The sequence below is a fragment of the Pleurodeles waltl genome, chromosome 1_2, assembly GCF_031143425.1.
Source record: "Pleurodeles waltl isolate 20211129_DDA chromosome 1_2, aPleWal1.hap1.20221129, whole genome shotgun sequence".
Classification (NCBI taxonomy): domain Eukaryota; kingdom Metazoa; phylum Chordata; class Amphibia; order Caudata; family Salamandridae; genus Pleurodeles; species Pleurodeles waltl.
In genome coordinates this window covers 1028575538-1028719716 of record NC_090437.1, presented here as the reverse complement: position 1 = coordinate 1028719716, position 144179 = coordinate 1028575538, and positions in this window count along the sequence as shown.

Below are 144179 nucleotides of genomic sequence, written 5' to 3'. Positions count from 1 at the left end.
TGTACCAATATGCATATTTAAGAAAAGAAAGGTTAGAGAAGATAGCTTTTCTTCTTGCAGCAGAGAAATAGCTGTTCCTTATTTAATTTTTTTGTCATCTGAAAAGCTCCTTGTATTTCATGTGAGAATGCTGGAAAAATGCTAAAGATTTCTTTACACAAGTTAATTATAGCATTTCCAGAGACTTACACAAAAGGATAATGATGGGGAGAATGGCTTTCAGTTTAGCAGCTGCTGTGAAACGTACATTCTGAGCGCTGTATGCCTCAGTTGGTCAGTTTTATTTCCTTATCTGTCCTCCTATTTCCACAGACCTTGTTCAACTACTTTTACATAATGTTTATATTGTTTTGTTTAGCACAACAACATGTACCATAAAACAGCATTTATAACGTCCATGGCTGGACTGAGAACCCAAAGCAGCTCTAGCAATTTTGTCAGACAGCCCCAGGGTCGGGGTGTGTGCGGGGTGGGGCGAGAAGCACTGCTGCTTTTGTTCTTTTGTTACTGGGGGCTGATATTGCAGCACTGCTGCAAAACCGACCCCCAGTAACAAAACTGCCCCCTTCTAGTCTCACGGGGAAACGCCCGATACCCGATCCGGCCAGTCCGGCCCTGATAACATCATGAGAAATAATTTCAAAATCATTTTTTAAATGCGTAACATGCAATAGTAAACCAGTAGTGCGGCCTATGTTCTGCATTATAGAAGAGCCTGTGTGAAGGTTACTTCACAAACGTTTTACCTTTATGGATTTATGCTGCGCTAACATCAGAGCTATAACTTGACTGATACATGTTTCCATGTCTTTGACAAGCTCAGTGGTATTATGGTCAATGTATACTTATAGAAACGGCGTATTGTGCCCTGGAAGGTGGTAAGTTATAGATGACACAGCCCCTTAATGATTTTATGAACGATGCTTTCATAACTACTAACAATCATTCAAATGGGGATTACACTTGTACTGTCAGTGGTATCTTTTATCCTATGTGCAGGAATGATTGTATATGTGGACTATGGGAATACCACCCCTGTTCTCAACAACATTATCTATTGTCATTTCGACACCTTCAGCGGTGCTGTTTTTAACATTATGGCCGAGACACTTGAAAGTTTCACCCTTTTGAATAGTTTCAGCACCTTTTTCAGGCCTAAAGCTTGTGCTACCCAACATTTAAACTGACTTTGCACCTTATGTTGGCCTCCATTGCTAGTTGAATTGGCTACCCACAGTCATTACAAGTGTAGAAGATTTGTACCCGAAAAGAAAGCATGAATCCAGTCAAGGAAAAAACATGTACCATTTTTAACATAGTGAATTTGGTGTGGTCATGACTGCACAAGAAATCAGTTTCCCAAATAACGCATTTGTTTTAAGTCAGAGAAATTCCGATTTTTCACTGGTGGTTTTTGGTTCATTGTGCACATAGCATTCAAGGTTATGGATACACATACCCGTAGTTTTAGAGGGACGGAATAAGCTGTTTTACTGTTATTGTTCACCTTTATTTTTTCCAACATAATGTTTCATAATATATTGCTTTATAGTTGAGTAACAATGAATAACACATGTTTTTCACTGAGGTGTTCTGAGCTACATCAAGGGGGTCATTACAACATTGGCGGTAAAAGGTGCTTACCGCCGTGCAGAAGACTGCCAATACACCGCCGCGGCCGCGGATTTCCACCACAGCTATTATGACACACATCTCGGAAACCGGCGAAATTCAGACACCCACACAAGTCTGCCACACCAAAGGTCAGTGATAAACTGGCGAAAACAAAACCTCCACCTCCACGCCAACAGAAACACGACCATGCTATTACGACCCACGAATCCACGCGGCGGTCTTTCAACCGCTGTATTCCATTGGCGGTACACACCGCCGCGCTCAAAATACACACACATCTCCAAAACACCGCCACATTGGACAATTCGAAATACACACACCTGACACACATACAAACAACACTCCCACACACCCAACGCAATATAAAATACACACCCACATCACCCACAAACCCCTATGACAAAAAAGCTATCACGAAGGCCAGAGACACAGCACAGATCAGACAATCCCACCACGCATTACTCTACGCCACTGCAATTTATGCTGTACCACTCCACTCTACACCACGCACTGCAATCTATGCTGTACCACTCCACTCTACACCACTCTACTCTTCAGCACTCTACACTACGCCACTGCAATCTCTGCTATTCTACTCTAACAATTGCACACTACACCCCTGCACTCTGCCAGCGCACTCTTCACCACTTTACTCAAAACCAATGCACTCTATGCCACTGCACTCTATGCCACTATACCCTCTAATCTGCAACTTTGCACTCTCTGCCACTGAACTCCACGCCACTCTACTCTGCACCACTGCACTCAATGCCACTGCACTCTTTTCTGCACCACTGCACTCTAATCTACTCTACACCACTCCACTGTAGGGCACTTCACTCTACTTTGAAATCATCTCCTCTATGCCACTGCAATCTACGCAACTCCACTCTATGTTATGCCAGTCCAATCTACCCTTTACCACTCCAATGTACCCTACACCACTCCAATCTGCTCTGCACCGCTCTATGCTACTGCACTCTACATCACTATGCTCCACTCTGCAACAATCTACTCTTCACCACTACACTGTACTCTGCAGCAATCTACTCTATGCCACGGCACTCTATGCAACTCTAATCTACTCTGCACCACTCTACTCTAAGCCACTCTTCTCTGCTCTGCATCACTCTACATCACTGCACTCTACACCAGTGTATTCTATGCCACCCTACTCTACACCACTGCCCTTTATGACACTCTACTCTGCAACACTGCACTCTGCCACTGAACTATACTCCTCTCTACTCTGCACCAAGGCACTCTACTCTGCACCGCTCAACTATTTGCCACTCTACTGCACTCTATACTAATGTACTATATGCCACTACACTCTATGCCACTCTACTCTGCATCACTGCACTCCACCACTGCACTCTACACCAGTCTACTCTACCATGCACCACTCCACTCTACCATGCACCGCATCACTCTGACACAGCACTCTGAACTACTGCAATCCATGCTGTGCCACTCCACTCTGCGCCCCTCGACTCTTCACCACTCTCTGCTACTGCACTGTACGCTAAACCAGTGCAGTCTTCGCCAATGCACTCTACACCACTTTACTCAAAACCAATGCACTCTATACCACTACACTCTACACCAATCTACTTTGCACCACTGTACTCTATGCCACTTCACTCTAGACCACCCAACGCCACTCCATTCCACTTTTCTCCACTCTGTGCAACTCCACACCACTCTATGCCACTTCAATCTATGATACTCTACTCAACGCCACTGAACAACCCTCTGTGCCACTCCACTATACAACAATGTACTATGCTCACTGTAACACTCTACCCAACTTTCTCTATGCCACTTCACATTACTTTACTTCACTCTACTCCAGTTCACTCTTCTTTTTGCCTTTCCACTCTACGACACTCTGCCACTCCACTCTGTGACACTCTATTACACTCTGACACTACTCCACTCTACTTTATGTCATTGGCGCTTGATTAGAGATTCAGATCTCTGTTGATTGCCTTCTCACTCATATGAGACGTGAGTCAGATTTATCTTCGCCATTGTGGTTACTAGCACTCTGTAACCCTTTTAGCTCAAGCTTAACGAAGGCTTAGGATGATCCTGATACTTGTCTAGGGGATTGAAATATTGTCGGCCAAAGTACCTTGACTTGAATTTGTGATATTGTACATAAGTTGGCATAAGCATAGGCACTATGAGCTAATTACTTTGAGATTCACTATTAGAGTCATTCTTGTAAAAGTCGGTGTATAAAAGCTTGTAAATCATTATTGTGGATGCTAACCTTGTAGGAAAGTACCCTCTTTCTAGCTTGGTTACCCCCACTTTTGGCCTGTTTTCCAGTGTGTTTGAGTGTGTCTACTGAGATCCTGCTAATCAGGACCCCGATAGTTATGCTCTCTCCCTGAAATTATTGTTGTTGCATACTGGTAACCCAGTATTTCACCCAAAATCGGCATACTGGTGCCCCCTTATAAGTCCCTAGTATATGCTACTTAGGTACCCAGGGCATTGGGGTTCCAGGAGATCCCTATGGGCTGCAGCATTTCTTTTGCCACCCATAGGGAGCCCATGCAAAGGCTTCTGCAGGACTGCCATTGCAGCCCGCGTGAAAAGGTGCATGCACCCTTTCACTGCCAGTTACACTGCACCAGGTCACTTATAAGTCACCCCTATAGCAGGCCCTCCAGCCCTGAGGGCAGGGGGCAGAGCACCTGTGTGTGAGGGCACCCCTGCACTACCAGATGTGCCCCCATGACCTCCAGGACCATTGTCCCAGACTTTGTGAGTGTGGGGATGCCATTTTACACGTGTACTGGAAATAGGTCACTACCTATGTCCAGCTACAATAATGGTAACTCCGAACATAGGTATGTTTGGTATCAAACATGTTGGAATCATACCCCAAGGGTTTTGCAAGCATTGGTTGTATGATTTCATGCACTCTGGGGGCTCCTTAGAGGACCCCTAGTATTGCCATTCCAGCCTTCTGAGGTTTTCCAGGCAGCCCCAGCTGCTGCCACCTCTCAGACAGGTTTCTGCCCTCCTGTTGCTTGAGAAGCTCAAGCCCAGGAAGGCAGAACAAAGGATTTCCTTTGGGAGAGGTGTGTTACACCTTCTCTCTTTGGAAATAAGTGTTATAGGCTTGGGAGGGGTAGCTTCCTTCCCCAGGCCACTGGAAATGCTTTGAAGGGCACATTTGGTGCCCTCCTCGCATAATCCAGTCTACACCGGTTCAGGTACCCCCAAGTCCCTGCTCTGGCACAAAACTGGACAAAGGAAAGGGGACTGGCCACTCCCCTGTCCATCACCACCCCAGGTGTGGTGCTCCGAGCTCCTCCAGAGGGTCTCTGGGTTTTGGCAGCGAACTCTGGGAGCATCTGAGTGGCCAGTGCCAGCAGGTGGTGTCAGAGCCGTCCCCTGATAGGTGTTTACCTGTTTAGCTGACCAATCCCCCTTTCATGGCTATTTAGGGTCTCTCCTTTGGGAGGTTATTCAGATTCGGATTGCAAGACTCCAGCAGGAATTCTCTGCATCCTTTACTTCACCTTCTCACCGAAGAAATTGCATCTGGACCCTCCAGGAACTCCACAAACTGCAACAAAGAAGCAAAGATGACTTCTGCAACATTGTATCTTCAGCTCTTGCCAGCAAATGCAACTGTTTCCCAGTTGTGCATCCTCAGAGGACAACCTGTCTTCAGCCTGCACCAGAAGAATGAAGGAATCTCCCTTGGAGTGAAGGAGGCACTCCCCTGCTTCAGCAGGCACCTCTCTGCAATGACGACCATCTGCGTGGGTCCCCTCTCCTGACGAGTTGCATGGATCCTGCATCACGGGTGGTGGACTGACATGGTCCCGATGGTCCTGACGTCCTACTGTCCAACTTTGGTGGAGGTAAGAGCTTGCCTTCCCACCCAAGACAGTACCCCTGTGCACCACGTGTTTTTCAGTTGCCAAGGCTTGTTGGCATCCTTCTACGAAATTCTTTGTGCACAATGTAGCTCCGGTCCCCAGCACTCCTTCCTGTGATGCACAGCTTCCTGAGTGGTTCTCTGGCGGCGTGGGATCCTTTGTTTTTGTGCTGCGTGGGCCTCCTTTTGCAACTCCTTTGTCCCCGTGCTGGGGGACTTCTGTGTGGGCTCTGTGAGTTGTTGAGAGCCCCCTCTGACTTCCCCTCCTGGGTAGAGTCCACCAGGTTCCTCCTGGTCCCGGGCAGTGCCATTTTCTGCTAACCGTGAGTTTTGCGTGTGCCAAGGCCTGTTATCGGAATCCAGTGACACAAACCACACTGCAATCATCCATCCAGTGTGGGATATCATCTGCACCAACCAGTAACCGGCATTCATCTTCTTGGGTGCAGTACAGACTGTTCTTCTTCACCAGTGGTTCTTCTTTTGCACCTTGATTCGGGTTAGCAGGGGCTCCTGTCCTCCCTGGACTCTTCTGGGCTTCTTGGACTTAGTCCCATTCTTCAACAGGTCTTTAGGTCCAGGAATCCACCCTTTGTGTCTTGAAGTCTCTTTCGGTTCTTGCATTATCTTCTTTCTCGTGTTCTTGTGTGTTCTAGGAACGTTACTGTGATATACTGCTGCTTTCCTAGGCTCTGAGGTGGGTTCTATTACTTACCTTTGGTGTTTTCTAACACTCCCAGCGCCCCTCTACACATCACACTTTCCTAGGTGGGAAACCGGCATTCACATTCCATTTTCTTAGTATATGGTTTGTGTTCCCCCAGGCCCATTTCTAACCATTGTGATTTTCACTAATTGCACTGTTTTCTAACTGTACAGCTATTTCTGCTTACTGGTGTATATAATTGATATTACCTCCTAAGGGAGTATAGTCTCTATGGTATTTTTGGCATTTGTATCACTAAAATAAAGTACCTTTATTTTTGTAACACTGAGTATTTTCTTTCATGTGTGTGAGTACTGTGTGACTACACTGGTACTGCATGAGCTTTGCATGTCTCCTAGATGAGCCTTGGCTACAGCTACCCCTAGAGAGCCTGGCTTCTAGAAACTGCCTACATTTCACTAATAAGGGATAACTGGACGTGGTATAAGGTGTAAGTACCATAGGTACCCACTACAAACCAGGCCAGCCTCCTCCAAACCACTGTACTATATAGGTTACTTTTTACATTGTTCTTGTAATTGGTGACTTTGGGTCATCCAGATAACTTGTGTAGTGCCCGAATACTAGTCTTTCTCGATTTTCCCTGTTGATGTTTTCCCACTACATTTGATCTTTTATATTTTGATTGAATAAAAGCATGAAACATTCCATTTGCATATTACTTTAATATCATTGTTTATGGGAGTGGTGTTGCATTTTATTCAAGGGACCCCTGTTCCTTTAAAGTTAGTTTACTGCTCCATTGTAGAACACTCTACTTACTCCATGACACTACGCCACACCAGTCGACAACACATCATTCTCCTTTATGCCATTAACTTCGAGACATGCTGAATAGTAGTCTTACTAGTGTACAGCATGGCTAAAACACATTGGCAAAGGCAATAGAACTTGCATAGGCGAGACCTATTGGCTTTGCCAATGCTTGTTTATAAGGTATGAACTTCAAGGTAACTTGCAATATCCTTATGTACGCAGGGGGCATTTTACCCCATATAATACATGGTCACACCACCAACTTTCCCACAAACCTCTTAAAACCTTAGAGCATAGCTTCTGTCATTCCAAGCTATTAAAGTAGAGCAGAAGAAAGAAAAGCAACATTCCATTTTTTGCTTTAAACAGCTGCATTAATTATGCTCTGTGACCTGACTTGCCATTCACCTTGGCTGCTAGCTCTGGCAGAAGGCACTGTAATGTCAGAACTCGACTGTAATAAGCCTATCATAGTCATTTTCTGATGTCTTTTCTTTATAATCAGTGAATGCCTTTTTCTTTATACGCAGTGACTTGGTGCATCACAAACAGCCGATTCTAAAGAAATTAGTGACTGCAGTTTATACAGAGATGAAAGAATCCATGTTTATATAGCCTGTAACTCCAAGAGCTTCTTCAGTTGAAATGCTTCTAGTTATGACTGATGTGGAGCTGAGCTTCCCAAGATCGCACACAGGAGTAGACGTGTTATTAGAACTTTGGTTTCTGAGCACAGTTTACAACTGTTGCACCTAATCGCTTTTGATATCTAAAGTGCGGTTCCAATTGGCATGAGGCGAAGGGCATGATGGGTGTGGGGCACAAAGGGTATGTTCTTCCTTTTTAACCTCCTACCTTTATTAGCTTGGTGCATGAAGATGCAAGGTTAATCAACATGTTATTTTCACATTTGAGCTAATTACTTTGTGAATGAAAATAACAATAAAAGATACTTTCAGACTGTGAAAACATGCCTTCCTTTCTCCCTATTTCACTTCCAATATATATGATTGTGTATATTTATCGGAGCCCGCAGTTCGCAAACAAGCAATTTGTATAGGGTTGATTGAACGTCCCCAAGGCTGTCCCTGTCCCCCCCAGAAATGTATTGTCTCCTACGCCCCTGTATTGGTGGGCCCAAAGGGGTTACTGTAGAACATAAGCAAGAATGATAGAGACATGTTTACTTTCAGTTCCTGCTACTACTTTCATGATCGTTAAGGAACAGCAGCTGCATTGTCACTGAAGATCAAGCCTGGGGGTGATCCCTAAATAATCTATGTACTTCGTGTTCATATAGTGGGAACCTAGGCAGAGGAATACTGTACGGGGTCAAAGGCAAAGACATATGCAGAGTGATTGCAGTGGTAGCTGGGTTGTGAGAGCATGAGTGGGCTTTTCTGTGTCAAGATGTAGTGCTCTTTAAAGATGTGTGTCCTCAGCTGGTTCCTAGCGTGAAGTAGGGTAGGGATGTTCTGAGGAATACTGGAATGTCATTCCACATATTCTGAGCTTAAATAGAAATGGCTGATGCCTTTTTTTCCGGACTTTTTCGTCTAAAGTCTGCTGGTCTCCTCTCTGTGGATGTACAGAGAGCCACCAGAAGTATTTAATTTGTTGGCCAGATAGGCAGGGGTTCTGGTTGTGAATGCTTTGTGAAAGATACAGCAGGTTTTACAAATGGTGCTGGCTAATAAAGGGAGCCAATGCAGTCACATCAGAGTGATATGCCCATTTTCCTTTCAAGACCTTCATAAAGTGGAATGCATGGCTTTGATTAGTGTAGCATGTGTAGTGACACTGAGGCTAAAGGATATGGAAGTCTCACTGCACTCCAATTACTTCTGCCTTTCATACCCAAACAGGTGTTAGAGGGCCCATTTTCCTATCTTGCATTATAGCTCACAGTACATTTACTACGCCCTCAATGAGGCTGGCTACCTCATGCAGGATGCAGGATACCCTTTAGGGGAACTAAGAGGATGGATTCATAAAGGATATGGTGCAAGTTATTGCCTCCATCCAACTGTAATAGGGCCTGACAGCAGTTTTCACTTCTCTTTCTCTAAGAAATAGTTTCACTTTCTTTAGCAATGCGAACTAGTACCTGGTCACCTTGGTTTTCATGGTGATGTGTTCCTTGATGTCAATGTTGGTGTCTGGGATGAATGTGGGTGACATTGGGTAGAAATTGGGGTTCAAATCCATGCTGCTAGCTACCCTACGTGAATGACTGTCCCATGTTATACCAGGGTAATGTCTATTTTGACTGCTGTCCTACTTGAATGATGGGATAAAAGGGATGAAACACAGGAATGTTTCCACCTTTGCCTTGTGAGAAATTTCTAATCCCATTTACTTTTCAATTACAATCAGTAGGATTGTCTCTGAAATTAATAGGGAATTAGAACTCTGGGAAAAGAGTATGCGAGGTTTTATGTAAAATGATAAAGGAGAAGGTGCATGATGATGTGATAGGCCTTTTTTTTTACAACATTGAGGTATTATGGAGACCACAGAGGTCTGTAGAGTAGATAATAAATCTTTAGTGAAAACGAAATTATTGTCTGTCGTGTTTGTTTTATTCCTTTGAGATCTTGGTCTCACTGCAACACTGAATCAGCATCGATGTGGAGACAATGAAGGAAACTGGAGTGGCACCTTAGAAAGGGCGTATCGAGAAGAAATAGAGGGCAAAGTCTAAGGGAAGCCCCATCAACTGGCATTGTTATGGGGAGGCGATCCTAAAAGGGAAGTTCACTTATTGTGGAATGATTGACTGGTGTTCCTTAATGAAAGTTCTCTTGTATCTTGTGTCTGCTTCCACACATCTAGCAGTCAATACTTAAAGACGGCAACGTTATAGTTTGTCAGTGTGCTATTTTAGGAAGTTCATGGAGGAGAGACCAGTTTCATTGAAGTGGGGACTTGTACCATTATTTCTGTGAGAAGCTGTAAGGTTCTCTGAGTTAGGAGACTTTTGACGTTTTCTGATCTGGATATGAATTGACTGGACTTTCAGTGGCAAAGCAGAGGTTCTTCCAATGCATGGGACTGCATGGCAGATGGCTCTTCCTCTATACTCTTTCCTTTTAAACTCATCTTGCAAAGATACTTTGGTGTGAATACATCTGGGATTTACAACTGGAATATATCTGAGAGGCATGTTTAGAGCATGTTTTCATGTCTATAACACAACTAATACATGCTGTATATTTTATACTTTTAGGGCAGTTGCTTCGCCACTTGACAAATTAAATTACTAAATAAGGAACAAGTATCCCAAAATGGATGCATTTGGCTGAAAAAAAAAACTGGTTTCCAAATTTTGGCAAGGGATTATTTCTCCATACCAGTCACTGAATGATTCTAGAGTCATAATCCTTAATGTGGTTGTATCTATCTGTCATCTGACTACCTGCAAGAGTGTATATAGGGTTCATCATGAGCCCAGTACTTTAGGCATTCTTCACAGCATGACTACTGTGAGAAAATTGCCCTTCTTGCATGGTCACATCCTTTTGTTTGCTGAATTTTATTGCTGGTTTTTAGACTCTGTACACTGTTCCCAATGTATGTGCTCTGACCCCTAAAAAATGTAGAAATTGGATAATCTATGATTGGTGCATTTAACTTTTTTAAAAGACCACAGTGTAGCGAGTAGAAACTGCACCTGTGGCATAGAAAGTGAAATGCCACCTGTAGACTGTAGCACTTACTGTGCAACCCGCTAGTGTGACAAGGAAAACATGGCTTCAGGCCTACCACTGTAGCCTAACTGTTGCAGTTCAAACCTGCAGGGCAACCTGTAAAAATAAATCTTTTTCACAGATAAAACCTCCCTTTCAAATCTTAGTAAGTCACACCGATATAGGCCTTGTAGCCCACAAGGTAGGGTACATGACATTTAAAAGAGGAACATGTAGAAAATGTATGTTGACATTTCCCCACAGTGACAAGGTCCACAAATCTATTTTCACTGTTGCAGGCCTAGCTGTCCTATGTAGAAAACCAGAGTGTAGATTAAAATATTAATACTGTTTATTCTGGAAGGAACCAGATAGAAAAATAGCTTAAAAACAAATTCAATGGTAAAGTCTGATTTTTAAAAAAATATTAAGGAAAAGTCACTTTGATAGATATACCCATTACCTACCTGAGCTTTCAGGAAATTAGCCTACATTAGCTCTCCAGCTACGCCCAGACAGTGCTCAGCATTTTACGAGAAATTAAATTCCTCTCAGCAGCACATAATAAGCTGACCTGAATGGGCATGGATGACTCCTCTGAGCTCAATAGAATATGCAGGGTTGTAGCTGTGGCCCCCCTTTACCCGCCTAGTGTTAAATCCTGCATGACAGGTCTGTCTGAATCACATTTGAGAGATATGTGCCCTTTAAAGGGAACAAAAAAGATGGTAGGACAATTCCTGTGTATCACCTGTCTGGTTGCTGATGGACCCTGCTTTTGTCCTTCCAGATGTCTGTCTCTGTGTTTCTTGTGGATTCAGTGCTTGATTTAAACTGGATTTTAGTTTTAAATGTTGGAAGACCGTAGGGTTAATGTAAGTAATTGGGTTACGGTTGAGATGGGTGAAACCACAGACCTGGTCAGGGTGAAGTCACAATCAAACCCCAAATTAATCTGTGCTCAACGCTCCCTGGTAGCATGGCACAGAGTAATCAGGCTTAACTTAGAGGCAATGTGTAAAGTATTTATGCAGCACTTCAAACAGTAATAATGTGAAACACGACACAAGAAAAATCACACACCAATTTAGAGAAAAAGAGTCAAATTTAATTAAGAGTTTAAGACCAAAACCACAAAAATGCAATCAGTAGAAACGGAGATATGCAGTTTCAAAGATTTACGTGAAAATAGTGGCGAAAAGCACAAAGCATCAACTGTGGATAGTTGATCAATGTCACAAGTTTAGGCTGACCGAGATTGAGCGAGGGACAGTTACAGGGACCCAAATAGGCCCACTGAACAAGAGTACCCTAAATCCTGGTTGCTTGTGTCAAGGATGCGTCACACATCAGTGGTTCCTGGGAACTACAAAGCTATAATGCAAGATCCTGTGTCATTGTCGAAGGTGCAGTTGATGAGGGGCTTGCAGCGGACCTGATGCAGAGTTTGATGATGCGATGCTTCACGCACCGGCTCCAATGCTGAGTTTTTGGTCAGAAATGAGTAGCAATGTCAACCCAATGCGTTGATTCTGCTGGGCCAATAGTTGGGATTGGTAAAGCACCTTCCAGAGGTTGGGACTGGTAGATCACCTTCAGGCCTATTTCCCAAGGTTCAAGACTCGGGTGGCACCACTTGGGGGGCTAAGACTCAGAGCTGGCAGAGTCCAGGCACAGTCCAGGTGCTGGGTGGAAGACAAAAGATGTCTGCTCTGTCCCTGAGACTTCTGATCAGGAGGCCAGCCAGCTAGCCCTCTGAGTCATTCTGGTAGTCCTGGGTTCGATAGGCAAGTCCAGTCCTTAACTCATGCAGGAGAGCAACAGGACAGCACAGTAGGGCAGCAAAGTGGCAGTCCATCCTGCAGCAGAGCAGCACAGCATTCCTTCTGAGTCCTCCAAAGGTCCAGATGTACTGAAGATTTGGGGTCTGAGGTCCAATATTTATACCTGGTAATCCCTTTGAAGTGGGAGAAGCGACTAGATGTTTCCATCCCTCAGAGGTGCTTGGAATTTCCTGCCTTCCTTCCCTGGCCCCAGGTTGTCTGAGGTCACAATAGACTAGTGTCAAACCCTTTGTGAGAGTGCATAGGCAGGGCATTTGTGATGTGCAAGTTGGGTAGGTTACAGCTCCTCCCCCTCATTAACTCAGAGTGGCCCATCCTGCCAACAGCTAGCTTCCCTTTGTCTCACTGTATGGGAGCAATACACAAAGACCAACTGCCAATCACACCTAGTCATGTGACCCAGGCAGCAAACACCAAATGGTTGGAACAACGAAACGCCAACTTTCTAAATGTGGCATTGTCACACCTGTGACTAAAACTTAGATTTTACCATTAAAGAGGGCATATAATTACAGTTCTTTAAACACCAAACTGAAGCTGTCTACCTGCTCCCAATTGAAAGATATTTCCTATTAAATGTAATAAGGTAACCCAATGTTATCCTATAGGAAAGCTAGACCTTGCAGTAATGAAAAACAAATGTAGGTGTTTTTCACTACCAGGAGATGTAAAACTTAAAGGTATGTGTCTCGCCATTTAAATACATTGCACCCTACTCTTTGGGAAGTGTAGGGACTATCTTAGGGTTGTCTTTATTGTATTAAAAAGGAAGCTTTGGGCCTGACAATAGGTTTATCATGCTAGGTCTAAATGGCAGTTTACAACTGCATACACAGGCTATATTGGCAGGACTTGCAAAAGGTTACCGGGCAGACTGAACCTACGCACTTTTTATCTGTGACCTGTGAGAAAGATTTGAGAAGGTTGGACCCACTTTCACTTGAAATCAAAGGACATAAAGATCTCCAAGGGTCATAAGGCAGAGCCACTGGGTGGCTCCAGATGCATAACAAAGCAGAACAAGACATTCATGTGAAGACTCTCCGCCGACCAGTGGCAACTGGACCTGGACTGGACTTCACTGTTGCTCTTTACCTGACAACCTGGGAGTCGCTAAATACTTCCCATGAGGTCCTGGGGCCTTGGAGGTGTACCCCAATGTTTCTTTGGGCACCAAAAGGAATTTGGGAATTGTTTTCAAACGCTTTGCTCAAGGACCGACCGCAAAAAGTAGTAAACCAGCAGTTCCATGGCATCAGATTGAAGTGTAGGTTTGTCCCACGAGCAGAATAGTATTTCCTCAGAAAAACTACAAAGTAAATTTCCAGATTGGGACTCCAAAAACTTTTTCGAGCTGCTCTACTTCCACACTGTAGCTTGCCCAATGTACTTGATGGGTTTGACTCATGCTCCATTGCAGTCAGCCTCAAATCGCACCTAGGTCCTGGTCTACCGTGATTCTTGACCACAATTGGTCCTTTGTACTTCTTGGCACTATTTTCTCTTAAATCTTGTAAAAAATCATATCTCTGGTTCCTCTCATTGGGTTTTTATAGTTTTCTTTTTATTTTGTCTAATTTTATAAATAAGAGTGGGATTTTATTGTGCTGTGTTTTCTACTTTTTAACTGTTTTGGTACTACTAAGTGCTTTGCACATTTTCTCTAAGTTAAGCGTGTCTGCTCTGTGCCATAGCTACCAGGGGCTGGGCTTACGTTGAAATTACTGAAACCTTGTACGGGACCTAAAAAGACAGTGACTTTATTATTTGTGGTGGACACCAATTCACACCAACTATTAAACTACTTTCTCAAAGGTACGTTGTGGGAATTGAGGTTCCTATAATCAGATACAACTCATCTGGCTTGGCAAAAGAGAAAAGTTGTGTGGTCATTGTAGAATGACAGCAACAAATGTATAGAAATAATAATGAAAGTTCTTCGTTCTGTGCCTCCGCTGTGTCAATGCTTCTAGGAACTATACATATGGGCAACAGACAGAGATATTTATCCATATAGGATAATTGCCTTCCGCAAAAACAATATAAATATTATCAATGGTCGTTACTGCACATTTATACTCATAGCGCTAAATAATGTATACATAAATAAGTGTCTGTTAAAACAAAACACTTTAAAAGAATTGCTTAGCGTTTCTCATTGTACTGAAACTAAATGGGCTTGTAGGTGGTCATTACGACTTGGGCGGTGTTTTTCCAAGACACCAAAGCTGCTGCCGTCAAAAGACCGCCACTGCTGGCGGTCCGAAGATGGCCATATTTTGACTTAGGAAGGATTTCCATAAGTTTACTGGCAGAAATCCGACCCATCAGCCTGGCCGATGGAGGAAGAGAGGTGGGTCCACAACCAGCGCTGCCACACCAACAAGACTTTGCCCGCCGTATTACGATACGTAATACTGCATGGTGGAGTCCTGTCTGCGGTGTGGTGCTGCCGGTGGAAAACACCAGGACCCATCCCCTTCCGGACAACCACCTCGCTGGAAAAGGTAAGTTGATCATCCAAAAAGAGGGTGTTGGGTGCATGGGGGTGTGTGTATGTGTGAGAATGGGTGTGACTGGGGCGTGTATGTGTGTGGATGGAGGTGTCTGGGTGTGTGTATGTGTGCAGATGTGGGTGTTTGGGTGCATGTATGTGAGCGAATGGGGTGTCTGGGTGCGTGAATGGATGCGGTGTCTGGGCGTGTACATAAATGTGGAGCGGGAGTGCGTGTGCATGAATGTGGAAGGGGAGTGCGTGTTCATGAATGCGGAGAGGGAGAGTGCGTGAATGGATGCGGTGGGGGAGTGCATGAATGGATGCAGTGGGGGAGTGCGTGATTGCGAAGGGGGGTGCGTATGTGTGAGTGCGAGTGGGGGTGTGTGTATGGTTGTATGCAGTTGAGTTGGGAGGGTGTGTGCATCTGCATGGAAGTGTACCAATATGCATTTTTAAGAAAAGAAAAGTTTAGAGAAGATAGCTTTTCTTCTTGCAGCAGAGAAATAGCTGTTCCTTATTTAATTTTTTTGTCATCTGAAAAGCTCCTTGTATTTCATGTGAGAATGCTGGAAAAATGCTAAAGATTTCTTTACACAAGTTAATTATAGCATTTCCAGAGACTTACACAAAAGGATAATGATGGGGAGAATGGCTTTCAGTTTAGCAGCTGCTGTGAAACGTACATTCTGAGCGCTGTATGCCTCAGTTGGTCAGTTTTCTTTCCTTATCTGTCCTCCTATTTCCACAGACCTTGTTCAACTACTTTTACATAATGTTTATATTGTTTTGTTTAGCACAACAACATGTTCCATAAAACAGCATTTATAACGTCCATGGCTGGACTGAGAACCCAAAGCAGCTCTAGCAATTTTGTCAGACAGCCCCAGGGTCGGGGTGTGTGCGGGGTGGGGCGAGAAGCACTGCTGCCTTTGTTCTTTTGTTACTGGGGGCTGATATTGCAGCACTGCTGCAAAACCGACCCCCAGTAACAAAACTGCCCCCTTCTAGTCTCCCGGGGAAACGCCCGATACCCGATCCGGCCAGTCCGGCCCTGATAACATCATGAGAAATAATTTCAAAATCATTTTTTAAATGCGTAACATGCAATAGTAAACCAGTAGTGCGGCCTATGTTCTGCATTATAGAAGAGCCTGTGTGAAGGTTACTTCACAAACGTTTTACCTTTATCGATTTATGCTGCGCTAACATCAGAGCTATAACTTGACTGATACATGTTTCCATGTCTTTGACAAGCTCAGTGGTATTATGGTCAATGTATACTTATAGAAACGGCGTATTGTGCCCTGGAAGGTGGTAAGTTATAGATGACACAGCCCCTTAATGATTTTATGAACGATGCTTTCATAACTACTAACAATCATTCAAATGGGGATTACACTTGTACTGTCAGTGGTATCTTTTATCCTATGTGCAGGAATGATTGTATATGTGGACTATGGGAATACCACCCCTGTTCTCAACAACATTATCTATTGTCATTTCGACACCTTCAGCGGTGCTGTTTTTAACATTATGGCCGAGACACTTGAAAGTTTCACCCTTTTGAATAGTTTCAGCACCTTTTTCAGGCCTAAAGCTTGTGCTACCCAACATTTAAACTGACTTTGCACCTTATGTTGGCCTCCATTGCTAGTTGAATTGGCTACCCACAGTCATTACAAGTGTAGAAAATTTGTACCTGAAAAGAAGCATGAATCCAGTCACGGAAAAAACATGTACCATTTTTAACACAGTGAATTTGGTGTGGTCATGACTGCACAAGAAATCAGTTTCCCAAATAACGCATTTGTTTTAAGTCAGAGAAATTCCGATTTTTCACTGGTGGTTTTTGGTTCATTGTGCACATAGCATTCTAGGTTATGGATACACATACCAGTAGTGTTAGAGGGACTGAATAAGCTGTTTTACTGTTATTGTTCACCTTTATTTTTTCCAGCATAATATTTCATAATATATTGCTTTATAGTTGAGTAACAATGAATAACACATGTTTTTCACTGAGGTGTTCTGAGCGACATCAAATGTCTATTCATACATAACCAGAGCACTCCTCTGCCTTGTGCCATATCTGTTGCCCACTCATCCTTGTTGTTGACCCTCTGGCCATTATGCCCATCCCCTAAAAAAGAATAGCTGGCATCCTGCCACCCCCACAGCATTATTTTTACAGATATGGGCACAGAGTCAAACAGGCCCTGTGCCTCCTGAGAGCAGCCCTCGAATGCCGGTGCAGCTCTGCAAAATAAGCTCATCATAGTCATCAACTTTACTTCCCTCACCCAGGCATTCAGTGCCTTATCGGAATAATCCACAAAATTTACCCAAAACAGGTTTGGAAGTCTGTGGTTGTCCCTGAAACTCTGACAGTACTTCTCAGGTATCAGCCCAAATTGGGCAGGAGGATGCATTTCATGGGAACATACTTGGTCTGGTAATCTACCACTAGTGTGAGTAGTGTGACTCTCCCCACTGCAGGCATTTGCTTCTACAAGCTACCCCCTTACTTCTCATGGATCTTTTGTCCCACCACATAGTTGGGCACCAGATCTTTAGGTATGCAGACCCTTTTCTCAACTTCCAACACTGCAACTAAGCTGCTACGATTGCTGCTGGACTCTGGGGTTTGACTAGTTTAATCCCCAGACCTTCCAGGATCCTCTCATCCTCCTGCAGCAGTTTATTTTCTGCCAAGGCTCTCTCAGCCTTCTTTTCGTCTGTTTTAAGCTTGGGCATTTAAAGTCTAGACTTATTTTCTGCTTTCTTGTATGCCACCTCCTCTGGAGATACGTTCTGTTAGGATACACTGTACCCTGCCCTCACATTGGGCCCTCTCTCAGTGGGCAGATGGTATCTCTCCTCTGGGAGCTCCACTACCAGGGTATCCTCCACTCCTAAATCAAGCTCCCCTCATCAGGATCATCCTCATTAAGATCCTCATCTGATTCTCCAGACTGAGACTGAACCTTTGTGACATCCTCATAGGCCTGGAGGGCTATCTGAAGGTCCAGTTTTGTGGCCTTCTTTCCTGCACGCAGCCCCTCCTTGCAGACCTCCTGCAGCTCAGCTCTGCTGAGGGTGTCCACATTGACCATCTCCATGAGAAAAGGAGTTAGGAAACTTACATTTAGGACAAGGAAAATAGTCAATCAGAAAAATAGAGAGAATTTAAAAAAAGGCTTAAATTGGTCTCAGAATACTGATCTGGAATTTCAGTGAAACACAAAATCCCGTTATCACACTGCCCAAACACAAGTCCAAATCCTCACAACTGAACACCAATGTAAGAAATTGGGTTGCTGGTTGAGGGGGGTGAAACCTCAAGTAGCAATGCCAAACCTTGCGAGGAGGAAGTCACAAGCAACTCCAAATTAACCTGTTCTCAAGCCTTTCGTAGCTTGGCACAGAGCAGTCAGGCTTAACTTAGAGGCAACATTTGGTGACAGAAGCTTGACACAATCTTGCTCTCCTTCAGAGCAGAGAGCTAGCACCCGGCTGACAAACTCTCAGAGCTCTGTCAAAGCAACCTTTAATTCCAACAGTAGGAAATAACTTCTGTTTCCCCTGATGCTACACTCTGGCCCCAACCCGCGCTCATTTCCAACTAACTTTAAACACCAAACAGACACTAAACCCACAACTCTTAAAATTAACGTTTTCTTCGAGCTTTAAGCATTAAAGCCCCAACAGTCAACCTTCAATATTCCAAATCCATGCAATTTGACCCTTCAGGCCCTTTTAAGGGTCTTGCATGCCTCAGACTCTCTTCCAACAAACATCCAGCTCAAATATATATCGATAATTAGGCCACACTCATACTCACTCAGTAAGACAGAACTCTATGGAGTGTACTTATCTGTGTATGAGCAGCAACAAAGAAGGAATATTGTTGTGGGTACCAGGGTTATATGCATTTTCTAGGAAGTGCCAGAATGTGTAATGTTCTAATTCTGATTCGGAGTTCATTTGTTGCTGCTGTGTATGAGGGCAATGAAGGGATCTGCATAATATTGGCCTCCTGCCTTGACATAAAACCAGATTTAGAATCAACTACTCACACTTATGGTTGTCAATGAAAATTAAACATAATGAATCGAAATTGTAAGTGAGAATTAAACTGGGCATGTAGTGCAATATGCACTGTCATGCAGCTGTGCTTTTGTATACCAAAGTGTACTGTGTAATTGTCAATAGGGTGTGTGCAGGTAGATTATGTTGTAACTGGCACAAAAGATGATCACCATTTTGGACCCTCCTGGAACAGCAACTACTGCCGAGGCAGGGCAAGGGCCCCAGGTGCTGTTTGCTAGGGAGGAATAGGGGTTCTCTTTTAACAATCTGGCCCCTGGCCTTTTCCTTTCTTCCGTCCTTGGTGAAAACCATATATGTATGGTACAATTTATATTGGGAGAAGAGAGCAATTGTAGTTTACTATCTGCTGCCAGGACTGGAATTGCGTATGTAAACATGAGCAAACAGCGATTGTCTGTGGTTGTACCCCACTTATCAAGGGACTGTGAGTTAAAAAGCCTTGAATGGACCATCAAATGCTTTCTCACATCTGGATTACATAGGAAGATAAACGTTTTAGTGCCTGGTCACAAGTGGGTCATAAATCCTGTTTTCATTTAAAATCAAGCGAAATAGCCTTATAAAATGGTCTCCGAGGAGTAAAGAGAGAGTTGAGGTTGCCAAGTCACGTTAAGTCATGATGATTTTAAATACGTCCAGACCCATAGGTATACGGGGCCCAGCATGAACCAGCGATTCCCAGTGGCTGAGCTTTATTCAAGCATTTCATCCATCAGTTTGTTTTGTGATGCTGGCACAAACATGGAGAAATAAAAAAGTAGGAAAAACACACAGGGCTGTGGCAAGTTCTTGCACTTTTATACACGATCACGGTTAAAGGGATAAAAGATGAGTTACTACCTGGAGTGTGCGATGGTAGAGCACTGATTTAACACAAAAACTGAAAGTAAATATTAGATGTGAAATCTCTAGTACACGTGGTGACTGACCCGATTTTGGCGGGATGCTCCCGACTTGTGAAGCCAAAAACTTTATTTTGGTTGTCTCCCGCCTGAAATTAACTCTGATTAAGTAGAAGCCAATGGGGAAAATACGGTCTCCCGATTTTTTAAGAATCTGCTACTTTGCTGTTCAAAAATGTTGCCATGTGTGTTCCTAGGGCCTGCCAAGGCACTGGCATGATTCATACAGGACGCCGAGAACAGGGCAAGGAAAGAGGCTAGTGTACCAATGATCCTATGTGCATACCGGAAGTTCATTTTTAGGTTTCGCCAGCACAGCGCTTGCGCTGTGCTTGTGAAATCTTTTGTATTCAATATAAATCTTAAAAGGGGCTTACATCCCGGACTTTCTTTTCCTTTGCTTTTCATTGATTCCTGCGCTTGCCACTTACTTTTCCTCCGTTTTCATTGGCTGGAGCATATTTTCTGCCTTTTCCTGCCTTTACCAATGCTTGTTCCTCGTGTGGTCGCGCTTTTCAGTTCCCAAGGCCCAAATACTGTTTTGTTCTGCTTCGTGGGACATTTTCTAATTAACCTGTTGCCTGCACTCTTGCGCTCAGCTTCTTTAATATGCTGTACCCCGCACAGCACTTGCGCTGTGCTTTTTACTTAATCTCCCTATGGCTCCATGCATACCCTGCACAACACAAGCACTGTGCTTGTTTACAGGCCGAGTTCAGCTATTTAAATACTCATTCTAACAAGGTAAAACCTGATCTCTGTGGTGATTGAGATACTTGGCACCAGCTCATTCAGTGGAAGTATCACAGACCTCTTTCCAAGGTTAGTCATTAACATGAAAATAACAATAAAGTATTATTTTGCAAAATCAATTAGCCAGGCATCCAATTTAGAGGCCTGGAATGTTTCTGATCACCAGGCCCTTTAGTTCGTAGAAGCAAGTGTCTTCACTCGCCCCTAGGTGGCATGCTTCATCATCAGACGTGTTCCTCGTTGGGCTGGCGCTGCAATGCCCAGCAGGCCCCTCAAGTTGACTCTTTGTCGGAGCTCTTCTCAATTTTCCAAAGTAATACTGGGGATATTTCGTATATATCCAAGTATAATGGTGGGAAGATTGGAGAAAGGTGTTATCTAAAATTGACGATCGATATGTTTAAAAAGATTTTTTTAATACAAATATAAAAGGCAATATCTATATCAAGGTTAGAAAGGTTAATGAAGCTTGGGGAAATAAGGATCCTGGCTTCTCCTGAACAGAAATTATGTAATCCAATTAATAGTTATTAGTGTGAGGTCAACATGTTTCAAGCCTATATCATCAAGATAAATCAAGTAGCTTTTCTTCAGGACCAAAAACTATATAGGTTTACCTAATCTTCACTCCGGTAGAGTAATGGTACTCTGCAATGAGTGTTACCCCATTGCAGTGTTTGGCATGTAGTGTAATTTACACTGAGATGTGTATGCTCTTGCAATTGGTGACCCTCCTTTAGTAACGTATAGTCCCTTTGGTGATCATGGTTTTTGTAGTTTCAGTGATTCTGCTGAGGTAGAAGTGGTGGTCCCTTCACCTTCTCTATGTCCACGATCCTGACATGGCCTGTCTCTGATAGGAAGTGACAAGAAGGTGGGAAGGAGGATGAAAGTGAGAGAGAAGAGATTGTTTGGAGAAATTGTAGAACAAGATAGAGAGAAGAGATATAGAACAGTGAAAAAGAAGGAAGCGAAAGTGTGAGGGAATATGGAGGGAAAAGAAGAGAAAGGAATGAGAGAAGAATGTGACTGAAACAGCAAAGGAGAGGAGCAGGAAATGGCAGATGGCAGAGTGAGTGATGTGTGAGCAAGCAGCACAACAATGATGCTAAGACAAATTAAACAGCCCATTTCACCAATTCCCTTTGCTCCCTTCTTCACCAGAAATCTGGATTTCACCTTGTCAGTGTGTGATGCCAGTGCTGGCAGTGGATGTAAAAGGAACCAATTTCCAATGTAACATTTTGAACACCAGCAACTTGACACCTGGAAATCTCAGTTTGATCCAGATTGGCGCTTGACTGTAAATTGTGCAGTTCTGGGCAATTCACTTAATTTCACTGTGCCTAAACATTATATGTGTGAGATGCTAGTGCAAATACATGTAATTCAAACTTTTAAACCCCCACTTGAGATCACTTCCCTTAATGTCTAGTGCTCCAGTGCTAATCAGCTAGGTCCGTGCAACATAAATGTCAACACATACATGTTTTTACATTTGTGAATGGGTATTCCACTTACTCTGCTTTGTGAATCCCCCTGCCGTTTGAGCTCTTGGTGACCCATCCTCGTTTTGTGACAGCCAGATATGAGCCCACCCATCATTTTATTAATCCCAGTACATGCTCCACATCATTAATGGGATTCACACAAGTCTACCACTGTGTCTATGGTAGCATATTCATGTGCTCATTGGAAGACACTCCCACAAACATCTTCTTGTTCCATGGAAGCATTTGTTTATTCTGTGGTTTATGTTGTTTTTAATAAGAAAATACACCTTTCCAATAAAGCTTCAGTGTTTTCACTGCCATGTGTCAGACATGAAGACTAGTTACAAGACTCTCTTGGTGCCATCTTGCAGATGTCTGTTGCTTGCAGGTCTAGTGGGCACTCCCGAAGCTCCAGCGGTGCTAAATGCCTCAGAAGAAAGCATGGGCAAAGCCAACAGATCTGGCTTTAAATTTAAAAACGGGCATGTATAAATTATGTTTACATGCTTTAGCACATGAAAGGCAAACCTCGTGGATTTGCTAATGTGTGTTCTCATACTAGCCCTAATATACCTCCACCCCATTGCCTGAAGTCGTAGCCCCACCACTGTGCCTTGAACTACTACCCCCCCACCCACGAAGCTAAAATCTAGTTGCTTCCCTGTGTGAACGTGTACGTACTTTCCACAGGGACCATCAACCAGCCTGTTGCAACATGCTTTGAGTTTACTGTTGTTGCAATGCCTTATACAGAATACGGACACCCACCGTGAGGGAGCTGAGATCTTATCTTCTTGTTTCCACTAGTTGTGACTGTCAGTACTAGTAGCACGTCTGTTAGGAGCAGAGCTTGTTCAGATTCCTAGAAATCACATGAACCTGCTCCATTGCATTCCATAGCTGCTGGGATTGCACTTGGTGCATTGAATACAAAGCCATTCTGGTGAATGCTCTGAACTTTTGAAATGTACCACAGTCATACAACATTTGTATCTCTCTTCCTTTTCATGGTTTTCAAGTTCAGTACTGGGTTTTATCATCCTGACTACTGTTTATAAATGAAATGGAGTGCATAGATCCTGTTCTAGGGAAATCTTGATTAATTATAGACTGCTTATATCTAGCCTTTGTCGCCAATGCCCAGATCCTTTTGTTGCTAATGATTTGTTCCAACGGGATGCAATCAGGCTTCTATTTTTAGAAGTAAGTTACATTGGAGGGAAGGCTGGCAGAAAATGTATGGGGTTCAGAGAGATCTCACAAGCCAGGCAATACTTTTACACAATTCCTCCCAAAATCCATAGATTTGCCCTCAGTTGGGTATGTGGTTTGTAACGACATTAATAGTCACCAAAATTGTGAAACTAAGGGCCAGATGTAGGAAGACTTTTGCATGTCGCAACCTGCGAAAAACACAGTTTGCGGCATACAAAAGGCCGAACGCGAGGCACATCCTCAAATTGCGAGTCGGTACCGACTCGCAATTTGGGGATGCGACTCGCAAATAGGAAGGGGTGTACCTTCCTATCTGCGACCGCATCGCCATGCTGAGTTGCTTTGTGACCGCGAATGCGGTCGCAAACCAACTCGCAGTTACCACCAGTGTCACAATGGTGGTAACTCATTTGCAAAAGGGGAGGGGTCCCCATTGGACCCCTTCCCCTTTGTGAATGCCGAAAAAAATATTTTTTCAGAGCACCACTGCCTACTCTGAAAAAAATGAAACCAAATGGTTTCGGAAGTTTTTTCATTTTGCAAATCGTTTTCCTTTAAGGAAAACGGGCTGCAAAATGAAAAAAAAAACTGCTTTATTGATAAAGCAGTCACAGACATGGAGGTCTGCTGACTACAGCAGGCCACCATTCCTGTGAGTGCAGGGACTCGCTATGGGGTCGCAAACTGCGACCCACCTCATGAATATTGATGAGGTGGGTCTTTGCGACCCCATAGCGAGTCGCAGAAGGTGTCTGAGACATCTTTTTGCATCCCATTTTACGAATTGCAGATTGCGAGTCGGTCAGACTCGCAATTTGCAAGTTGCAAAATTTTAGTTTACTACATCTGGCCCTAAGGCCCATATTTATACTTTCTTAGCGCCGCATTTGCGTATTTTTTTTACGCAAAATCAGCGCAAACTTACAATATCCAATTGTATTTTGGAAGTTTGCGCCGATTTTGCGTAAAAAAACGACGCAAATGCGGCGCTAAGAAAGTATAAATATGGGCCTAAGGCTCTGGAAAACAACACAAGTGGCAACAGCCAGAGACTGAATGTGAGAAATGTATCAGGTAGCCTCATATGAGCAGGCAAGATACAGGCTCACTGACTGACTGACTGAATGGGGGGGGGCGGCATTTCTGAACAATTAAAACCTGATACATATTACCCATTCCCTAGTAATATCTGGTGGATTTCGGAATATTGGGAGCCAGTTTACTTGACCCCACCAGCATCAGCTGCACACCTGGAGCAAGGTGAGAGATGTATATTTTAATTTTATTTTTACTGTACACGTATACACCAGAGGGAGCACAGAGATTGTGTTATGCTGTGACAGGTAGGCAATATGCTGATTTCACAGGTGATCCTTCATAGAGCTAGGTTGTTAGACCTGACAGCCTAAGAGTGTTCTTTCCCCTAGACTTTTGCCTACTTCATCCATTATTCTACTGGTATTAATACTCCGTGCACTTTCCAATGCTAACCAGTGCTTCAGTGCTTGTGCTCTCTTTCCTAAACATGGTAATATTGGTTTATCCCCAACTGGCACATTTAATTCACTTATAAGTCCATAGTAAAGTGCACAACATGTGGCCATGGCCTGTAAATTAACTGCTACCTGTGGGCCTGCAGCCCTGATTGTGCCACCCACTGAAGTAACTCTTTAACCATGTCTCAGGCCTGATTTTTACTACAGTGCGGCCTATCTCTCCAATAGGAAAACATTGGAATTCACTTATTACCTCTTATAAACCTCTTTTAAGTGTAATTCACAATCTGGAAGAGATAAACTTTTTGAGTTTAGAGCCTCTGGCATCACAAGTTAAAATCACAATTTATAATTAATTCAGATTTAAAATTGCAGTTCTGAAAAAGCCACTGTTTGAAGTTAGCATTTGCTTACTTTAGTCATTTGGTGCCTGCTATCTGTCTCTGATCTCTTGTCTGGGGTGGGTGACAGCTGGGCTTTATGTACTCCCCTACAATGGGAGCTAAGGTGTGACTTGAAAGGATGAAAGAGCTGGGCAGATCTTCACTTAAATTTGAATAGGCTGCATCATGTCCCCACACAAAGGGCTACATAAACCCGTGTAGTGAGTCTGGAGCTAGGCAAGGTAGGGCAGGCCATCTGCATATTTCAAAGGCCTGTGTTTGAGGTCTCCCTTATTTCAAAGGCCCAACTGGGTATGAGTACTGGACCGCTGACGCCACCGACTCAGTACACTTCTGGACCTGTGAATACTCTACGAGAAAAAAGGACTGTTATGTTGCTGAAGGACTGCCACTCTGCTGGGAAGCTGCTTTGTTGAACTCCTGCCTTGCTGCCCTGTTGCCTGCTGTTCCCCTGCCTGAGTAAGAAGGACTGAACCTGCATCACTTGATCACAAATTCACTCCAAGGGCTAGCTGGCTGGCCTCCTGATCTGAAGTCACATAGACAGTAAAGACTTCCAAACACCCAGGTTCTGCACGTGGACTCCGCCATCTGTGAGTCTGTCCTGCTGCCAAGTGGTGCCACCCCAGTCCTGGACCTTGGAAGTGGGCCTTAAGTGTTGTGCCAGCGGAACCGATGCATCCTCTGCTTCAGGAGCAGAACTGACGCATTGTTGCTGCTGCATGGAGCAGAACTGATGCATCACCGTTATTGCGTGGATCAGAACCGATGCAACGGATTCACAATGCTTCATCTTGAAACTGGTACATTGCACTTGGAACTGGCACATTTCAACGTTTTTCACAGCACCAGCTCCTTGCACCCCTCATTGACGGCAGCCTCGATGATGACATTACAGCTCCGCATCGCAGGTTCAACGGTCATCGGAACAAATGAATTGCTTTGGCTGTGCAAGACATCCCCGACACCAGCATTCTCATCACAAGCTCCGTCGACGGGATCCTCTATGACAATGCAACAGGACCTTGCACTGCAGCCTTGCCGCTTCTTGAAACCATCACATTGCCTTGACTGCATGACGGATCTGTGTTTCAGACTCATGCAATGCTCCGCATCCAGGATGTAAGGTCCTTTTTTCAGTGGGCTTAACTGGGTCCCTGTTGCCGCCCCACACTCCATCGCAGTCGGCCTGAACTTTTGGCTTTGTCCCAGTCTGCGGCAGTAAGATATCCCCAGTTGGCGTTTCTAAAAGCTATTTGTACATTTTACTCTCACAAAAGATACCAGAATATGTTAATAAACATTTTTCTTTGTAGTCTTTGGGGCTAGCCGAGTTTTAGTCCTCTCCATTATGCCTTTCTGGGTAGGGAAGTTACCTCCTTTACAGCTGGAACCATAGAATACATAGGTGGATACCATAACCTCTTATGACTGGACTTTCTTTATTCACTGCTGAATTTGGCAATGTTCATACACAATGTAAGTGACTATTTCATGGTGTTATACTGATACAGTGTTTCTTTAATGGTGGCAAGAATATAATTGTACAATAGGACATGGAGTAGAGAGGGCATGAAATAATATTGGTTATACATCTGTCCAAACAGTAAATGGCTATTCTCATCAGATTTTTAGTTGTCCAGAGGCCTACTTTGAATGTATAACTCTGCTTACTAGTGTTATAGTGAATATGTAAAAAACACTACTACATAATATGTAAAGGAAAAGTTAGTGTAGTACAGTGTTATTTTAATTTTGTACATATTTATTTATTTTTTACTTTTACACTTTTTCTGTGTTCTGGGGTTTAAGGTGAAATATAGTGTGGAGACTATACTTAAAAACATTAAAAAGAAATTAAATATATAAAAAATTGAAAAAACACTGAACTACCATGTATTTCCCCTTAACCCCCAGAATGCAGCCAAGGGGCCAGGATTTAGATCTTGACAATATTCCTGCTGTGCCACCAGTGGCAGCGGACCCAAGCACTTCGTCAAGTCGACGGAGTTCCGACCGCCGTAGTTAGATGTATTGTGACTAAACCGCTGACCACCTCAACAGAGGGCTCTTCCTAGCTGTCTCCCGCTGACCATAGTTTGATGTTACAGTCCTGCAGGTGTTGTTCTGGCAAATGATTGCTGACAGAGGGAGACCGCAGTGGAAGCAATTCCACGGCATGTACATTGTACAATGCAGTGGCCAGGGAAGCAAGACAAGTAACACTCACCCCATGGAAATTAACCATATACATCCACCTGCATTAAACAACACACTACATACACACTATGATCCATTGCTATTCCACCAAAACACAACACATTAATGCAGAAAACACACAATGCAATACATGCTAAAACACAACATATACACACTATTGAGACGACACCCACATAGAATGCAACAACACCTACCAACACAATGACACACTCATCTACACAAACTCTCACAAAACCACATCTACAAACATCACAACAACCACAACACAACAACACTCTCCTGAATGTTGCACACACCAACACTACACACAACCAAACATACACAACAAATGTCAGACCCATATGCAAGTGGCACACATACAGACCCAACCACATCACCCAATCCTGCTCCCTCTGCCTCAACAAGCTAATCCTCTCACACATAAACGCACTGACTCACATACACAACTGGAAGCACAATATGATGCTTACAGGTTCCACTGCAAAGTGCACACATAGACATAATTTACAATTGTGATGTTAATTTATCTTGGTGCATGAATTCATTTGGTAATGAATTCTTACACCAAAATAAAAATTGTGTATGCCGTTGATTTGTGACCTATAAAGGTGTGTCCCCATTAATGTCTGACATAGATGTTTTTACAGACATATGCACCTCACAAGTGTTTTTAAAAAAAAAATATTGCTCTGACATGTATATTTCTGCAGTGTCCCAAGCTAATGTGAAGTGACCAATCAACGTACAGAAGTAATGCGGAATGCTTACTTTCAAGTCCGTCAACAATGGGGTCTTGTGTCCTCCATGGTCCAGTGGCAGCAGCAGGGGCAGGACACATCCAGTCTTGTCCAGTCAAAAACGGAAGTTGAAATAGAAAAAGGTACATTTTTATCTCATTGCCCTTCCAATCCGCCAACCCAGGTGTGGAGGTAACACTGCCACAGTTGCCTTGGAGGGAAGGCACATCATGATTGGCTCGTTGGGAACAGTGGCTGGAGTCCTGCTGTAAATCACTATTGGCGACGCCGACGCGGGTGGAGATTCCTAGAGGAGTTGGCTGGTCGCATGGGGGTCCGCCAACATCTAAATAGGGCAGGTGGACTGCCAAAGCAGGGGACAAGTTTTCTGATGGAAAACCAACAGCAGGGCCATTACCGACAATTTCTAAATCAGACCCTAAGTGTGGTTTCAACTATAGTTTGCTCTTTCAATTTTGAAAGGGGCAAATATTGTTTAGACCAAACTTAGGGCTTGATTTAGAGTTTGGCGGATGGAGTCACTCCATCAAAAACGTGACGGACAGCCTGTCCACCTTATGATGATTTCATTATGTCCTGTGCACATCAGAATACGTCAGATGGATATCCATCACGTTTGTGATGGAGTAACCCATCCACTAAATTCTAAATCAGGCTCTTAGTCTGCATTCTGGATTTAAATGGGAAATATAGTGTAGTACAGTGCACTTTAAAAAGATTTACACAGACTAAGTACGGTGTAAACAATATGGTAGTACTGCTGTTCTCCGTAAACATTTTTTTGAAATATATAAAGTAATAAAACAACTTTTACTTACTTTTACACATTGAGATAAACTGACTTATCCCTTCCTAAACACTTATAAAACAGTAGTACACTATATTTACATTTGAAATCCAGAACGCAGGCTAAGGCCCTCATTATGAACTTGGCGGTAATCACCGCCGACCGCCGTGGCGACGGTGAACAAAACACCGCCAGTGGTGGTGAACTGCACACCGCCGGATAATGATGGCAAAAAGTAAAAGCTCCAAAAATCCTGCAACCTCCACCCACTGCCAGGGCCTACGATGGCGGAAAGTCAGTACATCCCACCCCTCCACCGCCATGCAGACAAATCCTCCACCCACAAAATAATGATGCACAAATCAGCGTGGTGGATAGTGAATGCCGAACGACTATTTGCGGTACAGACCGCCATGGCCAGTAATGGGACCCACCAACAACAAATGCACACATTGGCAAGTCTGAAACCCACACACCTGACACACATCCACAACAATATAAAACACTCACATACACACCCCACAATCCTTTGCATCGCCAATAGCACGACTGAGATTGACAACATAACACGCATACACTGAACCCAACAATACACAAGTCACACACACAAATACACAACCAAAATACATACCTACCCCAAACACCATCACAAGCCACACACACAACCACACAACAGCACCCTCACCAATACACCCACAACACACCACACACACCATGGCCCCCCTAATCACCCCTGCTTCACAGACAGGGGGCTGAGGACCATGGTGGATGAAATAATTAGGGTCGAGCCACAACTATTTGGGGCATAGGTGCATCAGACACCTGTGGCAGCGGATAGTCAACAAGGTCAACGCAGTGGGAAACCATCCATGCAGAAGGGAAGACATCTGGAAAAAATTGAATTCCTTGCGCAGGAAGGTTCGGTCAATGGCATCCAGACACAACATTGCTGTACAGAAGACTGATGGTGGTTCCCCTCCTACTCCCCCTGAATACACCGACTGGGAGGAGAAGATTCTGGCTATCCTGCACCCGGAGGGCCTCACCGGACTCACTGGAGGACTGGACTCGGGTAAGTCAACTACAACACCTTAACAGTCACCCCACCTATAATGCATGTATCACCCCACCCCTCTCACTACCACCAGGACCCCATCCCCTACCCAGTCCACAACACCCACATCCAAGTTCCCTGCATGCCCACAATCCCACAAACAGACCTCCATCCAGCCCCCTGTGCACAGTCACCTACCACTGTATGGAATCCCAGTAGCACTACAGCACCCACAATGCACCTCCACCCACCACATAAAATGCAACTAAATGTACACAAATGGACCCGGCATGCCATGACAGGGGAACATAACCATCAAATGGTGCAGAGCAGTGCAGCAATTGCCAATAAAGTACCTGACACCCACCTGTCTATTCTCCCACACATAGGCACCATCACCCATGCCACCCGGACGAGACGTCAAGGAGTGCCAGCCCGCCACCTGAAGACAGAGGCCCCACTCAGGAGAGTGCAGGGGGATGTAGAGGAACTCCCTGGCCCATCACACAGTCCTGGACTGTCACCCTCCAGAAGCCCCACCCAGGATACCACTGCCATCCCTACCACCCAGCCACCATCATCAGCTCTGGCCAAACACCCCACACTAGTGTCTCCCGGCCACGGACTGGCGGCCCACGTGTACAGAGGCCAGAGTCTCCACCCACCAACAGGCAGGATGATGAAGGACCAACTGCAAGTCGAACTGCCAGACCTGTGCAGGGGACACAGGCACAACGGGCTAGGGCCAGTGGGAGGGCATCAGTGGCCCAGGGGGTGGCCAAAGGATGGATGCAGCAGCCCAGGAGGTGATATTTGAGGTCCTGGGAGCATACCACCATACACAGGACAGGATGGGCCAGATCCTGGCCACCCTGGAGCCGAATCAAAGGCTGCAGATAGCACACCACCAGGAGGCCATAGAGCAATAGAAACAGCTCAATGCCACCATGGCCTCCATTGCAGGGGTGCTGCAGCACCAGTACCAGTCAGTCTGAGCCCTCCACCCACCTGCAAGCCCTGACCACTAGCCAGGACACTGCCCTGCCATCTACATCTGCAGCAGCTACTGGACTGGTGGCACTGCCAGAGGACACACAGGAAACCAGCACCTCTAACACTACAGCCCAGCTGCACCTTCGCAAATGTGCCTCAGACTCAGATATGCCACTTAAACACTAGCCAAGACCAAGCCCAGTGCCAGGAAGTGACTCTGCTCTGAACTGTCTCCCTTGTGTGTTACAGAGCTACCTTGTTGACATGCCACTGCCATTACACAATCTTCCCATGGTCACATGGACCAAACCCCAGTGCTACCAACAGCTGAGCATATGTACCTGAGTATGTATTTGCACCATGTGCCCACTCCCTTTCACTGCCCCGACACTTATGTATATTTTGCCATTCAATACATACACCTATGCACTCAAATCATATGTCCCTCATCAATATGAGATATGAATTGTGAGTGTGTATGCATTAGCCAGTTAATATCATAATCACACCTTTATTGCAGGAGAGCATCCAACGAACTGTAGTGTCTAAAGTATGTTACACTGTACATAATATTGGTTTCCCTGGCACATGCCACTTCTGTAATCATTTTGCATTGTCACTGACAATAGACACCACAGTACTTATTACAGGAGTCGAACTGTAAGTATCCTGTGAATACATCAGCATCACTGAACAGTACCTTAGAGTCACTGGAAGTAGAGGTGGATTAGCTGAGTCCTAGAATTGAGATCTTTCCCCTCTTCTTCATCACCATCACTCTCATCCCCTCTCTGAGGTTGCAGGGCTGCTTGGACAGCACCCTCCTCTTCCAGAAGTGGGATAGCTTTTCTCACAGCCAAGTTGTGCAGCATGCAGCAGGCCACCACTATCTTACACACCTTGTCAGGGACATAGCATATCTCTCCCCCAGAGAGATGGAGGCAACGAAATCTAGCCTTCATGAGACCTATAGTGCGCTCAATCACCCTCCTAGTATGTCCATGGGCCTCATTATAATTCCTCTCTGCATCTGTCCTGGGATTCATCACAGGTGTCAGGAGCCATTGCAAGTTTGGGTTGCCAGAATCACCTGCAAAAGTGGGCAAAAGAGGACTTGAACAAACTGGCTTTATTTGCATACAGCCTGGCTGTCACCTATGTACTGATCCAGTGTCATACACACTCACCTATGAACCAACCTCTGTCCCCTTGTAGTTGTTCCATCATGTGTGCCACACTGCTGTTTCTCAGGACAAATAAATCATGGACTGATCCTGGGAACCTTGCATTGACATGTGATATGTACTGATCAGCAGTATACACCAATTATACATTCATAGAGTGATAGTTCTTATGATTCCTATACAACTTTTCATTCACTCTTTGGGGTATGAGAGCTATATGGGTTCCATCAATGACACCTATCACATGGGGGATATTAGCAAAGGCATAAAATCCAGATTTGATGGCGGGAAGTTCAGCCATTTGGGGAAACCGGACATATGTTTGCAAGTGTTGAACATAGGCATCCAGGAATTTGGACAGGATTTGGCTGAACATTGGTTAGGAGACCCCTGAACCCATGCCCACTGTCACCTGAAACGAGCCCATAGCCAAAAAACTGGAGCACAGATAGCACGTGCACAGTTGTAGGGATGGCATGCTGATTGCTGATTTCGATTTGCCGGTTTCAGAACAGGATCCATTCATGCACAGAGGCCATGGATTGTAGCTCTATTGAGTCTGTAGGTGATAATGATGTGACGTTCCTCCATAGTTTCCAGATCTACCAGGGGTCTATTTATAGATGGGGCCCTCCCTTGCCACATTGGTCTGTACCTATGGGGGAAGAAAGAACACATTCTGAGTGTCAACATACACTTGCATCCCATGATGGCACTGTATTTTTCAAAATGCGACACGTAGGTAACACACACAAACGGAAAGTATGAGGTACACCGTCAGGCCAATGTGTGCTGAGTTAACTCTGTCATAATGGCATCACAGTGTGGACACACTTCCAAAGATGAGTACATGTGAGGATTATAGAATAATATCAGCAAGCGACAAGGGGAGAGAGATTGGGGCCCTTGATGAAGCCCCTGGCCAGGCTATGAAGACGTGGTGGTAGCAAAATGGCAGCCTCCTGCCGTCCTTGTATGATAGAGTGGAAGTGACTTCATACCGCTGGCGTTAGTCGTCATGGCAGAAGGCGGTGTTCACCGCCGTCCACCTGATCATTGGATTACATGGTTGTCAATAGGGAACCTGCAGCAATCATGATTGCTGCCGGCGGTGACGTAGCACACCGCCGCGGTACCTGCGCCATTTTGTCAGACACTTGACTCCTGATTCCCCTGAAGGGTAGTACTCCACTGGGTGTGCTGCTGTGTCCTGACTCTGGTACCCGAGATGGTGTGTGTGTTAAAGGGGAATGGGCCCCGGCCTTCACTGCGGAGGAGCTGGAGAAGCTGGCGGACGGGGTCCTACCCCTGTATGTGAAGTTGTATGGGCGACCAAAGGAGCAGGTGAGTTGGCATTTATCATCCTTTGATGTGTGTGATTGTGGCAGATGCCTGTAAGCATGTGGGTTCGATGTGTGACTGCCTAGCCGTAGATTGTCTAGCACGTTCTGCCTGTGAGTTAAAAACATGGATGTCAACAATGGCCGTTCCATATGGAATGACATGGCATTTGTATTCGGTGCACACATACTGATGTCTGTTTATTTGCTCTGCGTGTCCAATGCAGGTCAGTGCACATCAAAAGAAAGGCCTGTGGCAAGCCATCACCAAGGAGGTGTGAACCCTGGGGGTCTACAACCGGCGGAGCACCCACTGCAGGAAGCGGTGGGAGGACCTGAGGCCCTGGGCCAGGAAGACCAGAGAGGCCCAGGTGGGGAAGGCCTCCCAACGAGGAAGGGGTGCCTGTCAGACCCTGACCCAGTTAATGTCCTGCATTCTGACGGTGGCATACCCGCATCTGGATGGGTGCTTGCAGGCAACACAGCAGCCACAAGAGGGTTACTAGAAACACTGTTGTGATACCACTTTGATAGATGTATTTCAGTGCTGTGGTATGTATGCATTGTAGAGTCAAGCACTTAGACAGGTGTGTTCCTGCAGTCTGCCTCCTCCAAGTCCTTTGAATGGTGTAAGGGCTAGTTTTGGCAGGCTTTATAGGCCTATGAGGGTTCCCATTTATATCATCTGGTATTCATTGTGGCCTTATGGACTTGTAAGTGCGTTGGCTCGGCATGGTCTCTTATGGGTGTACTCCACACAGTGTATCAGGATCGTGTTTCATGAGGGTTATGTGGTGTATTCTGGGGTCATGCCCACTAGTCAGGGGCACATTCATTATGTATGTTGTCTAGGCTGAGGGTAAGTGCGTGACCTGGATAGTAGTGTGTGTGAGCCAAAATGTACATATATATTCAGGATTTGACATAGTTATCCCTTGTTTTGTTTCTCCACCCCTGTGCTCTTGAGTCCTTTCTGTACATTAGCATCATCTGGCGAGGGAGCTGAGGCACCAGCGAGTGGGGATACAGCAGCCCACGGTTCTAAGGAGGCAGAGTCGAGCAACGCCAAGGGGACCAGTGGGTTGGAGACCAAGGGGAGTACCATGGGGGAGGCAGCTACCACTGGAGGTAGTGACTCTGATACCTCCTCTGATGCCAGCTCCCTGGTGGTGGCGGACCCTACTGGGCCCACCCATTCTTTGCCATCTTCTGCCACCCCTCATACCATCACCGCCCTCCCAGTTGCTCCCCATCAAGTTGCCCGTGCCTGCTTACTCAGGAGGGTGGGCGTTTCCTTCGCCCCATGCACCTCATCCCCTGCCCCAGTCAGCCCTGCTGCCCTCACAGAGGAAGCTATTGACCTCCTGAGAACCATCTCTGTAGGGCAGACAACCATTGTGAATGCCATCCAGGGGCTACCATCCCAGATGCAGCGATGCAATGCATACCTGGAAGGCATTCACGGTGCCATGTCTGGCCTACAGAGATCTTTTCAGGCTCTGGCCTCCTCTTTGACGGCAGCTAGTGTCCCTGGTCTTCACGTCTCACCTCCCACCACCTCTACCCATTCCAGGACCCCACTCCCTTCACCCATCCCAAGCACACATACAGACAGCCATGCACACAGATCAACACACAAGAAGCACACTGACAAACAAACTCACCACAGGCATGCACACACCCAACATACAAAAGCACACACAACAGCATCCACTTCCCCCAGTGTGTCGACCTCCCCCGCCACCCTGTCTGTCACCTCACCATGCACACCCATATGCACTGCACCCTCCGTCACTGCTGCTGCCCCCATTCATGCAGTCACCACAACATCTGACATCCAGACATGCACCCCAGACACCACACCTGCACTCACCATGACTACATTGACAGACCCTTGCAGCACACTCACCAGACCTGCAGACACACAGACAACATCCATGTACACTGGCAGCCTCTCTTGTCCCACTGTGTCCACCCCCTCCTTCCAAAACACTCAAACATTTGCACACATCCACACCACACACATAAGCATACTTTACAGGCACCTGAATCCACGTCCAGCACACCTACACCTGATATGAGCACTCCCTCAACCTCCACTCCCAGACCTGCCTCAAATCCCCTCCAACTGCACCTAAGAAGCTTTTCCTATCACGTGTTGACCTGTTTGAACCCACTGGTGCACCCTGTCTTGTCCCTAAATGTGCCCATGTCCATGCCCAGTCCACTCCTTCCGCGTCCAAGTCCGCCCCAGTCTGCCCTTTCCATTCCCATGCCCCTTTACCAGGGAGGAAGAGGTCTGGTGTTGCCTCAGGTCCCTCTGCCAATCCCCGGTCCAAGCCCACTCCCCCTCCTTCACCTCCCAAAACTAAGCCCAAGCCCCCCCTTCCAGACGTAAGTCCCCAACCCCGTCACCCCTGCCCCTGTTCCCTGAGGTGCCTGGCTGCCCCATTGATCCCCCTTTCGAGTGGAGTACCCTTTGCACCTGTGGGAGTCAAGTTCGGCCTATATTGGCCCTTCAGGGATTTTCAAATGGACTGGCCAATGGCCTTATTTGCACATTACTTTTTTCATGTAAATAAAATTTTAGTGCCCATTAGTGGTGTTTGCATAATATAGTGCTGTTGTTCAGCGATTCACTGTGGGGGTGTGGAGTGCACATGTGTGTACTTTGGTGCAGGTCTTTGTTGGCTTGTGTCTGGTAAGTACATCTTGTTTTGGTATGTATGGCTTGGGATGTGGGAGGGATTGGGAGTGCGTTGCAGGCTGGGTGGGGTGGGTGTGTAACTGTGCCCTTTCTTCCCATGTGTGCTAGGCTGCAGTACCGTTGTCGTCTTTGTCGTCAGTCACAGTCCTCAAGGAAATATGGCAAGGAGCAGCACTGGCATTATTTACAACTCTCGCTCCATTTCTGAGTTGTCGTTTTCTGTGTGCCTCCGGTGAGTGTTTCCTTTTCTATTGTTCGTTTCCATCATGCTTTGCCTGGTGGTGGTTCCTGCCCCAGAACTGCTGGTGGTCTGGTGTTTCATTATTTGGTGGGCGGTAGGTCCTTTTCGCCGGCCTCCTACGTCCTCGTCGGGACTACAAAAATGGCAGTGTGTGGATGAACCACTACTTGTTTTTCTAATGCTTCATTATTTGGCAGGCCGGACCGCCAGCCTTTTGGCGGTAGTTACTGCTGGTGGAGCGGTGTTTACCTCCATGTTCATAATGACCATGTAAGTGTGTTCTCTACAATAAGGCTGCTTTGTAATTTTGTAAGGGCCTGCATTACCCAATCATATTCTGTTTTGGCATTGTGATCTACCAGGGTATACAGCTAAATTACAGCAGTATACTGTGGCACAATATATCACTAAGGCCCTCATTATGACCCTGGTGGTGAGTGATAAAGTGGCAGTACTACCGCCAACAGGCCGGTGGTAATTACCGTCAAATTATGACCATGGTGACAGCCAATGTGCCACACCAACCGCCAGGGTGTTCACAACACTCACCACGGCGGCAGCCAACCACAGCCAGGTGGAAGACAAAGTACCGCCCACCATATTTTGACCTTTCAATCCACCACAATTTCCAGGGTGGTACCAACGCCATCAAAAGCCTGGCAGAAACACATCACAGACGAGCAAAGACTCACCATCGGAGACACAGGGAAGAACAACGCTGCCATGGAACCGGAACTGCAATCCTTCCCGATGCTCATCTACGTCATGCTCCACCTGGAACGCCGACGAAGACGATGACAGTGAGTACAGCTGTCTAGCACAGAAGGGAGGGAGGGAGGGAAACAAGAGTGACACACACACACACACACAACACACACACACACCATACACACAACCAGCTGCAGACGAAAAACAATGGCACACGATACATGGCAGAATAATGCAAGGACACCAAGAATGCAGTAATGAGTAATGTATTGATATAAACACCTACCAAATTAACCAATTGTACGGATATGTACAAATGTACACAAAGGGCTAATGCCCAGTCCATTGTACTATGGGCCCACATTGCCACAGGGCACAGTCCAAGGCCCAACTTGAATCCTGACTTCATCCGGATGGAACTCTGCAGGGGCATCAGATTGCAAGTGGGCAGGCATCTCAGAGGGATGGGGTGGGGGACACCTCAGCCGAATACGGGAACAAGCCCCCTGGTTCTGGAGGGGGCTCCATGCCCTTTACTCTGTCCTGGGTAGTGCAAGGCCACAGTCTCTCTGGCCAGTGACTTTCCCACTGGTTCTGGAGGGGGCTCCATGCCTATTATTCTGCCCTGGGGAGTACAAGGCCACAGTCTCTCAGGTGGGTGACTTTGCCACTGGCTCTGGAGGAGGCTCCATGCCCATTACTCTGTCCTGGGGAGTGCAAGGCCACAGTCTCTCAGATGGGTGACTTCCCCACTGGTTCTTGAGGGGCTCCATGCCCATTACTCTGTCCTGGGGAGTGCAAAGTTGCAATCTCTCAGGTGTGGAACATGTCCACTGCTCCTGGAGGGGGCCCCTTGTACAGCAGTCCCTCGAGGGTGGCCTACATGGCTTCTGCTGGTGATGATGGCTGCACTGTGTCATCTGGAAGTGAGGGCTGCACAGTGTCAGCAGGCGAAGGTGCCTTCTGGTCAGCCTCTGCTGGAGGTGAGGGCTGTACTGTCTTGGCAGGTGGAGGTACCTCCTGGGCATCCTCTGCTAGAGGTGAGGGATGCATTTCCTCAGGTGGCGGTGAGGGCCCGTGACCACTGATGGTGGCGGTGGTGGTGTCTCATTGACAGCCTCCACTGGAGGTGAGGGCTGAAGTGTGTTTGCAGGTGGAGATGCCTCCTGGGAAGCCTCTACTGGAGGTGAGGGAAGCATCGTGTTGGCAGGTGGAGATGTCTCCTGGGCAGCCTCTGCTGGAGGTGAGGGATGCACTTCTTCAGCTGGCGGTGGGGGTCCTATGACCACTGGTGGTGGTGGTGTCACCCTGACAGCCTCTGCTGGAGTCGAGGGCTTCTTCCCCTTCATGGCAGGAGGTGTTGGATCTTTACCCTTCCTGGCAGGGGTTGAGGGCTTCTTCCTCTTCAGATTCAAGCTAGCCTGGCTGATGAAGGGTGATACCCTGAAACCGGTTCCAGGATGCTTGTTTATGGTCCAGAGAGGACCTGGCCTGGCAGTTCGGGATGGACTGTTCCCATAAGGAACAGGGTCAAGACTGATTTGCATATAGCTGGGTCCAAACTGGAATGACATGGCAAGCAAAAAACTGATGGATTAAACCCAGATCTGTGACTGGGAGTGAATGTTTGATTTGTTCTGCATTCCGTCCATCATCTGTTGTTTTTGCATTTCTTCCTCTTCATGGCAGGATGTGCGGGTTCCTTAGCCTTCTGGGCTGGAATCGAGGGCTTTTTCCCCTTCATGGCAGGAGGTGTGGGATCCTTAACCTTCCTAGCTGGTGGAGTGGGATCCTTCACTGACTTGCCACCACGACTAGGTGGTGCCACCACTGTTCACATGGACTGTTTGGCTGAGGTGCTGGGCTGGGTCGTTGGGACCCTGCTCTTATGGACAGGAAGGGGTCAAGTTGGGCAAGGAAAAGCTTCTCAGGGACGGTGGGGCGGGATGAGGGAGGAGGGAGGAGGGATGGGAGTGGAGGTTGAGGGAGTGGTTGTAGGAGGTGTATGTCTGCTGGATGTGGGTGCAGGTGCATGGTCAGTGTGCTGATGTGAGGTGGATGACTGTTGGCTGCATGAGTGCTTGTGATTGTGTACTTTAGGAGGGGGGCAGACAGGGTGAGCGAGGACACAGTGGACGCGCACATGGATGTTGTGGAGGTGTCTGCTAGTGAGGTGTGTGTGCTGCTTGGTGTGGTGATGCTGTTTGTGGATGTTGATGCAGTGCATGCAGTTGTGAGTGTGGCCGAGATTGTGAGGGAGGCGCAGGAGGAGGAGGGGGAGACATTGGAGGCAGTGGATGTGGTTGTATCTGCAACTGTCTGGTGTTTGCATGAGTGCTTGTGGGATGAATTGTGGTGCCTGTGTTTGACTGTGCCACTCTTGTGTGTTGTCTTGTGTGCATGCTCGTCTCTATGTGTGCATGGGATGGGTTAGGTGAGCGGGCATGGGCAACTCGTTGAGGGGCTACTGGGAGGGCAGTGCTGGTATGGGGGTGGCGGCTGTACCTGCAGCTGGGGTAGTCACAGAGGTGTCTGCCACCACCAGGGAGCTTCCATTCCTGGAGGAATCTGAGTCTGTGTTGTCACCTCCTGTCTCTGCCATGGTGCTCCCCTCGTCATCCATTCCACTGGTTCCCTCGGTGTTGGTGGACTCTGCCTCCTGGGTCCTGTGGGATGCAGCTTCCTCTGTCACCAGTGCCCCTGCTCCTCCGCCGCATGATGCTAATGCACACATAGACAGGATGACAGAAGAAAAAAGGGGGGAGAGAGAGAAAGGAAACACAGGGTCAATTACTGCACCAACACCACTATTGGCATACACAGCACCATCACACACAGGGATCTGGATTGAGCACTATGCATTGCACTGCCAGTGATTTCTCTAAATGCCACGGCAAGATGAGGGCCACACACCATCAACTGCACCCCTCCTGTTACCCACAAAGCCCTGACTGACATGGAATGCTAACAAGCCAGGTTACCTGCATTTGCCATACACCCATCAACCTTGAGCCTACTCACGCTGCAATGTCTGGCCTGGCCTTAGGGGCACCCACTAAGTCACATCCACCACCCGGTTCCCATGCCACCTGCCAATTATTGTAGTATTGCCCAAGGTACTCACCCTCTTGTGGCTGCTGTGATCCCCTCAAGCACCCACCCAGCTCTGTGTAGGCACCACCAGTATGCGGGGGCAACAGTGGGGTCAGGTTCCGACTGGCACCCCTTCCTCGTTGGGAGGCCATCCCCAGCTGGGCCTCCATGGTCTTCCGTGCCCAGCGCCTCAGGTCCTCCCACCATTTCCGACAGTGGGTGCTCTGCCTGCCATGGACCACCAAGGTCCACACGTCCATGGCAATGGCATGCCATAATCCCTTCTTTTAATGGGCGCGGACTTGCAGAGGTAATACAGACAGGAGGACACCATTACACATACAATCCAGCCTGTAACACATATGGCCCACCGTTTCCGTCACCATTGGCACACACATTGGCCGGGGCACACCATATTCACCATCACAAGACATCCCCCCACGATGACACAATGCTTGCACACACGTCTCCATGCATCCTTCCCACATGCATCTTGCCCAAGGTGTACTCACCTGTTTTTCTGGAGGCCCATACAGCAGTCCGTACTGAGGTAGGACCCCATCCACCAAATTCTCCAACTCCTCCAAAGTGAAGGCAGGGGCCCTTTCCCGGTCACACGGCCATGGTAGGTTCCAGGCACAGGTCACAGCAGCACACACAGTGTAAGTGTTCTCCTGTTGAAGGTCAGGAAACAAGTGAGGAATCAGATGAAAAATGGCAGTCACTTCCTGATAGTGTACACCATCACCGCCGGCGCAGATCCCCATTGGCCACTGTACTCCATAGGGCCCCATATTATCCAATGAGTTATTGCACGGCCGTGCAAGACTGCCTTCCGCCACGACGCGCAATGCCAGTGGAGTTACCTCACTTCACGAAAACATAGAGTACACTGTTCCAAGGGTGAGACGCAGGGAAACTTAAATATTTAGCAGCAAGAGCCCTCACACATCCAATTGGATGTCATGCTTCACCATCGAGAATTCTCCTCGTCAGACCGGCACTGCAATTTCTGACGGGCTCCCCAAAAGGGGGCTCTTTGCCAGAGATCTTTTGTAGTGACTGCCGTAATAGAATATACTGTGGACACTGCCTACCTGTAGACACTATATAAACAGGAGAGGGAGAATCTAAAATTGGCTCTTACCCTCGAACAACATCACCAATTTATTCAGCTAATATAAAGTGTAGGCCAAGATTAAAAACAAGTTGAAAGTGACAGTTGAGAAATCATGCTCAGTCACTCTCTGAATCAAAATGTAAACAGGAGGCAGGAGATTATTGCAGAACCTCTAATCATGGGTCAACATGTTTCGCGTCTCAGTGGTCCAGCAGGATCTGTTGACGCTTCATCAGGACCTAAATACAAACAACTTCTCCTATAACAGAAAATACAGACAATAATAAGTCACCCTAGTCAATATACTAAGGAACAGTCACTAACATTAAGCGAACTGTGCGTCCGGTCAAACTAAAAATGAAGGTTGCATTGTAAAACAAGGGGTTGTTTAGTTTATATCAAAGCGAAGGTTCATGCTGTTATTTACCCAACTCGTGGCAAACAGTGCAAACAAGTGGAGGCAGTGCTCAGTGGTAGTGGGAACTATATAAAGGCTTACCATCCCCAATTTTGGAATATGGCTCCTTGGGAAGACACATACCTAGGACTGATGCTGTTTCTATCGAAAACATGGACCACAAACAGAATACATCACACCAAAACTATATCAGTCCGGAAAACAACTTATGAAAACGGACAAAAGCACTCTACTGCTGTAAAGGGTCTGTAAAAAACAGTTGTTGGACGGTAATTACCATCTTAACTATTGTGAGTTTTAAAGTGTCAAATAAAGCAATAGGCGTCTACCTATCAATATCAGGTAGTAGGTAATAGCAGAAAGCACACATGTTACCACAATAATAGATGTGCTGCACACTAAGCGTCAAGGCCAATCGACTTAAGGAAAATATATGTTACCGTCTTGTCAGGCAGTCCGATGAAGGGTGCATATACCCTGCATTCTTAATAAACTTGTGTAAAATTGCTGGCCGTGGGAGAAATAAAGCAGCCGGCGACTCTGCCAATAAAAATAATAAAGGGTACTCACAAATATACAGCCGGTCTGTGCTGTAGGACCTACCTTCCGGCAGTGCTCTTGAACAGTAAACTCGGAGCACTGTCGGTGCAGCTTATACGCGGAGAAGGTGGAAGTAAGGGAATCTTCCGGCTCGTGCGTGTTGGAGGCAAACAACATAGAAGACGGAGGGAGAAAGAACCTCTCTCTGTCGAATTTTCATAGACACAGAAAAAAGACCAGTGGTGCCGGTTCGCATGGAGATTCTCAGGGGTAACCCACAACTAGTTGTAGTCCTGTATAAGCATGACAAAAGCATCTCTTAATAAAAAGATACATTGCACATCATACTAAAAACAATGGAATAATTGGAAACATCTCTTAAACAATGACCAACAAAATAATTCCAAATAGTTCTCTGTCATCACTTGAAAAAATACTTTACACACAATGATGTATTCAACGCAAAAGAAGCAACCCTGTTACATAGTCCGCATTCAGGCAGTAGGGCCATGATTACTGGAGACTGAGTCAGAAGTATAAAAAAAAAAAAATGAAGGTAACAAGGTTTTGACCCTCAGAATCTGGTATAAGTTACTAAGAGAGACTGATCCATGGTATCTCATCATTCAATCCATGTATACTTGTCCCTAATTTAAAGACCCAACGCTGTTCGATCCTAAATAGTTATTTGGTCTAATTTTAGGAGCGTTCAAAGTTACCCAACATAAATAATCAGGACTGTGGGGAGCTTCTAAAAAATGCGCACAGAGTTTAGTAGTGACGCGCCCACACCTGATGTTACTCCGGTGTTCCTTAATTCTTACTTTGACTGGTCTAGTGGTCATACCAATGTAACGTAGACCACAGGAGCAAGTGATCATGTAAATACAATTGTGAGTGTTACAATTAGTATGTTTTGTAAGACGCCATCTTCCTATAGGTTCCAAATCAAGCGTCTCCAGATATTTAGTCAGGGGGCAGATGTTACATTGGCCACATGGATAATGACCTACCAATGGAGGGAGGTTACACAGAGTTGTTTGGTTTGAATTATCACAGTCAGCTGGCAGGCGAGTATTAACCACCATATCTTTGATGTTAAAAGCTCTCTTAAATGCAAACAATGGTTTAGGATACAGATACCACCACTTTTATTGATCAATTTTTTGATATCATTTGATAGCGGGGTATACTTTGATACACAAGTCAGGCGGGCATTGGGTTCCCATACAGTTGTTGTCAGAAGGGCGTCCCGATTGTTGTTTCTAGCCCTTTTACGAGCTGAGTTGACCACTTTGAGTGGGTAATGTCGCTCATGGAGTTTAATCTGAAGATCACTGGATTGAGTCTCAAACAACCGTGGGAAGCTACAGTTGCGACGTAGGCGTAAGAAATGGCCATAAGGTAAGTTGTCACGCAAAGATTTAGGGTGGTGACTGTCGTAAAGAAGCAAACTGTTGCTATCTGTTGACTTATGATAAGTGCATGTGGACAGTTTGCCATTATCAATGCTGATCAGAAGATCCAGAAAAGGTAATTGTGTAGAGGTAAATTTTAAATAAGGGGCAAAGGTATTAATCCATTCAGTAAATGGATTGACATAAATTAGAGGCCTTTGCCACACGATCAAGATATCATCAATATATTGTTGCTATAGCTTAATGTAATCCTGGAAAGGGTTTGTAGATGGCAGTATGTGCTGTTTTTCAAAATCGTACATGTAAAGACAGGCCAAGCTTGGTGCGAAGGTGCTGCCCATTGAAGTACCACGGATCTGATGGAAAAAATGGTGCTCAAAATGAAAATAAAATTCTGTCATGGCTAATGTCATACATTGCATAATAAAAGAAATTGGAGTGGACAGACAACTAGGCCCTTCACGAAGAGCAGTTTCCACTACTTGTAGAGTAGCCTCCTGGGGTATGTTGGTATATAAGGCCTCTACATTAAGGGTTATTATACTATGTAAGTCCCCAGTGCAATTGATAGATTCTATCAAATTCGAGACATCCGTAGTGTCTTGTAAGTACGTTGAGGATCCCCTCACTAGCGGCTGAAAAAAGTGGTCACAGAATACAGATAAGGGTTCTAGAACAGAGCCAATACCGGACACTATTGGGCCTCCGGGTGGGGCCAGTCTACCCTTATGTATCTTGGGTAAGCAGTAAAAGTAGGGGGTCCGTGGATGGACAGTATCAAGGAATTCTGCCTCTTTTTGGGAGATCCACATGTTATTCCGGGCTTCCTCAATCAAGATTCTTATCTGGGTTTTGAGTCTTGGTGTAGGGTCTCTAGCAATTTGAACATAATAAGTTGAGTCACTCAGGAAGTTTATACATTCCTGTCTGTAGTTATCTGAATTCATAATAACAATAGCCCCATCCTTGTCAGCCTGTTTTATCACAATATTCAAGTCAGTTGCTAAAGTCTGCAATGCCCTCTTATCTTTGGTAGGGATGTTAATGTAAGAGTGCTTGGGTCATAATTTATTCAAATCAGACAGAACTGCCTTCCCAAAGGCAAGGACTTCCCAAGGCATGGCTGTGGAAGGTGGGACAAAGGAAGATGTTTTTTTTTTTTTATTATCAGCCGGTTTGTCTTTGAAAAAGAAATGCAACCGGATTTTTCGAAAAAACTGGGAAAGTTCACAGTTAAGTCGAAAAAAATCCTCCCTGAGAGTTGCCAAAAGCCTAGGCCTCTGTTGAGAACGTTAGTCTCGTCCTCTGTGAGGAGCCTTGTGGATAGATTGACCACTAGGTTCTCTGTTGTGGATTTGTGCCCTGGCTTCTAGTTACCATCTGTGGTTCCTCCCTGGACCATTGTACGTGTTTGCCTCTTCCTCTCACCACCACAGGACATCCCCCCGCGATGACACAATGCTTGCACACACATCTCCATGCATCCTTCCCACATGCATCTTGCTCAAGGTGTGCTCACCTGTTGGTCTGGAGGCCCATACAGCATTCCGTACTGCGGTAGGACCCCCCATCCACCAAATTCTCCAACTCCTCCAAAGTGAAGGCAGGGGCACTTTCCCCAGTCACACGGCCATGGTAGGTTCCAGACACAGGTCACAGCAGCACACACAGTGTAGGTGTTCTCCTGTTGTAGGTCAGAAACAAGTGAGGAATCAGATAAAAAATGGCAGTCACTTCCCGGCGGTGTACACCGTTACCGCCGGCGCAGATCCCCATTTGCTACTGTACTCCATAGGGCCCAATATTATCCAATGAGGAATTGCACGGTGGTGCAAGACCGCCTTCCGCCACAACGCCCAACGCAGTGGAGTTACCTCACTTCCACCTGTCCCTACATACAGGACAGGTGTTCGCCATTTCATGGTGGCGGACAACGGTCATATCAACCTTAACTGCTTCACAGCCTAGATTAGCACATACCTTGCCATTCCGCCTGTCCCATCACATAAATGCACTATGTACACTGAGGTTGGGGTTCCATTGCTCAAATTGTGACAGCCTACTCACTCTTATGTCCCTTAGATACCTGCCGCTGCGGATAAATAGGAGGAGGAGACATACCCCTGTGTACAGAGCCCTTGTGGACTTGGCTACACTGGAGGACAGGCACATTATACTCACCTATAGACTGGACAGGACCACAATCACGGAGCTGTGTGCCCAATTGGATCCTGGCCTGATATCTGCTATCCGTCATCTGACTGGGATCCCCCCTCTTGTGCAAGTGCTATCAGTGCTCAATTTCCTGGCAACAGGTTCTTTCCAAGTGACAGTGGGCTTGGCAGCAATGTCACAGCCAATGTTCTCAATCGTGCTGGCAAGAGTTTTGTCTGCCCTGGTGAAACACATGTGCAGCTACATAGCTTTCCCCCAGGTGGAAGATCTGACTACTGTGAAGGCCGTATTCTATGCAATGGGACATATACCCAATATTGTTGGGGCCATTGACGGGACACATATTGCGTTAGTCCCCTCCCGCGACAATGAACAGGTGTTCAGGAATCAGAAGAGTTTCCACTCACTGAATGTGCAAATGGTGTGCCTGGCGGACCAGTACATCTCTCACGTCTATGCTAAGAATCCTGGGTCGGTGCATGATGCCTTTGTTCTGAGAAATAGCAGCATCCTAAATGTGATGGCCCAACTACAGAGGCACAGGGTGTGGCTAATAGGTGAGCCATGGTCCCCACCCACTGTGTGTTAGTGTATGCCTTCAGGTGTCATCCCCAAATCATTGTGTAAGGCTAATTGTTGTCCCTCAATACTTGCAGGTGACTCTGGCTACCCAAACCTATTGGGGCTGCTGACCCCTTTGAGGAATGCCAGGACAGGGGCTGAGGAACGTTATAGTGAGGCACCAGGGTGAACCAGAAGGATCATCAAGAGGACCTTTGGGCTCCTGAAGGCTAGTTTCAGGTGCCTCCATCTGACAGGTGGATCCCTGTGCTACTAACCCGGAAAGGTCTGCCAGATAATAGTGGAATGCTGCATGTTGCACAAACTGGGCCTCAGGCGGCATGTACCCTTTCTGCAGGAGGACGAGGAGCCTGGAGATGCCCCTGTGGCAGCAGTGGACCCTGAGGACAGTGAGGATGAGGAGGCAGAGGATGAGGATGATGCCAACTGAACATCAGTTATACGTCAATACTTCCAATGACACACAGGTGAGGCACTGCAACTGACCATTCCTTTGACTATTGCTGTTTTCTGTGTAGCTGTAGCATGATGGCATTAACTTCCATTGCATCTCACCTTACTGTCACCTATGGCTTGTCATTTTACATATGTTGGTGAGATAAGAACTGTGTACTGATGTGATGAGAACAGACAGCTACAGGTCATTATTTCTATGCTCTCACAGTGTTCAGATCATTTGCACTAGATGTGACTGTTTTCATAAGTGCACATTTTCAACACATAAAATACTAGTAAAGTTGTGTTCAATGATGTTTATTGTAGTGCTATGAAATTGAGGGAAAAGTGCAATGGAATGGGGTGATGATGGAGGAAAGTCCATTGTATTGTTCCAGTTTGTTTGTAACACAGGTCCAGTGTCCAAGGGCCATAGGAAGGGGAGCAAAGGCAGTTCAAAGTGGACAAGGCGACAGGGTGGGACACAAGTGGGGCAATCAGGAGAGTTTCATTTCCTGGCCGTGGTCTTGGCAAGTGTCTCTGGCTTCTGTCTGATTTGCAGGGAACATTTGTGGAGTGGTTCACCTTTAGAAGGGGGAGGGGTGCTGGTGGCCTGTGGGTCCTGTAGCGGGGCCTCCTGCCCACTAGCTACAGTGGAAGTGGAGGGCTGGTCATAGACTGGCTAGTGGTAGGGGCTTGCCGGTGTGCTGTTGCTTCCCTCATGATGTTGACCATGTCTGCCAGCACCTCTGCTATGGAGGCCAATGTTGTGTTAATGGCTTGAAAGTGCTCCCTGATCCCCTGATACTATTCCTCCTGCAGCCTCTTGTTCTCCTGCACGTTGTCAAGGATCTGGCTCATCATGTCCTAGAAATGTTGGTAGGCTCCCAGGATCTCAGTGAGTGCCTCCTGAAGAGTTGGTTCCCTGGGCCTGTCCTCCCCCTGACCCATAGCGGTCCTCCCAGTGTCCCTGTTGGCCTGTGCCTCTGTCCCCTGAACGGCGTGCCCACTGCCACTGACCCCAGGTCCCTGATTGTCTTGGGTATGAAGTGTGGACTGTGGTCCCTGTACAGGTGGGCACACTGCTGATTGACGAGTCCTGGGGACAGAGGTGTGGGTACACTGGGTGGATGCTGTGGTGTTGGATACTGATGGGGGAGGCTCTGTGGTGGACTGTGAGTGGTCATGCAGGTATGGGGGTGATAAGTGGTAAATGTTGACTTACCAGTTTCCAGTCCTCCGTCTACTCCAGCGAGTCCCTCAGAATGCAGTAATGCCAAGACTTGCTCCTCCCATGCTGTGATCTGTTGGGGAGGAGGTGGGGGTCCACCGCCAGTCCTCTGTATGATGCATGGAAGGTACCTTCCGCCGTAGGTCGTTCCACCTCTTCCTGATGTCGTCCCTTGTTCTTGGGTGCTGTCCCTCTGCGTTCACCCTGTCCACGATTCTCCGCTATAGCTCAATCTTCCTGGCAATGGATATCTGCTGTACCTGTGCTCCAAACAGCTGTGGCTCTACCCTGACAATTTCCTCCACCATGACCCTCAACTCCTCATCTGTGAAACAGGGGTGCCTTGTTGGGGACATGGGTGTTGTGTGGTGTGTGTTGGTGAGAGTGTGTTGAGTAATGTGGTGTGTAATGTGGGGAGCGTGAGGGATGTATGGGTGTCTGTGGTGTGTGTGTGTCTAGTTATCTCTGTGTTGTTCGTGTCAATCTCCTGGCAGTAATTGTTGTTTGTAAAAGGGTTGTGGGTAATGTGGGTGTATCTTACAGTGCTGTGGGTGTGTGTGGTGTGTGTATGAGTGTCAGGTGTGTGTTTTTGGTGTTGGCCAATGTAGTGTTGTTTTGTATGTGGGTGTCCATTCTGAGTGCAGTGGTATGTACCACCAATGGTTTACCGCCATTGAATGTCCACCGTGGTGATTTGTGGGTCATAATGTGGTGGATGTTGTTCTGTTGGCGTAACGGTATGGGTGTTGGTACCGCCACTTTAGCACTCACCTTTGGGCTGGCAGATTTGTGTATTCAGCTGTATTCTGTTGGATTGGTGTGTGTGTGTGTCATAATATGGCGAACGGATATTCGCCACCACGGCAGTATGCTGGCGGTAAGCGGGATTTACTGCCAATGTCATAATGAGGGCCTAAGTGTTTGGCCATTTTAGGCCTGATTGACAATGGTAAGTGTTATAATGAAAAGAGATCAATGGTTCTTTAGAATCACGCTTTATTTTCATCTCCACTTCTCCTCATCAGCTCTTCACATCTCCTCTTCTCTCAGCTCTCTCTCCCAACATTCTATTGTGAACTCCTCTACCTAACAGTCAGAACATTCCATTCTAAAGGGAAGGTGAGGGGGGGAACGTACCACTTATATTTAAATATGTCATAACCTCTAATCTAACAAAATCTGCCTATATGTAATTACATGTTGCTAACTTAAAATATTACAACTAAATTACAACACATCTTCCCTTCCACACACAATATATACAAAGTGATCAAAATATATACATTCAATAATAATTTGACATACCTACATTGATGTCTTAAATATATACATTCAATAGATAATTTGACATACACTACATTGATGTTTTAAAAGAAGTTCTATTGCTACTCTCTGTACCGACGTCATGTCTCTGCTGAATCTCCTCACTCTCGCCATTCTCCATGGAATTTCCTTCACTCCTCACGAGGGCTGATGGCTGTAGGACAATCCTGTCCATACTCCAGCACTGACCATTTGTTAACGTAACCACATTGTTTTTCACTTTGGCAATATCAAAAGGACCGGAAAATTTAGTGCCTCGCATATTCGGACAAAAACCCCTTACAGGATTTTTAACATAAACCTTATCCCCCACTTTCCACTGTCGTTGTTTAGTACCATGTTTAGTATTGTATCTTTTTTTGTAATTGTTTTGATGATTTTCTATTCTAAGTCTGAATTGTGGAGTTATGGCATCACTTTTTCCTCCTCCACCTAACCATGAAGGGAAGAATTTGGTACTTGGTTTCCTGCGCTTTAGAGCAGAAATTGGAGAAATTTTTGTAACTGAATTTGGAGTAGAATGGTACGCCCATAACATGTCTCAAATAGCATTTTCAATGATTATTTGGTTTACACTAGCTAACTGGATGCACTCTTTAATCATGCGGTTGGTCCTTTCGACTAAACCATTTGCCCTGGGACAATATAGCGCTGTAGTGAGGTGGTGTATGTTTAAAGAGTTAAGAAAATCTTTCATTTTTGATGAAGTTAATTGAACTCCATTGTCAGTGATCAAGGTGGCGGGTATTTCTTCCATAGCAAAAGCATCTTTAAGGAAATTTATAACTGATTCAGTGGTGATTTGGCTTACCATTTTTACATTAATCCAATGCGAGTAATAATCAATCAGTACTAAAGCAAAACGTTTCACAACACCTTTCATGTTGATAGGCCCTATGATGTCTAATGCCAATTTTGTCCAAGGCTTGTCTGGTACAGCCACAGGATATATAGGAGTTTTACGAATAATTTTTTTTTGTCACTGCACGCACATTTAATGCAATTTTTTACTTCATTTTCTATCATAGAGTCCATATTAGGAAACCAATATCTTTCTCTAACACAAGCTTTTGTGAGGCTCCTGCCTAAATGACCTTCATGAGCCAGATTGATAATTTTGTGTATCAATCCTGCCGGTGGCATTATCTTATCATTTCTTAAAACAAAATTTCCGTTTTCATTTATTTCATGTCTAACCTCCCAATAGTTTTTTTGTGTTTCGTCCAGATCCCTCCTAAATTCCGTCCATCCCTCCTTCGCGAATGTTCTCAATAAGGATAGGGATTCATCCTTATGATCAGCCAACTTCCATTCTTCTTCACTGATAGCCAGAGTACAAACAACCATTACTGGGTATTCCGGGGTCTCATAGTCTTCATTTATAGTCAACGGTACTCTAGATAGAAAATCCGCAGCACAATTATTACTACCCTGTAGGTACTCAATCTTAAAACAAAAGCTTTCCAGGCCTAAAACCCATCTAGCAATTCTAGGTGTACAGTTGTAGAAACTTTTTGTAGAGAAAACATAAACTAGTGGTTTGTGGTCTGTACGTAAAGTAAATTGTGTACCCCAAAGGAAGAATTTAAAATGTTTTATAGCCCAGAAACAAGCCAGAGCTTCTCTTTCAATTACTGAGTAATTGGATTTTGCCTTATTTAAAGCCCTAGAAGCAAATGCTACAATTCTCTCTTTACCATCAACCACTTGGGATAAAGTGGCTCCCAAACCTTTTTTGCTCGCGTCAGTAGTAAGAATAGTCTTCCTTTCATGATTGAAAGTACCCAGGAATGGTGCTGTTACAATGGCTTGTTTAATCCTTTGAAATGCAGATTCATGACATTCTATCCATTTGTAAGGTGTGTGGTTTTTTAGTAACTCTCTTAGGTCATATGATATCTCTGAGAATCCCTTGACATATTTTGGCATATACTCAGCAAGGCCTAGAAAAGATTTTAATTCTTCCTTGTTTTTTGGTGCCTCTGCCTTCTTAACAGCTTCCACTAGTGAAGTTTTAGGTTTGAACCCATCTTTAGAAATAGTGTGCCCTAAATAATCAACTGAATCTACTCTAATTTGACACTTATCCTTTCTCAATGTCAAACCCGCCATTTTTAGTTTACTAAGTACCTTTTTCAAGTTTGTATCATGTTCCTCTACATTTGCTCCATATATTAAAATGTCATCCTGAAAATATAGAGTCTTAGGGGTATCTTCCAAAACACGTTGCATGATTTTTTAAATACGGCCGCAGCTGATGCAAGCCCGAACGGCATTCTATTGAACATATACGATCCTAGGGGGGTAGTGAAAGCTGTGAGCCATTTAGAATCTGGGTGAAGTTCAACCTGGTGGTATGCGCTGGAGAGATCCAGCACGGAAAAACATGCTGCCTCCCCCATGGTGCTTAATAATTCATGAATAACAGGAAGTGGATGTCTTTCCATCCAAATGTTTCTGTTCAAATCTCTCAAATCAATGCACACCCTAATGTCGTCGCAATTATGTTTCTTGGCAATTACGATGGGAGATAACCATTCTGAACTCTCAATTGGTTGAATAATTCCTAGAGATTCTAGTCTCTTAAGTTCCTTTTTAAGAGGGTCTCTAAGTAAGTGTGGAATTTGTCTAGTTTTATGTACTATCGGTTTAGCCTTAGGTTTTAATTTAATTTTATGTTGGAAGCCTGCCAGTAGACCTAATTTTTCAGTAAAAATCTCAGGAAATTCCTGGAAAATCAACTCATTAGAGTTATTTTTGTCCATGAGCAGTACTTGTTCCGGATTATTAGGGTCCAGTTTGATTCCCAGTTCCTTCTGATGCTGCCAACACAGTAAACTGGATCCTTCTTCAACTACATAAACTTTCCCTACAGTGGTACGACCCTTAAATGATATTAAAGCCTTGAACATCCCTTTAAGAGGGATGGGGTCTTTGTTATAACCCTTGGGATTAATGTCTGGTTTTGACAATCTGGCGGACATTTCTTTACCAATACCTTTAAAATCCAGTTCATTTCTGATTGTAAAGGGTGAGCAAGAGTCAGCGAAAACTATTACTGGACTGCCATCAAGGGAAATATTACACTGAGGATATTGAAAAGAATTTTCCTGTTCCTTTTTAACCTGCAGTATTATCTTTTTAACTTCTTGAGAATCATCTACCTTTTTATGCTCATATTGTTTATCAAATTTAGACACCTCCCTACACACTTTGGCAAAATGGCCTTTTTTATTACATTTTCAATATATGGCTGTCCTGGCTTGACAAGAGGTAGAGTTCGCCAAATGAGTGCTGCTCCCACAGCGGTAACATTTTAATCCTGTTGTAGGATTAGTGGTTTTTATAGGCTGTTTACCTCCAGTTTTAATTTTCATAACTTTTTCTTCTTCTGCATTTACCTTAATCTCCGCAACTTGATCAGGAGAAGCAGAAGGAGATCTGATTTCTTGTAAACATAGCTGTGTGTGCTCAATGGATTTTGCTATTTCCACTGCTTCCTGAAGATCAGGTTGTTTTTGTAGTAATTTTTCCTGAATTTTTACATTACTAGTACAACGGACTATTTGGTCTCGAATCAGTGAGTCATTAAGATTCCCAAAGTTACATAATGTACTCAATCCCCTTAGAGCAGCAACGTAATTAGTCACACTCTCTTGTTTGCCTTGGGAACAACAGAAAAATTTATGACGTTCTAAGACCACATTTACTCTGTCTCCAAACTGTTTTTCCAATTTCGTATATGTGGTGACATAATCATCCTGTACTTGTCCATCTGGAAAATCAGGTTCAGGTAATGTATCATAAATTTTTCTGCCATGCGTCCCTAAATTGTGTAACAATATGTGTTGTTTCCTGAGTGGGTTGAACTTATCTCCACCAATGGCAATTAAATATGATTCAAAAAATTTGAACCATTCTTTCCATGGGATGTTAGGTTCTCCAGTTTCATTTAAAAATGGGATTGGCTGGGACATGCCCGCTGCAGCCATTTCTAAAGGATAGTGTGATTTAAATAGTTATGTATGTATAAAATATAGCAATTACTATGTACTATCAAGTGTATTATCAAAGTGCAACTATAAACATTAAAAAGTTAGAAAATAAATATAGCAATCATCACATGTTATTAAATCTAAATAGTAACAGTTGAATGCATATTTATGAAGACATTAAAGAAAATGCACAGTCTAGTGTTGCAGCTGATTTAGAGGAAAAGCCCTCAGAACAGTAGGCTGATTTAGAGGAAAAGCCCTGAGAACAGTAAATTTCCCACAATGCCACAAGCAGGAAAGAGCTGTGCCTGTCAGCGTTACCACCAACAGGCTAATATCATTACCAATGCTTCTTAAACGTTCATGCTGTGCCTGTCAGCGTCACAACAATATGCGGCCGTATTTAAAAAAATCATGCAACGTGTTTTGGAAGATACCCCTAAGACTCTATATTTTCAGGATGACATTTTAATATATGGAGCAAATGTAGAAGAACATGATACAAACTTGAAAAAGGTACTTAGTAAACTAAAAATGGCGGGTTTGACATTGAGAAAGGATAAGTGTCAAATTAGAGTAGATTCAGTTGATTATTTAGGGCACACTATTTCTAAAGATGGGTTCAAACCTAAAACTTCACTAGTGGAAGCTGTTAAGAAGGCAGAGGCACCAAAAAACAAGGAAGAATTAAAATCTTTTCTAGGCCTTGCTGAGTATATGACAAAATATGTCAAGGGATTCTCAGAGATATCATATGACCTAAGAGAGTTACTAAAAAACCACACACCTTACAAATGGATAGAATGTCATGAATCTGCATTTCAAAGGATTAAACAAGCCATTGTAACAGCACCATTCCTGGGTACTTTCAATCATGAAAGGAAGACTATTCTTACTACTGACGCGAGCAAAAAAGGTTTGGGAGCCACTTTATCCCAAGTGGTTGATGGTAAAGAGAGAATTGTAGCATTTGCTTTTAGGGCTTTAAATAAGGCAGAATCCAATTACTCAGTAATTGAAAGAGAAGCTCTGGCTTGTTTCTGGGCTATAAAACATTTTAAATTCTTCCTTTGGGGTACACAATTTACTTTACGTACAGACCACAAACCACTAGTTTATGTTTTCTCTACAAAAAGTTTCTACAACTGTACACCTAGAATTGCTAGATGGGTTTTAGGCCTGGAAAGCTTTTGTTTTAAGATTGAGTACCTACCGGGTAGTAATAATTGTGCTGCGGATTTTCTATCTAGAGTACCGTTGACTATAAATGAAGACTATGAGACCCCGGAATACCCAGTAATGTTTTTTTTGTACTCTGGCTATCAGTGAAGAAGAATGGAAGTTGGCTGATCATAAGGATGAATCCCTATCCTTATTGAGAACATTAGCGAAGGAGGGATGGCCGGAATTTAGGAGGGATCTGGACGAAACACTAAAAAACTATTGGGAGGTTAGACATGAAATAAATGAAAACTGACTTTTTTTTAAAGAAATGATAAGATAATACCACCAGCAGGATTGATACACAAAATTATCAATCTGGCTCATGAAGGTCATTTAGGCAGGAGCCTCACAAAAGCTCGTGTTAGAGAAAGATATTGGTTTCCTAATATGGACTCTATGATAGAAAATGAAGTAAAAAATTGCATTAAATGTGCGTGCAGTGACAAAACAAAAATTATTCGTAAAACTCCTATATATCCTGTGGCTGTACCAGACAAGCCTTGGACAAAATTGGCATTAGACATCATAGGGCCTATCAACATGAAAGGTGTTGTGAAACGTTTTGCTTTAGTACTGATTGATTATTACTCGCATTGGATTAATGTAAAAATGGTAAGCCAAATCACCACTGAATCAGTTATAAATTTCCTATGGTTCTTTAGAATCACGCTTTATTTTCATCTCCACTTCTCCTCATCAGCTCTTCACATCTCCTCTTCTCTCAGCTCTCTCTCCCAACATTCTATTGTGAACTCCTCTACCTAACAGTCAGAACAGTCAGAACATTCCATTCTAAAGGGAAGGTGAGGAGGGGAACGTACCACTTATATTTAAATATGTCATAACATCTAATCTAACAAAATCTGCCTATATGTAATTACATGTTGCTACCTTAAAATATTACAACTAAATTACAACAGTAAACTTACACTTTACAGGGAAAAATGGTGGAATGTATTTAGCTGACATTTTGCAGGAATATAGAATATGAGGTGTAAAGAATCCTGTTTGGTATTAGTTCTAAATTGGTTCAGTAGTTTTAAAGGTATAGGGTCCAATCTACAAAGGTAAACTTACACTTCTTTGTAAGTTAATGAGTGTTTGCTAATCACAAAGTCACATAGTATCTTTATGACTGCAGAATCTCCGCACATAAAAGAGATAGGACTCTGCTTTTGTTTTATGTGCGGAGACCCCGCAGTCTCAGAGACGCTGCTCGTAAAATAACTTTGTGAATAGCAAACAGTCATTAACTTACAAAGAAGTGTAAGTTTACCTTTGTAGATTGGGTCCTATACCTTTAAAACTACTGAACCAATTTAGAACTAATACCAAACAGGTCGTATCGTATCTCTCTCTCTCTTTTTCTCTCTGATCCGGTTGTAAACGTCTTAATCTCTCTTTCTCTCTTTCTGTTGTCTCTTCTCACTATAGTGTTCTGTGTCTCTTTTCCTCTGCTACGATTTTCTGCTATAAAGGCTTTTACTTAGCTCTCTTAGCCTCCACTGTCTCTTTACTGGACCTCTCTGTCTTTTATGGATTCCTTTTCAGTATAGCTCCTTCTGCTTTTCCTTGCTATGCTGTTGCCTAGATTGTTTTCCTCTGAGAACCTTCCTCCACGGGCTGAAACTACTGAGGTGCTTTGTCCTGTAGCCTTATTGTACACCTGGGTGTTCTTTTTTTTTCTTTTGTTGAGTGTAAGCCTTTCCAAGTGACCTTATTCCCTTCTCCCTTATTATCCCAACCACCCACTCCCCCTTGCTCTTTATTCCCTGCTCCTCCCGTCCTCCAGACCCTCAGGTGCCCTTCAGTTGGGAGGTGAAACGCACCTGAATGTGCCACGCTTCTCCTGACGCGTGGCTGCGGTGTCCTCGTTACTCCTCCCAGGCCACTGCGAGGTTCGTTCCACCGCCTGCCTCCTCCTCATCTTCTGGCTTCGTTCGGGGATGTGTCCGCTCTCCGTCAGTGCCGCTCTCCTCTGCCTCCCAGTCACGCGCCTCTTGTGTCTGGGACGCCGGCTTTTCTTCCTCTCGGGGTTCCGCAGCTCCTCTTCCTGGTCCCTACCTCACGGTCATCAGGGACAGCTGATTGGCTCCTGCCCCAGGAAGTTCCCGAGCACCTGGGGCAGTGTCAGCACCAGTCGATGTCGTGCACGGGCTGCCTCAGATCGGCCCGTCACAACCCCATATTCTTTATTCCTGAAAAATGTCAGCTAAATACATTCCACCATTTTTCCCCTACATCTGTTTAAGCTACACTCCATAACATAACAAACCATTCCACTCCACTATCCCGCACACCACTATTCTCTATGACACATTATTCTGCTCTACAACACACAACTGCTCTGTATGACTGCCCACTCCACACTATGTCATTGTATGCCACTCAACTCTACGTCCATCCACTGTAAGATACTGCACTACACACCACTGTATGACACACCACTCCACTCTACTGTATGACATGTCACTCCACTCTACGCCACTCCAATCTACGCCACTCCACTCACCCCACTCCACAATATACCACTCCATTGTATGCCACTCTATGCTACTCTACGCCATTCCACTTTAAGCCACTACACTATAAGCCACTCCACTCAATGCCACTCCACTCAAAGCTATTCCAATCTATGCCACTTCCCTCTATGTTACTTCACTCTACACCACTCTACTCTAAACTATTCAACTCACCACCACTCACCTCTGGCACACTCCACTCTATGCCATTCCAGTCTATGCCACAACACCATGGCCCTCATTATAACCCTGGCAGTCAGTGTTAAAGCGGCGGTAATACCGCCAACAGGCCGGTGGGAAAAAAAATGGAATTACAACCATGGTGGAAACCGCCAACATAGACAGCCACTTTAACACTCCGACCACCACGGTGGTAGAAACAAACACCGCAGTGGTAACCGCCAACATACAGGCAGAAGACAATGTACCGCCCATTGTATTACAAGGCACCAATCCGCCACCTTTTCTGGGGCGGTACCAACGCCATCAAAAGCACAGCGGAAACAGTACACAGAAGGGAAACCACTCACTTCTCGACACCCTACGAGGAACTAGGACCCCATGGAGCCTGAGCTGCAGGTGCTACCAATGTTGGTTTACCTCCTCTTCTACCAGGAGCAGCAAAGATGGTGGCGACGACAACGGTGAGTACTGCACCTAGCACACAGGGGAGGGGGGGAAGAGAGTGACATACACACACAACACCCCCACCCCCACCCTCACCCCCAACACCATACACACAACAACATTACATATACACCCCGTAACCCTCTGGAAGAATGCAAGGACAAAGGGAAATGATTGTAACAATTGTAATCATCGAAAATCCAGATATGGAAACAGGTCTGTAACAGATCATTATATACAAATATGTATAGCAACTACACAAGTCCGGATAGTGTTCCAATCATTGTCCGTGGACCAGTGGTCCCAAAAATGCATGGGCGAAGCCCACACATGATACCTGCCTCTAAACGGAGAGAACACTGCTGGGGCATCAGGTCGAAAATAAACAGGCACCTCACGGGGAAGGGGAGGGTGGGGCACCTCAGCCGGATGAAGGGACGATGCCACTGCTCCACGAGGGGGATCCATGCCCACAGAATGGTCCTGGGGAGTGCAAAGCCACAGTCTCACAAGTCTCTCAAGTGGGTGGTTTGCCCACTGATTGGTCCTGGGGAGTGCAAAGCCACAGTCTCACAAGTCTCTCAAGTGGGTGGTTTGCCCACTGATTGGTCCTGGGGAGTGAAAAGCCACAGTCTCACAAGTCTCTCAAGTGGGTGGTTTGCGCACTGATTGGTCCTGGAGAGTGCAAAGCCACAGTCTCTCTAGTGATTGCTTTTCTCCACTGATTCTGGAGGGGGCTTTGTGTCCAGTGTGCTTCATCCTGCCAAGGATAGGGTGAGTGGATGTATCTCTCCACTGGTTCTGGAGGGGGCTTTGTGACCAGTGTGCTTCATCCTGCCAAGGATAGGGTGAGTGGATGTATCTCTCCACTGGTTCTGGTGGGGGCATGGTGCCCAGAGTGCTTCATCCTGCCAAGGACTGTGGTTGTGGATGCTGTTCTCCACTGGTTCTGGAGGGGGCTTTGTGCCCAGAGTGCTTCATCCCGCCAAGAACAGGGGTAGTGGATGCTGTTCTCCACTGGTTCTGGAGGGGGCTTTGTGCCCAGAGTGCTTCATCCTGCCAAGGACTGGGGTAGTGGATGCTGGTCTCCACTGGTTCTGGAGGGGGCTTTGTGCCAAGACTGCTTCATCTTGCCAAGGACTGGGGTAGTGGATGCTCTTCTCCACTGGTTCTGAAGGAGGCTTTGTGCCCAGAGTGCTTCATCCCACCAAGGACCGAGGTTGTGGATGCTGTTCTCCACTGGTTCTGAAGGGGGCTTTGTGCCCAGAGTGCTTCATCCTGCCAAGGACTGAGGTTGTGTATGCTGTTCTCCAATGGTTCTGGAGGGGGCATGGTGCCCAGTCTGCTTCATCCTGCCAAGGAAAGGGTGAGTAGATGCTGTTCTCCACTGGTTCTGGAGGGGGCATGGTGCCCAGAATGCTGAATATGGGGTGTGGCAGTTCCCATACCCTCACCTGGGTGTGTGTGCCATGAGATTGCCTGGGAACAGGTAGCATGGTACTCCATGGAGTCAGAGACACACTACATCCTGCTGCGACTTTGCCTGCCAACTGCTGGTACTAACAGTGCTGGTTGTGGTGCCTCATGTAGTCTCTGCAGGGTTCAGGACGTCTCCTGCATCCTCAGACGGCTGCCCACTGGGAATGTTGTCCATTTCGGCTGTGGTGGCACTGTCTGTGCACGTCGCGGGGCAGGTGGAGGTGGTTGCGGCGGTGTCTGTGGCAGAGATGCTGCCAGTGGTGCATGTGTCAGCACCTGTGGAGAGAGACACCTGGACGTCTCCTGCTGCCTCGGATGGCTGCCCACTGGGGATGATGCTGGGGACTGGATCAGAGGCAGCAGCCGTGCAGGTGGCGGTGCAGGTGGCAGTGTAGGTGGCGGTACAGGTGGCGGTACAGGTGGCTGTGGTTGCAGCGGTGGCCACCGCGGTACAGGTTGCTGTTCTGTTTGCCAGAAGGGGTGACACCAGTCCCTCAGCCGGGGGCTCCGTGCCCTGCGCTGACTTCCCTTTAGCCTTGTGTCCCTTCCCCACCTTGGAAGTCGGTGCAGGGACCTTGGCACTGTCCCCTTCTGTCTTGGAGGAGGCCTTGCTGGTGTGACTTTTCCCTACAGCATGTGGGCCCTGTAGGAAGTTGGCTCTGTATGCACTATTTCAAAGTATGGAATAGTATGCACAGAGTCCAAGGGTTCCCCTTAGAGGTAAGATAGTGGCAAAAAGAGATCATTCTAATCCTCTGTTTTGTGGTAGTGTGGTCGAGCAGTAGGCGTATCAAAGGAGTAGTGTTAAGCATTTGTTGTACATACACAGGCAATAAATGAGGAACACACACTCAGAGACAATTCCAGGCCAATAGGTTTTTGTATAGAAAAATATATTTTCTTAGTTTATTTTAAGAACCACAGGTTCAAGATTTACATGTAATACTTCAAATGAAAGGTATTGCAGGTAGGTACTTTAGGAACTTTGAATTAGCAAAATAGCATATACGGTTTTCACAGAAATCACATATAGCTATTTTAAAACTAGAGAGTGCAATTTTCAACAGTTCCTGGGGGGAGTAAGAGTTTGTTAGTTTTTCAGGTAAGTAAACCACCTACAGGGTTCAAGTTTGGGTCCAAGGTAGCCCACCGTTGGGGGTTCAGAGCAACCCCAAAGTTACCACAGCAGCAGCTCAGGGCCGGTCAGGTGCAGAGGTCAAAGTGGTGCCCAAAACGCATAGGCTTCAATGGAGAAGGGGGTGCTCTGGTTCCAGTCTGCCAGCAGGTAAGTACCTGCGTCTTCGGAAGGCAGACAGGGAGGTTTTGTAGGGCACCGGGGGGGACACAAGTCCACACAGAAAGTACACCCTCAGCGGTGCGGGGGCGGCCGGGTGCAGTGTGCAAACAAGCGTCGGGTTTTCAATAGAAAGCAATGGGAGACCAAGGGGTCTCTTCAGCGATGCAGGCAGGCAAGGGGGGGGCTCCTCGGGGTAGCCACTACCTGGACAAGGGAGAGGGCCACCTGGGGGTCGCTCCTGCACTGGAGGTCGGATCCTTCAGGTCCTGGGGGCTGCGGATGCAGTGCCTTTACCAGGTGTCGGGTCTTTGAAGCAGACAGTCGCAGTCAGGGGGAGCCTCGGGATTCCCTCTGCAGGCGTCGCTGTGGGGGCTCAGGGGGGGCAACTCTGGCTACTCACGGTCTCGCAGTCGCCGGGGAGTCCTCCCTGAAGTGATTGTTCTCCACAAGTCGAGCCGGGGGCGTCGGGTGCAGAGTGCCAAGTCTCACGCTTCCGGCGGGAAACTCGTGTTGTTTCAAAGTTGCTTCTTTGTTGCAAAGTTGCAGTCTTTGGTGAACAGAGCCGCTGTCCTCAGGAGTTCTTGGTCCTTCTAGATGCAGGGCAGTCCTCTGAGGCTTCAGAGGTCGCTGGTCCCTGTGGAAAGTGTCGCTGGAGCAGTGTCTTTAGAAGTGGGGAGACAGGCCGGTAGAGCTGGGGCCAAAGCAGTTGGTGTCTCTGTCTTCTCTGCAGGGTTTTTCACTTAGCAGTCCTCTTCTTCTTAGGTTGCAGGAATCTGAGTTCCTAGGCTCTGGGGAGCCCCTAAATACTGAATTTAGGGGTGTGTTTAGGTCTGGGGGGTTAGTAGCCAATGGCTACTAGCCCTGAGGGTGGCTACACCCTCTTTGTGCCTCCTCCCTGAGGGGAGGGAGCACATCCCTAATCATATTGGGGGAATCCTCCATCTGCAAGATGGAGGATTTCTAAAAGTTCGAGTCACCTCAGCTCAGGACACCTTAGGGGCTGTCCTGACTGGCCAGTGACTCCTCCTTGTTTTTCTCATTATCTCCTCCGGCCTTGCCGCCAAAAGTGGGGCCGTGGCCGGAAGGGGCTTGCAACTCCACTAGCTGGAGTGCCCTGGGGTGCTGTAACAAAGGGGGTGAGCCTTTGAGGCTCACCGCCAGGTGTTACAGTTCCTGCAGGGGGAGGTGATAAGCATCTCCACCCAGTACAGGCTTTGTTACTAGCCACAGAGTGACAAAGGCACTCTCCCCATGTGGCCAGCAACATGTCTGGTGTGTGGCAGGCTGATAAAACCAGTCAGCCTACACGGGTAGTCGGTTAAGGTTTCAGAGGGCACCTCTAAGGTGCCCTCTGGGGTGTATGTTACAATAAAATGTACACTGGCATCAGTGTGCATTTATTGTGCTGAGAAGTTTGATACCAAACTTCACAGTTTTCAGTGTAGCCATTATGGTGCTGTGGAGTTCGTTCATGACAGACTCCCAGACCATATACTCTTATGGCTACCCTGCACTTACAATGTCTAAGGTTTTGTTTAGACACTGTAGGGGCATAGTGCTCATGCACTTATGCCCTCACCTATGGTATAGTGCACCCTGCCTTAGGGCTGTAAGGCCTGCTAGAGGGGTGACTTATCTATACTTCATAGGCAGTGTGAGGTTGGCATGGCACCCTGAGGGGAGTGCCATGTCGACTGAGCCGTTTTATCCCCACTAGCACACACAAGCTGGCAAGCAGTGTGTCTGTGCTGAGTGAGGGGTCCCCAGGGTGGCATAAGATATGCTGCAGCCCTTAGAGACCTTCCCTGGCATCAGGGCCCTTGGTACCAGGGGTACCAGTTACAAGGGACTTACCTGGATGCCAGGGTGTGCCAATTGTGGAAACAAAAGTACAGGTTAGGGAAAGAACACTGGTGCTGAGGCCTGGTTAGCAGGCCTCAGCACACTTTCAAATCAAAACTTAGCATCAGCAAAGGCAAAACGTCAGGGGGTAACCATGCCAGGGAGGCATTTCCTTACAGGCCCCTTCTTCATCTTGGCAGGTGGCAGAATAGGGTGCTTCTTGGCCTCACTAGGTGGCACACTGGCAGCCCTGATGGGTGCCACCCGCGATGTTACAGGACTTGCAGGGACCACAGTGCTGGAGGATTTGATGGCTGAGGTGCTGGGCTGGGATCTGGACATCCTGGCCCTATGGGAAGGACCGGGGGGGAGGTGTAGAGAACAGGTCAATGTTAGCCAGGGAACGTTTTTTAGACACACTGGGACGGGAAGATGGACGGGGTTTGGGAGTGGAGCAAGAGGTAATGGTTGTAGGAGGTGTACGTCTGCTGAGTTTGGGTGAAGGTGCATGGGTTGGAGGATGTTGTGAGGTGGATGGCTGTTGAGTGGATGTGTGCCTGCATTTGTGTAGTTTGGGAGGAGGGCTCAAAGACACACTGGGAGAGGACACAGGGGACGTGTTAATGGTAGTGGGGTGGTGATTGCACGTGAGCGTTGTGTAGTGATGGGCCTGCTGGTGATGGAGGTAGTGGAGGAGGATGTAGTGCATGCAGGTGTGAGTAGAGACGAGACTGGGAGGGAGGACGAGGGAGTGGAGGAGGGGGACACAGTGGAGGCAGTGGACGTTGGCGTGTCTGCATGGGGATGGTGCTTGTGTGAGTGCTTGTGGGATGTGTGGTGCTTATGTTTGCCATGCCCACTCTTGTGTGTTAATGAGTGTGCATGCTGGTCTGATAGTGTGCTTGGGATAGGCTGAGGTAGAGGGGATTGGGTCTGGGTAGTGGAAGTTGGAGGGGAGAGCCTGGACACAGGGACAATGGCTGCCATCAGTGCTGAGGCCAGAGCCTGAAATGCTCTCTGTTGGGCCACCACGCCAGAATGAATGCCCTCCAGGTTTGCATTTGTTTGCTGCAAATGCCTCTCAACACCCTGGATGGCATTCAACATGGTTGATTGCCCAACAGTGAGGGATCTCAGGAGGTCAATAGCCTCCTCACTGAGGGCAGCAGGACTGACTGGGGCAGGGCCTGAGGTGCCTGGGGCGAAGGAGATGCCCACCCTCCTGGGTGAGCAGGCACGGGAAACACGCTGAGGGGTTGCTGGGAGGGCGGTGTTGGTAGGGGGAGTGGTGGCTGTACCTGTTGATGCAGTGGGCACAGAGGTGCCCGCCACCGCAAGGGAGCTCCCATCAGAGGAGGAGTCGCTGTTGCTGGTGTCTCCTCCTGTCCCCATCGTGGAGCTCCCCTCGCCCTCTGTCCCACTGGTGCCTTCAGACTCCGTAAATTCACCCTCCAGGGCCATGTGGGTTGCAGCTCCCTCCTGCTCTGGTGCCAATGCTCCTCCGCCAGATGATGCTAATGCACACAAGGACAGGGTCACAAAACAAAAAGGGGAGGAAAGACAGAAGAGACACATGGTCAATGCCTGCAACACCACTACCATTGGCGGACACAACACACAGGGAGCAGCCCTATGCACTAGTCCATGCACTAACAGTTCAGGGGAAATTCACATGCCCATGGGGGATTCTGCCTAGACCCATTTGATGCACAGCTGGAACCCACAGGACCCTGACTAGGTGTAGAGGGCCACTACCACTTTTGGGTTTGGAGTGCCAATGAGCCTGCCAAACAATGGCTCTACCTTGGTGCGTCTGCCCTGGCCTAGGGGAACCCACCGCCCACTTCTCCCAAACAGAAACCTCATAAAGCACGCAGAGTCAGCTGAATGAGACTGTACTCACCCCCTTGTGGCTGCTGTGATGCCCTCAAGTGCTCATCCAACTCAGGATATGCCACCGCCAGGATCCGGTACATCAGTGGGGGCATGGTGCGATCGGCACCCATTCTACGTTGGGAGGCCATCCCCAGCTGGGCCTCCGCCGTCTTCTTGGTACAGCGGCGCAGGTCCTCCCATCTTTTCCTGCAGTGGGTGCTCCGTCTATGGTAGACCCCCAGGGTCCGCACTTCCTTGGCGATGGCACACCAAATACCCTTCCTCTGGTGGGCGCTGACCTAGAGGAAAAATGTCAGGAATAGAACCATGCACGGTCCAGGTCCCACCCGAAACTCCGCTGCGCGGCTCTGCGGCGCTTTCTGCGCACCACTTGTCATCCCCTCTTGCTCCAAAGGTGGCCATCAATGTCGTCTGCCCTGCGGCAAAGCTCATAAAGCTGCAGGTTTAGGTCATTGGTGGACAAGATGCACTTATCAGTGCTATTCCATGAAGGGACTACAATTCCCATGTTTTAGAGGCAGCAGCCATCTTGGGGTGTGGCAGGCCTATAAAGCCCAGCCACACCCAAACACGTTGCTCACTATTTTGAAGACTTCGATGCAGCCAGACCTCGTGGGGATTTCTCTGGAGAAGAGCAGAGTTCCTGAATGGCAGAGTGTCATCCAACCGAAGTATCCTTGTTTCCATGGTGCATTCAAAAATAGTAGGTCGTACTCATAGCGGTAAGGCCTTGCTGAATCCAAGTTGGAAGGAAGTAGTTAATTCCAAAAGGTAAAGCGCCCCTTAGCATAACGAGCAAAGCGTTTCAGGCCACACTGGTAATGCGCCCTGGGCATGACATTTAAAGTGCTTCAGTTCACAGGAGTAAAGCGCACTTGGCATGGTATACAAAACGCTTCAGTTCACAGGATTAAAGCGCACTTGGCACAGCATTTAAAGCGCTTCAGTTCACAGGAGTAAAGCGCCCTTTGCACGACATTTAAATCCCTTCAGTTCACAGGAGTAAAGCGCACTTGGCATGGTATTCAAAGCGCTTCAGTTCACAGGAGTAAAGCCCACTTGGCATAACATTCAAAGCGCTTCAGTTCATTGGAAGTAAAGTGCCCTTCGCACAGCAATCAAAGCGCTTCATTTCATATGAGTAAAGCGCCCTTGGTACAATAATCAAGGTGCTTCAGTTTACATGAGGAAAACTTTCAGGCCTAGGTGACAAATGTGAAAACATCTCAAAGATAAGCAAATCATAGATTCATTGTTTTTGGAAGCATAATATGTGAGAGACATATTTAAGCCTTTGATGATATGTGAGATACATATTGAAGTCTTTGTGAATTTCTAGACTGAGACCAAACGGCATGGTATTCAAAGCGCTTCAGTTCACATGAGTAAAGCGCATTTTGCATGGTATTCAAAACGCTTCAGTTCACAGGAGTAAAGCACACTTGGCACAGCATTCAAAGCGCTTTAGTTCACAGGAGTAAAGCGCCCTTTGCACGACATTTAAAGCGTTTCAGTTCACAGGAGTAAAGCGCACTTGGCAGGGTATTCAAAGCTATTCAGTTCACAGGAGTAAAGCGCACTTCGCACGACATTCAAAGCGCTTTAGTTCATTGGAAGTAAAGCACCCTTCGCACAGCAATCAAAGCGCTTCAGTTCATATGAGTAAAGCGCCCTTGGTCCAATAATCAAGGTGCTTCAGTTTACATGAGTAAAACCTTCAGGCCCAGGTGGCAAATGTGAAAACATCTCAAAGATAAGCAAATCATAGATTCATTGTTCTTGGAAGCATAATATGTGAGATATATATTTAAGTCTTTGTGAATTTCTAGACTGAGACCAAACGTTTTATGTTTATGAATGCATAGTAGTTGCATGATTGATGTTCAGAGTATGTCCAAGGTCCAAGCTCTTGCCTTCTCAAGGTTCAGAGTTCTGAGTTTTTTTTTGTTCTATAATTCAGAGAAGGGCCACGCCCAGTTTAGATTAATGCTCACGACATCCTGAAGTATCATGATTTTACTAATTGTTCTTGTTCCATGATTCAGAGAAGGGCCACGCCCAGTTTTGGCTAATGCTCACGACATCCTGAAGTATCATGATTCTACCAACTCTTGCACCCACGGAGATGCCTTTGTTTATTCCATAAGTGTCTCAACTCTTGCATCCACGGAGACGCCTTTGTCTATTCCATAAGGGTCTCAACACTAGCATTCACGGAGATGCCTTAGTCTGTTCCATGAGGGTCTCAACACTTGCATTCACGGAGACGCCTTTGTCTATTCCATAAGGTCTCAACTCCTGCACACACGGATACGCCTTTATCTATTCCATAAGGGTCTCAACACTTGCATTCACGGAGACGCCTTTGTCTATTCCATGAGGGTGTCAACTCTTGCATTCACGGAGATGCCTTTGTCTATTCCATAAGGGTCTCAACTCTTGCATTCATGGAGAGACCTTTGTTTATTCCATAAGGGTCTCCACTCTTGCACACACGGAGACGCCTTTGTCTATTCCATAAGGGTCTCAACACTTGCATTCACGAAGACGTCTTTGTCTATTCCATAAGGATCTCAACTCTTGCATTCACGGAGATGCCTTTGTTTATTGCATAAGGGTCTCAACTCTTGCACACACGGAGACGTCTTTGTCTATTCCATAAGGATCTCAACACTTGCATCCACTGAGACGCCTTTGTCTATTCCATAAGGGTCTCAACTCTTGCACACACGGAGACGCCTTTGTTTGTTCCATAAGGGTCTCAACTCTTGCATCCACTAAGACACCTTTGTTTATTCCATAAGGGTCTCAACACTTGCATTCACGGAGACGCCTTTGTCTAAATGGATAATTGAATGTTAATGCTGTTATGAACAAGTATATACATACATGCTTAACCATTTTTCCTTTTCAGATCTCTCTATCCCTGTTGTTCCCTACCCTAATTCCCTTCCCCGACTGGCTTCACCATAACTCTGTGCTACAATAGCTTTCTGAGTTGGTGACGCCGGAAGGTGGGCCTGTTGTTCGGCGGCGTGCAGATCCCGAGGAAGGACATTGTGACAGAATAGTGAGCCCATGAATTTATACTTTCCTCTCGGTCTGTACATCGGCTGATCAAGATGGCCACCTCAAAATACCTTCATACAGGTAATTAATCAAGTGCAAAGTGATCTAACTGAATCAAAAAAAAAATTCTCAGACAATTTGGTTGATAAGGTTCAGTGTTTCCTCACACAGGTGGAATTGCATTTTACTTGTCCCTGTGCTTTTCCAGATCCATAATCTAGAATTGTATTCTTCTTATCATACCGGACTAGTGATGCCGCTATTTGGACAGTTCCTTTAGTGAAAACAAAGAGTTACTAGGTTTACGCCAAGGAAACAAAGACTTGATAACGTGTTTATCACATTTCAATCAGTTAGTGGAGGAAACCACTTGGCCAGAGGAAACACTCAAGAACCCAAGAAAAAACGAAGGGGATCTCTTGGGCAAATTGACAATCCCTTCAGTCTGTTCTGGCACAAATCGCCTTACCAAATATTTTCGAATCCTAGAACAAAAAACTGTACAGGTTTTAAAAGAGTCAGGAACAATCAAAAATGTTCTGGATCAACAAACAGCACTAAATTCACAGATACCCAGTATAAAGAAAAATGTGAAAACATCTCAAAGATAAGCAAATCATAGTTTCATTGTTTTTGAAAGCATAATATGTGAGAGACATATTTAAGCCTTTGATGATATGTGAGATACATATTTAAGTCTTTGCGAATTTGTAGACTGAGACCAAACATTTTATGTTTATGAATGCATAGTAGTTGCATGATTGATGTTCAGAGTATGTCCAAGGTCCAAGGTCCAAGGTCTTGCCTTCTCAAGGTTCAGAGGTCTCAGTTCGTTTTTGTTCTATGATTCAGAGAAGGGCCACGCCCATTTTTGTTTAATGCTCATGACATCCTGAAGTATCATATTAATAATTGTTCTTGTTCCATGATTCAGAGAAGGGCCACGCCCAGTTTTGTTTAATGCTCACGACATCCTGAAGTATCATGATTTTACTAATTGTTCTTGTTCCATGATTCAAAGAAGGGCCACACCCAGTTTTGTTTAATGCTCACGACATCCTGAAGTATCATGATTTTACCAATTGTTCTGTTCCATGATTCAGAGAAGGGCCACGCCCAGTTTTGGCTAATGCTCATGACATCCTGAAGTATCATGATTCTACCAACTCTTGCACCCACGGAGACGCCTTTGTTTATTCCATAGGGGGCTCAACTCTTCCATCCACGGAGACGCCTTTGTCTATTCCATAAGGGTCTCAACACTAGCATTCACGGAGACGCCTTAGTCTGTTCCATAAGGGTCTCAACACTTGCATTCACGGAGACGCCTTTGTCTATTCCATAAGGGTCTCAACTCTTGCACACCCGGAGACGCCTTTGTCTATTCCATAATTGTCTCAACACTTGCATTCACAGAGACGCCTTTGTCTATTCCATAAGGGTCTCAACTCTTGCATAAACAGAGACGCCTTTGTTTATTCCATAAGGTTCTCCACTCTTGCACGCACGGAGACACTTTGTCTATTCCATAGGGGTCTCAACAGTTGCATTCACAGAGACGCCTTTGTCTATTCCTTTAGGGTCTCAACTCTTGCATTCACGGAGACGCCTTTGTTTATTCCATAAGGGTCTCCACTCTTGCACACACGGAGACGCCTTCGTCTATTCCATAAGGGTCTCAACACTTGCATTCACGGACACACCTTTGTCTGTTTCACAAGGGTCTCAACTCTTGCATTCACGGAGACGCCTTTGTCTATTCCATAAGGGTCTCAACACTAGCATTCACGGAGACGCCTTTGTCTATTCCATAAGGGTCTCAACACTTGCATCCACGGAGACGCCTTTGTCTATTCCATAAGGGTCTCAACACTTGCATTCACAGAGACGCCTTTGTCTATTCCTTAAGGGTCTCAACTCTTGCATTCACGGAGATGCCTTTGTTTATTCCATAAGGGTCTCCACTCTTGCACACACGGAGACGCCTTTTGTCTTTTCCATAAGGGTCTCAACTCTTGCATTCACGGAGACGCCTTTGTCTATTCCATAAGGGTCTCAACTCTTGCAATCACCGAGACTACTTTGTTTATTCCATAAGTGTCTCAACTCTTGCACACACAGAGACGTCTTTGTCTATTCCATAAGGGTCTCAACACTTGCATTCACGGAGACGCCTTTGTTTATTCCATAAGGGTCTCAACTCTTGCATTCACGGAGATGCCTTTGTTTATTCCATAAGGGTCTCAACACTTGCATCCACAGAGACGCCTGTGTCTATTCCATAAGGGTCTCAACTCTTGCACCCACGGAGATGCCTTTGTTTATTCCATAATGGTCTCAACTCTTGCATCCACTAAGACACCTTTGTTTATTCCATAAGGGTCTCAACACTTGCATTCACGGAGACGCCTTTGTCTAAATGTATAATTGAATGTTAATGCTTTTATGAACAAGTATATACGTACATGCTTAACCATTTTTCCTTTTCAGATCTCTCTCCCTGCTGTTCCCTACCCTAATTCCCTTCCCCCGACTGGCTTCACCATAACTCCATGCTATAATAGCTTTCTGAGTTGGTGACGCCTGAAGGTGGGCCTGTTGTTCGGCAGCATGCAGATCCAGAGGAAAGGACACTGTCACAAAAAGTGAAGTAAGAATGGATGTTTCTCCCCCGTCCAGTTCATCTTATTCATTGGACACAAGCCCCCCACCCTGGCCCAGAAAAATATACTCTCACCATCCTCACATGCTGGCCTCTGCCCCCCGTATCTTTCATCCACACCACTCCATACATTCATGTGCCATGCATCATGCTCTCAGTGTACTCACCTGTTTGCCTGGAGGACCGTAGAGTAGCGTGTACTGGGGCAGGACCCCATCCACCTGCTTGTCTAAGTCCTCCGCAGTGAAGGCAGGGGCCCTTTCCCCAGACACTGTAGCCATTGTTGCTTCCAGACTGAGGTCACAGCAGCACTTACCGTGTAGGTCCTCTCCTGTTGAAGGTCGGGTATCAAGTAAGTGAACAGAAAGAAAATGGCGGTCACGTCTGCGGCGGTGCGTACTGTCACCGCCGGCGTACATCGTCATTGGCTCCTGGAACCCCTAGGGCCCAATGATAACCAATGCTGATTTGCGCTGCGGTCTTCGACCGCCTACCGCGATGCTGCACAACGCCAGTGCAGTTACCTCATTTCCCCTTGTCCCTCCTTATAGGTCAGGTAGCCGCCATTTCAGGGGGACACATGGCAGGGCAACTAACGGCGTCACAGGACTTTTGGACAGGAATACGGACAGACAGCGCCACACACTGATTACATCACGATTGTTCTAAACACCCTTGTGAAACCTATGTGGTGTATGACCCTCTGCTTCCCCGTCTCCTCCATAGGGCACTTCCGCCGGGGCAGGTGATGAGATGGCGTCATCCTCCAGTATACAGACCCCTGGTGGACTTGTCGACAATGGAAGACAGACACATCATTATCACTTACAGACTTGATCGTGCCACAATCCATGAACTGTGTGCCCAGTTGGAGCCAGACCTTGGGGGTGATTTTAACCTTGGCGGACGGTGGAGGCCGTCCGCCAAGGTACCGCCGTGAAATGACCGCACCGCGGTCAAAAGACCGCGGCGGCCATTTAGACATTTCCACTGGGCTGGCGGGCGCTCTCCGAAAGAGCGCCCGCCGGCCCAGCGGAAATGCCCCTGCAACGAGGACGCCGGCTCAGAATTGAGCCGGCGTAGTTGCAGGGGTGCGACGGGTGCAGTTGCACCCGTCACGTATTTCAGTGTCTGCTTTGCAGACACTGAAATACTTTGCGGGCCCTCTTACGGGGGCCCCTGCAGTGCCCATCCCATGGGCATGGGCACTGCAGGGGCCCCCAGGGGCCCCGCGGCACCCCCTACCGCCATCCTGTTCCTGGCGGGTCTGGCGGTAGGGGGTGTCAGAATCCCCATGGCTGCGGAGCGCGCTCCGCAGCCATGGAGGATTCTGTAGGGCAGTGGTAAACCGGCGGGAGACCGCCGGTTTACCCTTTCTGACCGCAGCTGAACCGCCGCGGTCAGAATGCCCTCGGGAGCACCGCCAGCCTGTTGGCGGTGCTCCCGTGGTCGGTGACCCTGGCGGTCACCGGCCGCCAGGGTCAGAATGACCCCCCTTATGTCAGCTATCCGCCATCCCACAGGAATCCCCCTTCTAGTGCAGGTCCTGTCAGTACTCCATTTCCTGGACAGTGGTTCATTTCAAACAACAGTGGCCATGGCATCAGGGATGTCACAGCCAATGTTCTCTAACGTGTTGTCCAGAGTGTTGTCTGCCCTGCTGAAACACATGAGCAGCTACATCATTTTTCCTCAGGTTGAGGATTTGCCCACAGGGAAAGGTGACTTCTATGCCCTGGGACATATCCCCAACATCATTGGTGCCATTGATGGTACACATGTGACATTTGTCCCACCCCGCAGGAATGAACAGGTATACAGAAACCGCAAAAGCTACCATTCTATGAATGTGCAGATGGTGTGTTTGGCAGACCATTACATCTCCCATGTGAATGCATAGTATCCAGGCTCAGTTCATGGCGCTTACATTTTAAGGAATAGCAGCATTCCTTATGTGATGGGGCAACTCCAGATGCACTGTGTGTGGCTAATAGGTGAGCCCAAGGTCCCAACACAGTTGACAGAGGTGTCTGGGTATGGGAGAGTCCCTAAGGGTTGGAGAATGTCTAACAGTTGTCCCTCAATATTTGCAGGTGACTCTGGTTACCCCAACCTGTCATGGCTACTGACCCCAGTGAGGAATCCCAGGAGAAGGGAAGAGGAACACTACAATGAGGCACATAGGTGAACTAGGAGGATAATAGAACGCACCTTCGGCCTCCTGAAATCCAGATTCCGGTGCCTCCATCTGACAGGTGGCTCCCTATACTACTCACCCAAGAAGGTGTGCCAGATAATCGTGGCATGCATTATGTGGCACAACCTGGCTTTGCAATGCCAGGTGCCTTTTCTGCAGGAGGATGGGCCTGATGTTGGTCTAGCGGCAGCTGTGGAGCCTGTGGACAGTGAAGAAGAGGAGGCAGAAGAAGAAGATATAGACAACCGAAAGAACATCATCATGTAATACTTCCAATGAGACAGAGGTAAGAGACTGGCACTGCTCCTCTCATATCATACTGCTGTTGGACATTGCCTGAATCTGCCTTTTTACCTCTGTGTATGGACCCTGACATGTCACTTTGGCTTTCCATTTCACAGATGTGGGTCACACTTTCTGCCTTCTGCTATGTTTACTGATGCCCAACAACTGTTGAACATTGGTATGTGAACATGAACATTGACATTGCTATATGTCTGAGAGGTTGCAATTACACATTTGTGAAAACACAGACTGACTCCAGATTGATTTGTGATTCAAGGGTGTTTATTTCTGTGCTAATAAGTGGAGGGGGCTGTGCAATGGGCTGGGGTGATGGCGGAGGAATGTCCATGGTAGAGCCCAGTTACTTGGTATCACAGATGCATTGTCCAAGGGGGCATAGGAAATGGAGTAATGGCAGTTCAAAGTTGTCAGGGTGACAAAGTGGGACAAAAGGGTGACAATCAGGACAGTGTTATTTCCTGGCGGGGGTCTTGGCAAAGTTCTCTTCTTGTTCCTGGATCTCAGGGACCGTTTGCAGGGTGGTTCTCCTTCTGCAGGGGGTGGGGTGCTGGTAGCCTGTTGGTCATGTGGCGGGACCTCCTGTCCACTAGCGCCGGCGGAAGTGGAGGGCTGTTCATCGTTCAGGCTAGTGTCAGGGGACCGTTTGTGTGCCACTGTGTCCCTCATGGTGATGGCCATGTCTGCCAGCACCCCTGCAATGGTGACCAGGGTGGTGTTGATGGACTTCAAGTCCTCCCTGATCCCCAGGTAGTGTTCCTCCTGCAGCCGCTGAGTCTCCTGAAACTTGGCCAGTACCGGGCCCATAGTCTCCTGGGAATGATGGTATGCTCCCATGATGTTGGAGAGTGCCTCGTGGAGAGTGGGTTCCCTGGGCCTGTCCTCCCCCTGTCGCACAGCAGTCCTCCCAGTTTCCCTGTTAATTTGTGCCTCTGTCCCCTGAACCCTGTGCCCACTGCCACTGACCCCAGGTCCCTGATTGTCTTGGGTTGGTGGGTTTGCTTGGGGTCCCTATAGTGGTGGACACACTGCTGATTGACGTGTCCTGGGTACAGAGGGATGGGCCGGTGGGTGGGTGCTGTGGTGGTGTTTCCTGAGGGGGAGGTTCAGTGGTGGTTTGTGACTGTGGCAGGGGAACCGACTGTCCCGAGGTCCCTGATGGGCCGGGCTGGTCATCTTGATCCAGGCGTGCAGAGCTGCTGTCATCACTGTGGGCCTCTTCTGTGGGGGGACAGGATATGTCTGGTACCTCCTGTCCGGTGACGTTGGATATGGGTCCTGTTGGGGTGTAAATGCATAGTTATTGTACCTGTGCAATGGGTGAGTTACCCTCTACTCCTGTGCTTGCATTAATGTGTTTGCCCTTGTGTGATTAGTGATTTTGGGGTCTGGGTGGGTATCTGTACTGGATATGCTTTGGTGATGGGGGTCCATGCATAGCTGTTGCATGCAGGGTTTGGTATTGGGATGGGTGGGGTGTGATGGTGGGGCATATGTGAGGTGTTGGAGTGATGGGGTGAGGGTGGGGGTATGTGATGGCATGCAGGTGGGGTGGGGGATGTAGTAGTAAAGATTTGACTTACCAGAGTGCAGTTCTCCTGCTATTCTTGGGAGGCCCTCAGGATGCATGATCACCAAGACTTGCTCCTCCCATGTTGTTAGTTGTGGGGGAGGAGGTGGGGGTCCACCGCCAGTCCTCTGTACAGCTACCTGGTGTTGTGATACCACGGAACGCACATTCCCCCGTAGGTCGTTCAACCTCTTCCTGATGTCATCCCGTGTTCTGGGTTGCTGTCCCACTGCGTCGACCCTGTTGACGATTCTCCACCATAGCTCCATCTTCCTAGCAATGGAGGTCTGCTGCACCTGTGATCCGAAAAGCTGTGGCTCTACACGGATGATTTCCTCCATCATGACCCTGAGCTCCTCCTTAGAGAACCTGGGGTGTCTTTGAGGTGCCATAATGTGGTGTGGGTGATGTGTGAGGTGCTTTTTGTTGTGCTGTGTGATGTGTTGTGTTGGTGTGTGTTCTTTGAGGTGCGTGGATGTTGTATGAGCGATGGTGTTGTGTGCTTGTGGATGCTGGTGTTGTGTTTGCTATTCTCTCTCTCTCTCTGCTTTTTGAAAAAATATTGTTGTAAGGGGTTGTGGGTAATGTGGGTGTGTGTTTTATCGTGGTATGGGTGTGAGGGTGTGGTGTGTGTATGTGTATCAGGTGTGTGTATTTTGAATTGTCCAATGTGGTTGTGTTTTGTAAATGTGTGCGTATTTTGAGCGCGCCGGTGTGTACCGGCAACAGATTACCGCGGTTGAAGACCGCTGCGGTGATTCGTGGGTCGTGATAGTGTGGGCGTAGTTCTGTTGGTGTGGCGGTGTAGGTTTTGCTATTGCCAGTTTATCACTGACCTTTGGTGTGGCGGACTTGTGTGGGTGTCTGTATTGTGGCGGATTACGAGATGTGGGTCGTAATACCTGTAGCGGATTTCCGCCACGGTATGTTGGCGGCCTTCTGCACAGCGGTAAGCAAGATTTACCGCCAGGGTTGTAATGAGGGCCTATATGCTATGATACTGTACACCACTCTGCTATGCACCACTCCACTCTATGCCACTACATTCCACGTTATTCCACAGTACATCACTCCACTGTATGCCATTTCACTCAATGCCACTCCAATCTATGCTATTCCACTGTACGCCACTAGATTCTACACCAGTTTACACCGCCCCACTCTATGATGTTCTGCTCTATGCCACTTCATCCTATGCTACTCTATTCTATGTTATTCCATTCTACGCCTCTCCAGTCTTCGCCACTCCACTCTACGCTGTTCTACTCTATGCCTCTCCTGTTTACCCCTCTGCACTGTGCACCACTCAACTCTAAGTCACCCCACTCTATGCCACTCTACACCACTCCACTCTATGTCACCCCACTCTGCTGTATTCAGCTCTGTGCAACTCCACTCTACACCGCTGTACTGTATTCCACTCCACTCTACACTATTTCACTTTATGCCCCTCACATCTACACCACCCTACGCCACTCCACTATCTGCTGTTCCACTCTTCACCACTGCACTCTTTGCCACTCCACTCCACTCTACACTCCTCCACTTTATGCTATTTCACTCTATGCCCTGCACTCTATGCCACTTTACTCTATGTCACTCAATTCTATGCAACTACACTGTACACCACTCTACTGTACACCACTCCACTCTAAGCCACTCCACTATACAATACTGTACTCTACGCTATTCCACTCTATGTCACTCCACTGAATATACCTCTATGCCATTCAGCTCCATGCTATTCCACTCTATGGCACTCTACCCTGTGCCATTCCACTCTATGCCACTAAACTCTATACCCCTCCACTGTATGGCCACCCTACACCAGTCTTTTCAATGCCACTCCCCTGGACTCCACTCTGCTCTACGCCACTCCACTCTACAATTTTCATCTTTTTGCCAGTCTACTCTACTCCAAACAAATGTATGCCACTCTACTGAATGCCACTCCACTCCATGCCACTCCACTCTACACTATTCCAATCAACATCACTAGATTCTATGCCACCCTATGTCACTCCATGCTACACTATTCCACTCTACACCCGCTAATCTATGACACTCTTCTCTAAGCTATTCCACTCTACGCCACTTGTCTCAAACCTACTGTATGCCACTTCACCCTGCGCTATTCCACTCTGTAACGCCACTTTGTGCCCCTCCACTATATGCTAACACACTCTACCTCACTCCATTCTACGCTATTTCACTCTACGTCACTACACTGCATCTCACTCAACTCAAAGCCACTGCTTATCCACTCTACGCCATTCCACTCTACATACCTCCTCTTTATGCCACTCCACTTTATCCCATTCAACTCCATGCTGTTCTACTTCATGCCACTCGACTCTCCCCGTCCACTCTATACCACTCCACTCTTTGCCACTCCACTCTACGCTACTCCACTCCATCCCAATCTAGAGTACCTCTATAAATGCCCCAACGGTCGACAGCATGCTAACCAAACTAGATTCACAAACTTTTCCCTTGATTTGCAACCGCCTGTACAGGTCCCCGGGCCGTATCTACAATTAATTCAACTTCTAGAAAATTCAATTTCTCCACTAGTTATCGTTCAAGCTAAAATATTACACATTGGAGGCTTCAACTAGGCAAACAAGGAAACTGGTGGACAAACATGTACTGATCTGACTGATACACTGAGCTGCCTAAACTTCAAACAACATGTATTTGTATCTACACATGTCAAAGGTCACACATTAAACCAGGTCTAGTCCACAAACTTAACTATATTTAATATCACTTTCTCTCCTTGTGTATGGTTGGACCACCACTTAATTAAATTCTCTTCGACTGACACCACTGAAACCTATCCTCCCCTGTGCCCTGGAGTTCTGTGGTTCATTGGCACTCTCCTTACCTAACCTATTAAAAGCTTAGATAATTTCAAGGAGGCAATATCTGACTGGCTAACAGTAGCCAGCAACATTTGTGCTCCTCTTCACAAAACCAAACAAGCTTGAAGCCATGAGGCATCTAAATGGTATTCAAAAGAGTTAAAATCGATAAAAACCAACCTCTGCTGAAAAAAAGGAAATCTACATCCAACGCCTAAAGTTATATAAAAAAATGAATCATACAAGTGTTGAATTTTAAATTCTGTGAATAAGACTTTTGGAATTGTCACAGAATTCTCTAACTTTGACAGAGTAACCCTACCTATTGTTTCTACTCAAAACTTATGAGACACCCTGAATTCGTACTCATTGACAAAATGAAGGTGATAAATGACAGCATCCCCCCAAGATCACTTGTCAGTGTGAACCCATTAGAAGATAGAAATCACGCCACACTCTTGGTCCTTTCCACCATCAGCAAGGGTTGCATTGTGGACCTGCTGAACAAAGTCAGATCGGGATCCCTGAAAGGCACCTTTCCTCCCCGGATCCAAAAACAATATTGTGTCTGTTCCCTGACCTGGCTATCTCCCTCCTCAACCAGTCCTTGAGTCAAGGCAGTGTTCCTGACTCTTTCAAGGAGGCTGTAGTGATCCCATGTTAAAAGAAGTCTGGTGAAGACCCTTTGGTCCTGAAAAACTACTCAACCATTTCTTTACTCCCCTATCTATCAAAGGTATTAGCTCTTTACACAAGCATATAACTAAACCCTAGATAGCTTTATGCATTCCTGTTATTTACGCGCCAAGAAACCCCATCTATGCCACTCCACCATACACAACTGCACTCTACACCATTCAACTCTACACCACTCCAGTCTATGCCGTTCCATTCTATGCTAATCCACTCTACGCCACTCCACTCTATGCCACTTCACTCTACGCCACTTGATTATACGCCACTCAACTATACTCCACTCCACTTTATACCTCTTCACTTTACTCCTCTCCATTCTACACCCTTCAACTTGATGCTACTCCAATCTATACCATTCTGCTCAATGCCACTCTACTCTACACCACTCCACACTCCACTCTTACCACTCCACTGTGCACCACTCCACTCTATGCCACTCCTCTCACACTATGCCACTCTACACCCTTCCACACTATGGCACTCCGCTCTACGCCCCTCTCCTATAGGCCTTCCTACTGACACCACTCCACTGTACGCCACTCCACTCAATGCTACCCGACTTTACACCACTCCACACTAAGCACTCCACTCTACACCATTCCACTGTATGCCACTCCACTCTACGCCACTCCACTCTATGCCACTCCACTGGATAGTCGTGGCTGGAATGCCCTCTGCCCCTTCCGGGTCAGTGCATCATTTACAATAAAACAGAAGCACAGCTCTGATGCAATGCTTTGTCTAGATGTTAGAAGCTGTCTCCTGAACATTGCATCATTAAGATATTGTGTACAGTGTTCCTAGCCTAGAACAGAATGTACTGATTACATGTCAAGGAAAGGACAACAAAAACAAGCAACTCGAACAATATCATGCAAGCATAGTGAAATATTAAAGTGTGTAGAATATTGCTGCTAAAAGCTACAACATGAAAAATTTGAAATCTAAAATGAAGCTAAAAAATGGGTGAACCAACTAGGGTCCAAGAGGTCTTCATGACAACACTAATCCACTCTACGCAACTCAACTCTACAGCACTCCACTCTACACCACTCCAATCTACACCATTCCACTCTGCGCAATACCAATTTACACCGCTCCACTCTAAGCTATTCCACTCTATGCCACTCCATTCTACACCACTCTACTGTAGGGCACTCTACTCTATGCCATTCTACTGTACATGGCCCAGTTATGGCATTCTGCTGTATGCGACTCTACTCTACGTTACCCCAAGCCACTGCATAAAAAAAGGAATGATTGATACACTTTGCGATATATTACAAAAGTATGATTAAAAAAACATACAAATGCAATGGAAAAAAAACAAACGTTAAAGCTTAGTTGTTAGGTAAACTTTATTTATTATTTCTATACAAACCAAACTTAAACTACATAAACATTAGAAATTCTAAAGTTATAGTTGTACCTAGGGATGGGTGGAACTCACAGAGTTTCACTCTGCAGAACTCCACGAAGTTACATAAAAACTATGCGAGATTTCACAGACTTCTGCCAACAGTCCAGAAAATATGCATGTTGTGCTGCTCACGCTGCAATTTAGTGCCAGTTGCCCAAGCAGCACTGAAAAATCAACATAAATTAGATTATGTGCTGCACAGGAGCGTAGCCATTTGATTAGATAATTCTTCCGCTTAAGTGGAAAATCTACTTGAGTAGCAGCAAACCTACTTGAGAAACAGCTCTGTGACTGTGACAACTGCGACCCTTAGCGTTAGAAAATGGCACTAGGGGACACAAATTCCACCAAGTTTGCAGAATGAAATATTCTGCCCACCCTTAGCTATACCTTAAACTTATAATTTATGCACCACCTTCTAATTACTAAAACTTTATTGATTCTTTCTATGCAAACTTGAAGTACATAAACATTATAAATTCTAAAGTTATAGTTATACCTTACATTTATAATGTACACATCTCACCGTGGAATTTCCACAACTCACAATGTTGTCAAATGTAGGGTCCCCCTCCCTGAGTCTTTAAAGGCCATGTAGGCTCCCTCCCTTTTAATAAAATACAGCACCGGAGGATGGGGTGCCTGGGGTCTGAGAATGCTCAGTGGTGGCCGGCATGTCCCCCTCCCCCTTGTTGTTGAATTTGAGCCCAGGAGATGGGGTCTGCGAGGTCTAATGAGTGCTGTGGCTCCCTCTCCTTTTTTAATTGAATCTAGCCCCAAGGATGGGGTCACTGGGCGTTTGAAGGCTTGGGAGGGGGTCAAGGGGCACCATCTCCTTTTTAAATTGAATTTAGCCCAGAGGGATAGGGCCTTAGGGGTCTAATGAAGCTCAGGGAGGGGACACCACATGGTCTCCCTCCCCTTCTTTTTGGAATTTGGCCCTGGAGATGGGGTCCCTGGGGTTAATTAAGGCTTGTGGAGTAGGGCTGCACACTCCCCTCCCCTTAATGTATATGTTTTGGCTCCAGGGATAGGGTCCCCAGGGCCTGAAAGTCAATCCTACACCATGCACCCCAAAAGCTGTGGCAGAGTGGGATTGGCAGCATGCAGGAGGTTGGCAGCTTTTGGGTGGCTTTGCCATAGCCAGGCCCTGAGGTAAACCAACCCCCAGTGTACACGGCCAAAACTCCTGCACATCATGTGGTTGGCTGTCTGAAAGTGGGGGTTGACCACACGGGCTGGCCAAAGGCCATGCGCAGTGTTGGGTTGGCTGCCTGCGGTAGGGTTTGGCTACAGGGCCTGGCCTTGCGACCAACATCTCACCACTCACAGCCAAAGCCTGTGCACTTCAGTCAACCTTGCAGTGTGGGGTTAGCTACCTGTGGGGGAGTTGGCCTAAGGGCCTAGCGACAGGCCCAGCCCTATGGCCAACCTCACAGCATGGGGTTAGCTGCCTGCAGGGGCTTGGCCAAAGAACCTGGCCGCAGGCCAAGCCATGTGGCCAACCCTCACTGTGCATATTTGCGCACCCCCATGCACAGTTTTCTCATCAATAATTTCATTGTAAATGTTGCAGTGATATTATCACTGATGTCCCAGGAGATTTCATGAGTGATGTAATATGTGGGATATTTAACAATGCATGGTGAGGTTCACACTCTCACAGGAGCGATAGGCTGTCACGAGTCCCTTGAGAGTTGGCTGTTGGAACGTTAGGAATGATTTGGTGGCCATTACTGTTTACTGTGAAACATTGGAAGTGTTGTGGAAATGAAGTAAAAATGCTATATGAGGGGTCAGTTGAAAGGCATGTTGTCTTTCTAAATTTAGAGAGGAGTTGTCAAAGGGATAACTACAGTAAAGATAGATGCACAATGTTTTTAACAAATTTTTACGACCTCTTGAGATTCTTACAGGACCATAAATAGCAAAAAGGAGTAGATGAGTTCTCAATACACTCTTCTAGTAGGAATGCATACTGAGGTCCTTGTTTTTGAGACAAAGCATGTAAGAGGTAAGTAATGTGATGAGTAGAAGGTTAATTCTTTTATAGAAAAATAAGATTCTATGGCCCGTATTTATACTTTTTTTGCGCCGCATTTGCGTCGTTTTTTGATGCAAAAACGGCGCAAACTTGCAAAATACCATCGTATTTTGTAGGTTTGCGACGTTTTGCGTCAAAAAGCGGCGCAAATGCGGCGCTAAAAAAAGTATAAATACGGGCCTATGTCAGCAATGGAGGCCTCAGATCATGTTTCTCTTTCCTTTACTGCAAAAACACAGCAGCAAATAACACAAGTAAAAACAAACACTACATTTCCTATGAGTCTTGTCCACCATCTCTATGACCCACCAATCAGGTCCTATCAACGTGTATAAAGTCTACCTAACATAAAGTCCTTCCTCTTTCTTTGCTGCTGACACAGCCATAGATAAGTGCCACTTTCTCTTTTGGTGTTTTGCATATTTATTGACATATTGTTGATACTGCATGTTTAATAGTGAGGTGCCGCACAGTGCCTGTGCTTATGGGCATCTCTGTAAATGTAATTTGCATTTACTATGTGGCACAATTCACCTTCGTGCCCTCAGGCGCCTCCAAACCATTTATGTTGTGTGCAGGCGCAAAATTGCCTGAGGCTCCTTTTAAACATTTACAAGGTGCAGGAGCGGGTCTTCCTGACTCGACTTCATAGGAACTCTGATCCCGCTTTTCATGATGTTGTGGAGCGGGAGCAAGGATTAAGGCAGCTACATAGTTTTAGGGAGCAGTCCTCTGTCGCCTTACATGCTCGTGCATAGCAACCAGCTTTTACTAAACCAGCTTTGCAAGCTTGACGGGCACCAGATTTGGTCACAGTTTGCTCTCTGAGCCCGACAGGGCTCTAGAATACTTGTAGAGCCTTGTTCCAGGGATTTGAAGGTGCCTCCCTCCACTTTAAATTTTCCAGCAAGAAAAATAACTTGCTTTCTTGTACCTTATTGCCCCCCCTTATTTGGATACCTCATATACCTCTACACTCCTCTCTCCTTTGGAGATTTTTCTTAACTGTAGCAGTATGGCCCAGCAGTATCCTGATGAGGACCAGTATAGGCATTATGCTGAGGGTCCTTGTGACCATCAGATAGAAGAGCACCCTGTGGAAGCTTTAGATTTTCATATAGAGGAGTCAGTTAGTAAAGCTTTGGTGAGAGCTCTTCAACTTTTTGCTCAGCCTACCTTCAATTTGTTGACCCTGGCCCTTCTCACAGAGATTCCTTTGAGAAAACTATTGAATCTGTCCTCCTTGATCATGGTTATGGCTCTGCCACTACCCAGGGACCTCCCAACTTGGGTAACAAGCCCCAGTATACTTCAGATGACTCAACCTCCACTGATTCTGATGACAATCAATCCATGGTTCCGTAAACTAGCGGTAAACACAAGCAGAAGTAAAAAGATCCCACTGAGTTGTCCCCTCTTCCTCAAAGTAAGAACTTACAATTTAATCCTGATTACATTATTCATCCTAGATCTCCTGAGTGGGTTCCATGTCAAGAGGGGGCTGAGCATGTCCAAGCATGGCTTAGAAAAGGATTTGAGAGAGAAGTGCACAGTACACTGTGCTCTGAATGCCCGAGACATTCCCTTCAGGGGGAGGTAGCAGATACACCAGGACTTGATCCTAATATGGCTACCTTACTCAAGAAATATGCTAAACACCCTAAGAAGGGTACTGACTCAGCCTGGTGGGGGTGCCAAGATAAATGATTAGATATATCAGGCCCTCTTACTAAGATACTGGATTTGGCGGTGCAAGCAAAAGAATCTAATGCCACGGTGGACCCGGATACTCTTTTGGAATGGTCGCAATGCGCCACATGCCTTCTTGGTAATGCCAACTGCGCCATTTCTACGGAATGGCACAAATCCCTGCTCATTCATATGAGCCATAAATTGGCTGAATAAGCATTTTCGAAGCAGAGCAATTGGCTAACGGTCTCCAGTTTGGGAACAAGTTTGTCAATAACCCAGCCAAATATGTGGCCACCTTTTCTGCTTTACATAAAGCTCAAACTTCAATTAAAAACGTCTTTAACGGTGGCCTTTAGAGGCTGCTTCAGACCTCCCCGGGAGAGGTAGAGGAAGTTCCATCTATTCTGGTTCCACCAATTTCTACCCCTCACGCAAAAGGGGAAGCAGATCGCACTTTAACAGTGGCAATCCCAGAGGAGGACAATCCAGCCAAGACACTGCTTATTCAGATAACAATCATTTCTTCAGGAGATTGCTTTAGCGCTCAGAGTGAGTTTGTTTTCTCACAACAGGCATTGGATTACCCAGGATGGCTGGATGCTGGAAACAGTAAATAGGTATCATCTGGAGTTTTGTGCAGCTCCTCTTCAGGGATCACTCCTACCCCACTCCATTTTTCCGAACAAGAAAGTCTCTTTTTAGATCAAGCGATAGCATCCCTTCTTCAAAAGATGGCGATAGTTCTAGCTTGCCCACATCTCAGAGGTTTCATAAGCACGATCTTACTTGTCCAGAAATAGGCGGGGCTCTCGCTTTGTCCTCAATCTCCACCATTCAATTATTGGATTGTCTACAGACAATTTAAGATGGAGGGCATTCACCTCTTAAGAGGCTTGTTACAAAAAGGGGATTAGATGGTATGTCTTGAGCTGAAAGACATGTATTTGACAATCCCAATTTTTGTTTCTCATGATAGATTTCTTCAATTTTTAGGTGCAAATAGTGTTATGAGTTGTCAGCTCTACCGTTTACACCATCTTCCGCCCCTTTGTGTTTCACCAAGGTGATGCGCACAATCGTCAAATGGCTCAGAGAGAAAGGAGTTTGCCTGATCGTCTACTGTTAGAAATCGGGTCTCTAGTTTGCAGAGATTTGCACTCTGTCCAAGTAGGGACCACAATCCTGATCAGAGCAAGTAAGATAAACACTAAGGCCCTCATTACAACATTGGTGGTAAAAGCCGCTTACCGCCGTGCAGAAGACCGCCAACACACCGCCGCGGCTGCGGAATTCCGCCACAGCAATTATGACCCCCAGTTCTGAATCCGCCAAAATCTAGACACCCACACAAGTCCGCCACACCAAAGGTCAGTGATAAACTGGCGAAAACAAAACCTCCACCATCACGCCAACAGAAATACGCCCATACTATCAAGACCCACAAATCCACTCGGCAGTCTTTCAACCGCGGTATTCCATTGGCGGTACACACCGCCGCGTTCAAAATACACACACTACCTATAAAACACAGCCACATTGGACAAATCGAAATACACACACCTGATACACATACACACACCACTCCCACACACCCAATACAATATAAAACACACACCCACATCACCCACAAACCCTTACGACAACAAATCACGAACGAAAGCAAGAGAGAGACAGCACCAACAAGAACAACAGCATCCACAGGCACACAACACCATCACCCACAGAACTTCCAAGCACCTCACACAACACCCCACTACATATCAGCACACTTATCACCCCACACTCCACCCCACACATCACCTACACCACCCCATGGCATGGCAAAGACACCCCAGGTTCTCGGAGGAGGAGCTCAGTGTCATGGTGGAGGAAATCATCCGGGTAGAGCCACAGCTATTCGGAGCACAGGTGCAGCATACCTCCATTGCAAGGAAGATGGAGGTATGGCGAAGAATAGTAGACAGGGTCAACGCAGTGGGACAGCACCCAAGAAATCGGGAGGACATCAGGAAGAGGTAGAACGACCTAGGGGGGAAGGTGCGTTCCGTGGTCTCAAGACACCACCTGGCGGTTCAGCGGACTGGCGGCGGACCCCCACCTCCTCCCCCACAACTAACAACATGGGAGGAGCAGGTCTTGGCGATTCTGCATCCTGAGGGCCTCGCAGGAGTAGGTGGAGGAATGGACTCTGGTAAGACAAATCTTAACTATTACATCCCCCACCCTACCTGCATGCCAGCACATACCCCCACCCTCACCCTCACCCCCAGCACTCCAACTCCTCACATATGTCCCAACATCACAAACCACCCATCCCAACACCAAGCCCTGCATGCAACAACAAAGCATGGACACCCATCACTAAAGCATGCCCACTGCACATACCCATACACCCCCCTAAATCATAATCACACAAGGTCCCACACAGGAATGCAAGCACTGGGGTACACGGTCACCCACCCATTGCACACCATGGCACACACATATGTAATAAACATCCTTTTATACCCCTGCAGGACCCCTACCCAACGACACACATGTCCACACCACCAACAGAAGAGGCCCACAGTGATGACAGCACCAACTGGATCTAGATGACCAGCCCGGCCCATCGGGGACCTCGGGACAGTCGGTTCCCCTCACACAGTCACAGGCCACTACAGAGCTTCCCCCCTCTGGAAACACCAGCACAGCACCCACTCAGCGGGCCCATACCTCCGTCCCCAGGACACGTCAATCAGCTGTGTGTCCACCACTACAGGGAACCCAGGCTAACCCACCACCCCAACAACAGCAGGGACCTGGGGGCAGTGGCAGTGGTCACCCGGTCCAGGGGACGGAGGCCCAGGAACACAGGGGAATTGGGAGGGCTGCTGTGCGACAGGGGGCGGACAGGCCCAGGGAACCCACTCTCCACGAGGCCCTCTCCTCCATCATGGGAGCCTACCACCACTCCCAGGAGACGATGGCAACTGTACTGGCCAAGTTTCAGGAGACCCTCGCCTGCAGGAGGAACAGTGTATGGGCTTCAGGGAGGAACTCAGAACCATCAGCTCCACCCTGGGCACAATCGTAGGGGTGCTGAAGGAAGTACTCAACACCAGGAGGGACACTGTGGCACTACAAGGGTCCCCTGACACTAGCATGGACGATGAACTGCCCATCACCTCCGCTAGTGGACAGGACGCCCCGCCACAGGACCACCACACCAGCACCCCATCCCCTGCAGAGGGAGAACCACCCCGCAAACGGTCCCTGAGATCCAGGAACAAGACAGAGCACGATGCCAAGACCCCCTCCAAGAAATGAGACCACCCTGATTGTCATCCTACTGTCCCACTTTGTCACCCTGTCCATACTTAAACTGCCCCAGCTTCACTTCCTATGCCCATATGGGCAATGCACCTGTGAGACTAATAGACTGGACTCTGCCATGGACATTCCTCCGCCATCACCCCTCACCATTTTACTACCCCCTCCAATATTGAGCACTTAAATAAACACACTTAAAGCACAAAACAATCTGGAGTCTGTCTGTGATTTCGAAATAGTGTATTAGCAATTACAGTGACAAAATGCTCTTTCAATTGTAATGTCAACCTACCTATGTCACACAGCTCTAGTCCATAAGGAATCTAAGCAGATGTCACACAGTGGGACCCACATCTGTGAAATCGTAAGGGAAAGTGACAACTCAGTGACCATACACTGGGTGAAAATGACAGACAGTAGAGAGGCAGTAGTGTTTAAGTACATGTAGTAGGTAGGTCTGTACCCTTACCTGTGTCTCACTGGAAACATTGCTGGATCACTGAATCCCTGTTGTTCATGTCTTCTTCCTCTGCTTCCTCGTCTTCACTGTCCACAGGCTCCACAGCTGCCATAACACCGCCATCTGGACCATCCTCCTGCAGAAAAGGCACCTGTCGTCGCAAAGCCAAGTTGTGAAGCATACAGCAGGCCACGATGATCTGGCACACCTTCCTTGGTGAGTAGAATAGGGATCCACCTGTCATATGGAGGCACCAGAACCTGGCCTTCAGGAGGCCGCAGGTCCGCTTCATCACCCTCCTAGTTCACCCATGGGCCTCATTGTAGCGTTCCTCTGCCCTTGTCCTGGGATTCCTCACTGGGGTCAGTAGCCATGACAGGTTGGGGTAACCAGAGTCACCTGCAAATGGCGAGGGACAACTGTTAGACACGCACTAACATGTAGGGATATCCCCAGACAACCATTCCCATTGCCTTGCTTCCAGGTGCTCACCTAATAGCCACACACGGTGCCTCTGGAGTTGACCCATCACATAAGGGATGCTGCTATTCCGCAGGATGTAGGCGTCATGCACTGAGCCAGGGAACATGGCATTCACATGGGAGATGTACTTGTCTGCCAAACATACCATCTGTACATTCATTGAATGATAACTCTTCCGGTTTCAGTACACCTGTTCACTCCTGTGGGGGGGGTACCAAAGCCACATGGGTCCCATCAATGGCACCTATGATGTTGGGGATATGTCCCAGGGCATAGAAATCCCCTTTCACTGTAGGCAAATCCTCCACCTGAGGGAAAACGATGTAGCTCCGCATGTGTTTCAGAAGGGCAGACAACACTCTGGACAACACGTTGGAAAACATAGGCTGGGACATCCCTGATGCTATGGCCACTGTTGTTTGAAATTACCCACTTGCAAGGAAATGGAGCACTGACAGTGCCTGCACTTGAGGGGGGATTTCTGTGGGATGGCGGATTGCTGACATCAGGTCTGGCTCCAGCTGGGTACACAGTTCCTGGATTGTGGCATGGTCAAGCCTGTATGTGATAATCACATGTCTTTCCTCCATTGTCGACAGGTCCACCAATGGTCGGTACACCAGAGGATGCCGCCATCTCCTCACATGTCCCAGCGGACGGTGCCTATGAAGGACAACAGCGAGCACAGAGTCAATCAACCCACAGGTACGTAACCACAGCTTGCACAGAACACGATTCTCAATCCATTGAATGGTTTGTATGAGTGTTGATGCAAGGCCTAGGTATGTGTGACGCATTTGAAAATGAAGCCATGTGGGCCCCTGAAATGGCGGCTGCCTGACCTGTAAAGTGGGACAATGGGATGTGAGGTAACTGCGCTGGCGTTGTACACCGTCGCGGTAGGCGGTCGAAGACCGCGGCGCAATGCTGCATTGGTTAACATTGGACCCTATGGGTCCCAGGAGCCAATGATGATGTACGCCGGCGGTGACGGTACGCACCGCCGCGGAAGTGACCGCCATTTTCTATCTGTTCAATCACTCGATACCTGATCTTCGACAGGAGAGGACCTACACTGCAAGTGCTGCTGTGACCTCGGTCTGGAAGAGACAATGGCTCGAGTGTCTGGGGAAAGGGCCCCTGCCTTCACATCGGAGGAGTTGGAGAAACTCGTGGATGGGGTCCTCCCCCAGTACCCGCTACTCTACAGTCCTCCAGACAAACAGGTAAGTACACAGGGAGCATGATGTATGGGCTATGCCTGTGTGGAGAGAGCTGGATGTAAGAAGGAAGGGGGGAGAGTGCGGTCTGCATGAAACAACGGTGAATGCATGTGCCACATGGCAAGGGTAGGGATGGGGGCCAATCACTTTGACGGTACAGTTGGTAATAACTTACTCCTCCCCCTGTACATTTCATGTAGGTCAGCGCCCACCAGAAAAACATATTTGGCGTGCCATCGCCAAGGACATCCGGACCCTGGGGGTCTACCACAGACGGAGCACCCACTGCCGGAAAAAATGGGAGGACATTCGCCGCTGGAGCAAGAAGACAGCGGAGGCTCAGCTGGGGATGGCCTCTCAACGTGGGAGGGGTGCCCGTCACACCATGACCCCCCTGATGTTCAGGATCCTGACGGTGGCGTACCCGGAGTTGGATGGGCGCTTGAGGACACCACAGCCGCAACAAGGGGGTGAGTACACTTTCATTCTGCTGACTTTGCGCGCAGTGGAGGGGTCTGGGTGGTGAGGTGGGCTGTGGGTTTCCCTAGGCCAGGGCGAGTTCCGTAGGCAAGGTGCCTCCGTAAGGCAGGCCATGTGGCACCCCACCTCACCTCTGTAGAGTGCCAAGTACACCTAGTCATGCCCCTGTGTCATCTATGTGTGCAGATGTCGTCCATAGCCTTGTAGGCCATTTCCCAGGAATTGAACAGTGGAGCCCAAGAGCGCGGCGTAGTGCAGGGGGCTTCTGTGTCTGTCGTGTCCGCCAACGGTAGCGGTAATGCATGCACTCAACATGTCTTTCTTCTGTCGCCCCCCCCCCCCCCTTTTTGTGGTCTCCCTGTTCTTGTGTGCATTAGCATCATCAGGCGGAGGAGCAGTGGCACCGGAGCACCAGGGGGCTGCATCCCACATGGCCATGGAGGGCCACACTACGGACTCGGACTTCACCAGTGGGACGGAGTGCGAGGGGAGCTCCACGGCGGGGACAGGAGCTGAGACCAGTGACACGGACTCGTCCTCTGATGGGAGCTCCCTTGTGGTGGCGGCAACATCTGTGCCACCCCCATCTACAGGTACAGCCGCCGCCACCCCTTCCAGCACCGCCCTCCCAGCAGCCCCTCAGCCTCTGCCCCGTGCCTGCTCACCCGGGAGGGTGGGCATCATCTTCGCCCCGGGCACCTCAGGCCCTGCCCCAGTCACCCCTGCTGCCCTCAGTGAGGAGGCCATTGACCTCCTCAGGTCCCTCACTGTTGGGCAATCTACCATTTTCAATGCCATCCAGGGTGTAGAAAGGCAGTTGCAACAAACAAATGCATTCCTGGAGGGCATTCATTCTGGTCAGGCGGCCCTTCAGCGAGCTTTTCAGACTCTGGCCTCAGCACTGACGGCAGCCATTGTCCCTGTGCCTAGCCTCCCCCTCCAACTTCTTCCACCCCGACCCAATCCCCTGTACCTCAGCCTATCCCAAGCCCACCTACAGACCAGCATGCAAACACGTCAACACACAAGGGAAGCTCAGGCAAACATAAGCACCACACATCCCACAGGCACTCACGCAAGCATCACACACATGCAGACACACCAACATCCACTGCCTCCACTGTGTCCCCCTCCTCCTCGTCTCCCTCCTCCCTCCCTGTCTCGTCTACACTCACACCTGCATGCACTACCTCTACAGCCACTACGTCCCTCTCCAGCACACCCACCACCAAACCCCGCTCACGTGCAGTCACCACCCCACTGCCATTCACACGTCCCCTGTGTCCTCTCCCAGTGTGTCTGTGACGCCCCCTCCCAAGATACACAAACGCAGGCACACACCCACCCAACAGCCATCCACCTCACGACACCCTCCAGCGCATGCACCTTCACCCAAAGTCAGCAAACGAACACCTCCTACAACCACCACCTCTTCCTCCACTTCCCAACCCCCTCCAGCTACCCGTCCCAGTGTGTCCCAAAAACTTTTTCTGTCCAACCTTGACCTCTTTCCCACACCTCCCCCACCCCGTCTGTCTCATAGGTCCCGAACTAGCACCTCAGCCACAACATCTCCCGGAACAGTGGTGCCTGTAGTCACCGGAATCTGGAGTGCACCGGCCACCAGGGCAGCCAGTGTGGCACGAAGCCACAGCACAGACAGTCCCCCACCTGTGAAGCATCACTCCCCAGGATTGAACAGTGGGCAAACCACCCACTGTAGAGACTTGTGAGACTGTGGCTTTGCACTCCCCAGGATTGAACAGTGGGCAAACCACCCACTGTAGAGACTGGAGAGACTGTGGCTTTGCACTCCCCAGGATTGAACAGTGGGCAACCCATCCACTGTATAGACTTGAGAGACTGTGGCTTTGCACTCCCCAAGATTGAACAGTGGGCAACCCACCCACTGTAGAGACTTGAGAGACTGTGGCTTTGCAATCCCCAGGATGTAACAGTGGGCATGTGGCCCCCTTGTACATTTGGCGTTGTGCACTCAAGCGGCTGAGGTGCCCCCCCCTTTCCCTCCACCTGAGGTGCCTGTTTAGTTGCTCTCTGATGCCCCTGCAGTGTTCTCTCCATCATGGTCGGACATCTTGTGGGGGCCTCGCCCATACCGTGTGGTCCCAGTGTTCCAGGGACATTATTAGAGCACTACCTGGACTACTATGCTTAGTATATATTTTGTACATGGTGTATATATATATTTCTGCCTACTTGCTTTTAATATATTACAATGGTTACACTCATTTTCTATTGTCTTTGCATTCTTCTGGAGGGTTTGGGGGGGTGTAACTGTGATGTATTGATATGCATTAGTGTGTGTGTTGTAGTGGGTGAGGGTGGGGGTGTTGCGTGTGTATGTCCCTGTTTTTTCCCTCCCCTCTCCCCTGTGTCGTAGGTGCAGTACTGACGTGGTCTGCGCTGCCGGCGTTCGTGTTCCTGGTAGAGGAGCAGGAAGACTGTTGCACGTAGAATTTGGAGTTCCTGATCCATGGCGTCCTCGTTCCTCGTGGGGTGTGTAGAGGTGAGCGTTTTCCCTTCGAAGTTCTGTTTCCGCCATGTTTTTATCCTCGGTGAATCCGCCCCGGAAAAGGTGGCGGAATGGCCTGTCACAATAGTGTGGGCGTTACATTGTCCTCTGCCTGTCTGTTGGCGGTGACCGACAAGCTGTTTGTTTGTACCACCGTGGCGGTCGGAGTGTTAAAGTGGCTATCTTTGTTGGCAGTTTCCGCTACGGTCGTGATAGGAATTTTTTTTCCACCGGCCTGTTGGCGGTCTTACCCCCGTCTTTATCACTGTCCGCCAGGGTTGTAATGACCACCTAAATGTTTACGTGTGCTCACCCTCTGGTAGCTTGGCACAGAGCAGTCAGGCTAAACTAAAGAGGCAATGTGTAAAGTATTTGTGCATACTCCCAGTAACATAGTGAAAACACCACAAAAGGACTCCTCACCAGTTTAGAAAAATAGCCAATATGTATCTGAGTGACACAAGACCAGAACAACAAAAATCCAACATACTCAAGTCAAGTTAGGAATTTTTAAAGGTTAGATGAAAGTGCACTGCTTAGAAGACAATAGTTCCATACTGAACTATTTGGTCATGCTGGACAGGGGCAAATCCAAAAGTGCAGTAGGACCACGATGGAGCATGGGTCAAGTACAGAAGTCACGCAGACCCGCTGACAGTGCCTTTATTGTGTCGATGATCAGTGACAATGCGTTGATCAAGAGGAGAGGATGCGCCACCCTTGCAGGCAATGCATAGTTTCCTGATCTGGCAATGTCGTTGATGCGTCGATGTCCAGAAGCGATGAGTACTGGTTCCGATCGTTGGTGCTACATCAGCCAAACCAGGGCTGCGTTGTAAGTCACGCAGTCGTCAAGCGGTGTCTGTGGCTTCGGTGCAGGCAGCGGCAAAGCACTATTTTTGCAGCAGGATGCGTTGATTCCAAGGGAGGCGCTAGTGTTGTTGCATCAGTTGATGTGTTGCAGCACCACTCTCACCTCCAAGGACCTAGGACTGGATTTGGCACCACATGGCAGTGCAGAAGAACTCACAGCAGAGGAGCCCAGGTCCGGTAGCAAGATGCAGGTGAAGTCTTTGGTATCCCTGGGACTTCAGAAACAGGAGGCAAGCTTGGCCAGGCCCATGGAGAAACTTTAGACTGGAGGATGTAGAGAGTTAGATCCAGTCCTCTCACTCGCAGGCAAGGAGTAGCAGGCAGCAGGCCAACACAGCAGAACAAACAGCAAATTGGCAGTCCCTCCTGATAGCCCAGTGGTCCTTCTTCCACGTAGAATGTCCTCAGTCCGGAACTGTTCCGAATATATTGTGCCAGAGGCCCAGTACGTATACCCAAATGTGCCTTTGAAGTATGGGAGACTTCAAAGAGTGATTTTGAAGTGCCACTGTTCCCTTTCAGCCCAGTCCTGTCTGCCAGGAGGGCTGTGGGGAGTTACCAGTCCCTTGTGTGGGGCCAGGCCACTACCCTTTGAAGTGTAAGTGAGATCCTCTCCACCCTTTCTGTCCAGGAAGACCCATCACTATGCAGATGGAATGCAGGGGCAATTGAGTACCCTGTATTTATGGGTGTCTGGATGGAATGCACAAAGGTAGCTGTCACCTAACCTTACACAGACCAGGCATGAATTGGAGGCAGGCTAAGGCACAGGATGGGGGAAAGTAAGAAAATGCCAACTTTCTAAAAGTGGCATTTTCAGACCTGTAATTTACAAACCACCTTTACCACAAGATGTGTTTTTAAATTGTGAGGCCAGACACCAAACTCAATTTTACTGTATTTTCCCAATTGGAAATTAAACTTAGAAGATGTTTTAAGGCAATCCCCATACTGGTCAGTGGAAGCAATAGTCCTTGTAATAGTGAAAATGAATGTAAGAGTTTTTCACTACTTGGACATCTTAAACTTAAAAGTACATATTCAACTTTTTAAACACACTGCACTCTGCCCTTGGGGGTAACCAGGGCCTACCTAATGGGTATCTTACATGTAATAAAATGGAAGGTTTGGGCCTGGAAAGTGAGTACACTTGCCAGGTCGAAATGGCAGTTTACACTGCACACACAGGCTCTGCACAGGCCTGAGGCATATTTGAAAGGCTACTGTAGTGAGCGGCACAACCAGTGCTGCAGGCCCACTAGTAGCATATGACCTACAAGCCCTAGGCACACATAGTGCACTTTATTAGGGACTTAGTAGTAAACCAAGTATGCCAATCATGGAGAAGCCAATGTTGCCATATTTTAGACACAGAGCAAATGCACTTTAGCACTGGATACCAGTGGTAAGGTTCGCAGAGTCATAAAGCCAGTAAAAATTAAGCTCAGCACACAGTCAAAACAGAAGGTCAGAAAGCGAAAAGTCAGGGGACACTACACCAAAAGATGCCAGGTCTAACATCTACTTAGACAATATTGTTATCATGGCCCAACAAAGTCAAACAGTACTTTTGCATCTTTCTTGGGCAATTCAACTCCTTCAAGAATTAGGCTTTGTCATCAACAATGAAAAATCCCATCTGTGCCCAACTGAAAACATAGAATTCTTAGGACTCCAGATAGAGTCAGTGTCAGCCCAACGCAAGCTTGCTCTGACAAAGAGACTAGCCATCATGAAGGAATTGAAGGTATCATTGTCTGCTTCTTCGATTTCCTTGAGGGGACTTGCCCGACTGGCGGGCCTCCTAGCCTCATCTATCCAAGCCATTTTCCCGGGCCTGCTTCATTATTGAGCCCTTCAACATCTAATAATTCTTCATCTACGCAAAGGTGTTTCCTATGTGGAACAGATATCATTGTCTCAGGAAGTCAAGACAGAGATCTCTTTGTGGTTGACTTATATGGATGCCTGAAACAGGAAAGGAATTTTGCTTCAATGCCAGAGGTGATCATGGAGTCGGATGCCAGCAGATAGGGCTCGGGCACGAGATGCAGACTTTTGGAGAAAGGGGGCAGAGGGTCAGCGAAGAATTCAAAACTATATCAATTGCCTGGAGTTCCTCACAGGCACCTTTGTGGTAAAGAACCTTTTCCCTCTCAAGTTGAAGTGTTGTATTCTTCGACTGGAATTCTCAATTCCTTCGAGATTCTAGTGACTGGATAGTTCAGCCTCAGGTTTTTCAATTACTGAATCAATTATGGTGCACTTGCCAGGTTGATCTAGTTGCATCACGTCTGGATTCTCATCTTCCTATGTTCTACAGCTGGAGGCTGGATCTGTTGGTGGTGAGTTAGAATGCTTTCCTAGAGTATGGGATGAGGGCATAATGTATGCCTTTCCCCCACTGCGATAATTCGCCCTCGTCCAGGTTTGACAACAGTTAGCAAACTTGATTTTGGTGACTCTGCATTGGAGGGCACAGTCTTGGTTCCCAGTGGCGATGACCCTATGCTCTGCCCCTCCGATTTAGATTCTGTCCTCCCTGGACCTTCTTCTGGATCCACTTGGTTATCCTCATCCCTTAATTCTGGAGGATCGACTGTCCCTCATGGGGTGGAGACTTTTGGAAGATATGAGCAAGTCTCTGACATTTCACACCACACTAAGTTCTTCCTATCCCAATCCTGGGCCCCTAGTACACATAAGCGATATGCATCAGCCTGGAAACAATGGCTTGGTTGGTGCAATCAATGGAGTGTGGATCCTGTGGGGAACACTGTGCAAATGATAGCTAATATTTATTTCATTCGGCTGCTCAAGGATTGGCCTATAGAACGGTCAATAACTTTTGATCCGACATTTCGGCGGCCCATTAACAGACAGATGGTAAGCCAGTAGGTGAACATCCCATGATATGTAGATTAGTATGCTGTGTACGCACGGTACGAACTCCAACTCCCAAATATTCAGTTCTTTGGGATTATTGATGTGGTTTTAAATTTTTTACAAGATTGGCCTTCTAATGAAGATCTCCCAGGAAACCATTTTCTGCCAAACTGACAGTCTTACTTTGTTTCATTTCTTGTCAGAGAGCTTCTGATGTCAAGGCACTGGATATAGCAGGAAGAGTATTTACTCCAACAGTTTTCTTCTGTATTTCCAAATGTACTAAAACCAACTAAAAATGTATGAGTTATCCAAGTTTCCCAAATAATTTTAAATTGTGTGTTGTCAAACATATCAAAGTTTATAAGGAAGTTATACGTAAATTGCATAGGGATCAGTGTAGGAGGCTGGCCTGGCTTGTAGTGGGCACCAGAGGTACTTACACCTTGTGCCAGGTCCAGTTATCCCTTATTAGTGTAAAAGAGGTGTTTCTAGCAGCTTAGGCTGATAGAAGGTAGCTATGGCAAAGCAGCTTAGGCTGAACTAGGAGACATGTAAAGCTCCTACTATACCACTGGTGTCATATGCACAATATCATAAGAAAACACAATACACAGAAGTACTAAAAATAAAGGTACTTTATTTTTATGACAATATGCCAAAAGTGTCTCGGTGAGTACCCTCAGTATTAGGATAAGATATATACACAAGAAATATGTACACAAACCAAAATTAGGTAAGCAATAGCAAGAAAAGTAATGCAAACAGTGTAGAATTACAATAGATTGCAATAGAAGCACATAGGTATAGGGGCAACACTAACCATATACTCCAAAAGTATGGACCCCAAACCTATGTGAGCTTGTAGAGGGTCGCTGGGACTGTAAGAAAACAGTGAGGGTTAGAAAAATAGCCCACCCCAAGACCCTGAAAGGTAGGTGGAAAGTGCCCCTACTATCCCCAGAGAGCACAGAAGTCGTGATAGGGGGATTCTGCAGGAAGAACAAACACCAGAAATGCAACAACAGTGGATTTCCGGACCTGAGTACTTGTAAGACAAGGGGACCAAGTCCAATAGTCGCGACAGTGTCGAGAGTGGGCAGGAGCCCAGGAAATGCCAGCTGAGGGTGCAAGGAAGCTGCCACTGGATGGAAGAAGCTTGGAGTTCTGCAAGAAAGAAGAGGACTAGGAACTTCTCCTTTGGAGGATGGATGTCCCACATCGCGATGAAGCTTGCAAAGGTGTTCCCATGCAGAAAGAACGCAAACAAGCCTTGCTAGCTGCAAGGGTTGTGGTAAAGGTTTTTGGGTGCTGCTATGGCCCAGGAGGAACCAGGATGTCGCCACTTGGAGGAGGAGACAGAGGGGGCGCCCAGCAAGTCAGGGAGCCCTCACAGAAGCAGGTAGCACCCGCAGAAGTACCTGAACAGGCACTTGGAAGAAAAGTGAACCAGAGTCCACCCGAAGTCACAAAAGGGAGTCCCATGACGCCGGAGGACAACTCTGAAGGTTGTGCACTGCAGGAAGGAGTGTCAGGGACCCAGGCTTGGCTGTGCATGAAGAAAATCCTGGAAGAGTGCACAGGAGCCGGAGCAGCTGCAAATCACGCGGTACCCAGCAATGCAGTCTAGTGTGGGGAGGCAAGGACTTACCTCCACCAACCTTGGACTGAAGATTCACTGGACGGTGGGAGTCACTTGGACAGAGTTGCTGAGTTCCAGGGACCACGCTCATCGTGCTGAGAGGGGACCCAGAGGACCTGTGATGCAGTCTTTTGGTGCCTGCGGCTGCTGGGGGAAGATTCCGTCGACCCACGGGATATTTCTTCAGAGCTCCTGGTGCAGAGAGGAGGCAGGCTACCCCCAGAGCATGCACCACCTGGAAACAGTCGAGAAAGCCGGCAGGATGAGGCGATACAAGGTTGCTAGTAGTCGTCTTGCCACTTTGTTGCAGTTTTGCAGGAGTCCTGAGCAGTCAGCGGTCGATCCTTTGGTAGAAGGTGAAGAGGGAGATGCAGAGGAACTCTGGTGAGCTCTTGCATTCGTTATCTGAAGAATTCCCCAAAGCAGAGACCCTAAATAGCCAGAAAAGGAGGTTTGGCTACCAAGGAAGGAGGATTGGCTACCAAGAGAGGTAAGAGCCTATCAGAAGGAGCCTCTGACGTCACCTGATGGCACTGGCCACTCAGAGCAGTCCAGTGTGCCCCCAGCACCGCTGTTTCCAAGATGGCAGAGGTCTGGGACACACTAGAGGAGCTCTGGGCACCTCCCTTGGCAGGTGCAGGTCAGGGGAGTGGTCACTCCCCTTTCCTTTGTCCAGTTTCGCGCCAGAGCAGGGCTGGGGGATCCCTAAACCGGTGTAGACTGGCTTATGCAGAGATGGGCACCATCTGTGCCCATCAAAGCATTTCCAGAGGCTGGGGAGGCTACTCCTCGCCAGCCTTCATACCTATTTCCAAAGGGAGAGGGTCTGACACCCTCAGGGCTGCCTGGACCCCAGGAGGGCAGAAACCTGTCTGAGGGGTTGGCAGCAGCTGCAGTGGAGACCCCGGAAAGGCAGTTTGGCAGTACCCGGGTACTATGCTAGAGACCCGGGGGATCATGGAATTGTCACCCCCAATGCCAGAATGGCATTGGGGTGACAATTCCATGATCTTAGACATGTTACATGGCCATGTTCGGAGTTACCATTGTGACGCTGTACATAGGTAGTGACCTATGTACAGTGCACGCGTGTAATGGTGTCCCCGCACTCACAAAGTCTGGGGAATTTGCCCTGAACGATGTGGGGGCACCTTGGCTAGTGCCAGGGTACCCACACACTAAGTAACTTTGCACCCAACCTTCACCAGGTGAAGGTTAGACATATAGGTGACTTATAAGTTACTTAAGTGCAGTGGTAAATGCCTGGCAGGGTCCCAGTGACACAAAGACTAAAACAACATATATACAGTGAAATATGGGGGTAACATGCCAGGCAAGATGGTACTTTCCTACAATCAGACTGACCAATTATTGTCTCTCCAGAAGCTGTTCGGTCCAGTGTCTTTGGCGACACTAGCATGCTGGGTCAGATGGCTTTTAGCAGAAACTAGTATTGATGTTTCTATTTTTGGAGCTCATTCAGTGAGGGGAGTTCTGGCTTTTAAGGCTTTTTCTTTAGGTTCTAGATTGGAGGATATCACGGCAGCTGCCGACAGGTCCTCCAATTCTACATTCAAGTTATTTTTATCATAAGCCTGTTGTTGATGTAGCATCTGGAATGGTTGCACAGCTTTAAACAAGCATAATCTAAAACCTCCATTCTTGACATAGAATAAAAAAAGTTCTTGCATTTGCCTCAAGAATTTTCGAATCTATTAAGGACACAGAGGCGAGGATTGTCCTTGTTACTATTCTGTTTTTCCTCCCAGTATGATTTAGATTGTTACTTTGTAAGGTAGAAGTATGACAATGATTCTTTCTCATTGCAGATGCAAAACCATCTTAGAAGAGGAGATGTGACATGGCGTTCAAATACAGGAGTCGGCTGCTGTAGTACCAGTTTTACAGTTCTACATCTGGCATGAGGCTGTTGAGGGTCGTTCAAAGGTTCGCAGTTGTAAGTTAAATTGGACATTCTCTGGTTCAGGTGTTTTTTGGATTTATATTCTGATTAATGACTCTCTAAGCTATTCGCAAAGAAAGAGGAAGGACTTTTTGTTAGGTGCACTTTATACAGGTTGATGGGACTTGATTGGTGGGTCATAGAGAGGGTGGATAAGACTCATGGGAAATGTAGTGTTTGCTTTTACTTGTGTTATTTGCTGCTGTGTTTTTGCAGTAAAGGAAAGAGAAGCAAAATCCTCGCCTCCGAGTCCTCAATAGAATTGAAAATTCTTGACACAAGCGCTAGAAACATTTTTATTCTTGCAGAATCATGAAAAGCAGAAAAGAGTAGGTGCTCTTTGAAAGAGTCTTACTGTAGAATATGTTTAGCACAGTCTACAATTTAAAGCCATTAGCTTGGGAACATTCATGAGTAAAGTTAAGGCTGTTTCTTCACCTGAGAGAGAGGGCTGAGAGGAGAGGGTAATATCCCACACACTACAACATACACCCATCATGTAATAGAGAGGTCTGAAAGAAAGGCTCGTCCATCCACACACCCCACTACACACACAGACACATCATCTGAGAGAGAGATATGGCAGGAGAGGGTGGTCCCTCCCTATGCCATTCTACGCGCAGCCACCATCTGAGGACAGGGCTGAAAGGAGAGGCCAGTTCATGCACATATCTTACTATGCTAACTCGTCATGAGAGAGAGGTCTGACAGGAGAGGCCAGTCCATGTACACACTAATATGCATGCTCTTCATCTGAGAGAGAGGTTTATATGGAGAGGTCAGTTGATGCACACACCTTACCACTATAAGCCATAATCTGGGAGAGAGGTCTGACGGGAAAGGGCAGTTCATGTACACACCCTACTATGCACACCAGTCATCTGAGATTTGTCTACTCTCACCAAATTTCAACAGTGAAATAGAGCAAAATGGATTGAATCTTCTTCTTCTAAATAAAAACATCCACATGAATCAATCACAATCCTTCCTTCGGTGTGCTTTCTCTCCCAGACCTTCTATAGAACAATACATGATTCATTTGTTCTACCTTAATCAACATGTCTAATGTTATATGTTGTTCCAAGTTATAATAAAACACTGTAATTAACTTAATTCTTAATGTATGATCTCGCAAGTGGTTCACAAGAGCCAAACATGAAGTACAACCCCCTCAGAGTCCACGCATGGGACTGTGCATCCAGCTCCCGCGAGCATCTCACAAGAGCCATCACTTTAAAAAATGAAGAAATATCCAACCATCTTTTATTCACCACTCTTCTATAGATTAGCATTAAATGAAAGCTGAAAACATGATAAAGAACTGTATACAACAGATTACAGTGAAATGTAGGACTCATGGTGGGGGCGCAAGGTATAGTTAGTGCTGTTAACTATAACTGCTGAATTTCTGTGTGTTTTTTTTGGTTCCAAATGTTAACGATGTAAGTAATTTACCCACCTCTAACGTTACAATAACCTTTGTGTTTTTTCATTGAATACATATATTCACAATTAAGAGCTATCTTATACACATTTAAGAGCTACCAAAAACAGCCTGACCTCCGCGTGGGTGAAGTGCAATGGATTGGGGTATCCTGCTATTCCCGAAAGTATAACAGCAGAGTCCAAAAAGAAGGTGTTCACTCAGGAAGGGTGCATTCAAAACCAAAGTGGATTATTAGGAAAAAAACAACAGAATGCATTTTGGCCAAAGGTCTTGGTCACATATCATACAGGTAAGTGACATTAACATATACAGAATAGACATAACAAACAGACAGGTACAAATGTGTCTGCTGCATTCGAAAAGTCAAAAATATACTGTAATACATAGAAAATGAAGAAAAATAAGTGCTTACCAAACTGTAATACTGATAGTACTCACAGGGAAAAAAAGGGAATGTAATGATTATTAGGCAAAACATCTCCACACAGTCTATGACAAACATAACAGTTCATAAATGAGAAAGGCAAAGGAATAGTGACCACCTTCAGTAGACAATATAGAGCAATGCAAAAAATCCATAGAAAAAAATTGAATATTCTTTTGAATGATCCTGAGTTTGGAGCTCCAGTTAGCTCAGAGTTAGCTTTACAAATAGAAAAAGTAGATCACTGAGATATATGCTTGTCCATAATGACGTCACCCTAGCAGAAGACACCAACATTGGGGGTTTGAGGGTTTTTCCCCTGTGGGAGCTGTAAAGCCTGCAAAAACAATAAAGGGGGAAACTCACTATGAAGAACCACTATGGCCAGGGAGCCAAGAGAACCTCCCTTTTTTGATGGCACCAGTGTACTTCAAAACAATGGGCAGAGGTCCTTTGAGGCTATGTAGAAACATTCTTCTTAAATAACAAATTTTGACTGTCTACAGCCTTTACTGCTGTCATGTTACCAAAGAAAGTAGTACTGTATGAATATCACTTTTGGATGGGGGATATGACTATTCAATAAAGAAGCTGTTAGCTCATGTTGTCCATTTCAGTCTGTGGTATCAACGTTTGGTCTGTGAACCCTCTAAAACAGGCTCCACAAATAAAATACCCCGCCAGGCTACCGACCAGGGCCTTCAGTCACCCCATGCTACACGTTTGAAGGATTTGGCAGTCTGTGGCAGGCTAGCAAATTATTATCAAATAAACACATTTTGCCCATCCTCGGGACCGGGTGTATGCTATAATTCTGCCAAATTTCATACTGGTTCATGATAAGCACAAAAGATATTAGCAAATAAAATAATTTCTGCCCCCACCTTAACTATACTCCACTGGCAGATCTACCTGAAACCTGAGATTCCTACACTGGGCTCAACTTGCTTTTAGCGTATCAAATATCAATTTGATTCATTTAGTAGAGTAGCCCCAACCTTATTTGCAAATCAACACTTCTTTTACCCTCTTCCTAGTCACCTGTGTCCCTCCTTAATTAATTTGCATGACACTCAACATGTCATGAGTAAGCTGGATATGAAAAGGGCCTGTCAAATTTCATGAAGATTTGGGAAAAGGCACCAAAGTTATTACCATATGAAAAATGTAATGACTTCTCCCTTTACATTTAATTGCATTTGATCTGCATTGAACTGGATACAGCAAGAGAAATACAAATGTTTTGCCAAAGTTTATGTTGATTCATAAAAGGCGTGTGCAGCGGAAGTTGGCCATGTGCTGAGGGCTGGACACAAGAGCTGTCATCCAACACAGCTCTGAGTCAACCCCTGCTGTGCATGGTCAAAGGTGCACAGCGGGGCTTGCTCATCCCCAAAAGGTTGGGTGCACTAATCCTTTGGATGTGCCATTAAAGTGGGAGTTATGGTTTGGGTGGCTGTTGTGTAAGTTGGGGAATGTAGTCGTAATCATAGCATGCAGCCTGGAGTGATTTTTCAGTTTTAATTCAAAGCAAAAAACTACACATAACTGCTGTTTTTTAGGTGAATTTCTAAGGTATGTTTTAAATGTAACACACCCAACAATATCAGAGAATATATGCATGAAAGATATTTATGTGTCTTCATGTTTAGTTTTTGGGGATTCCTAGTATTCTGCCAAATCACAGAGAGTTGTCTTTACAGTGTTATTGCTAAAGTATTTCATTTTAGCTTTGAAAGCTATGTTCCGTGTTGCAATGACAAGTTCTTTAAGTTTAATTTTTGACTTGCAGAGATCCACTACAACCTACAGCCTTCATTGACCCCAGAAGTGATGAGACAGAGTGCTAAGTCATGCGTCTCAGTTTTTTTTCTCTTGTCCTATTCAGTTTTACTTGCTTCTACCATTGGATCTCAGAGTCTAGTATATGTGGTCATTAGTGAGGATGGTGAGACATGCAAAAGAACATTGCTTCCATTGGACCTTACCCACAAGATTAGTGCAAAACTTGGCATTGTATTTTAGCTCCTCAAGCAACCCTTACCTGGTTATGCTTTCCACCCTTTGACTCAAGAACGCAAACAAGTAGCTTGGTTATCAAATTGGTCAGCATTAGCTTTGTGGTTCTGTAACACATAACAGTCTTCAAGCCAGATACTACCCCAGAAACACTGGCTCCACATTTGCATCAAGAATATGCATTTCAATTTCTACCTTAGAACTGGTTACACTTTTTTATGTAGAGAGATGAGTATTCCCATGTTTTTGGTGCTTTTTGTAGTAGCATAAAAAGTACGGTGCACATATACTTCACCACTGGCATTAACTTTCGGGTGAACACCATTTTCCTTTCCCCATCTTAAGTTTGTTGTGGAAAATGTTTCAACATTTAACACATTTCTCAGTGTTATGGTGTTTGGTAATCTTCAAGACCCCTGGAAAAAAGCAATTGGGGCCACTAAGTTTCCCATGTATTTCACTTAGTGCACTTGCTAAATTTCCACCTTCCCAAATAATTTACAGATGACAATCAAAAATGTGTCTTTATTATTTAAATGTTTTGGTTCATTATTTGTGTAAATACAGCAGTCCATTAAGGCAGGTCCTTCCAGCAGCTGGACTTTGGTGGTCTACAAGACATGTCACCCATCCTGGAAAGGGAATTCTAGCTCTTCCTTTCTCTACAGTTCTACTTAGCCAACAGCAGTTCCACTCCTGGTTCTTCTTGTATCCTTGCTTACAACAGAGTAGATATCCTCATCGGTAGTCAAGCACACATGTTAAAACAAGAATTGAGTCAAAAAAATTAGTAGATATTTTTCTCTTAAGGTCGCACTTGGCTGATCAGGTTGTCTGCAAATTTCACCTCTTCAGAAGCCCCTTGTATGGGTTCCTCTGAGTAAATACCCCACATCCAGTTTGCGCTTCCCTTTCTAATAGCCAATTGGGCTCTCTCAGGAAGCATGTGTAAACATTCTGGAAAGGAGACCACTTCTGGAGGCAAACAGATCCCCAACAGGAAAATTGAATCAGAATTGATTCTACTATGGCAATGAATTGCAGCTGCACAAGACCAACTGACCATACCAGGCTTTATGCGTGACCCCAGAAGGCTGGAATGGTGGGAGTTTTTATTACTGGTGGCTGTGTTTGTTTTGTTACTGGGGGGCGGTTTTGCAGTACAGCTGCAATATCGACCCCAGTAACAAAATCAGCAGTCCAGCTTAATCCACTCAGCACTCACTTTTGTTTGCACCCTCCCTGTGTTTTCAAATATGGTATGGTTTTGAAAGCATCCACTGCAGGGTTCCTTGTATATCCAACAGTTTTCAGCAACAACAGAAGTGTCAAGATATCTCTGACAAATAATCTTCCTGCTAGAGGTAGATCGGAGTTTTGTCTAGTGGCAGTTTTGACTCATCTAAAGTAGCACAGAGGGATAATATGCCTGCTGCAAACAATGTGTACCACACAGATCACAGAACTATATTTTATGTGCATAGCCCAGTGTGTTACTGCTTTTGTCACAGAAATACTTTTGTTACTGAGCAGTTCATAGGTTACAATCATAAACGCCACTTAAAATCCTAAAACTCACAATAAAGCAGCAGTTACTCCTCTTGCTGTCCTCCATTGTCCTCCTACAACCTGAAAGTAATGCAGAGTGGTCATCAAACCCCAACTATAGAAATAGAAATGGAACTAACCAACATTACTCAGAAACCGAAAGCAATGTATTATTCTACAATAATCTATCACAACATCAAGGTGGCAGAAGACCTAACAGCAGCTTTTGAAATTATCAACCACTCGAACATAGTTTTGGATTCAAATATACAGTTTTCATTGGTTTACTTCCTTCCTCTCCAAGCACTCTCAAATTGTCAAAATCTACAACTGTGTCTCTAATTCAGCACCTATTATCTGAAATGCCACAAGGATCCATCGTATCTGCAACGTTCTACAACCTCTAGGAAGAACCACTTGCTAAAGTCTGCAAGCATTTAAACATCATTACTATGCTGACAGCACCCACATTTACCTGAACACCTCAACACTAAACAACATCCTAACCTTACGAACAACCTTACTCAAGATCCAAATGTGCAAGAAAAGAGAATTTTCTCATTCTCAACCATAAAGTGATGGAATTCATCTTATTATCTCCCAAGTCAAAGAAATCTATCAACCTCGATCTGCTACAGCACCTCGATCGGCATGAGTTCTCACTGACCTTGTCCCCATCAGTCTGCCTAATGGGAACAACACTTGACTCTTCTTTAACAACAGCCCAACACATTAGTAAAGTTGCTAAAAGGTCAACTTTCCAACTTCAAATGCTAACAATAACTAAAACCAATCCTTCACACAGACCACATAAATATAGCTAAAATCGTTCTATTATCTAGATTAGACTTAGGCAAGGCAGTCCTAGCAGGAGCATCTTGATCGGCTTTCCCTCCAATCCTCCTGGGTATATAGCTATAGAAGCCAGAATCACATTGCAGCTGGGATACGCAGCTTACAAAACAGTTCATGCAACAGCCCCATCCTACTTCACTAACTTTCTCCAGACATTTGGCAGCTCATCAATTCTGAGAAGTCGAGAAAACCTTCTCCTAGAAATACCTCTATTCCAAAATTCACACACAGTGCAACATACCTTCTATGGCTATCAGAACATCTCCAACATAATTCATTTTTCTACCTTAATCAACAAGTCTTACGTTACAGCTGAAGACTCACCTATTCAAGCACTATCTGACCCAGTAGTCCTCACTCACTGCAAGATTAATCTGATCCTCACCTAACTGGCAGGACTGTTGGGCATAAAATTAATAGACCCCTTCCTCTTCTTCTGTCCTCACTCTCACTCTCATCATCACCCTCCTCTTCCTACCTTCTCTCATAACCCCACCAACCCCTCACAACATGCCTCATAAGCTGTAACCCCCTTCTACTATTACCAAACTCCCTCTACATTTCCTCCACCTGTACCATTACCCTGATCTTGTCTATATTTAGCACTATCACACTTATCACTACTACAAATTATCAGTTGTATGAAAAACATTGTGTCACATTTATTGTTAACCTGTAAAGAGCAACCTTACTTTTAATGACAATGCACTATAGAAATCTGATCAATAAAAATAGCTTTGAACATGACTAAACTTTTAATAGTTCTCCAGTGAAGAGATGTGAGCATAGATTTATGCTGATGTCTGGGCAGCACCAGGATTACTCACGCTGTGGTAATTTTCACCAGCTGAAAACAATGGGAAGCCTGACTTGGGGTGAAAGACAGGCTGACTTGGCATAGCCTAATCTTGAATGAATCAAGGTCTTCACAGTAGAATGTGAAGGTAGAATTCAATGTAAGTGAAAAATATTTTCAAAACATGTTGCTATACAACTCAAATGTTGGCCCCTTTGGCATCCAATATCAGTGAGGGATCTATAGAAATGTACACATGTTTACATGATTTAACCAGAACAGATGGTGACCCATAGTGTCTGGCAACTGAATGTTGTGTGATTGATCGGGTAGAGACATTGTAAGCAGAACTTCAGTTTTTGTTCAGTTCTGCTTCAAAAAGTTAGTGGACATCCACCAATAGGAGACAGTGAGTTGGTTTTTAAGGTGTCTGGATTGTACCTCATAGACAAGGGTCTTGAGCAACAGGAAATACTAACAATTAGCTGAGTATCATCCACTTTGATGTAGAATTAGTCCCTATACTGATGAAGTAATTTGGCTACGACCCACATATGCAGATTAAACTAAATTGGAGACCAGATGGATATTCACAGGACTTAAGTGCGATGGTATGCCCGGAACTGGGTACCATGCTCTCAGTGCTGTAAAACTCAAAAGCTCAAACTGAAACCTCGTCTAAGGTTGCTTGTGTTCCTGTTCAGAGAGGACTTGGTCTGACAGTTCAGGGTGAACTGTTCCTATTGGAGCTGGACTAAGGCTGATTTGCACATGGCTAGTTCCTATCTGTAGTGGCATCATAGGCAAAAAACAATGGACTGGGATGCGGCCCCAATTAGTTAAAAATTACTGAGAAGAATTCAAGCATTCCACCCACTACTTTTTTGTTTTCTCCAGAACACTCTTCGCACAGTGGACCAATAATGTAGCTTGCTATTGTACAGTTTCCTATGAAATTCAAATGCTGGAGGCAGGGTAGTTATCTCAAAAATAGAAAAGTCAGTGTAACAGCTAGAACAGTATTTAATATTACTGGGTAAATTAAGTTATATGGTGAAATTATATGGCCATAATGCTACTCCTCGTTTTTTGACTGAGGGCCTGATTTAGAGTTTGGTGGAGGGGTTACTTCTTCACAGTGATGACGGTTATTCCATCTGCTGAAATATAAATCCCATAGGATATGTTGGGATTTATATTTCGGCGGATGGGATATCCATCACTATTGTGTCGGGGTTACCCCTCCACCAAACTCTAAATCAAGCTCTAAGTCTCCTGTGTACCAATTGGCATCTAAACCAGCATCCCCCATCTCCCACATCCTCAAACTCCAGCTGCACAGTCCCCCACTTCTTTCTTCCGGACCCTTTACATATGTGGCCAAATTTACACCTAAGAGTGAGCGGTGCATGGCCTCTTTTGAAGAGTTTGGAAGCCGTCAGCAGAGCAGAGCATGCATCTCCTTTATTCCGCGTTTGTATCACTGCAAAAGTGGTCGACCTTTTTGGTGCAGTAGAGCATGACATTCAGAAGTTTCCTTACTACTATTTCAAGAGATAGGCCCAGTCTTTCCTGAACTGACTACAAACAAGTGAGTGGGTTAGTTTTTTGCACTAATATAGATTTGGCCCCTAATTGTTACAATAGTAAAATAAAAAAACAAAATAATGAAATTCGGCCACTAACTCTATGCCTCTGGTGGGGTTCTGAGCAAGGTGATATCGATCTTTATACTGATCTTTGGACTTTTATTACACTACAACAGTTTGGAGATATAATTGTCAGACTTCCTGGAGAAAATGTACACACGTGCACATGCACACACACCAGCATCATGCTAATGAAGGAACTTTTGAGTAGTGATAAAATCAATATGGATTTACCCTAACCACAGCATGACGTGTGAGCGGTCCTACACAATAGCTAAGTAACCAGTTTCTCTTAGCACTTCTTTTTTAGGTTATGCCTATAGACAGCTTTTAACTGTCTGTTGTTGAAGAAATACTGAAAACAATACTAGTACTTATAGGGGCTTTGACCTGCACATTGAGCATTATTGGTTGGCTTTCTTGTCAATCTCATTTGCTTGTTATTCATTTGACAGCTTTTCTGCCTCTTCTCGTGGTTGTTCCTCCACTGAAGCAAAGCTTCGTTATCATGCACTCTATCCTTCCATTGCTCACATTTAGGGAACTACTGTTTTCCTTTTTCTTTGAGCATTCCATTGAAATGCATGTGTTTTCTTGATCACTCACTTGTGCGCTGCTTCCCCCCAAATACCCAACCCTGCGTGGTCTGTGTCAATCCCTTCTCTCCGCCCACAGCTTGTCCGGCGCTCCCTTCACTCTTCTGTGCCCACCAGCTTTTTTTTTTATTTTCCTCACGCTCTGCCTCATGTCCCTTTATTGACTATCTACCCCTCTCGTTGCTGTCTTTGTATTTGTTTTAAGAAATGCTTTTTTGATTTTTTGGGGGGACCTACTGGCTGTAATTTGCTGCTAGTTGACTCCTATTACAAAATGCGCTTACACACATTGAGTTTTTTTTCTTACTCCTTAGGCTTGACATTTAAAAAATGAAACAGCGGCTTTGTCATGCTGTAGTCGCATATATATATGACATCACGATGGGCCACAATATCCTAATAACGCACACACGTTCATGATATGAAGTTATCCAGGTATATCATGTGCACTGAAGAGTCAATGTTAAGATCTTCATCTCTATCAGAACAACTTTAAATAGAACTTGATACTTTCCAGTACCATGAAGATCTTGACTCGAAAAAATAAGATAAATAATTATTATAGCCACTGTGCATTTCGATCCCTCCGATAATGAACCCCCAAAATATAATGTAATTCCACCAAGGTAAAAGCCAGAGTCTCAAGTTTGGGATCAATTATAAGTGTAAAAAACGATGGCTTTGTCTCTGTACAATAACATATAAAGCCACATTGCGATAAACTAAGAGCCAAGATCAAACACTTGGCAATGGGCGAAATCCCTTTTCATAAAGGGTTGGTTGAAACTGAAACAGCTGCAAGAAGACCCATGACTTGGCATCATTTTAGAAATACTCCCTCAGAAAGCTCTAATTTATAAAGTTATAGCTTTACATAAAACCTTCAAAATCCATTATCTACCATGCAATATATAATTTTCATGGAAACTAAAGGTTGTCTACAATAGCGCACATGGTGATATTTTGACTCACGGACTAATTTCTTAGCCAAGGATGTGAAAATAATGTCTGTGCTATTACTGTGAGTTTGCACCAGCATACCTATATCTAAACTCAGCACGTGTCTGAATGCTGTTGAAAAAATCTTCGATAATGCTTTCTCATCAATAATTCTTCTTTTTATGTCATAGCTTCGCCGTAGTTCTTTTTTGATAATCATGTGTTCAAGTGCATGCTGCATGAACTGGGCATAGAGGTTGTGACAAACTACAAATATTTTAGCCATTTCTTCATGCAAACCATTTCAACATTTTTCTCAGTCGATAGGGCGCATGTCCGTCTCTCATCACTCCTAGTGCCATGTCTGTGAGGAAGCAACCAGTTCCACCACTCAAGGAACTAAACAAAACTTTAAAATAAAAAAGCATTCACAAAGCCAATAGGTCTGGGATTGGCCACCAGCTATTTTGGCTTGCTTATTTTGATTGGTCAGGGTTTTTGCAAAGCTTTGTTGTTAGGGAAGCTGTCAAGGACTCAGCAATGTAAAAAAAAATTGTCTAAAAGTAAATCTAAATTTTCTGGACTTAAGAAACACACATTACCATTGTAGTACCTGGCACTTTAAGGGCACTTCTTTGTGTGTGGATGTGCTCCTTGTGAAATAGTGCACAGTGTCACTTACAGTAAAATTAGCCAATAGATGAAGTGGGTTGAGCTTTGGCCAATCCTGTAGTGGGCAGAAAAAAAGTGAATGACATAGTAACAGACCAATGTTTGAAAAGGATCAAGAGGTTTTGGCTAACGTCAGACATATAAATAAAAAATAAATACACTTGGTGATTCATCGCCACAGTTCGGTCAACACTATGTAAGTTTAGATTTTCACAACTACCTTCACTGTGGAGGTTCTGTCACTGATAACTGCAACAACATAGTTCCATTCTTGCCTGATAAGATCATTTATGCTATCAATTACTTTGTTACTCATACCTGATCCCATGTTGATCAGTTTGACGGACAAGTACACTATCACAAACATGATGGATATTCTGTCTTAATTGTTACAACTGCATTAGGATATAACACATGTTTAATGAGGTGGATGTGATATCAGTCATGTTTGTGATGGCGTACCCCTCTGCAAACTTTGTATCAGGCCCTAAATGACTCACTGGGTCTCACCTGAAATGCTGCTGTTGTGTGGTCAGCCTCTCTTCCGTTATCCTCCAGATTTTAGAAAAGTAACACTCACCTCTGGAGAAAGTAATACTTGGGTTCCTTCTGTTAGAGCAGGAGGAAAGAGAACCTGATCCACACAGCAATGTTAAGTTTGCCATAGAGAGACCTTTCATTAGTTAACTAAGCCACAGGGTGCCTTCACTAACGATTCACCAAAATGCCAAACTGCACAATATAATTTCTAGAAAGCTTACATGGTACATATCTGCAAGCAACAATCAGTGGAGTAGCAAAGGTGCCGGGGATCCTAACGCAAGAAGGTAAATATTGGTGTCATTATTGGTTAGGTAGTGGAAGACAGCTATAATTGGGATGCAACGACCAGATGGCCTCGGTGCCACTGTCCCCAAAGCACACCACTGGGAATAATCTCCAACCTTTCAGATTTCAATTGTGCTTCTCTAAGGAAAGGTGAAAAGGCAGCAACCTCAACGACATTTTAATTGGTCTAGATAGATTAAATGTTGCAAAAGGAACCATAAATCGTGTTTCTTCATCTTTAGCGTTCCCTTTGGATCACTGGGCCCTGCATACCTACAAAGATATGTTCACAAAATCACTTCTTTCTCCATAGCAGGCAACAGGAAAGGAGACAATTCGGATGTGGCTCTAGTTACACACTGGTATTTCATGATATAAATATTAGTGTGGCTGAAATATCAACCTGGTACCTATGTGCAGGACTAAGATGGAGCGTAGCACACTGGAGTAGATGCACAGAGTATTACTTTACACCTGCCCATTCAGAATTGCTTCTGTTGCTTGGGGGATCAGGCTGCATTGTGTTTGGAAGACAATATATTAACAGCACAAGGTTTGTTTTGGTTCCACACCTAGCAACAGGTTAAGAAAGGGAATATCTATGACCGGGCACATGTGCTGCACAAAATAGGTTTTGTAAGCCATAAGGCACACCATGAAGCAAAATGTGTTGTGCTTCTCAGAAAGTCCAAGTTTAGATTTTCTATTAAACACGTCAGCCTTTTCAAATTCAATGCATACAATTACATATAATTATTTGTTTAGTGATCTGAAAAAACACAACTTTGCAAACTAATTTAAATATAAATTGGTGCTTTGGGTTTGATATTGGAATCCACAATTTGAGCTTAGCCTGATCTCCGTTCTCAAACACTCTACTCTGCTTTGCTGCTGCTCTTTTCTGTCCTGACAAACGTTGCTTTTAAAACCCCAACATGTAACCATGAAATCTGCATTCCAGAGAGAAATATGATGAAATACCATAAGTTAGAATATAGTGAATGTGAGAAACATGAAGGCCTTGATGGAATGGAGGCCCTTGATAAGTTACTTTAAATGAATTTGTGTATGCTAATGTTTTTAACTGTAGATGTTAAGAGACACTGGATATGTGAAGGGATGAGATAGGGATGGAAGGTGAAGAGAGGGATGCTTCAAAGCTGTCTGTTCAGCAGTGGCCGTCAATGTGCCAATGGGGTGGGGGGAATGATGGGGGACGACGAGTGAAACATTTTGAGATAAAAAAGAAAACACTTACCTCCGCTGCCCGTCTCCGGCCACCATCTTCTGCCGCCTCGCTGCTCTTGTGATGTCCCACCATTCCCTGGGACACCAGCACAGGCTCCCCAGCAATCCTAGCACTGCTTACATGTTAAACATAGCATGTAAGCAGTGTCAGGACTGGTCTGAGTTGCAGTCACTGCCGCTCAAACACAAGCCTGTGGTCTGTGCTGTTTCTCTTGCCTGGCTGTGTGTACAGCCGGGTTGGAGAAAGCTCAGTGCGCATGTGTGTTTGACCAACATCAGACAGCTGGCAAAACACACATGCACACTTAGTGCACTCGCCCCTTCTCCCTCATCCCACCTCCCCGTGGTCCAACCCCGCCCCTCCCTGCTTGCTGAGCCAGCAAATGGAAAATAATGATGAAAAATAAAACAATAGCAAGCTATAATTTAATTTTTTATCTGCTGGCTTAGCCAGGGGGGGCGACGCCCCTCCGCCACTGTGTCTGGTGTCCTTTTTTTCACTTTCCAGAACTCCGACTTGCAACCACTGATCTCTGGCTTTAAAGAGGCACACAGCGGATAGAACTGTTCTTAAATGTAATGAGTGTGGCGTGGACCTTTTGCGTTGAAACGATCCTCAGGGGTGGCTCCTTCGCAATGGCGAAGGAGCGTTGCCCCCCTGGCTAAACCTGGAGCTGAAAGATAAAACAATATTTCATTATCGTTTTATCTTTCAGCTTTTGGCTCAGCCATCAGCAGGTGCAGGGAGGGGTGGAGCTGCTCCACGGGAGTGGGGAGAAAAGGAGTGGAATCTGTGCACTAATTGTAAATGTGTGTTTGGCCAGCCATCTTAGGCCGGCCAAACACACATGCGCACTTAGGTTTCTCCAACCCGGCTGTTCTACACAGTCGAGCTGGAGAAACTCTAGGCTCCCACGTAGTGTCTGAGTGGCAGAAAAAGTCGCTCAGACCAACCCTGGTGCTGATTTCATGCTAGGTTTAGCATGAGAGCAGCGCCAGGTTTGCTGGGGAGCTTGTGCTGGTGTCCTAGTGAATGCCAGGACACCAGAAGAAGAGCAGAGGATCGATGCGGCAGGCGGTGGAGACGGAAACAGGTCTGTTTTTAAAAAAATATTTTTTTTTATTTCTCCCCTTCCCCTTAAGATTTGTGGTGGCCACCGCTGTCCTCTGTACTCCTTCTTACCAGCATTCTTTCCTACATTTGGAAATGGGATACCCCTACTAACTGTTTAGGCTAAAACCAAGTTTATGAAGAATCTCTGCTTTAACACTGATATCTGTGGCACAAGCGGCAGGCAAATTGCCAGAGAAAGTACCAGTACTAACAATTTTAAAGTCCCGAGGATAACACAATAAACAATTTACAAAAACAGAGAAAGCTTTAATAAGCAAAAAGGTACCAAGAGAATAAAAATCAGATGTGAGGAATTGAGGATATGAAATAATAATGCTTTATTGAAAAATATAATTTCTCAGTTAACAGGAACCTAGGCAAGGTTCTAGGCTGATTGCGCAATGGAGCAGAGGTAATTTACATCAAGTGGGTCATCCTTGTTACAGTTTTTACCATGGGAGTTAATTACTTTTTTGGAATTCAAAGTTTTCCAGTTAGGTAAGGTCCAAAGCTGAGGTCAGAGAAGATTCCTCAAAGTCAGAGATATGTAATGATCAAGCTTCTGCTGAAACCAATAATTATAAACTCAAAAGCTCAGAATCCAATAAAGCTGGATTTTGTAGCTACACATGTCACTTCACCACCAAAGTCAATTTATCAACTTGCTCTAGTCCAATGTTTTACCTTTGGGCTTTGACACTTTTTTGGGTTCTCAAATTCCTCCATGGTTGAAAGCTGTAGCCAGGAAGCACTCCACAAGGCTAAATACCTCTACAATGAGGTCCAGCTGAACTGGTTTTCACACAGTAAAAGCTCACAGTGGGACAAACCTGTTTTTCTTGCTCATATTGATTGTGAACTGAGAAAGCCTCAGGACGATGTACCAGTCATCCAGGAGTGGAAACAAATGTTAAGTCTGATTTTTCTTCAGCTGCAGGAATATTTTTTTCTGGTCACTTCTATAGCCACAGGTCTTCAGGGCAGGTTTCTAGGTAGCAGATCTCTCTCTAGCTAGGGCTCCTGTACCTCCAGGACCTCTTTGGTCAGCTGGGCCTATTTGGTGTCAGGAGTTCTTTTGCTTTTTGTGTCTCTGAAGCAGGCAAACAGAAGGTCAGCCACTCAATGTTTGGACAGTAGTTCAGCTCTATGGGTGACAGCTGGAGTCAGGAGTCCTTCATTCCTTTTTTACAAAAAGTGTCTTCTTTCTTCAGATGCAGCATTTCTGGGTTCAGGAGTTTTCTGAAGATGTAGTATTGAGATGCCAGTCATATTCTGTGCACTAACCAGTGACTACATAATTTAGTATTCCAATGTTGCTTTACTTGCCTTTCTTGTCTTACTTTCACATCCTTTTGCAGCAACTCCTCTTTGCTTTACTGTAAACATTATCAGAAACCATAAATGCAAGATAGCTATTACCTGTCTCCATTAAAAGGGGCCGTGGTACTCCCTTAGCTTTTGCCCTATTTAGAGGAGTTTTTCCTCTTGACGGAACTAGAGCCAGGAGGTCTTGGATGGGCCTGGGAATGAATGGGAGTAGATTGTGCCAGTCTCATTTGTCAGTCAAACTGTCATTTGTTTGAACTCTTGTTCCCTCCCCACCAAGATAGCTAATGCCTGCAGTGTCATTAGCCCTTAGCCAAGAATATGTATTGTGCTTCCATAGTAGAGCTCAGTGACAAACTAATTCTAGTCCAGTTTTGGTTCAAACAGCACACTTATATAAAGTTTCACTAAAGTTATCAAAAATCTATTTTCACCATTCAATTTGATTTTGATTTTTGAAACCTAGCAGAAAATATATGTGTACCATTTATTCTAGAGTTTTTCCATGTAAAAGTGTGTAATAAAGATTGTAATCATACCTAGGCCTGTTTATGAAAAAATCTTTCTTAATCTACACAGTAGAAACAGTTTATGGTTATTTATTTATTGTCAGGCCCACTTTTCCTAATATGTAGTGTGCCACTTTTTTAAGCACTCAGCCCTGTGTGCTTACACAGTTTGCTTTAGGCATGGCTTAGTATATAAAAATAGGCTTTCCTAAATAGAAAATACACTTTTCCTTTCCGCGTGTCATTGCAGTGCTTTTAAACTGCAGCCTAGCCAAAGCACAGTGGAGTTTTTGTGTTTTTTCTATATATGTGAGTGGAGTAAATAGTCACTGCATTCCATATTATAACATTTTATGTTCAGTCTGTCCCAACTATCTCTAAGAACCTCCACCAAGGTTTGTTTTTCAATTTTTTATTTTTGCACTTAAATCAGGTAGAAAAGAGAGACAAATATCGAAAGCAGTTCATTGCTACAATAAAAAATACAGAAATCAAGCCTGAGCAACTTGTCATAAAATATCACCTTCAAGAGAAGACATAGACATATAACAAACATACTTATCCAATACTTTGTCATTTAGTCAATCACGGAACTATGTCTAGGGGGTTAAGTTACTTCAAAGGTACTTTGTTGAGGTATAATTTATATCCCTCTCCCAGTTTTTCTTAAATCTCGTAATAGCTCCTACTCTTGAAGCATAAAGTCTTTCCCTTGCTTTCACCTGCTGTATCTTTAATAACTAGCTCTCAAAAGTGGAAACTCCACCAGATTTCTATTTCTGGAGAATTAAAGATATAGGGGGTTATTCTAACTTTGGAGGAGGTGTTAATCCGTCCCAAAAGTGACGGAAAAGTGACGGATTTACCACCAGCCTTATTACGAGTCCATTATATCCTATGGAACTCGTAATACGGCTGGTGGTATATCCGTCACTTTACCGTCACTTTTGGGACGGATTAACACTCCTCCAAAGTTAGAATAACCCCCATAGCCTCTAAAGATACTATAAATACGAGTAATGAGTTACATATTCCGAAAAGAGCTCCTAGGGGGTCTGGTATGACTGTACCCTGAAGCTTGACACCAATCCACTGGAAAACTAAGTTCCAAGAGTTATATAAAGCAGGGCACGTGTAACATACATGGAGCCAATTTCCTTTACTAAGCCCACATCTAAAACATAGATCAGATACTGAAGGAAACATTTTGAAAAGACGAGATGGTATATAATAAAGCATCCACTCGGAGAGAAGGGCCATTCTTTTATAATTGCCTCCTCCTCCAGATTTATAGGCCCATTGATTGTGCTGATTCCAGGTGGATGAATCAATCCTAAATCCAGTGGAAAGTTTGATCTTATGTAAAGTGTCCGGAACCAATTTGATACTAAGTTGTTGTAATAATACTTGGTACATACCATTTGCCTACTCCAATTAGTGCTGTACAAAAGTAGGCTTGACTAATGGAAGAAGCTAATGCATCCCTTGGAGGCTGGACGTTTTGAATAAAGCTTTTAAACTTTAGAAGAAGAGTGTGTCTGGAGTTTCCAGATAACTCAAATTTAATCTGATTCCAGGACTTCGTGGTTCCGACCATAAACAAATCATTGAAGCAAGATATTCCAATTTTTCCCCAGTCGGAAATAATCTCCTCTTCCACTTGAAGATCTAGTAGATGGCAATCTTTTAGCAAAATATCGGGATGAAACTGGGGGGAAAAAATCATCTAGTAATTTGGTATACATACAAAACACAGCAAAGGGGAATTTATATCTTACACATTTCGGAAGCTTAGGGATTTTATGGAACGGGGTTAGCCTTATTCCTATTTCCTATTTCAATGAGCATTTGCTGAAGATAAAAATGATTCAACCAATTCTGTGGGATCGCTGCTCTGAAGCACCAGTCTAAAAAGGCAGCCTGATAATACTTTTTAAATTGGGGAATCGCTAAACCACCATCCTCTATATTTGAGTACAAGGTTTCCAGCTTGGTTGAAGGCTTTTTCCTGAGCCAGATAAAATGTTGCAGCATCTGCTCTAGCTTGGTGAAGAATCCCTGGGACACCTTAATACTTACATTAATTACAGAAAATATTAGGAAAAGTGGAAGAATCATCATTTTAATCAATGCTGTGTGACCAACAATAGTAAGATGATATTTCTGCCATTGACATAGTAAATTCTGGGCTTTAAATAGAGTAGGCAAAAAATTAAGTCAATATAATTCTGAAAAATCATGGGATATAAAGATCTCTAAATATCTAATAGGATTTAAATCCTGAAATTAAGGCAGCATCTCCATTGGAAGTATTGGGCCCGACGAGTTGAATAAAAGAGCTTCTCACTTAGCTTGGTTAATTCTATAACCTCCTAAGTCTGAAAATTCTTTATTGTTCGCAAAGGTTCTAGTAATATTTTGATCTTCGGCTTTCAGGTATAAAGTCAAGTCACGAATAATTTCTGTTTTGGTGCATTGTGCACAGGCACTTTAATTATTGGGTTTTGCCCGAGAGCTGAAGCCAAAGGCTTGATAAACAGTGTAAATAGCACTGATCAAATTCCTTGATTGATCACTATGGATCGCTACTTGTGCTAGTGGTGTTAATCTAGAAGCAGTAATTTTTGCAAAGAGTTTGTAATCATTATTTAAAAGACAAATATATCAATATGAGCCCAGTTGATCAGATGGCTTACCCTTTTTTTTAAAACTGACAATAACAGCCACAGTAAACATCTGAGGCACTTCACATCCCTCGAGTCCTTAATTAAACAGTTTGACCAGGAATGTAGAAATCTGGTCCACAAATGCTTTATACATCTCTGCTGGGAGACCATCACTCCCACAAGCTTTACCCTTGGGGGAAGATTTTATGGGTAAACCGATTGGCATGTAAAGCTTCCGCCATGCTCCAGGGCTGAACCTGCTTCTGGGTATAAGGTATCGGGCATGCATCATGGAGGCCGCAGCTTAGCGGGGGAGGTGAGATGTTTTCTCCTGTTTGCCGCCCATAATTGATTGTCAACGGCTTCTGTGGTCACAGCATCTACGGCGGAATGGTGCGACACACTGGCTCTGCTGAAGTGATCGTGTGGTTGCCGAATCCATTAAGACAACAGCTGCACCAGTGGCATGCCAAGGGGCAGTGCGCCAGTAGCTGCCTTCAACCAACTTCCATGGTCAGTGACACCACCTCCCCCATTGGACCCCCATGCTAAAGCTCTCGAGGGAAACAAAGAACAAAATGAAGAACTGTTGCTGCATGGACTAAATAGATGCAATTCTGATGCTTAATCATCATGGGTGTGGGGCATATATTAAAACTGATCGGGCTTGTGAATTAACGATCTATTTTTAGTGACTCAAAGGGCTCTGGTTGAGAGAATTTTACACATTGTGCAGCTTAAGGCTCATGATATGCTGCATATCATTTTGCCTGCTTAGCTTCTTGCTTTAATTTTGGACCCGGATAACTAGGCAAGCAGGGGCTATCAGAGTTGTAAGAAGCTATTTTGCAGACTAAGCTGGTGCAGCTTTTTCAGACTTATAAGGAGTTACAAGGCTTGTGAGGCTTATTAAGCTTATCTATTCATACCCATTAATTTGGTGGGAGTGAGTGACGAGTGGTGCTGGAAGTGGCAACAGAGGAAATTTCCTCTTCAAGGAAGGAAAAGGAAGAAGGGGAAAAGAACAAAGTGCACAACCTATAAAGGGGACAATCATTGGCTGATCAAGTGACAAGGAGTAAGCGCAGCACAGCAGAGGAGCCAAGAATTGATGAAAGGCAGCCTCTGCACCAGGTGAAGAAGATTGGGAGTTGAAGCAACCTGTGGAGGTACTCTAGGTCCCTATGCGGGGGAGGATGGGGTAGTAGCCAGTACATCGCGGAAGTGGTCCGCATAGCACAGATGCAGCTTATGGCTGCCCAGTGAAAATCCCCAGTGTCTCCATTCCCCCCTTGAATGAGCTATCTAGCTCAATCAGAAACTATCAATGAAGCGCATTTCGAGAGATCTATCAATGAAAAATGTTAAGAAAAATCCTAAAGCCAACAAGGTTCAAGATCCGTCAGCCTTCAACTCAATGCCCCACCCTGGCCCACAAGCAGAAGTGCGGCAGTCCCCCCTACTTGATGAATCAAGCCATCATTCCCCATTCCTAATGAGCTCTCCAAGTGAACCCATTCTTAGTACAGAAGACATGGAAGGCAGACAGTTAGCAATAGCCTCAGAACCCTTAAGTCAGCTCACTCTTCCACCAGACTCATTATACATTAACAAAGAGAAAACCTATGAAGAATGTTTACTCTTTCTTATTTACAGTTGGCTCCAAGGAGGGCCCGAAGGAGGGGATAAAGCTCAAGAAAAGAGTTGCAAGCCGAGCAAAAGCACCAAACTTGTTATGGAATGGGACTCAAATAGACTCAGACCTCCACAAGCGCTAAATCTAATCAAACTATGAATTCCTATACAGTGGAGGTGCCGACGCTGCCTCAGGTCTCCTCACTAGAGGAAACACTTAATCAGATTCTATGTGAATTGCAGGAGATGAAATAGTCAAAGGAGGACGCCAAAAGAAAAACTAACAAACAGTTGGGCCAGATCAATACAAGAATCCAGCAACTTTCCTCCCGTTTGACTCAGGTGAAGAAGAGAGTCTCTTCTCTAGAACAGTCAAGCAATGATCAGGAAAGGATAAACTCCAAACCCCAAACAGAATTAGAAGAGCTGCAGTTGAAACTAGATGACATAGAGAATAGATCACTGCAGTCAAATTTAAGATTTGTAGGCATTCTGGAAGATCATGAGGCAGGCTGACCAGTCACAACAGTAATATCAGATCTCATCTTTAAACATGTTCTGCTGGATAAAACACCTCAAGGGACGGACTTAACCATTACTCGTGCACATTGGGTCCCAATAACTCGCCCAATCAATGCTAAGTATCCAAGAACCATTTTAGTGAACTGTGGCGATTTCAGCGCAGTTCAGCAGAAATCCTTTACAACCCCAGAAACTTTTACATTTCACATTTTTTTAGATATGTCCATTTTAGCTGCATAATGACGGAAGGACTTTGTGGCATTAATAGATGACTTCAAGTGAAATGGAGCCCCAGCTGATATTATTCAGCAGTCTAAACTCAAGGTCTTCTTCAAGGGGCGAGCTCACATTTTCCAATCCATTGAACTTGCTAGGGACTTCTTACAGTCCATCAAGAGAGAAGGAGGAAAAGGAAGCCTCACTGGCTCTGCTGTCTCTCCTGTCTCTCCTGTCTCTTAGAGGACTATATAGAAGGAAAAAGAGCATCAGAATGTCTGGTTGGATTTTGAGGGAGGGAGGTGGGAGAGAGGGCCTACACGGTATATTATTGGTGTGTTTTTGATATTTTTTTGTTGCTCACAGGTTGTTTCTTTGGTTTATCCTTAGAAAACTATCAAGCCAACCAATGTCCTGCACTTCCTCCCCAGTAGTAGAGTTGTGAGTGCCATACCAAAGCACTCAAGAAGGGGAGAAGGAAGGAGGAGGGGGAGGGGAGAATCACCAGGTATGGGGCCTGTGGCGGGAAAGGCTTCATGGCAGAGAGGGGAGGGAGGATGGTGTTTTGGAGGTGTTAGAGGGGGTAAAAAAGCAGGGAGAAGAACTAGAGTAGGGCACTATTGCCAACCAAGGGGGTGGGGAGGTTGAGGATTTTAGGATATTTAACAATTTAGTGCGCAGACTTCAAGGTAGCAAGATTTTAAAGAGGATAGATGAAAGTAAATCTCCAAGACGTTATTACATATTTTTGAAAATGAGTAGTAAGTTCATTGAGATAGCTACATGTAATAGTAATGGGGTGAATAATGGAGTTAAATTTAAATCCACACTCCAATGGCTAGTTGCAGGGCAAGCACAGGTAATTCTTCTTCAGGAGACCCATCTTAAATTACAAGCTAAGCTTCCCAAGATACCAAGATTTATATCTCAAGCTTTTTTTCAACTGCAAATGCATCTGCAAGGGGGGCGGGGGATGCCCATTCTGCTCTCTGGAAACTTTATGGGGAATTGCTAAAAGTTATTAGGGACCCTAAAGCAAGATGGATAATTGTCATTTTGAAATTAGGAACTCAATTGGTGGGTCTAGCCTGCTTTTATACTCCCATAGAGGATGATATAGCTGCTCTCAAAGAAATATATGAAGCTTTACTTGCGTTCCCATGTCTCTTGGTTATAGGAGGAGATTTCAATATTTTGCAGGATTTAAGGCTTGATTCGTCTCTTAAAAACAAAGCTCAGAATAAACCCAAAGCCGCTAGATTTTTAACAACAATGGTTAAGGACCTGGCCTTATTAGATCCCTGGTGATCACAGCATCTTTTAGCTCAGGAGTTTACCTGTTACTTGAAAAGATTCAATTCGGCTTCCAGGATTGATTTCTTTTTAGTGTCTAATCAATGGGGCAGGAAGGATTCAGGGATGCCCTCTAACCCTTTTTCAGACCATTCAGTCCCCTTTGTTGAGCTTTGATTTGCATTTTCAGCAGGTTGAAAGACTATGATGGTCCTTTGATAAAACCTTGTTAACCAATACTAGGTGGCTCTCGGTTACCAAATCTAATCTCATGGAATTTTGAGAAAGAAATGTGGGATCGGCTTCCTCCTATGCAGTTTGGGAACCTCCCCATTAAGAAAAGGTTTTTCTTGATCATTACACTGATTGTTATACATCTGCACCCTCCACCTCCTCAGAAGCTGTCAGGAAATTTCAAGGGTCTGTAGATCTTCCAACATTGAGTAGGGAACAGCAGAGTGAGGCCATCTCTTTTACGCTTCTGGAGGTTCAAGGAACCTCCACCAAGGGGGTCTATATATTTAAGGACAAACCCAGATCACTTGTAGAAAATCCCTCTCGTCATCCATACATCTGGGGCATACAGCCACTGTCTCCTTTTCCATTTCAATAGTTTAGTACAGGACGGTAAATAACCATATTGCAAGATTAAGGGAAGATAGGCATCATTCTTGATATGAGCTGTGAATAAGCTTCCCCAGAGTTAAAATACTTTAGCGCCTAAAAGTAAAAGCAGACATTGTGAGAACTCCTTAAATTACCCTTAGTAGCTTGGCACAAGCTACAAGGTCTTCATAAGAGCCAATTGCTTGTCGTACTTGTACAGTTGTATGTCAAAATTTTATTGGCAAAAAAAATTGTCTGACAGAAAAGTGTCCTGAATATCGTTTACTAACTGCAACTGGGTGATATTTTTGAAAATTATATCTATGATACAACATTTCTGTGGGATGTTATTTTGGTTATGTTATTCTGGTACTATACCGCTTTTACAACAACTACAAAACGAAATTGCAGTAAATGAATTAATAAGTTGAAATCCCCACACTAATTTAGGTAAAAAGATAAAAAAAGAATGATTAAAGAGACACCGCAATGCAAAAATACAATGTAAAGATAAGGAGTTATACAAATATTAAAAGTGTTAGAATCGTAAAAAGTGAATTATATCATATGAAGGCATTAGACCACGTGGGAGGAACACCCTACAGCTAATTGACAATTATACAAGGTTGAACAAGCTATCTGCCACAATCAAGGGTTGTACCTTTGCAGATTGTTACTTTAATTGAAGTTAACATCTACCAGCTGGGTAAGAGAGGTGGATGTGAAGGGTAGATACGTTGATTTCATGGTGCAGCTAAAACTCAATGCCACTTCAGAAAGAGCTCCAATGAAGACAAACCAAGAAATCGCGGACATCTAGGTACAGATTTATCAAACTTTCACGCAGTGCAGCAAGCCACCTTGCTTCACTGTGTGAAGGGGAAAGGGCAGGAATGTGCCATATTTAACATTATATGGCGCATTCCTGTTCTTTCCTTGCAATGGCGCACTTTTGGCTGCCTATCACCAACGCAGGCACCTGTGAGCTGTGATGGCAAAGGGCCCGCGTTGCAGGCAGAATTGTTTTTGTGCAGGATGGGATACCTTCCTGCACAAAAACAAAACAATCCTCAGAGACATTTTCCTCTTTCTATGAAAGAACAAGGAGAAACAGAGATATTTCACCTAGGGAGGCATAGCATTTTGATGCATTCCCAGGTCTACCACTAATGGTAAATCTGGCAATGCACTAAAATCCATGGGTGGATATATGGGTAAACCCATGCTCCACCAATGGAATGCCACCCTGGACAGAGTAATGCAACACAGCAGTTTGCGCTGTATTGCATTAATCTAGATTTATCAAGCCAGGCAGGGCCACACAAGGTGACCTTGTGTGGCTCAGTCTTCTGGCAGGTATGGCAAAGAGCAGACAGGCTTAATTTAGAGCAATGTGTAAACTACTTATGCCAATTTTTAAAACATTTCTAACCAACATAGGGAGAGCTGTTAAATATCACATGGACAATTAGTAATTATCGTTTTCATCAAAATAGCACAATTCCTCCCCTCATGATGGAAAATCCTTCATTCAGTCCATTAATGCATAGGAGCCATAATATTGAGTCCTCAGAAAACTTTTTTATTCTTCATACATCAGTTTCCAGCCGAGCCAATGTGTTTCATCCCTCTAAGAGGAATTCATAAGGGCTCTCTTATGTTTCAGCCGATTCTGTAGCTCCAGCACCAAAGTTCAAGCACCAGCCGTGAAGAAAGAAGCAACTGGCACTGACGACCACCAGCTGAGCACAAAGATCCTATGCATTAATGGACTGAATGAAGGATTATTCATCTTGACAGATGGATTTGTGCTATTGTCATAAAAATTACAATAAATTACTAATTGTCCATGTGCGATCTGACAGCTTTCTTGTGTTGATTTTAATTGTTTTAAAAATTGTCAGGGTCCAGATCACATACAGTTGGTACTGGTCAACTGTTCAGTTCAAGAAAAAGTCTTCTTGCAGCTTGTTGTGTCCCTGTAATCCCACAGAAGTGCACCTAACTGCACCTTGGAGTCCAATATTTTTGTATTGGGAACAAGAAGGAGAGCTCAGAGCTTCAGAGCTCCTTTCAGGTCAAAGACCGCAGGTCTAGTCTTCTTCTGATATTCTGCAGGCCCTTAGAGTACCATTGGTGGGACAGAAAAGTCCTCTCCAAAGTTAAAGACATGCAACCATGCCCTGAGTGCCCAAATGTACTGTTTTCAGGATCCCTCATTCAGATTTTTGTATCATAGGTAAACATAGATCATGCGTGTGTACCATCCCATAGGCCTGTCTCATGGATTGCAGTCTTGTTGGACTGGGAGGGGTGCCCAAAGCACTACCCTCATAGTGGTGGAAGGCTACTACCTCACCAGGAGTTAATCAATCAGGCTGTATTTCTAGAGCGCTGCTTGTCCGGGCGGAGATACAGGCGCTATGCTGCTGCGTTGGTCGAAAAGCTAGTTTTTGAGCCCCTTCCTGAAGTACATTAGGGAGGGAGAGTTGTGCAGGTGGAGGGGGAGGGTGTTCCAGGACTTGGCGGCTAAGTAGGAGAAGGAGCGAACTCTGGTGCGTCAGAGTCTGGTTCGAGGTACCTGCGCGAGGGCTACTTGAGTGGAGCAGAGGTTTCTGGGAGGTCGTTGGAAGCTCAGGTGGTGGTTCAGGTAGGTGGGTCCTAGGTCATGGAGGGACGTGTAGGCGTGGGTTAGGAGCTTCAATTGACATCTTACCTGGATGGGGCGTCAGTGGAGGTCTCTCCAGTGCTGGGAGATGTGGGTCCTTTTGGGCAAGTTGAGGATCAGTCTTGCTGCTGAGTTCTGGATTGTCTGGAGTCTTTTCATGAGTACGGTGTTGGTACCAGAATAGAGTGCTGTAGTCCAGTCTACTTGTGATGAGAGCTTGCATCACTGTTTTTCTTGTGCTTGCTGGGAGCCACTGAAGACTTTACAGAGCTGACAGAGGGTTTGGAAGCAGAATGTGATCTCTTAGTGTAGGGGTGGAGCCAAGTTCTACTGGTCACCAAGAGTCAGACCAGACGGAGGTGTGTCTGCCGAAGATCAGAACTTCGATTTTGCCGTGTTGAGTTTCATGCAGTGGTTCTTCATCCATGTGTAGGCGCTTTTCATGCAGTTGTGGAAGTTTGTATTCATAGTGGTGGGGTCTGCTGGGAGCAAGAGGATGAGCTGTGTGTTGTTGGCATAAAAGACTTTGTTGATATGGTGGGTTCTGACGATATCTGTGAAAGGAGTTATGTAGATATTGAAGAAAGTGGGAATGAGGGAGAAGCCATGATGGATACCATAGATGGTGTGCTTGGGCTGCGAAGTGAAAGGAGAGAGCCGGACTCTCTGGGTGTGCCTTGGAGAAAGGATGCAGTCCATTTGAGCGGGTTGTCTGTGATTTCGATCTGTCTCAGCCGGTGGATGGGTGAGCAGTGGGAGGCGGTATCAAAAGCTGCAGAGAGGTCCAGGAGGATTAGGGCTGCTGATTCTCCTTTTTTCAGCAGGGTGCATATGTAGTCCATAGCAGTGATGAGGACTGTCTGGGTGCTGTGATTAAATCTGAATCCTGATTGTCAGGGGTCAAGTAGGTTGTTTCTTTCAGGTGCTGCATGAGTTAGAGGTTGATGGCTTTCTCCAGGACTTTGGTGAGGAATGGGAGCAGAGTGATGGGACGATAGTTCTGAAGTTTGCTGGGGTCTGCCGATGGCTTCTTGAGAAGAGGTCTTACATTTACGTGTTTCAAGGCTTCTGGGAAGGTGGCTGTGGTGATGGAGGTGTTGAGGATGGTAGTAAGCTGGAGGCTGATCACATTGCTTGGTAGGCTGAAGAGCTGATGAGGGCAGGGGTCGGTGGGTGCCCTGGAGTGGATGGAGCTCACAAGGGTGTTTGGGTTTGGTGTGGTGAGCAGCTCCCATGCGGTGAGCAGGTGGATGGCAGCTGTCATGGGTGTGGCATCGTGGCAATCAGCACGAAAGGGGTTGAAGTTTCTGTAGATGGTCTCAGTGATCGGCGAGAGGGGGCATGGAACTTTCTGTGGCTAGGCTTATTGTGGCTTGTGGGTGGGTAAACTTGTTGACTACAGTAAAGAGTTCTTTGGTGTGGTTGGCACTGGTTTTGATCTGGTGCGTCCTTCTTGGTGGCCTTGAGCTAGTGGTGGTAGTTGTTGAGGGCCGTTTTGAAGGTGGCCCAATCCAGGTTGTTTCTTGTGGTCCGCAACTTTCTTTCCAGTTGTTTGCATTCACGTTTCGTCATGCTGAGTTCTAGGTTGTACTAACTGTCCTGTCTATTAGGTCTGTGCTGTCTGTCTGGTTTGGTGGGTGAAACGTGGTCCGTGGCGCAGGTGATCCAGGCTTTGACGTTCTCTACTGCCTGGTTCTGGTCTGTGGTGGCATTGGTAGGGTGGTGCAGAGGGCATGTTTACAGTTTTGTTGGGTGACCTTGGTCGAGCTTCATTGGGGGGTGCTGTGGTAGAGTCTGGCAATGGTGAAATGCATGATTGAGTGGTCTGACTAAGTGAGCCATGTGGCAAGCTCAGTGGTGTGACTGTAGCTGATTCTGTTTATGGACGTGATGATTGGGTCCAGCGTGTGACCTGCTTTGTACGTGGGGTCTGAGACCAGTTGTTTGAGGCCTGAGTTCTCCATTTGCTCGAGGAGCTCAAGGGAGTTGTTGTTTGTGGGGTCACTGAGGTGGAAGTTGAGATCTCCCAGGAAGAGATAGTTTTTGGATTCAGTGGCAAGCAGGGTAATTAATTCAGCAATGGCATCACTGATGCCAGATCGGGGTCTTGGGGGTCTGTAGGCTAGTGTGCCTTTGATAGTGGTCTTGTCCTTGGGCAGAGCTGGAAGTTCATATGTTCCATGAATGGTGTAGTCTTGTCTTGTCTTCTGTGTTGGTGCAGTTGATGGATGCTTTGTGAATGATAGCAATGCATCAAGCAGCACTAGTGTGGTGGTGGTAGCATACCATGAAGTGATCATTAGTAGCAAACATGTCTTTTTGTACCCTGTGTCACTGGAGTGAGGCTTATAGGCTCATTCACCTTTTTAAAGGTTCTGCTGCTGTGTGCTTAACTCACCCTTTGACTACATCAGGTGGATGTAAAGTGCTGCTCAGCACCGGAGTAGTGACACGGTACTGGATGTATGTGTGCCTGGAAAGGGTACAGTACAGGGATAGAGCAACACTGTGTAGTACATGTGGGAGCAGAGCATGTACTGCGTATATGTTTGCTTCAGAGAAATACATGACATGAAAGATATAGCGCTGGTAATGCATGGTGACTGTGTGTACTGGCAGTGTGTGTCTGCAAATCTCATACCCTAGTACCATACAGAGAAGCTACAGAATTGAGAAGTCTGTGCAAAGTGCATATGTGTGCTCAATGCATGTGTGTCTATTGTGGCACAATGCATAAAGATAACAATTCTGGAGAGTACGTGTGCTCTGAATGTACACTGAGTACAAGTGTGCCTGCAATGGTACATTACGAGGAGTACCCTGGGATCCACTTTGGGAAGCTCAGCCATGCCTGGAGAAGACTTGAGGAGGAGAAGAATAGCTCCAGACAAGTTTGTGTATTGTTGCATTACTGTGAACTGGATGGGATACACACTGAAGGAAGGGAGGAAGTGACTCTCCTTTTATACTTTAAAAGGTTGCTGTTCATTCCAGTGATAGATCAAGACCACAAGGAAGGAGCCTGGCATGTTTGCGGAAGGAGATGAGGCTGATAAGGGAATCATAAAGAGTGGGTCTGGGAGCCCAGGATTAACTATTTAATGCACATATCACTGTGACTGACATCCAGGTGTTAACTCTCGTCACTCCCATGAATTGTGTTGTGGGTCAATCAGTTTTTGTGCCTTGCCTGCTGTGACAGACATGCTTTCAAAGGGAAAGAAGTAAAAGAGAAGTGGATACTTCAAAAGAAGCAGAACCGTAACATAAACCCTCAAATACTTAGACCCTAAATCACATTTTGGTGTCTGGAAATAGACTATAAGCAGGGAGGTTGAGACCACAAACTTTGTCCTCTGCCAAGCAGCCAGGCAGGCTATGTGAGAAGTGGAAGCTCTGGAAGGTTTCTGCCTGTGACCAGGGTTAGGGTTAAAGGCCTGCTAGTTTCTCCACTGATGAGGAGACATCATCCATGAAAACCAAGATCACCCACTGTGGATCCTGTTCCACCAGCGCCTGCCTGCTTGCCAAATCCAGCGTGCCCTGTGAGGAAGAGGAGAGCACTGGAAAGGGTAAGATCCAGTGGGGCACCTTACCAAGAGGGCACCCTGGGCAAGGTGTGAGGGAATGGCTGTTCTCCAATTGGGTCTCTGTCCATATGCAATGTTGCCTCTGTTACCTCCGTATGCCAGGAGAGGGCCACTGTGGACTAAGCTGTGTGCTACATGCCATACAGGATGAGTCAAACCTGTACCACCACATTGCAGTGACCTCATACGCCAGTAGCAGTTCCACTGAAGTTATTGCTGCTGAAGCTGCAAGAATCGTAATGGCAGAAGTGGAGGCGATTACACCAGAGGATTTGGCGCTTGATGTGTAAAATACCTTAGCAACACCGTATGCTTGGGGGGGCTGCTGGAACTGACATTGCCAGAAAGTTTTGGGCTCTTGCCTGAGGAAAGACTGAGGCTGTGTTCTACGGGTTGAGTCCTCAGTGAGAAGTGCCCCCGGTTGACCCATGAAGATTGTGGAGGACTTCATGGATGACATTGCACCCACACTGGGCTCCAGTCAGGAGGTAAATAACTGGATTCTCTCCCTACCTGTATAGGAAGTATTAACTTACTGCATCTTTGCAGGCTGGGAGCATCTTTGATCACTGGGAAGCCAGCAGTGCTGCTCAGAAAGAGAGCTTGTGCCTACTGAGTGCTGTCAAGTGTGCTGCAAGCAGCCTGACTTCTCCAAACAGGGTCAGAACTCTTGGGGGCCTGTGGTTAGGGTAGTGGCTACAATGCTAAATGCCTCTGTGCTGCAGGAGTGAGTAAGACTTGAACTTGGCCTGTTGGGCCCCAGGGAACTTGCTGCTGATGGTACTGTGGCACTATAGACGCTTTTGACTCAATTCCTAAAGAGTTAAAGGGGAGTGAACTCTTGAGTACGTCCTAGTAGTAAGCATTCCCTGGATGTGGCAGCCAGTGAATAGGTATTAACCCTGACCAGGGTGAGGACAGAAGAGTGGTACAGAGATTTGCCTGACAATAGCTCGCCTGACAATAGCCTGATCCCTGACATGAAGAAGATTGTGTTGCTGCCAATGAATGTTGCTATTCCTTTGCGTGTGTAGAGTTAGAAATAAAATACATCTTTTTCTTCTAAAGGAAGCAAGTATTTGACTGGACATGGATTTTTTGACAATGCTGTGTACACTTTGAGTAATGATTTGTGTTAACTAAACTGTATCTACACTTCCACCCCGAGAGAGCCTTTGACGGCTCATCCACAGCTACCTCTGAGAGTCAAGTGCAGAAGGGGTACTCAGCCCAGTTGCTTTTGGATCCATAGTAGGCCACACCCTGGCACATTGGCAGTAAAATGCCTCAACCACCACTGTTAGACCCAGTAACCCCTGCATGCCCTGTGGCCCTCTGAAAGGAGTTCTGACAGCCAAGTGAGTGGGGAGACTCCTAGATACTCGCTCACCAATAAGGAAATAGTTCCCTGATGTAACCCTAGCCATTTCTTCAGCAGTTCCTGATTGTCCTCTTGCAAACAATCCCACAGTGCCCCTCACTCCTAAAATCCAAGATAAGGAAAAAATGTCATCCCCTGTGCAGAGGTCTTGTGCTCAACCAGAGGTGTAGCTCAGGAAATCAGCAGTCCCCTCCCTTGTGTTCAAAAGAGTACTGAGGTACCTTCCCTCACAATGCGTTCGAAGCCAGCCTGGCTAGTGTGGACCTCGGGGGACAACGTTTTTTTCCCCCTTTTTTTAGGTCTCTCCTTAAACTGAATCATGAACTGTCCGGCCTCACCGATGACCTTAGCAAGTAATTCGACCTCAACTATCCTTCCTGGGTTGATAATATCTGATGCCCCACACCCAGCCCATCTTACCACCAAGCATAAGTCATAGTTCTGCTGCTTGAGCACATGTCACACTTAATTAAGGTCAAGCACTTGCTTGGCCCCTGCTGGAGAGCTAATGCAAATTATGCTACCTGAGCTTCAGGCAGTGGAAAGGTAACTTTCTAAAAGTTACTTTTTCTAAATATTTATTAAAAATCTAACTTCTCCAATTAATTGGACGTTACTAAATGTGAAAAATAGCCTGTGAATGGCTTTTGCAACGTTTTCTGGCATGTTACAGATTAAAGTTTATATTTTGTACTTTGACATTTTCTAGGTTTGAGCTACAGCCCTGCCAGTGCAAATACATTTTGGAAGTAGGTCACTGGAGGAACATGCCAACTTTCATTTCATACCCGTTTCATTTTTAAATATCAGTTGCTTTACCTTGTGGCCAACAAGCTTGCATGTTGTTATTTAAAAGCAGGGTTTTCCCCCAGTTTGAAAGTATATGTTGGCAGGCTTAACAGCAGGTCTTTGGGCTACTGCAGTCAGTCTAAACAGGGTGGGTCTATGTTTCAAAGGCCCACTCTATAGAGACACAATAGGCGCTGCAGTACACAGGTGAAAGTGCACAAAAAGAGATGGATCGAGTGCTTGGATTAATCTTAGCCACTGGTAATTACTCAGGGCCACATCCAAGTCCAGCATTATTTTGCATATCCTGGTACCTCAGTTTGGATTTGACCCTGTCCCAGTGGGAACAGTCCAGTCCGAACTGCCAGTTCATGTCCTACATGAACTGAAACATAAGCAACCCTAGATTGGTTTAAATCTAGTCTGGGCCCATCAGTCAACTACAGCTTAGTTCCAGTGACACTGTGTGCATGGGACCTATGCCTGGACATACACGTCCCACTTAGGGCAACACACTAAAGTGATGGATGGAATGCTTGAATTATTCTCAGCCACTGGTTATTATTTGCAGCCATGTCCATCATTATTGTGCACACCTCAGTTTTCACCCCGCCATATCTAAATCTGGCTTTACCCTGTTCCAATGGCAACAGTCCAGCTCAAACTGCCAGCTCAGGTCTTCTATGAACCAAAACATGAGCAGTGAGGGCCAGTTTTACCCTATTTAGGGCTCATCAGCCAGGTATAGCTTGGTTACAGTGACACAGTGTGCACGGGACCCATGCCTGGGTACACCTGTCCCACTTAGGGTGACATACTAAAGTACACAAAAAGTGATGGATGGAAAGCTTGAACTAATCTAAGCCTATGGTAAGCACTCAGGCTACATTCATTTCTATCGTAATTTTGCACACCATGCCACCTCAGTTTGGGCTGACCTAAATGCAAATCTTCCTTGACCCTGCTCCAAAAGGAAGAGTCCAACCTGAGCTACCAGACCATCCCTGAACCAAAACACAAGCAACCCTAGTTAGGGCTCATCAGCCAGGTATAACTTGGTTCCAGTGACAGTGTGCTTGGGACCCACATCTGGGCATACCTGTTCCATTTAGGTTGACACACTAAAGTACACAAAAAGTATTCAATGGAATGCCTGAATTAATCTCAGTGCTGGTTATTACTTGGAGCCGCATCCCTGTCCATTGTTATTTGCACACCATGCCACCTCAGTTTGGGCCAAGCCATATGCAAATCAGCCTTGACCCTGCTGCAGTGAGCACAGTCCAGCCCGGTCTGCCAGGCCAGGACCTCCATGAACCAGAACACAAGCAAGTGAGGACTAGTTTCACCCTATTTAGAGCTCATCCGCCTGGCATAGCTTGGTTCCACTGGCACAGAGTAGACAGGGCACATGTCTAGGCATACCCGTCCTACTTAAACCGACACACTAAAGTACACAAAAAGTGATGGATTGAATGCTTGACTTAATCTAAGCCACTGGTAATTACTTGGGGCTGCATCCCAGTTCATTATTATTTTGCACATCATGTGACCTTAGTTTGGCTCCAAATGTATGAAAATCAGCCTTGACCTTGCTCCAATGGGAACAGTCCAACCCGAACAGTCCACATGTGGCATTTAACCTGCAGATCATGGGTGTATTTCCTACACCCTTTATGTCAGTCCGGGATAAGCTGTTTTAACCAAGGTTAAAAGACACTTTACTCCTCTTTAGCAGGGATAAAGTTCACATAGTTCAAAATCTGCAAAATAGGGTCCAGAAAAAGATGAAAAATCTGGTGTGAAAAGCAGAAATGGTGGGCTTGCTACACATGTATGGTATGCATCTGTTTAGCAGTCTCTGCTGGAAGGTCAGTAGTATTTTCGTAAAATATTATTACAGAGATTTCTAAAGCATTCTACCACCAAAAAGTATCTTAGCCCTGAGGCAGGGAGTCAGCAAAACTAGTAACATTGAGAAAAGAAATGTCTTTAGCTATTTTACATAAAACAGGGATAGGGAAAGAGTCCATAAGAAGCTGGACTAGGGCATTCCCTAGTTGGGGTGCCACAACAGAGAAGGATTATCGACCAATAGAAGGTTTGCGATGGCAGAGGACATTAAAAAGAAGTAGTTGAGAGGATTGGAGTAGACATAAGGGTATATATCTTGAAATTCTGAATGGCAGTTTAAATTCAAGAGTTCCAAACAGTCATCAGTGTACTATTTATAGCATTTCACAATGTACTATACAACATATGGGAAGTCAGTAAAGAGGTCTCAATAGAGGCTTGGATCTCACAAAACCTGGAGCTTAAGTAAATAATCTGTTTGCTTGGTTTTGTAAGGATTAAACAAGATGCATAACAACCTTTTATTTAAGCCCAAATTATGTGAACCCACTATTGCAGAGATAGTGGTTGTTCTGCCTTCTGGAGAAAGAAGATGGAGAATAGGGTTTAGCTTGTGCATATAAAATGTGCAAGAAGAGGTAACTGCAGAGACACCAGCTGCCCAGATGAAATAATGGAGATAGCCAATCAATAACATAGATATCCTGCAGTTACCAGCAGTCCTTGTGCAGAAATGTATTTTGAAGAAGACTCACTCCAGGCATTTAAGTAATTTTCTTTTATGCTTCCAGGGTTTCTCTGCCTTCCTCTTCCCCTGAAGAGGATTTGCAGGCCAAAAATCCCCTCCCATTTCTCCCTAAAATCCTGAAGGGGTAAAATATTCTAAGAATTGTGATATGTTTTTCAATTTCTCTCCAGAACACAACTCGAGAAGGGATTCCCTAGGGCCTACGACACTAAGGACCTGTCAATGTACCAATGTGAGACAGACAACCTGATAGAAAGAATCCCCGCTAATTCACTGACCTTTACTTGAGTAAGTGGATAGGTAGGTAACAATCTGTCCTGTGAGACTCACAGGAATAGTTAGTGGAACACAAACCTACTTTCATAATGAAGAGACACTCTCAAGAACATTATGAATTTAGGAATGTATTTCAGAAATGTTTAAATTAAAATCTTATCCTCTTGCACACAATATAAATAGCAATTGCCCTTAAAATCAACTAGATAGTGGCAATGATATATAGTAGCAGGCAGAAAAGTAGAAACTACTGTAACATTATGACAGCATTTTATGCATTGTTATACTCTGCAATCTCCCTTCCTTTGGCAACTAAGCTAACCGTACCACCTAAGAGTGGCCCATTTGAGTATAGATGGTCTACACCTGCATTCATTTTTTCTCAACAATAGAAGCGGTATCGATAAGGAGACGGCAGCTGCTGTTCTTCTCTCAGCAGCTACATTGTCCTTATGGCGGCACATACGACGGCTGGAGAACACTATGGCCCTCATTAAGACATAGGTGGTAAATGCCGCCTACAGCCACGGTGACGGCCGCCAAAAGAGCATCTCCGTGGCTACCAGCCGTCTGCCATATTATGACCGTAGCTGAAATTCCGCCAGAAGGCTGTAGACTCCAGCCCGGCGGTCGTTACCGCTGTGTCGGTCAGTGTGTTACATTGACGGTTTGACGTTCGCCAAACCACCAGTGTCATAATATGGCGGTATATACCACCAGCCTGTTGGTGGTACTACCGCCACTATAACACTGACCGCTGGGGTCATAATGACCCCCTAGGTACCTTCCCTATAGCCTTCAATAAGGAAATGTGCTTACAGCTACTGCACAACCCTCAGTCTGGAATCCCTGGATCGAAGTTCCTCTCTATCTAATAACACTTCCTTCCAATCTATATATTGTTTCTGAATATTGTTGAATATTTTCAAGAGAAACAATGAATCATGAAGCCCTTCAAGCCTGTCACGTACTCATATTCTATGAAACATTGCCTGCTATTTAAAAAAATATCAGCTTCTATTAAGCCTTGTTCATTATTTTAGGGTTGTTTTGCCGCATTGGCCTCCTGCTATCACTTGAAAAATTAACATTACCACACATGCAACCACAGTGCCTCGGTTGGAGGATACAATGTGTGAAGAGTGCACGTGAATAATGCAGGAGTGATGCACACAACTGTGATCTGCTGCAGAAAGGATCTGCAAATACACAATTGGCTCTGCCTTTTGCGCCCTTGTTTATCTTATTGCTATGGAGACTTGGAAACAAATTGTGCTCAAAGAGCTAAATAGCTCTTGTTTTTTCCCGCTGAGACAGTATCGGGCATCTGCTTTTTCAAGCCTTCCTGTTCTCCTTTTTACATCTTCATTCTCAGGAAAACTTGCATTTTTTATGCCCTTTATGTGGCCTTTTGCTTTTAACGCTGGAAGCATTTTCTAGGCCCTACTACTCCGAATAATTCGTGCAGCAGAAAGACACATTCCATGAGTGTACATACCATCGCATTCTTTCTAAAAAAACTAAAAATTGTGGTTATACATGTTGCAAGGGTTAACAATAACAATAAATATTTAGAGAATCACGCCACACATAGTGTATGACCTTTGTTGCAGAAAGAGTTTACAAAGCCTGGCGTTTACCTGTTTATGCAGATGGTCCATCACACCTGTCACCCTAAACTTGGAATTAAGAGGTAATCCTGTAGATAGTCGTTCTTTATTAGATATCACGTGCTAAATATACTCGAGTAAACATTTTTTTTCCTTTATACTTTTGCACTATGGCGTAGCTGGGCTCCACTTTTTCATTGTACGGATTGTCATTTTGGTTACTAATATTCACAACTAATGTTGATATGGTGTTCTCGACCTACATAGCCACTGACCTTCTGTGGGACCACAAACCTTTAGATCTGGGACCCCCTTGGATTCTATGCATCAAACTCTCGGAGTCTATATCTTTAGAAAAACAGTACACCTACTAGTCTTGAACCTATTCACTCAGGAAAGAGGAGCAAAACCGAAAAAACAATGACCCTGACTGGCTTCCTCCAAAACCTCCAATCCTCCTATACTCAAGCTCGTTTTGTGCTGGCAGGAGACTGTACTATGCATTTATTGCAAAGCAGCTATGAGAAGGTCCCCTCCCACAATCAGTGCAGAAAGTGACACCAAGAGCAATTTCAAACTATGTTAGGATAGACCATCATAGGAAGGCCGGCATTTGAGCATTACAAGGCATCGGACGATATATTTTAAATGGGTGTATGCCCCAGGAGCAACTGGCAGCTTTTTCTAGGCTGCTGCACAAATCAAACTCCATTCTCCATTACACACTGGTGGGTGCCAATCTGTTCCCTTTGATTAATTACTTTGGCATAAATCCAAGGGTAGAGAGTGATAATTTTCCCCAGAACTTTGCGCTAAAGATCTGCCCACCAAAGAATGGCTTCAGTGGCCTTTAGACTATCAACATCTCCCAGGGCCTTCAAGCTAAGGCGCCTCATATGGAAAGATCCGGCTGCAGAAAAGGTCATGGATTTTGGCAACGCCCACTTGGTAATAGGGCCATCGTGGATGTCTCAAGTATTAACTCTCATACAGACTTGGGAGGCTTTCGTTAACATCCTTATTTCTGCATTTCCAATCAAATATACGCCGAAGCAAAGCTGCCGTCTAGTGGGGGCAAAGTGTTTTTCACCCAATTATTGTAGAAGAAAAGGCAACTTAACAGGGAGACCAGAAGGACACTCAAAGCTGAGCCACATCTCAAACAAGAAACTAGGATCAAGCTCATTGCAATGAGGCAAGCCTAGAAAGAAGCCATACACCTATCTCACAGTAGTATAGACAAACCGCCTCCACGTGAGTAAACAAAAAAACAAGAAATTGTTTTGGGCTGAGATAAACAAACTGGCCAACAGAATACAACAACACTGCAATGCCGGCATCACTGAAGCTGAATGGACTACGCGCATAGCAGCAGTTTATACCACAGATGACACCATCCAATTATTAAGGCCACAATCTGTATAATGTCCAGTCCCAAGGCCTTAACCAGTTCAACTGAGGATTCAATAACCACTCCAGCCTATTGCCCCTTGTTGGACCACTCACAGGAAGTTCGAATTTTGAAAAGGCTTAGATATGTGGGGGCTCCAGGCCCGAACAGACTTCCAAACGCCTTATTCAGAAAAGATCCATCATTTTTAGCCACCCATCTAACACCCCGTTCAATCATGCCTTCCTCACCAATTCTATACCAGCCTCTTGGTGTAGCAGTATACTCCACCCACTTTACAAATCAGACCCACAGTCCAAACCTGCAAACTAGAGATTGATCATGATTGACATGGAAGGAAAGCTCTATGCCTCTAAGCTAGAGCTGGAAGCCTGGGTCAGCACGGCAAGCATTAACCCAAAAATCCAGACCGTATTCAAAGCAGGCATGAACACAACAAACTTGCTGGTAGTCACCCTTCTTGCAGAAAAGACGAAGAAAAAAAACAATAAACTTGATGCGTGGTTTGTTGATCTGAAGTCAACCTTAGATAAGATCCCAATGTGATGCCTCTGGGAAAAAAAGATTCATTGTGGTGTGCCGTCACAATTACTAGATGCAATCATTATTCTATATACTGATTCCTGGGTACAAATCAAAGTTGGCGATGGCCAGAGAACTACCCATAAGATCAGCACCTAAGCAGCTCTAAAGCAGTTTGCGTCCTGGCTCCCTGCCTATTTAACATCTACATTGCCAACCTTGATAGTTATCCGGCGCAAGAGGTGAGCAAGATCCTCCCTAGGCTTGCAAAGGAACAACTATGAAGTCTCCAATATATCAATTACACGTTCTGTTCAGCCAAACGCCGATTGGCCTATAGCGTCTCATTGACCAACTGGTTGAACGTACACAAAAACTGTGGCTGGAATTAAACCAAAACAAAAACGCTTCTTGACTCCATCTATGAAAATAAATCCCTCTTTCATCTGGAAGGTCTCTGGTCAAGCCCTAGAACTGGTTAAATCATGCAAGTATTTAGGAAAGTACAAGGATTCCCATCTAACTTTGAAAGAGCACCTCGTCTCTTGAAGAGCCACTGCAAATAAGCTCCTGTTTGCATTCAATTGACTTGTATGAGCTTGCGATCCGCAGGACACAGAGTTGTCCTTGGCTTTAGCCCTTGAGCCTGCAGTCATCACAAACTGGATGAACTTTGACTTGTCAGCTATCTGTAATAGACTACACTGGTGATGCAGCCTCTGCAGTTGTAGATTTGTGTCCCCTGTCCGAGTCAGGATTACCCGTTATCTTCTGCTCTTTACCTTGTCTGTCCAGTTGGGCTGCAGCAGATGTTAGTGTGCTGTGATTTCTGCCCAAAGCTCTGAATTTCAAGCAGAAAAAAATTAAATGAAGCTGCTCAGGCAAAGAGCAGAGATGGCTAAGATTCTTTTAACCTTTCTTAGTCATAGTAGTCCTTGCCTTCATGAGAACCTGCTGATAACTATCCTTGCAAGAATATGTTCTAGACTAGGAGAGTCTATCAAGATATAGACAAAAACATCAGTGACATCTAAACTGGTCAGGTTTTCAATTTTGCTAGATGTGCAGAGAGAAATAACTGTGCTAACACATTTCCAGATGGAGCATACCCTGGCTCAACAAAGCCCACTAGAGTTACTTCTTTCCACTAAAAAAAACATCCTACATACACCAAAAAGGCAAACATGTGATTCAACACAGGACAGAAAAAAAACAGTCAATGAGAATAGAGACCAACATTCCAGAACTGTGATGATTCCAAACATCATATGGTTTTCATGTGCCTCTTTGGAAAGGCATAGGTAAAATAGTTGGAGTTCCTTATGCGAAACGATTGGCCATAGTATATCCTACCTCCTACAACTAATAGTCATACATCAGATCTAAGTATTTACATTGCTGTCAATGAATGCAGAAAGATGCCATGAGGAACAATGTGTTTCTTACGACAAATACATAACATGTGGCACTATTTCTAAGATTCTAATTTCTGGCATACAGTTCAGAGGAGGAGTCTGACTAGACCCAAGAATATATAGAGTATTCAAAAGAATGTCAAGGTATCCGGGTTAAATAGGCTCAGGAATATTAGGGGTTTAATCACAGCAACTCATGTTATGAATGGATAACTCTCACGTAAACAGAATAGCACAACCCAGAAAAAAATTCCTTGCTTGGGTCCTGACAAAAATCCACTAAATAGGAACCACTAAGTGCAGAATGGATGTTCAAGCGAAGGTCAGAATTCCCATGTGAGACATGTATCTGCAATTCTGTGTTTAGAATATTATGCTTTGTTTAGTACTAATTATTGCTTGAGTTAGGCTTAGCTTAGCAATTATTGTTGGTGTTAGGATTGTTCTACATATAGAAATATTTTTACTGCAGGAATTCTCTTAAAGTGAGTAACTCCAAACATTGTATGTTCATTTTATGTATATTTTATGCACTGGGCATACATGTACTATGCTCTAAAACAAATGTACCTGTAATCAGAATATAAAAACACACCTAATTTGTGGTGGTGCTGATAGGCAGTTTATTAACGTAGAATGAGTCACAGTGTCTTGGAAGTGCTGCAAAATAGCGAATTGCCTTTTTTTATAAGAGAGAACTTAATTTTTTTGTCATGCGCTCCCTTTTTTCCTCTCTTGTTTTTCCAGGTTTTTCCAGCCTTAGACAATGTGTGCTATGACACTACTTAACAGTAGTATACTGTCTGTGTTTTCCTTTACTAATTGGTTTATTTAACTTTCCTGACACACAATGGTAGATGCCACATAAAATGCACCAATGACATGTGAGTTACATGTTATATACACAGTGCGTATTTACACCACCACCCACATACATGACAAATATATATGTCTGCCGGGACCATTGATGTATTTTTCCTGTGCTGCACTTTAAAAGCCCTACAGTGACACATGGAAAGCCAAACTGCCTTTGCAATGTAGGAAGACCTGTTTTATATATTATTAGTATGTCACCAGTAAAGTGTGTCATGTGAGCCCACAGGCATGGGTTCTTAATACATAAAAAATACAACATACTACACACTTGAAAAGTGTGTCCTCACAACAACTAAAGATCCAAAATCTCTTTGCACTGTGTAGTAGGCCAAGCTAGGTTCTCCATAAATAGGTCTAGATTAATTAAAACCCTTAATTTCTATCTGCACCTGTGTGAATGCTAGTAAAATTATTCAAAGGTAGCTTCTACTTAGTTTTAAAAATGTAAATTTATGCTGCAATTAGAGTTTTGTCTGACTCCTGCAAGGCTCAGAAGGCGTGCCCAACTCTTCAAGACCTCTGACAACAGGCAGAAGCCAATGGAGACACCAGATGGTCTCATAGGATCTACTGAGAGGACAGTCTATTATATAGTGAGTCTATAAACTTTAAAAGTGGGGAATCCAGGAGGATCATGGTGCTCTCAGTTACATATGGCCTTGCTATGGGGTTTGGCTCATGACATCCTCTTGACTGGACATCTGGGGTAGACCAATCTCCCAGAGAGGGTGATCACACACTTTTTCTAGCTCCAGATATACATTTAAATGAAGGAGCTCTGTTGCTCCTGCATGACAGAAGGACAGTGCAAGACTGCCACATTATGTTGCTTCTGCATTCAGAAAGACAGTGCAAGACTGCCACATTCCACTCCCTGTGGAGCTTGCATCTTGGAGTGGGCAGGGGATCCAAAGTACTGCTGAGTAGCTTTTCCTGAATGGCATTCCACAAACAAGTTTTTTTTCTGAGGAATGGGCAAACTTCAGGTCTGCTTATATGAGGTCGATGTGCAGGTTTACCTATAGATTTTCCATACCTAACAGACTAAGTTTCAACAAGGCCCTAAATGGCTTCATCATAGTCCTAGAGGAGGCCATCTGGCATAAGTGTAATATCTTGTTACTTGTCCTGTTTGTCTACATGAACGTAGCTCAGCGTGAGTGGGTATCAGACCCTTTGAGATTCTTTCTTAGCACCCTTTGAGCGGTCAGTTGAGCTTGTGAGAGATGGGTGGGAGCAGGATGTTGTTTATGTGCTAGGGCTAAGATCAAAGATGGCTTGTACATGAAGAACACTAACAAGAGTCTAGAGGCAAGATGTTACACCCTGTTTGGGGGGGCATGCTAAACTGGGCTACTGGGCCCTAACCATTGTGGCTGAGCTCATTTGCCACTGGTGTTCTAAAGCCTGTCCTACTATTGCACTGCAAACTAGGCCATCTACAAACTTTTCCACACTTGGCTCTCATGGTCGAGAGGTTGAGCAGTCACAGGCTTCGTATGGAGGTAGTGTGGGGGATTCATTAACTCAGAAGTCAACAATAACACAACAGACATAGGGGGTCATTCTGACCCTGGCGGTAAAATCCGCCAGGGCCAACGACCGCGGGAGCACCGCCAACAGGCTGGCGGTGCTCCCTTGGGCATTCTGACCGCGGCGGTACAGCCGCGGTCAGAAACGGAAAACCGGCGGTGTACCGCCGGTTTTCCGCTGCCCTGGGGAATCCTCCATGGCGGATTCCGACCCCCATACCGCCATCCTCTTCCTGGTGGTTTTGGCCGCCAGGCAGAGGATGGCGGTATGGGGTGTCGTGGGGCCCCTGGGGGCCCCTGCAGTGCCCATGCCATGCCCGTAACAGGGCCCCACAAAGATTTTCAGTGTCTGCCATGCAGACACTGAAAATCGCGACGGGTGCAACTGCACCCGTCGCACCCCTTCCACTCCGCCGGCTCCATTCGGAGCCGGCATCCTCATGGAAGGGTGTTTCCCGCTGGGCTGGCGGGCGGCCTTCTGGCGGTCGCCCGCCAGCCCAGCGGGAAACCCAGAATACCCGCGGCGGTCTTTTGACCGCGCAGCGGTATTCTGGCGGTTCCAGCCAGGCCGGCGGCTTCCGCCGCCGGCCGGGGTCAGAATGACCCCCATAATAATTTCAACGTCCAGCTCACTGATTGTCTTTTTAGGAATGAAAGTCACTTTTAATCTTACACTAGTACTTAATATTACACCATTCAATCCAACATACACATTAGTGATCCTGGTCAATGCTATCTGGGATGACTTTAGATGGCTTGACCCTAGAAACAAGAATAAGGCTGAGGTGCACATTACTGATGCCTCATTAGTCAAATGTGTTATCAGTTAATTAATTTTCTAGAGTTCTTGCCACTGGGTGTAGGAATTCAGTTCTTAGTGCCATGCGCTCGACTACTGTGGACTCAACAGTGTGATTCAATCACAGGCAGCGGCTAGCGGCATTCACGTTTTCCTGTCTTCCATGACTCCTGGACTGATTAACTGTACTGCAGTGATCTAATTACTCATGCATGCATTTGACCTGCAGTGGCTATTTTGTCCAGCTGGTGAAGCTGAGGCAGCCTTCACTATGCCTATACAAGTGTGCTGTAGAGCCACTTTAGTCATGTCTCTGGGCACGTTATTGTAGCAACTGGGCATGCTGCTTCTGCCATTTAGCCTAGTGACATTTTATTCTGCTTCATTTTATTATTTTAGAATTAGCCACATTCATAGTGGTGTTTATTTTATTTATCTAGTTGTCCTTTCACCTAGGGAAGCATCACATTTCTTAGCACAATATTCTTTCACCCTGTGCTTTCCTCAAGGCTGTAGCGAAATAGGATTGTCAACACAAGTGGTATGTTGCGTCTCTAACATTCAAAGAAACACACATATTTTTATGTGGGGCTATTTTCTTAGAACATCTGTTGTTTTAATATAAAAACATTTCCCTGACAATGCACATTATAGGGAGGTTCCAGCCATATGACCACGACCGCATGCTGTCTGACTTCGTTACAGCTGCTTGCTGAGACCACCGGTTCCCTGGCCCACATGGGGATGGTGGCTCTACAGATAACAGGCCTCTTCATCACTGTCAAACTCTGTATGGGGGATGATATCTTCCCGGGGGAAATCCTGAAGTGTGGATTAGGTATTAACCTGCTGTGCTCTAACATAGCTTAGGTCGGAATTGCATAGATTGTGCATAGTGACAGTATGGTGGGACGTTTCCTGTGTCTCACTTTTCTTGTCACCATTTTGCTTCTAGTATGTGTCATCATTCTAATTATTGCATTTCATGCCATTTTGTCTAAGATGCAGCTGATTCAATTAATCTTATAGAACCATTTCCTGCCTCTATTTGTATTTGCATGTGTGAGACTAATGAACTGAGAGAATAATATGAGATCTGATCCACCCTGATTTCCCTGAAAAGACATACTGTCATGTGCCGGGTTGCCACACATGGTCCCTGCTCTTGGTCAGAGATGAGGTGCTGCTAGATGGCCGGAAATGGATTGGATTGACAATTGTCACAAGGTGTTGGATTGGACTCAGTTCCCCACAATTCAGGTGATGCTGCTGCACAAATCCAGCAGCCTCATTGGTAGAATGAGAGCCAACGTGACATGGTGCCACCAATGTTTTGTCAGGCACTGATATTTGGATCCTCCTGAGTATCTCTGTCTCACTACGTGCTAAAGGCACCTCAATACTCTATACGGAGACCATGGTATAGAGGGTTTCCTCCTCAGCTAGGTAGGTAGTATCTATTAGATGCTGTAGGTTGTTCAAGCTTGAACTTTAAAATGATCAATCCCCATTTGGTGTCCCTATCTCTGAACAGGTGAACCTGCAACAAGTGGTAATTGCAGTAAACATGCAACCTCTCCTCACTGCTCATTTGCTAGCCAATGGCCTTACAGCTCAGGGGGGTCCTGTAACATTTGTAGTTGAGGCTCATTCAGCCTATAGAAGAGAAACATTCTATTCTTGGGTCACCTTTCCAGCAGTTGATGGGAACACTAATACATTTCAGCATTATACACTTGCTTATACACCTGCACAATACAGACCTTACGCATATTTAGAGGTACCTCTACCATTTCAAGACCATTATAAGTGGATTGATGGCACCCTACCCCACACAATACTACACTTTAGGCGAGGTCCTCTGAGCAATGATGGTGAAACCTGGCCTTTATTGGCCAGATAACAGCACATCCTAATGCAGGCACATTGGCAGTAGCTCAGGTTTGCCGCTTATACGTTGAACTTGCAGCGACATATAGACTATTAGTACCTTTTCTAATGTAAACATTAAATACTAACCCAGTACGAGCTGCCCCAGGGCAACCATCTGCAGTCACACCAGGCATTAACCCTGCAACTGTACATTAGATTATGGGTAAGGTACCTTCCAAATGGGAAGAAATTTCATTTTGGTTAACTCAAAAAATAAAAACAGTAGTTCCCCACATGGGACCTCAAGATAAACAAACAATTCTCACTACGTGCTTGCCATTTGGGAGCAGATAACTGCAGTACTTGGGGCATGGCATTTGCCACGCTCTATACTACTGCACACTGTACCCCAACACTTACTAATCTTCCAAAAGTGTTAAAACAAGTTCAAGATGAATACGAGGCTGCCACTGCCCTGGATTTGTGGATGCAATTAATGGGCAATTTAGCTGCTGTATATTTAATAGTATTAAGCAATCTTAAAGGGGAAGCAGTAACACTAGTAGTGCACATATGGCTACTGGATGTTCCTGTACAGGATCAGGAACGTGAGCTGCAAAAGATTATCACCAAGACCTACTCTGGTATTGGTCAGGATAATCTTAGAGCCAGACCTAGTAAACTATAATTGCAGGGTAAACCCAATAAGGATTCTACCAAGCAAGCAACCAAGTGTCCTAAAAAAAATCACTGTGTTAAGCAAATACCTAAAACAGAAAGGGGAGAATCTCCATATTTGAAGACCCCTCAAAACTGTTATCATCTTAGAAACATAGATAATATAAAAACCCTGATAGATATCAATAAACTGATACATGCCAATCTCATTTTTTTCAGGACTGACCGGATAAACACAGTG